This window comes from Mustela nivalis (genome assembly GCF_964662115.1).
Source record: "Mustela nivalis genome assembly, chromosome: 5".
Taxonomy (NCBI): Eukaryota; Metazoa; Chordata; class Mammalia; order Carnivora; family Mustelidae; genus Mustela; species Mustela nivalis.
Genome location: NC_139024.1, coordinates 52,982,573 through 53,097,886, shown reverse-complemented (window position 1 = coordinate 53,097,886; position 115,314 = coordinate 52,982,573). Strand labels below are relative to the sequence as shown.

Genomic DNA, 115,314 nt, shown 5'->3' with positions numbered 1-115,314 from the left:
CTTCTGGCTCAGGGCATGGGCTTCCGTCTGCATCAGGATGGGGAGTGTCCATGATGTGGCTCTGGATGGGGCGGCGCCAGCTTCTCCAGCCACGGAGCAGGGAGCCTGACCGGGGGCCCACCTGACAAGGGCATCTGCCAAGCGGCCAGGGGCAGCACACTCTGAACTTGGCATCTGTTTCCTACATTTGGGGAGGCCCGATGGGGTCAGAGTAAGAGCAGAGAACAGGCATCACAAGTGGCCCACCTCCACCTCCCAACAGTGACAGGTCTCTAAAGTGATTTGCCTGAGGCCACCCAGTGGACAAGTTGGTCAAGTTGGGTTTAGAATCTGAGAGCTCAGGAATGGCACAAGTTGACTGGAATTTGCTGCTCTTCTTTTTCTTTTTTAAAAGATTTTATTTATTTATCTGAGAGACAGAGACAGAGCAAATAGGGGGAGGGACCGAGCAGACACCCCGCCAAGCAGGGACCCTGATGTGGGGCTCGATCCTAGGACTGCAGGATCTGCACAGGAAAGCCAGGATTCCCACAATTTCCCCGATTCCCACAATTACCCCCCGCAATCCTTTGCTCTTTTGGAGTGCTTTCAACCAGTCTCCAAGTTAATGCTGGTCCCCAGACGCAGGGCACTCTCGCTTGTATTGGGGTATTACTGAGCTGAAGGCAGATGCTTAACCCACTGAGCCACCCAGGTGCCCCCGTCTCCCACAAAAGATGTGAGGCAGTTTAGAACATTAAAACATGGTTGGAATAAGATCATTGCCAACAAAGTACAATCATAAATTATTAGAACAGGGGGTGCCTGGCTGGCTCAGTCAGTAGATCCCATGACCCCTGATCTCGGGACTGCAGGTTCCCGCCCCACACTGAGGGTAGAGATGACTTAGAATGATTAGAACAAAATCGAACATGGTGTCAGAACCTAAGTTTAAAGAGTCACTTGCTCTGGGCACTAGCTCCAGCTTGGAGTTTCCTGGCCCAACGGGCTTCCTAAGGACAACCACGGCTGGGTTAGTACTGCACTGGGAGCCTTCCATCGCCGTGTCCTAGCGCCACAACCACTGATGGCCTCGTGGTCATTATTCCCGCTTTGAGACAGGATCATTGGGGTGAGAAAGGGTGACTCAACTGCCCAAGTTCACTCAGTAAGGGGTTGGGTCAGGACTGAAATCCAGGACCGCCGAGCTCCCCAAGAACTCTCTCTATACTGTCACCAGGGGCCTCTCCGCTGTCAGATCCTGAATAAAGCATGCACGCTTTCCCCATGAAAGAAACATTTTCCTGGTATTACATTTTAGGAAAAACCTAAAAATCCTTATGCTGAGTAACATATGAGACGGTATTTTCTATTCAAGTCCTATAGAAGCTCAGAGGTCATGGTGGGGAGGCCAACCCAGGAGGGAATTCTCTGAGAATCGGGCCGAGGGCCACCCTGCTGTGCACGGACCACCAGCTCAGCCTGAGCAATGAAACAAGGATCTCTATTTGTGTTCAACCCCAGGAGAGTAGTGCCTGTGCCAGGGAGAGGGACCGGAGGCGCCCCCACCATGGAAAGAAAGACGTTTGAACCTGCTCGACCAATCAGGCACAGGCCCCAGAATTCTGTGTCTGAAATCTTGGAGACATTATGTAGACGAGAAAAATTGTGATTCCTCTAAGAAAAGGACCCCCAACCGTATGGACCTATGATGGTATTGGATCCAGAGGAACCTGGGCTGAGTCCTTTACAGGCTAAAATGACTTAGTTGCCCGACTCAAGGTGCCAAAATTTTGAAGCCATGGTTCAGGCTGCTTATTCCCAAGTGAATGAGAAATAGGGTCTACCCGAGGTAAGGATCTTCATGAGGATGTCACTGACCCAAAACTAGCCTGTGTTCATGACAGACGGAAATGAGACAGCAGAGGGGACAGGGCAGGTGGCGACAGCTCTCAGAAGCCAGGAGCACCCTGACAAGGGTGACAAGGGCGGGAGGGCAGGCCTGGCACCCTCCACTCCTCTCCTCTGCTTACCCTGGCCTTGCACCTGCCCTGCTCTGGCCCTCCCCGCAGAAGGAGGAGGTCTGTGCTTTCAGGAAGGGCCCGCAGGTGTTGAGCCAGGGAATCCTAAGTGTGGGGACAGACCCTTCTCCGGGAGGGGCACTCAAGCGTGCGGAGAGATGACCCGGTGGCCTGGGAAGGCCCAGGCAATGGACCGAGGGCAGGGCCCTGGGGCCTAGTGGCCTCCCCTCTCCCCACAGCTTCGGGGAGCGCCGAGAACAGTCTTGCTCTGTATTGGGTTTTCTCCAGAAGCTAACATGGCCTGGAGGAATTCACAGCAGCGGCCTGGGGCCTGCAGAGGAGATGGGCTGGCTGGACAGCTCACAGCCACCCTCCGCCATCGGACTCCTCCCCAGGAGACGGGAGGGTGACACATTCTGCTTTCTGCCCATCCGATGGGTAAGAAATGCTACAGCCCTTCTTGTGGTTATTTTGACTTTCATTTCCCGGATTGCGAGGAACGTGAGGATCGCTTTGAGTTTACCGGCCAGGCAATTTTCCTCTTCTTCCCTCCGCGGCCCATGCGGCTCCCCTGGGGGCTTCTTCTTACTGCGGCTGGTCACCTCCGCAGAGTCTCCTGCCGAGCCCTTAGCTCGCCTGTATGCCGCAGCTGTCTGGGCCTAGCCCAGCTCTTGTCCTTTAGCTTTGTTTATGGTGTTCTGCAAACATTTTAGCTTTTGTGTGGTCAAAACTGTGGGCTTTTCCATCAACATTTGTGCCCTTTGAATGTTGTTTAAGAAGTCCTCCCTATCCTGAAATTGTAAGTATGTTTTCCTGTATTTCCTCTAAAGTGGTAACGTTTTGTGTTTTACAATCAGGTCTCGAATCATGATCTGGAATGTGGTCTGCTGGATGCTATGAGAAAGGATCTAAGCTTATTATCATAGTTCAGGTCATAAACTCGGAGTCAGACCGCCCGCCACCTACCAGCTGTGGAAACCTAAACGAATGGTTTATTCTCTCTGTGCCTCAGTTCCCTCATCTGGGTAAAGGAGATAGTAATCACATCTATGTCATGGGGTATGAGGAGAATTCAATTAACCCATGCATGAAAAGTGCTTAGAGCAGCCCTTGGCACCTACAAATTGCTCAGTGGACGGCCGTTACTATTTTGAGCACAAACTTTAATGAGGATAGGATTCATGCAAGTGATGACGGCCAAGTCTAGCATCCAGGAGAAATTGAAACAGTGTCAGGGAGCTACAGAGACGAGGGAAACAACACTCTCGGTCCTCAACAGGAATGGGTACGCCCACAGCAGACAACGAAGCAAAGCGGAGAAGCAGTTGTCATTGCTGTGTGGGGTCAGCTTTTTTTTTTTTTTAAGATTTTATTTATTTGATAGACAGAGAGAGAGATCACAAGTAGGCAGAGAGGCAGGCAGAGAGGCAGGCCGAGAGGGCGGAGGGGACAGGCTCCCTGTCAAGGAGAGAACCCGACGCGGGGCTCGATCCCAGGATCCTGAGACCATGACCTGAGCTGAAGAGGGCTTTAACCCACTGAGCCACCCAGGCGCCCCTGGGGTCAGCTTTTTAAATCTAATTTAAAACAATTGTGCACTTGAGACAATTGTAGTTTATTAAATAATATCTATGCATCACTCCTCTGAGTTCCACCTGAGATGTGATCTTAGCTACAGGGATCAAGGCAACAAAGACTGTTAAGAACATTCCAGTTTCATTTCACACTCTGCACCGGGCTGAGAGCACCAGCACCAACGGAACATTTCTGCCCCTGCGCGGGTGGAGGCAAGACTGGAAGCGAAGGGCTATGGTCACATTATGGTAACGTGCTAAACGTTAGCCTAGGGCAGGGTTTCGCAACCTTGGCGCTACTGACATTTGGGGCTGGAAAATTCTTTGGGGTACAGGGACCATCTTGGTCCCTGGGGGATGTTTGGCCCATTCTCTGGTCTCCAGACTCACCAGCACCCAGGAGCACAACCCATCCTCACATTGTGACAACCACAGATGTTCCCAACATTGAAGTGTCCCCATGAGAGCAAAAGGGCTCCTGACTGAGAACCACTGGACTAGGAGGTCCGTCAAAGAGGGAACCCCTACTCTGTGAAGAGGCACAGGAGGCTTCCTGGAGGAAAAAAAGGCTCAGCTAATTTGAGACAACAGACTAGTCTGAGTTCTCTGGGACATTCCAGGTGGCAGGAAAGTCTAGGCGTAGGCTTAGAGGCACAGGGAAGCTTGGCAAGATCCAGAGGGCTGGTACTCAGCCTTGAAGTGAAGAGCTCAGCTCAGGAAAAACTTCAAAAACTTTTCAAGAAGGCTTTTAATTTTAAAAAGTAGAATTAAATGGGGTACCTGGGTGGCTTAGTCAGTTAATCATCTGCCTTCAGCTCAGGTCATGATCTCAGGGTCCTGGGATCGAGCCCCACATCGGGCCCCCTGCTCAGTGGGGAGTCTGCTTCTCCCTCTCTCTCTTTGCTGTTCCCCCCTGCTCGCGCTCTCTTTCCCTCTCTCAAATAAATAAAATCTTTAAACAATAAAACATAATTAAATTATATTAACTGAATTATTAATAAATATGTTCTTTCACCCAGGCTTTTCTCTCTTTTTTTTTTTTTAAGATTTTATTTATTTATTTGACAGGCAGATATCACAAGTAGGCAGAGAGGCAGGCAGAGAGAGAGAGGGGGAGGCAGGCTTCCTGCTGAGCAGAGAGTCCAAAGTGGGGCTCAATCCCAAGACCCCGAGATCACGACCCGAGCCGAAGGTAGCAGCTTAATCCACTGAACCACCCAGGCACCCCACTTGTTTATTTATTTATTTTTTTAAGCAAAATAATTTTCATTTCTGGGCCATAATGAAGCCACCAGGTTGGGAAAACGGATGGTCTCAGATGGTCTCAAAAACACCACCACCAATATAATGTCTGCCTGGGCCCTTGCAAACTTCCTTTATTCCTTCTCCATCCCAGGCTGCTGACTTCACTGCCCTGCTGTTTACTGCCTGGTTTGCTAACCTGGGCTCAGATGCGTCTGTGTTTGGTCCTGGAGACATTCTCTGCTTAGAGAACAAGATTGTATCTCTATAACCTAAATAAGCTGGCATTCTGGAAAATCTTCCTAAAACTGCTGTGACACATAGCTTCTATGGATGACCAGGGACTTCGGAGAGCCTGCCTCTTCTGGACTCTGTGGTTCTCTCACAAAAGCCCTGAGGGAGATATGAGATGGTCTCCCCCTCTCCCCATGACAAGAAAGACTATGAATCAAAAGGCGTGAGGTTTATGAAAACCAGGTAGAGGAACCCAGGCTAAAGACCAAGAATGAGTGGCGATACACGTGTTAACTAAGGCAGCTTCTCCTGGGCTAATGCTTGTGGTGGTAAGTGGTCACATCTGAGCCCTTGTGACATCCCGTATCTAGAAACCTGGGCTCTAGGGCTCAACCTGGTTTTCTCTCCACAGCATCTTCACTGGCCTCTGGCCAAAGGGCTGCAGAGGCTTTTCTTGGACTTTGCAAATACCTCACCGCTTACAGTGGGCTGAATTGTGCCCCCACAAAGATACACTCAAGTCCTAATCTCCAATATCTGTGAGTGTGATTTATCTGGAAATGGGGCCTGTGCGGATGTAATCAAGGAAGGTTGTTACTCTGGGTTAGGCTGGGCCCTAAACCCAGTGTTGGTCAGAGAAAGGAGAGGAAGGGTTGCATGCAGAGACACAGAGGAGCCACAGGGAAGGCCAGAGGACGAGGAGATTGGAGTGTCACAGCCGTGAGCCAAGGACCACCACCGGGAGCTAGGAAGCGGCGAGGGAGTGTGGCCTTCTGGCCTTGCCAACACAGTGAGACTTCCAGCCTCTAGAACTGTGAGAACAAATTTCTGTTTTGTTAAGCCGCCCAGTTTGTGGTCATTTGTAATGGCAGCTCTAGGAAGTGAACACAGTCCTCAATCCCCAAACCGCCTTCCTCTCCGAGATCTTAGCCGTGGCCACCATTTCCCCAGCTAAGCCTGCTTCCCCAGAATGGGAGGACGGGCAGACGAGCTCTCAGGCGGGTGAGTCCGTGGGCCTGAGGGTTGGCTGATGGGCCAAAGAGCCGCTGTCCTCCCATGACACAGGGTCACCTGGGCCCGCACACCTAGGACAGACCTGACGATCAGGGCACTCTACCGGGAGGCCCAGCACATTATTTCCCATAAGCACATGCCGGGAGAAAAGGCCACGGATGTGTGTCTTTAGTTTGTTTTCAGAGAATGAATAGTAGATAGTTATCAACATAATTATGAAACAACATTTATGATAAAGTTAAAAATACATTTACTTCCACCTGCTGAGGTGGCAGAATTTGCAAGACTGGTTTTCCACTTGGTGTGAGGCAGTCTCCTGCGGGCCAGATGTGAACAGACCAGTCAGGCCAGGGGCCTGTGGCTAACCTCTGCTGGCCTATCCGTGACCATTCCAAGGATATTCCAGTTATTTCCTATAAGGCCAAATGAGTGGTTATGTAGCCAGGACAGTATGACTTTTACACATTTTCACTGTGATGCCCGTTCCACATTCTGGCTTCTACATCACCTCCTCCGGGAAGCCTGCTTTGATGTGAATCTGGATTGGGGACTATTGTTGAAGGAACCATACACAATGCCATCTAAGGGATTTGGTGCCAATCCCCAACGATGATCCTATCCACAGCTCCCCAATGATCCCAACGCACCACTTCTCTTCTCGGGAACAAGTTCTAATTCTCCACTGCCTGGAAAATCAAAGCCTAGTTTCTCAGTCTTGCACTCAGCACACTCCCATCCTGGTTTCCTCCTCCCTTTCCATGTCCGGGAACCTCCACCATCCTCTGCCTCAGCCACAACGTCACATTGCTCTCCCCTCCATGGCGTGCCTCTGCTCTCAAGCCCAGAACCCAAAGTTCTCTCTGCCAGACCAAACTGCTTTTGGAGGAAACAAAACCAAACTTTCCTCTTTTTCAGAAGCCAGTGGTCACTGTGGTCTGGTTCTAGATTCACGACAACAAAGCAGCACCTTTCTAAATTCTCTTTTCGTCTATAGTTTACTTATACAAAGTAGGTTACCCTATCTGCAGTCCCCTGTGTGTCTCGAGCTTCCTAGTGCCCAAGGCAAAATAAATAATAGTCATACAGCCTTTTTTTTTTTTTTTTTAAGATTTAAATTATTTATTTGACAGAGAAGAGAGAGAGAGAACACAAGCAGGGGGAATGGGAGGGGGAAAAGCAGGCCTCCCGCTGAGCAGGGAGCCCGACTCAGGACTCGATCCCAGGACCCTGAGATCATGACCCCAGCTGAAGGCAGACGCTTAACGACTGAGCCACCCAGGTGTCTCAGTCATATAACCTTTTACCTGCACAGGAGACATCTCTCAAAAGCCCTGCCCCATCTGCCCATTCGATGCACAAGGCATAGAGAGAAAGCAAACGCAAAATTAAACCTAATGGGCAGTCCCTGCGTGGGGTAACATGGGGTAAGAATGAAGATTGTTTCAGTCACAATAACTGAGATTACTTGGTTTAAAAAATAGACAATTTTGAAAATTAAGGGGATCTCCGTATTCTATCACTTAACAACAGGAAGCACAAGCTTCTCTAAAATTTCCCATCAAAACAGTTTCATAGCAACAGCCACTGAAAGGTAAGACTTCTGTGATTTCGATTTTACTGTCTATTATGCATTCTTTGTGACTCAGTGAGGTGGGGAAGAAATGTCAAACTTGAGATTAAACATTTTTTATGATGCGTGGAAAACATAGATAGGAAAACTATCTTTCAGTAATTAAAAAACAACCAAGTTATTTAAAGACACTTGTAAAAGTAGCAGCTTATTTACATTTCTTTCTTTTGCTGTGACTCCTTAGGGCTTCTCTACTTTTAGCTTTTGCTAGTTCTGATCAAAACCTTTGAAAATTCAACAGGTAAGACAGATTGACCTGAAACTTCACAGCAAAGTTATAATGAGTGGGCAATTTTAGCCTTAAAATAACCTTTAAAAAAATAACCTTTTTTGTTGTTGTTAATAAAAAACAATTTGATTACTCTATTTTGTTCTTTTTTCCCGATTTTTAGCAAAAGCAACTAAGACGTGTTACTGGAGTCTGGTTCTGAGTTCAGAGAAAATGTCCAGAAGTAAAACAGAATAAACAGGAAATACGGTCACCTCCTCCCACCCCCACCGTAACAGCCCCCTGTAAAACACCCTCATGCCAGATCAATCATACCAGTCATACTTTAAATACACCAATGAGATTGGAAGACTGGGATTTCCTCAAGACCCAAAAATATATTAACAAAATGTTAAGTGAACCACCAGCATTCATGCAGAGCTTGGTGGGGTGTGGGGGTGGGCGTGGCGAAGTAGTAAAGGCCTCAGACCACAGGGATGAGATATGTCAATGAATACCAGGATATGGGCCCTAAGGGAGTTGGGAACCTAAAGCCAGGGACTAGACGGGATCACTGCTAGAGAAAGTCTAGGCTAGAAAAGAACATGTGCAGGCATCTTCCCAGCCCTGCAATGATGGAGACAGGAATAGACCTTAGAACAGACTGTTTTCCCTGATATTTTGTTAACTCTCACCATGGTCTACACTATGCATGCCCATGGAAACTATAAGCCAAGAAATCAAAGTGGCGTGGCTCCAGGTTATGTGATTTGCCTAAAATGTAAATATAAATCCTCTTTGGAGAAAAGCATTCTCAATTTAGATAACTTAGGAGTCCCAAATTACGTATTCCCAATTTTTTTAAAAAAATGAAAACACACAAGAAATCACGATGTACAAGAGCTAACAGGAAAAAAAAAAAAAAAACAACTAAGGATTTAAATTCTCAAGAGACATAGGATATTGGAATTGTCAAAAACACAATATAAAGTAACCATGAATGGAAATAAATGATTAAAGAAAAAAGGAAATAAAAATAACCATGAGAACTTGAAAAAGAAGCAAACAGACTTCTAAAAATGAATCACTGAAATTAAAAATTCAGTGAATGGAAAAAAAAAGGAAAAAAATTCAGTGGATGGGTTAAATAGCATATCTGGCTTATATGAAGAAATAATGGGTGTCCTGGAAAACAGACATGAAGAAATTACTCAGAATGAGCCATATGGAAAACATGAAAGTGAAGATACAAAGAACAGAAGAAGGAGACACTAAAAAAAATGACTGGAATTATGAAGGGAAGAACAGAATGAACAGGGGAAAGACAATATTTGAAGAGAAAATGGCAGAGAAGCTTCCAGAATAATGAAAAATCTGAAGCCATCAGGCATAATATACAATAAGGCACTGTAATCATGAGACAAATGATATACCAAGAAAGCTAACTTAAATAAATCTGTGTCTAGACATATCATGGTGAAACTCTGGCACACCAAAGACAAAGAAAACCCTTAAAATAGCAGCCAGAGACTTTTCAACAAATGGTGCTCCAGCAAGTGGATTAACTCAAACTGGATCACAAACTTAAATATAAAACTCTGAAACTTTTAGAAAAAAAAAGTAGGAGGAAAACCTCAGGATCTAGGGCTAGACAAAACAGTTCTTATTCTTGACACCAAAAGCACAGTGTGTAAAAGAAAAAACTGATACACTAAACTTAAAAAAAATTAAAATCTTTTCCTCTGCAAAGACTCTGTAAGAGGATGAAAAGACAAGCTGCACACTGGGTGAAAACATTTGCAAACAGGGGTTGCCTGGGTGGCTCAGTGGGTTAAAGCCTCTGCCTTCGGCTCAGGTCATGGTCCCAGGGTCCTGGGATTGAGCCCCACATCAGGCTCTCTGATCAGCAGGAAGCCTGCTTCCCCCTCTCTCTCTGCCTGCCTCTCTGCCTACTTGTGATTTCTCTCTCTGTCAAATAAATAAAATCTTTTTAAAAAAACATTAGGATCTTAGAGCACTGGGAAAAAAAATTACTGTCTCCTTAGAACTGGGTATATTAAAAAATGAACTTTAAAGAGCAAGGGGGAATTAAAAGCACTTTTGATAAAAACAAAGGGTTTAGCCACCAACAGACTTGGCTGTTGCATCTCAGACCTTCTGAATGGGGAAAGAAAAGAAAAAAAAAAACAATGTATTTGCAAATAACATTATTGTCCCCATAGAAGACCCCAAAAACCCTAGAGACCAATTCTAAATATAAGACTTTGGTAAAATGGCTGGATATAAGAGCAGTGATCAAAAACATTAACTTGTGTACTCACTTCAGTAGCACATATACTGGAATTGGACCAGAGATTAGCATGGACCCTGCACAAAACTGACATGAGAATTAGCAAAGTGTTCTGTATTTTCATTTTTGCCATGTTTCTGTAAATCTCAAATCATATCAAAATAAAAAGTTGAAAGATAAGTGTGACCTCATAGGTCAGGAAACAAAATCATACGTTTAAAAGATACTATTTAGGGGCATCTGGGTGGCTTGGTCAGGTCAGTGTCTGCTTTTGGTTCAGGTCATGATCTCAGGGTCCTGGGATCCAGCTCCCTGCTTGGCGGGGAGCCTGCTGCTCCCACTTGTGCTCTGTCAAATAAATAAATAAGTAAAGTCTTATAAAAAAAGATACTATTTATAATAGAATAGAATCTTATTCATAAAAGGTATAGAAACCAGGATTAAATTCAACAAAAGAGCAAAAATTCCGTAAGGAAAATTTTAAAAGTTTCAAAAACAAACTAGAGCTATGCTATTTTTATGAAAAGAAGATTCAATATTATGATGTTGTTTTTTTCCATGTAAGTTCCTATTGTTTTAATGCAAATGCAATTAAAATCCCAACAGAATTCTTGGGGAAACCAGGGAAGTTGATTTCAAAATCAATCGCACACAAACAACAACAAAAAAAGGCAAAGGCAGGTGGCGCCTGGGTGGCTCAGTGGGTTAAGCCGCTGCCTTCAGCTCAGGTCATGATCTCAGAGTCCTGGGATCGAGCCCCGCATTGGGCTCTCTGCTCTCTGCTTCCTCCTCTCTCTCTGCCTGCCTCTCTGCCTGCTTGTGATCTCTCTCTGTCAAATAAATAAATAAAATCTTAAAAAAAAAAAAAAAAGGCAAAGGCATTACTAATAAAGCAGGTGGGGGAACTTGCTTAAATAAATACTTTCTAGGGGCATCTTGGTGGTTCAGCCTTCAAAAGTATGCCTTCAGCTCAGGTCATGATCCTGGGGTCGTGGGATTGCTCAGGCTCCCTGCTAGGCAGGAAGCCTACTTCTCCTTCTCCCACTCCCTGCTTGTATTCCCGCTCTTGCTCTGTCAAAAAAATAAAATAAGATAATAATAATAAAATCTGTAAGAAAAAAAATAGACTTTCTATGGTCACAGAAATGTAGATGTTTGATACTGGTAGTGGGATAAACAATAAACCAATGGACTAGAGAGCCCATAAAACAAAATCCACACATATATGGAAACATATATGATAGAAGTGGAAGGGTAGATCAACAGGGAATAGATGAACCATTCACTAATGGATTTTGGACAACTGGTTGTATCCATGTTTTTTTTTTTTTTAGAGTGATTTTTTTTCATTATATCAAACCATCTACATACACACATACAATGTAGATAAAGAGTTAAATGTGAAAAACAAAGCCTTACTATTGTATCTTAAAAATCATGAGTATTGAATTTTATCAATATCTTTTCTAAATATATAAAATAATCACTTTCACTTTATTCTTTTAATGCATTGAATTACAATGATAGATTTATTCATGCCAAACCATTCTTTCATTTCCAAATAAATTTTTTTTTAAAAAAAGCTTTACTTACAACTTTTAGAATGTAGAATATCTTTATTAAGGATATCTTAAAATGCAAAAATCACAAAACACACAGAGAAAGGCTAATAAATTTGACATTCAACTTAAAAGTTTCTGCCTAAATATATATCCTAATTCTAATCAAACATTTAGACCTAACTTCCAGTTCATAGGAAATAGAAGAGTTAGAAGACACCATGAAGTTACCACCAAATAATTCCCCAAATCTGAAACATTCTGTGAAATATTCTGGCCTGAACTCTTCAAAAAGTCAATGTCATTAAAAAAAAAAAAAAAGAGGTGGGATGGATGGGTAAGAAATTCTTCTAGATTAAGAAAACAAAATGACAGCAACATGCAAGGCCTGGACTTTGGGTTTGGGTTTAAAAACAAATCAACACCTAAAAATGACATTCCTGAGGCAATCAGGGAAATTCCAGTATTGACTATGTGTTATATATTACGGGATTATTGTTACTTTTTTAAGTGATCTCTATCCCACTGTCAGGCTGCCTGATATGGAGCTGCATGCTGTACCAACGGAGCCAGCCAGGAGCCCTTATTATTAATTGTCTCAAATGCGATAATAATATTGTGATTAAACAGGATGCTTGCTTGCATTTTAGGAAATGCATGGTGAAATACTGAAAAGTGAAAGGTCATGATATTTTCAATTTACTTACAAACTGTTCAACAAAAAAGAGTTATTGACTATTAAATCTGGATGGAAGGTATATGGATGTTCACTGTTTTTGTGTTTCTATATATGTATGAAGCTTTTCATATTACAAAGTTGAGGGGAAATTCGTAACTTGTGCTCTTCCAAGGGCATCAATAGGAAGGTGAAAAAATTAGCCACAAACTGAGAGAATATGTTCATAACATCTCATGGTAATAATGGATTAGTATCCACAGTCCATAAAATTCTGTAAGAAGACAGTAACTTCACATAAAATGGGCAAAAGACATGTAAAACTTTTCAGAGGGAGCCATCAGGAATTAATAAAACACATATGAAAAAAATGCTCCATCTTGTTAGCATTTAGGAAATGCAAATTTAAATACTGAGATTTCCACTTGGGCCAAAAAGAAAGTGACAGGACCAGGATTTACTTTCCCCATTTTAAACAACTAAAAACCTGTACAAAGTATATACTACATAGTTTTTCAGACACTGGACAGCAGACAGTGCAGGGCAGTGATTCTTGAGAGAAGGAAAACAAGAAAGCGACAATTGCCTGAGCTGATGTGCAGTTTCCACACTGTAGGACTATGACAGGGATGTGATTCAAAAGAGCCTGGGAGCCTCTGGGAGGGGGAGAGTTGGTGGAGCTAAGATAAAGTTTGTAGGGCAGAGTACTAGAAAAAGGAGGGAAATACAGAAGGAAGAGTTCCAGATCTGCAGAGGGTTTGCCCCAGTCTTCAGCTGAATATTCATTGGTGTATACACATGTGGAAGCCACCCAAAGGTGGGAAAGACCCACCAGGAGAGAGTAGGCAGCACAACCTAGGACCCAGTTCATATAGGACTCACAATAGTTCTCGTTCCCAATAGCCAGAGAGGAGAAATCTCTGAAGAGACTAAGCGAAAGGGAGATTATTCAGAAGGATATTACCTCGGTAGTGGGCCACATTAGCCTGAAAAGCTCTTCTGGTCCTACCTCATTACACTTAAAAGCAAGCTATAAAAGGATCAGACTGTTTCCAAGTAACTTAATTATGTTCCGGAGAAAGCTCAATATATTTAAAGGAACACAAAAACTCTAGTATCCAGCAATATAAAATCTAAAAATTACCAGGCATGCAAAGTAAATCACAACTTAATAATGGGTGGGGGAAAAAAAAAAATCAACCAACAGAGACAGACCGGAAGTGATACAGATGACAGAATGGTCAAGTACATTAGAACAGCTATTATTAATGTACTCCAGGTGTTAAAAAAAAAAAAATGGAGGAAAGCATGAGCCTGTTAAGAAAAAGCACAAAGGATATAAAAAAGACCCAAATGGAACTTCTAAAATTAAAATATTGTACCTAAGGTGAAAAATACACTGGATGGGATTAACAAATCAGATACTTCAGGAGAAAAGATGAATGAACTTGAGGACACAGCCATGGAAACTATTCAATTTATGAAATAGGAGAAAAAGACTGATGGAGCATCAGTATAATGTGTGACAACCTCAGATGGCCTAACATACAAGTCGGTAGAGTCCTGGGAAAGGAGTGAGAGGAGGGGAGGGACAGAAAAAAGTAACTAAATAAATAATACCCACAGCTTTTCCAAATTTGGTGAAAACCATAAACCAGTAGGGAAACAGCCCAAGCAGAAGAAACATGAAAAAACTATACCAAGCACATTATAATCAAATTGCACAATAGCAGTGATAAAGAGAAAATGTTAAAAGCAGCTGGCAGCGGTGGGGGGAGGGTGGAAAAAAGCAGCCAGAGAAAAATAACGAGTTACATACAGAAGAACAAATATAAGAATAATATTAACCTCCTTCCTGGAAACCACAAGAAGGTACCACTAAGCATCCACTACACTGGTGAAATTTAAGATTGAAACTAAGAAGTATTCAAGATGGTGTAAAACAAAGGTAACTCACATAGCGCTGATCTGGGCATAAACTGGTTCAGCTACTGCAGAATATATTTGGCATTATCTTGTAAAGATGAAGATATCCACATCATACGAGCGAGCAATATCACTCCTGGATACAGAATGTTCACAGCAGCACTGTTTGCAACAGCAAAACCAAAAACAAACCAACAACTCCAAATGTTCATTAACAGAAGAATGGGAGAGTTGTGGTCTATTCATACGATGCAATAAAGCAATAAAAATGAATGACTCTCTAAAGAAATACTAAGTTGAAAAAGCAAGTCACAGAAGTAAACATACATTATGCCACATATAAAATTCAAAAACATACAAAATTTAACATTTTTTAATACATACACTGTTGTAAAACTGTAACAAGCAAAAGAATGACAAATACAAAATTCAGAATAATCATCACTTGAGGAGAAAGCACAAAGAGGGTTTCTAAAATGCAGGTGATCTTCTATTTCTTAAGCTGGCTCATGGGCACACAAATATTTACTATTCTTTATACCTTATATATATATGTCTGTGAATTTTTAAGTATGAAATATTTCATTTAAAAAAAGAAGAGTGGGAAATGTGAAAGACTTTAAAAATGAAGACTACTATTTATGTATAACAATAAAATTAGTGTAAAAAAGTATATCCCCAAAAATGTTCAGTTCTTTATAGTCTGTGCCCTATACAATCAGAATCAATTGAAAAGGGCCATAACCCTAGGATGAAAAAAAAAAAATGAGCAGAGTCTTTAAGGGCTTTGACACAAAATTTGAATATCTGAGGTTCTACATTAGACAACAGTAAATACATTAGCCACTCAGGTCTGATTCTTCATTTTTCATCTGTACTTAGATTTTTCTTTATCTTTGGATTTCTTGGGACTCCTACTTCGGTCTCTCTTTTTACTCCGTTCTCTTTCATAGGAGTCGGTTTGGTATTTGGATTTGTGACTATTACTGTAGTGGCCGTCCCTTTCTCGAGATCGGCTACGACTTCGGTTTTGAGGTCGGTCTCTCTTTTCACTCTTTTGCTTCTCCCAACAGCTTTCCTCTTCTTCATAGTGACCAAACCCCATCTCCCTGTAGATATCCTGTCAAAGGAATGGAGAGAGAGTTACAAGTGAATCCATAAAATAATCATTTTGTAGGTACTGTCAATTAATAAAACTCAGAAAGTCTACCATACCAAGCAGCTGTAACAGCTCAAATTTGAACACTACCACTAATGCTGAGAATCTTCTAAATTAGCAAAAATAACTCAGAAAGACTTAATCATTTTTCTTATCAATCTCATTGCTTTCTATCTACTACTTCAGCTGAACTGAAGGATCAGATCCCAAAACAAAGAACTGAAATCAGAACAAGTGTTTAGAGAAAATCACAATACCAACAATTCTGGCTGTGGCTAGTCACCTTTCTACCTCCCCCTTCTCTACTCCCCCAACTGATCAGCAATGGAATTACTAAAATTCCCATAAAAACCCTAAAAAAGAAAACATTTAAATAACATGGCCAGAAGAGGCTTTAGACAAGTCAATCAGTCTAAAAAGAAAACACTGAATACTTTGGTCTGAGTGATTATTTTTATTTTTTTTAAAGATTTTATTTATTTATTTGACACAGAGAGATCACAAGTAGGCAGAGAGGTAGGCAGAGAGAGGGGGAAGCAGGCTCCCTGCTGAGCAGAGAGCCCGATGTGGGACTCGATCCCAGGACCCTGAGATCATGACCTGAGCTGAAGACAGAGGCTTAACCAACTGAGCCACCCAGGCGCCTGAGTGATTATTTTTAAAGTGTTTATTTTTTAACAGCTTCTCTCCAAATCTTCAATATATTTTCCTTGTTTACATTAGGCTGATATATGTGTTTTACTAAAATCATTTCTTGGGATGCCTGGGTGGCCCAGTCGGTTAAGCATCAGACTCTTGATTTTGACTCGGTCCCGATGTCATGGGTCAGGAGACGGAGACTGGGGTCAGGCTCCACCCTCAGAGGGGAGTCTTCTTGAGAGTCTCTCCCGCTGCCCCTCCCCGCTCACATGCATGTACTCTCTCTCTAATAAATAAGTCTTAAAATAAATAAATAAACAAATAAAATTCTCTATTTACATATTTCTTAAAAATGAGTTAAGAAACAATGGGCCAACAGAGTAGATACATTAAATACTTTTTTTTTTTCTTTTTTAGAGGGGGTGAGAAAGACAGAGACAGAGAGAGGAGAGGGGTAGAGGGAGAGAATCTTAAGCAGGTGAGCCTGTTACTGTTACTAATTAAGTAACAGTAATAATTTTCCTATATGAAGAGAGCTAGTTACAACAATTCTATTTCTCTTTGTATTCTATCCCTAATTAAAATGAGTATCTCAGGGGAGCCTGTGTGGCTCAGTCTGTTGAGCATCTGACTATTGATCTCAGCTCAAGTCTTGATCTCAGGGTCGTGAGTTCAAGCCCCACCTTGGACTCCACCCCGGGCATGGAGCCCACTTTAAAAAAATAAATAAAATACAATGAGAATCTCAGCAAGTGGCTGAAATCTAAAAGAGACCAGAGCCACTGCTCTTTAAAGAGACAGTTCATAAAATTCAACTTCCTTAAAAGATTACTCTCAGAGGAAAGCAAAATCCTAAGGATTGAGTTCCCAAGGGTCCCAACTCTATCTACCACAGACATTATTACAGTAGATGTAAATGTCAAGGTTTCAAATCTAGAGTGATGAATACCCATGGTTAATGACTGGGTTTTAAGGATTCGTAACTATTCATAATTATTCCATATACTGTCTAGATACTGTACCTTGCACCTGGCATGGAGACTGCAGCATGTGAAAATAGATCTAACAGGATTGTTGTAATCAGTGTTTGTGGAATACAACTTTGTAAACCATTTCATGACTTCCTGCACAATCCCAATAGTTCTTTTCACTCTATAAAGTCCCAGAGGAATGGTTTAACTCTTTAACAACTACTTTCGAGCAATACATGACAGCCCTAGATAAAAGAATTTTTTGTGCTTCCTGTAACATACACAAAGTGTAAATATCTATGTACTATTCTGTCTACTTAAGTCCTGTATTAGATGAGGTAACAAACTTCTAAAATGGAGAGGCGGCTGATACATAACTATAAAATCTTCAGTAATTATACAAATAGGCACTTAAGTGCTTTGAGTATTTAAAATACAACAGAAAGAGATAAAAGATTATAAAGTACTTAATTCTCTGAAAAACTTGATGAAACTGAAAATCTGAAATGCACTGAAAGCTTAAAACCTCTCCTACTTGGGGTGCCTGGGTGGCTGAGTAGTTACGTGTCTGCCTTCTGCTTAGGTCATGATTCCAGCATCCTGGGATCGAGTCCCACATTGGGCTCCCTGCTCAGCAGGAAGCCTGCTCCTCTTTATCCTACTCCCTCTGCTTGTGTTCCCTCTCCCTGTCAAATAAATAAAATCTTTAAAAAAAAAAAAAAAAAAAGCCTTTCCTACTTGGAGTATTTTTCGAAGCTACACACTTTAAAGTTTGGCAGTTCTAGGTTCAAAATGGTCTTTGTTATTTAAGAGACGTGTCAAACAAGAAATAATCTTGAGATTAGATTTACCAGGGAAGGTTTCATAGAGAAGTTGGGACTTGAGATTAACCTCAAAGAATGAGTGGGTTTGGCTGTGGATTGGCTGCAAGAAGGCTAATGCATGGAGTGGAAGTGAAAACTGAAAAGGAAGAATCAGCACCATGTGCACGAAGGGGAAAAGGTCAGGAGGCTGGATGAAGCCATATTAGAATAGACATTTAAGTGTGTGCTAGCACAGTGCTAAGTATTTCTGGAATACAATATTACCCTCATTCTAGAAAATAAGGAAAGTGAAACTCAAGAGATCTATACAGGGTGGAGAAAATTTAACTGATCAGTCACTTGACATACAAAATTGAAAGGGGATGGTAGAGAACAATGAAAAACCCCATACCTGACTGAATCAATATAATGTTAAAATTCTAGCTCTCTCGTTAAACTATAAAAGGCCACAGGCCTGTGGGGTCAAAATCTTTACATCTAAGGGAAAGGCAATGAATTAGATGAGCTGTCAGTCCTCTCCAGTGCAGACTTTAAAAAATTCTATCATTTTATACCCTTTAGTCGTAAGACAAAATGACAAAAATAGTATGTGACTTAAAAGGAAAGAAAGAAACACCACAAAATAGCCAATTTATTTATTTTTTTAAGTAGCCAATTTAAAGCAATCACCTTAACCTATCCAATGATTTCATGTAAAGCAGTCCAAAAAAAATCTAAACTAAAAGCTATCCTTGCTCAGGTCTCTAGGACTAAATCAAAGACTTAGTTAAATCTAAATCACTAAAATAACATTAACTGATTAAAATGACAGCAAAAACAGAGTCTCCAGTTATAAGAAAATAACCACCTATGAAAGCCACAGAGGAGAACTGACTACCAGGATGCATCCTCTCCGCCAGGCAACCCACAGCCCAAAACTCACTTTCCGAAACTCCAGTAAAACCCAAACCTCAACAACATAGTAACCATCTCTGAATTAAGATATGAGGTGGAAAAATTAAACAGAGAAGTTTTCAAATTGAACAGTGAGGCTGTCACTCAATAAAAAACAAAGAACTTGAAGAAATAAGTTAAAACATTCTTAGGAAACTAGACTCACCAAGCAAAATACCAACAAACAGGAAAACCTGAGCTACACTTGAGGATGAACTAGTACTGAAAATTCCCTTTAAAGAATTATATTTTTGAGACTGAAATCAAAAGGATAAAAACCAGAATAATAAGACAAAAAATTGGGCCCACTAAAATCTTAAATACAGATGCTATTTCATTGGGAAGAAAAAGAAAATTAGTGTACTTGTATTGTTAAATCAAAGTATAAGACAAAAAAAATTTGCTTTGAGGGGAGAAATAAGTTAAGAGATTATTATTTGGAACTTAACAATTTTATAACTGCCAAATAATTTAATATTATTTTTTTTAATTCTAACAACATTCCCCCCAAAGACTACTTAATGGCTTTTACTCCATGCCAAAAAAGAAAAATATTTTCTATTGTAAAGTTTTAAGTAATCAAACAGCAGGATAAAAAAGATGTACAAAAGGAAGGGGGAAACACACACTTAAAATGCAGCCAGATTTTGGATTTTTTAGACCTCTGGTTATTTCAAATACACCAATATGTATCTTACACCTAAATTCACTGAAAATTCTATGTACAAGTACAGGATGAGAAGCCGTAGCTAAAAGCAACACGCGGCACGGTGGTCGGGGGGTGATGCAGGGGGTGAGAAAAGGAATTCTAGTGGAAAACGTGTTAAATATTCATAGAAATGTGACGTAGCCACCATTTCAAAAGACTGGAGTGGTCTTAGCCTAAACCAATACAGTACAAAAATTAAGAGGGAGACATGCCAGTTAGATCACACTGGAATATTACACTAGGAGACAAATTTTAGTAGGATAGCAACAGAATTTAGGGGAGAAAACTACCAGAATGTACTCCAGGTCAGAGCAGTGGCTAGGAGTGCAAGTCTGGATTTACACTGTGGCTCTGCTACTCATCAGCTCTGAAAAACCGGGGAAAGTCACTTAAACTCTTCAGTTTTCACCCTGTTGTAAAATGGGGAAAATTATATCCACTTCACATTGTCAAGCACACAGATGCCACTAGCTGTCACTGAGGCATGTGCGTCTTAGTTGGGAGAACTGAGTAACAGAGGAAAGGTGTGACTTACACGCTTATGGCGGTGCATTAAAGATGGGACTCTTTAAATAGCAAAAAGGCGGGGCGCCTGGGTGGCTCAGTGGGTTAAGCCTCTGCCTTCGGCCCAGGTCATGAACCCAGGGTCCTGGGATCGAGGCCTGTATTGGGCTCCCCTGCTCTGCAGGGAGCCTGCTTCTCCCTTTCCTTCTGCCTGACACTCCCCCTACTTGTGCACTCTCTCTCTCTAATAAATAAGTAAAATATTTAAAAAATAAATAAATGGGGACACCTGGGTGGCTCAGTGGGTTAAAGCCTCTGCCTTCGGCTCAAGTCATGATCCCAGAATCCTGGGATCAAGCCCTGCATCAGACTCTCTGCTGAGCAGAGAGCCTGCTTCCCTTCCTCTCTCTCTGCCTGCCTCTTGGCCTACTTGTGATCTCTGTCTGCCAAATAAATAAATAAAACCTTTTTAAAAAATCTAATAAATAAATAAATAAATAATTGAAAAATAAGTATCTTTTAAAAAATAAAAATAATAAAAAATAAAGGAAAAAAAACTTCAAGAGCTATAAGCACTATCCATAACACTAGGTGATAAGTTAAAATGAGCACTTTTTCAGCACCACACTTGCTTCTGATGAGAGTAAGTAAGTATCCACAGGTTCAGAAAGCACTCGTTTCACAATATGGAACTGAATGATATTAAGTTACTCTGAAGACAATATTAAGTTACTCTGATATTAAGTTACTCTGAAGACATATTAAGTTACTCTGAAGACAATCTTTTACCATTTGTGATCTATATTCTTGAACACTCAAGTCCCTTACCCCAGAGAAACCATTCTATGTACTAGAGTTAGGAACATAACCACCCTGCTCAGAACTATATCCGCACCCCCTATATTATGCCACTAAGAAATAATTTACAGAGGGATGAAATATTTCTCTCTCTCCAGCTAAGGCTGGACATTACAAGTACCTGGTTGGTATTTCTGATTGGCATGTAGTCCTCATCTTCTTTTTCTTCAGAACAGTGACGAGTTTTCTTCTTGTGTTTTTTACTTGTGTGTGAATGACTTGATTTTGAATCTTCTGCTTGCTCATCTAGCACAAGATCATATTTTGCACTGCAGCAACTAGTTAAGGACAGACATGAGAACTGACACTGATAATATAACAAAACGTAAGAATCTGGTAAACGAAGGAGGCCATGAGGCTAAAGGTAATTTTTTAAAGCAAAAAACACCTCACAAGCATAGAACTTATTTCTGAAACAAAACTACTTCATATTTTCTTTCGGGAAAAATGGGAAGGACCCTGTCCTGAAGTAAACAATTAACAACTGGCAAGTGAGTGGGCAAAAAAAAAAAAAAAAAAAAACCAGGGGGCAAAGAAACCTATATTCACAAATGAAAATTTAAGCAGCCATAAAAAATAAGGAAACCTATTTGTCAATAATGAAAAAAACTTAAACTCAGAAAATGAAGTACATGTTTCACTGGAAAAAGTTAAGATATTACAAACCCCAATGACAGAAGAGCTACAGGAGATAAAAGACATTCATGTGACCCCTCTTTTCAAGTACTAATTAGTTCAATTCTATAGGAGAATATTTAGCAAGGCCTCACAACAGCCATATTTAAATTGAAGGAAGAATTTATAAAAGGTTAAAATAAGTTAAATAAAGGTATACATAACAATTACTTTTTATAACAGAAACTGAGAGTAACAAAAGCCTAGTAATAAAGACATTCTTAAATATACTTCAACAAGATATATTTTTACAAAGAAGTTACTAGCAATGATAAATGAATGTTACAAAAACACCCTGAAAATTGACTATGAAAAATTAAAAGTGGAAAAAGCTTGAAATAAAAATTGTCTATACCATATGGTAATCGTAACTTTACAAAACATAAAAGATCACGATTTGAAAGAAACAATGAGAAAACTATCATTTGTCTAGGTAAACTGTGAGTGGATTTTTTTTTCTTAGTTGAAGTGTAGCTGACATACAATATTGTGTTAGTTTCAGGTATACAACACAGTGACTCCACATTTATAGACATGAGTGAATCCTGTCTTAACTTCATATAAATGTGCTATTTTTTAAAGGATTTTTTAATTTTTTATATGACAGACAGAGATCACAAGTAGGCAGAGAGGCAGGCAGAGAAGAGGGGGAAGCAGGTTCCCCACTGAGCAGAGAGCCCGATGCGGGGCTCGATCCCAGGACCCTACGATCATGACCTAAGCTGAAGGCAGAGGCTTACCCCACTCAGCCACCCAGAAGCCCACACATAAATGTGTTATAAAAGTTATGGTAATATGTTTTAATTCAGAGGCATTTTCTCTAATATACTATTGTGTTTTGGAATAAGAGAAAATATAAAACTGTTGCACTCTCTGTTGAAAATAATCTCAAATTCTAAAATAGTATTTGAGGAAGGCTGACAAGGGCCGGAATAGCGGTTTTCAAAAAAAAAAAAAAACAGCTTTGGAGGAAGCCCAACATGAGAGCTGTTTTAGAGGCATGTGCAACTAGAGGAATGGCGGACACGCTTCCCTCAGGACTAGCGTTGTTGGGTCTGTTTTCACAACGCCGAAGCCCTATGCCTTCCTCTGGGACGTCTCACTTCTATGTAACATGGAACAGGCTTGGCTTTTCACAAGATGACTAAAGACAGCCAGTCAGCCTGCACCATATCCTATTCCTACTTCATTATCTCTAACTTCTTTTCTCCTTCATATTACATCACACTGCTTCCAGAGGAGCTTCTGGAGCCTCTCCTTTTCAGGTACGGATCCAACAGCCCTTGCCCAGGATCTCACTTCCTGTGCTGTTGTACACATGCAGCTCCTTCTGTCCAAAATCCATTTAGTGCATCACAGCCAGCATTTTGTAATAAGGTAGATTAGAAAACAGAGTAGATGGCACCTAATAAAAATACCACGGCATTTCTGTTTCAATTATGTGTGTATGTGAATGGCTATTACCTGCTTCCTTCTCTCTCTGCCTGCCTCTCTGCCTACTTGTGATCTCTGCCTGTCAAATAAATAAAATCTTTTTTCTTTAAAGATTTTATTTATTTATTTGACAGACAATGATCACAAGTACGCAGAGAGGCAAGCAGAGAGAGAGGAGGAAGCAGTCTCCCTGCCAAGCAGAGAGCCCGATGTGCGGCTTAATCCCAGGACGTGAGATCATGACCTAAGCCTAAGGCAGAGGCTTCCATCCACTGAGCCACCCAAATTTTAAATAAAATCTTAAAAAAAAAAAAAATCCAGTTGCTCAGTCCTTTTCACATGCTCAAAACCGCATGGGGCTAGTAGCTACACTGGAGGGTGGACATATTTTCCACCAATGTAGAAAGTTCTAGTGGATAGTACTGGGCTACAGATTTATTTTCCAACATGCCTGGTTTCTTTAACTTTCAGTAATCTATCACCTTGAATTTAAAACATTTTATGACTACATATTCATTCTTTTCAACCTGGACTACTTATTTCTATGAGAGAAAGACAAAAGACATCGCCTTGTGTTCCTTTTATTTGCCCTACACATCTGCCAGCTGCAGCTATTAATGGTTAGCTTAAATTTATTTTTTTTTTTTTACAGATTTTATTTATTTGACACAGAGAGAGAGAGAGAGAGAGAGAGAGACACTAAGAGAGAACACAAGCAGGCGGAATGGTGAGAGAGGAAGAAGCAGGCTTCCCGCTGAGCAGAGACCCAGATACAGGCCTAGATCCCAGGACCCTGGGATCATGACCTGAGCCAAAGGCAGCAGCTTAATGACTGAGCCACCCAAGCACCCCAGTGGCTAGCCTAAATTTAATTTCAAGGATCTGTTAAATAAATCTCAAGTGTATTCTATCCAGACCTTTTATAATTTTAATATTTCAATCACATCCACCCTACTGTTCATCTTTTTAGACTAAATCTTTGTTCACTGTTTGGTGTGCTTACATGTGAAAGCTTCCTCCTCAGGTCAGTACAATTCAGACTTTATCCACCTCTTATGCCTTACAATGCTTTATGCATTATAGACAGTCAACACATTTTTTAAAATGAGTATATAATAAGTCAACCTGATATTCATCTTTCCTTGATGAATACTTGGAAAAGAAATGTCTAAGACAGTGTGGGAAAAGAGAATCCCTAAAACATCAACAGAAATTAGGAAACAAAGAAACCATTTACCAGAAAGAATCACAAAATCATCACTTTCGCAATGTGTAGAGTGATAGATTTATAATGAGAATATCAATGAACAAATTAAAATGACATAATGTAAATAGTATGTCTCATTGATTTTTACTTGTCTCAACCTAAAACTTGGAAGCACCTAAATTAAATGGTCAAGTCAATGGATTTTTTTAATCCTACAAAAACCAACTCTTGCATACAACTATGAGCCTAATAAATATTTGTTGCTGGACTGACAATGTACTAAGCAGAAAGAAGCAACCTAATCATGTAAGAGAACAACAGGATTTTATTAATCTACATATTCACCATCTCCAAAGAAGTTAAATATTATGCAAAAGGTTAACACCAAGAATTTAGCGTACCTATATGAAGAAAATTTCTGAGTATGAGAAATTTAAAACATTACAATTATATACAAAATACGAATCTTACCTAAGATTTCAGAGTAAGTGTTAATCTTAACCTAAGAGTAAGGAGGGAAAAGAATTAGGCCAGAGATTTTTTTCAACCCTAACCTTCTTCATACATTAGAGAATATACCAAAGAAAGAAAAGTATATGTAAGATGGTGAAAAAGGACTACAATAATCTAAATGATGTCTTCACAAACCATCAGATTTAGAAACCTTGTCTTCTACAGACTGTGACTTTTTTAACATATTACACAGTACTCTACTGTGTAGATGTACAGAGTAGATAGTCTATCCACAGCAGCTAATTGGTTCTTGTAAAGGATACTCCTGCTTGGGCTTTACTTTATCTTTCAAAACTAAATTAGACGGTTTATCCTGTTCTTTTTCATACTCCTTGAAATCACTCTTGGTATATTTCCCACCTATTTATTAAAGAAAAAAGAAAAAAGACTTAGTAAGAAAACTCAACTAATTTATTGAAGAATAAAAATTAATTTGTAAGACATACAATATATCAGCTATTTTATAAGTGGCATATATATTGGCAGACAGAAAAAGGCTGAGAAGAAAACAAAAGAATAGTAATTCATTCTCCATTACTATTTTAAAATGAAATCAGATACCCATTTTGCTAAGTAGCTGTACATTGCCACCTAACGATGTGTGTGAGTATTACAACATCAAACTTGAAAATCCTCAATTACGAAGTGAATACATTCACTGGGAAATAACGCAGTATTTAAGTAGAGCCATTAACTCCATGAGAAATTTAGTCCAACTGAGGGCTTGAGACAGGAGTCTGAGATCTGAGAGGCTTAGAAGTTTGGAATAAGTGAGGCTTTAAACTTCTCTGATCTGTCAAAAGAGACATGGACCAAAATCTCAACAGAGCACCAAGCAGATAGCAGGAATGTACATAGATGTTCATTAAAGGGTGTGAAAAGGGAGTGTCCCTCCCAAGTGCCAAAAATGAAATCAACAATCCCTTCAGAAAAACAGGACCTACTGTTACGTCTTGACTGGCCTTCACTGGCAGGGCCAGGAAAAAGCATCCTGTGTAGCCCCTCTACTCCCAAGTTGAAAAATATATGTATAAAATATACATACTTCCTTTTTTAAAAGAAAAAGCTATAAATATACATGAAACCTACATGGCAATAAAAATATGAAATAAGAGGAAATTCTAACATAAAGTAAATATATTTGTATGTATGTTCAAAGAATATATGTGGAAAATAATACAAGAACAGATAAGAGCGGTTACCTCTGGGAAGGGAAATTGGAAAGATGAGGGGCAAGAGTGGAAGGGAGAGTTTTTTATACCACCTTTTCAATTTTGTACCATATGACAACTAAAACAAACTTCGAAAAAAACTTAAGAGTTTTGCTCCTAGGAGAACCAAGCCACCACAACCACCAAAATCATTACTTTGCAAATATGCCGCGTTTACAATGGGTAATTATAATTTTTAACGCAAAGATAGTGAATATATTCACCATCAGCTTAAATACACAAATATACACTCACACAAACTCCCCTGGTACCCTAGATTCTTGTTATCAGCTACGTGAAACCATAAATGGCAGAAGTTCCATCAATGAACATTTCTCCTAATAAACAGCACTAAGGCAAAGGAGGTACAGCACAAACACACACGCATGCACATACATCCACAGTGAACAGAAACAAAGGAAGCTGAACAACATACCTTTTCCTTTCCATTTAACCTTTGCAACAGACTGGCTAAAATCCACATGTATTCTTCTGTCATCTATAAGTACATTGTCCATTTTGAAGAACGCTTTCTCACAATCTTCTTCCTGATAGTAATTATAAAAACTCAAGCATAAATCTTCATGGGAAAGATTTCTGCAGCGAGAACAAATACTGAAAATATCACACGTGTTGTTATGAACACTAATTTTGAGTGTCTGTCACACCCCAGATGCTGCTGCAAGTTCTGCATCTATGGGCTCAGTTAACTCTGATAACAAGCATATGAAGTACTACCTACCATTATTGCCATTTTCTCGAAGAGAACACATAGGTTTAGAAAGGTACGGAAGTTGCCAAAGGTCACCTGGCAAAGGGGAAAGCCACGACTTGAGCTGAGGCAGTGTGACTGTAGTGGACATACATACGTTTACAAACTGTGCTGTCCACGTCCCTTCACAAACCCTTTCATTCAAAACCCGAAAATACTCTGAAAGTTGAAAGCTGTTGTTATAAACTTGGTGTTAAAAATCCATTTGACAACAAAATTGGACCCAACAGAAGACCATGGCCTTGATTTATTCCACTTAGTGTCAATATGCATTAGTTTCAGTGCAGAAATATTCTCTGAATGATTACAGAGTGCTGACCCAGAAGAGTATTATATAGTCCATAGACATGTGTACATACACACACATACACACTTCACCTTTCTAAGTTCTGAAAAAACCTGAAATCAGAAACTTAGCTACTCCCAAGGGTGTGGATAATGTACTGTGGGCCAGAGATACCAAGGTCTGTGTTAGATAAAGATTCTTCCTGTCAACAACTTAACAAACCCGGTATCTCCATTTCTGACATCTGAAGATTAGAAGTGATGCATTTTAACCCAGCACTGAACAAGTATCTCCTATATTCCTGGAAACATATTCTCTTTTTTTTTTTTTTAAGATTTTTATTTATTTGACAAGAGAGAGATCACAAGTAGGCAGAGAGGCAGGCAGAGAGAGAGGGGGAAGCAGGCTTCCCGCTGAGCAGAGAGCCCAATGTGGGCCTTGATCCCAAGTCCCTGAGATCATGACCTGAGCTGAAGGCAGAGGCTTAACCCACTGAGCCACCCAGGCACTCTGGAAACATATTCTTTGGTGATGTGCTCACAACTTACTGGAGACAGTTCAGAGAAGATTTAAAAAAAAAAAAAAAAACTAGTTATAATTTATTTATTTACCATGTATGTCAAGAGTTAAATGGATTATAAACTGCATAAAGATACAAACCAAGCTTTATTTATCTCTGTACTACATCATTTAGAACATCATCTGGCACATGATAAGCAATCAGCATATTTCTTTTTTTAAGTAACATTTACACCCAACATGGGGCTCAAACTCATGACCCAAGAGTCACATGCTCTACTGACCAAGCCAGCCAGACGTCCCAACAATCATGCTCGACGAATCTATATACTTGGACAGGCATAACTGCATCACAGCACCATTTCTCTAAAGAGAAAGTTCTCAGATACTTCACACTTATGTAGGCACCTGATTTATGACAAAGATGGCACTGCCAGGCTGTGTGGATAGGAAAACCTTTTTAATAAACTAGTAGTCGCCTTGTTATCCAATGTGAGAAAAAATGAAATTTAATATGATACACATAACACTGAAAAATCAACTTACAGATCTAAATGGGAAAGATAATTTCACAGCAAACCTTCTAAAGGTAACACTGGAGAATATTCTCATGTCTGTGGGGTAGGCAAAGCTTTTAAAAACTAGCTGTAAGAAAAATATTGACAAACTGAACTAAAAATCAGAAATTTCTGCTTATCCAAAGCTGCCATTAGAAATGGTGAAAAGGCAAATCTATAGAGAAGATACTTGTAACACATACAACTAAAAAATAAGCTTATATCCAGAAAATGTAAACAATCCTTATAAATCAAGAAAAAGGCAGCCAGTCAAAAAGTGGAGCGCCTGCTTTCTCCTCTCTCTGCCTGCCTCTCTGCCTACTTATGATCTCTGTCTGCCAAATAAATAAATAAAATCTTTTTTTAAAAAAAAGAAAGTTTAAAAAGAAAAAAAGAAAAAGGACATCCAGGGGCGCCTGGGTGGCTCAGTGAGTTAAAGCCTCTGCCTTCGGCACATGTTATAATCCCAGAGTCCTGGGATCGAGCCCCAAATCGGGCTCTCTGCTCGGAGGGGAGCCTGCTTCCCCTCCTCTCTCTCTGCCTGCCTCTCTGACTACTTGTGATCTCTGTCTGTCAAATAAATAAATTAATAATAAAAAATAAAAAATTAAGAAAAAGGACATCCAAATGCAATAATCTTATGAAAGGGGGCACAACAAGGGAAATGCAAAATAAAGCCATCATTAAGATACCACTACACACTCACTAGAATGGATAAAAATTTAAGACTGATCATACTAAGAACTGGTAAAGATACAAGATGACAGGGACTCTCACAGATTGCTAATGGAAGTGAAAATTAGTATATCCACTTTGGAGAAAAAAAAAGTATAACCACTCTGAAAAACTGACTGAAATAATCTACTACACCCACAACTGTCCTATGACCTAGCAATTCACTCATAGGTACATACCCAACAGAAATGCATATATATGTACATCAAAACATATGAAAGAAATGGTTTACAGTAAAACCATTCATAATGACTCAAAACTACAAAGGACCCAAGTGTCCATAACAGCTGAATGGAAATCTAAATTGTTTTAGATTATAATAAAATTAAATACTATATGGCAACAAAAATCCATCTACACACAATGAAATATCATGTCAATGGAAATTAACGAAAAAGGTTAATAAAAGCTACATGTAATCGGGGCACCTGGAGGGCTCAGCGGGTTAGAGGCTCTGCCTTTGGCTCGGGTCGTGATCCCAGGGTCCTGGGATCCGGCCCGCATCAGGCTCTCTGCTCGGAGGCGAGTCTGTTTCCCCCCACCTCTCTCTCTGCCTGCCCCTCTGCCTACTTGTGATCTCTGTCAAATGAATAAATAAAATCTTTAAAAAAAAAAAAAAAGCTACATGTAACAATATATAAATCTTACAAATATAACACTTAAGCTAAAGATGCTGGAGACAAAAAACACGTACTGTGTTTACATTTATATCAAGTTGAAAATTAGACAAAACAGATCTATGATGTTAGAAGTAGCAGTGATATGGAGGGCCTCTGGAATTCTACTAAGTTTTTTTCTTCTAATCGCAGTGCCTGATATACAGAAGGTATTTGATAAATGTTCTGGAATAACTATCAGTTAGAAGGAACTTCAACTAGATACACATCAATCCAATGCTGCTTAAAGAAATGACACAGCCTCTGATAGTGGCTAAAAGCAATAGGAACAGAGTCAGACTTTTCTAAATTCAAATCCCAGCTATGACATTCACTAGTGGCATGATTTTAATCAAGTCACATGACTACTATATGTTTCAGTTTACTTATTTGGAAAAGAAGGAAAGTACCTATCTCATCGAGTTGTGAGGGTTAAATGCAGGTCAAAAAGTGTAATGCCTGACTTAAAGAAAGTTATCTGAGTGACATAAGCTATCATTATTATTATAGATACTATTTAATCCAATATTCAAGTTGAATTTATAAGGAGGGTATTGCCTAGAAATAAGAGTTCTAAACAAACTGACAAACACCATAAAATAGGTGGTCAGTGACAGAGCTTGGGTTAATATCTAGAACTTTATACTCAGCCCAGTTCTCTATTACTCAATTATGGATCTACATAAACAATGCTGAAAAATCACTTATACAATGTGAAGGACTTCACCTAAAACTTTAAAGTTTCAAAGACACATAAACTCAGACTGCACCTGATCCTCATGTAAAGGTATACATATTAACACCAAAAGATGTTGAATTTACCCTCTATTTGAATATATAAAATTATCTTTCTTGGGTGCCTAGAGAAAGGTTAAACTAATTTTCTAATTTCAGAGACAATGGAGTTCTATAATTTTTCACATTTTAACGCTATATAAGAACAAAATAAATATAAACTTAAAGTATGTATATTATGACCTACCTTTTCAAATTCAATAAAAGCATAACAGAGGGATTCTCCTGTCTTCCAATCCCGAATAACTTCACAACTGAAAAAGTTTGGAAAAAGTGACTTTTAAAGAAAAATCATTCACTTTTACTCTTCAAAAGTGAAAAACAAAATAAGCCAGTAATTAAAAGTCAAAGTTAGGGGGTGCCTAAGTGGTTCAGTCAAGCATCTGCCCTTGGCTCAGGTCATGATCCCAGGGTCCTGCTCAGTGGGGTGTCTGCCTCTCTTTCTCTCACACAAATAAATCAATCAACAAATAATCCTTTAAAAAATATATCCTCAAAAAATAACCTTTCATGGGGGCACCTGGGTGGCTCAGTTGGTTAAGTGACTGTGTTAGGCTCAGGTCATGATCCCAGGGTCCTGGGATCAAGTCCTGTATCCGGCTCCTAGCTCAGCAGGGAGCCTGCTTCTCCCTCTGCCCAGTGTTCCCCCTGCTCATTCTCTCTCCCTGACAAATAAATAAATAAAATCTTAAAAAAAAAAACCAAAACACAAAACCTCATAAAAAAAAAAAGTCAAACCATGGAACTATATTCCTCCAAATTTCTTCAATAACAATTAAAAGAAAATAGGTCACTGGTATAGTAACAAAATTATCTCAATTCTCCTCTAAATGCCCAATCTTGGCCTACAGTCCTCAATTTCTAATGCACTGAAGAAAGTATAAGATAAAATTATTTACTTCCCTGTGCCAAAAGTAAACCCCTGCTAAAAAACCGTTCAAGTCATAATTCACTTCTGGTCCAAATGTAGATGAATTATAGAATACCTAATGTTACTACAAAATAATGTAGGCACATTCATACAGATATACATGTTTAATAAGTTTATGCTTTGTAGTTTTTGAATTTTAATATAAATCAAGCTTAAATTCAACCCTTAAGTATAGCTATTAGACTTCAATCAAGTAAAAGAGCCAATAAGATGGGAATTGAAAACCATGCAGCTTGTCCATTTCCTCACATATCGTAAGTCTCATTTTATTTTATTTTTTTAAGATTTTATTTATTTATTTGACAAGGAGATGGAAAGTACAAGCAGGGGAAGAAGCAGGGAAAGGAAGAAGCAGCCTCCTGCTGAACAGATAGCCCGATGTCGGGCTCGATCCGAGAACCATGCAAGACCTGAGCCGAAGGCAGACATTTAACCAACTGAGCCACCCAGGCGCCCCATAAGTCTCATTTTAAAAACATGAAATGAGGAGAACTGTTCCATTCACTTCTTGTTTTAAAGCAAAAATGTGTGTGTTGGAAGTGGGACAATCAGTCAATTATGTGTGTGTGTGTATATATGTACTTATGTATATATATTTGTATGTACATACATACACACATATACATACATATTTTTCTTCCCCACTGTAAAAAGATTTATCTGTAAAATCCATCACTACAAAATTCACAGATTCATCAAAAAATGTTCTTAGAAAATCACCAATACCTAGCTTTTCTAAAATCTCTAACTCTAGAGATTACCTTCTTATTGGTCCAAATCTTGAGAATATTATCTCCAGATCTTCATCAGTGGTCACCGGATTCAGTTTACACACAAACAGCACATTTTCTGGAGGTTTAATATCTGCATCAGGTAGGTCTCCCACCTAAATTATAAGTAAACAAAAATTTAAATTAATTCCTTTGTTGTTTCTTTTCTAAATACCCTATCTAGCCCAAAATGCTGATTTCTCTAAACAGCTAAATTTATATTAGAAATCTACTACAGAAAAAAAAATTTTTTTAATTTTAAAAATTAAAAAAAAAAAAGAAATCTACTACAGGCTTAGTAAAAGAAATCTAAGTATGATTTCAAAATTTGAAATTACAGGGACACCTGGGTGGCTCAGTGGGTTAAAGCCTTTGTCTTTGGCTCGGGTCATGATCCCAGGGTCCTGAGCTCTCTGCTCAGCGGTGAGCCTGCTTCCCCCTCTCTCTCTGCCCGCCTCTCTGCCTACTTGTGATCTCTGTGAAATAAATAAAATCTTTTAGGGGCACCTGGGTGGCTCAGTGGGTTGAGCTTCTGCCTTCATTCAGCTCAGGTCATGATCTCAGGGTCCTGGGATCGAGCCCCACATCGGGCTCTCTGCTCAGCAGGAAGCCTGCTTCCTGCTCTCTCTCTCTCTGCCTGCCTCTCTGCCTACTTGTGATCTCTGTCAAATAAATAAATAAAATTTAAAAAAAAAATTTTTTTAATTGAAATTACAATGTTCCTGGTAGTAATATTAATAGCTAACACTTATCCACCTCTGACTTTGTATGAACAACATGTTTGGCACTTCATATACACTACCAACCAATTCTTAAAACAACCCATGGTTTCCATTTTAAAAATGAATAAAGTTAAATTCAAAAACATTAAATAACTTAAGGCCACATAGCAGTATGCAAGAGTTGGGATTTGAACCCAGATCTATCTGGCTTCAAAGTCCCAATTTTATCTCCTACTTTACTTTTTTCAAATATTTCTTCTATTAAAAAAAGAATTTATATAAAGTATATCTAAGTTAAGAAGCATGAAAATAAAAAACACCCATGATGCCAACAACTAGCTTAAGAACCAAAATGTCCCTGATCCCACTGACTCTGCTTTTCTCCCCACAATACCGAATGTCCTACTTTTCGGTTTTCTTTTTTAGACATTCCCCTGGATCTTCAGTTTTCCCACATAAGTATGTATCCTCAGCAATACAGTTTTAGTTTTGTTTTTAAACTTTTGAAAAATATTATTATCGTGACTCTAGACTTCTGCAGTAGTAATGTCCCATTCTTTCATACTGTTGTTCGATATGAAACAGCAACAATTCCTGGACAGTGTTTCTAGCTTTTTACTCTTATCCTCATTATCATCTTCTACTTCAGCCAAACTGAAGTCAACTTCACAGACAACTACTGCACTGCACAGGGAATTCCACTGCCTACGGAAGAACCGTTGAGGGTGACTGTGGGAGAAAACCATGATGATGGAATTGGTTTCATCGTGGGAAAACTGTATTTCCCATGGATTTTTAGATAAGAAAACAATATTGTTTTATACATATATTCAAAAACTCTCAGAGATAATTTCTGATAACATCATATAAAATGTCTCCTCTTTAAAACACACTTTAAAAAAAATTTTTTTAAGATTTTATTTATTTATTTGACAGAGAGATAAGAGAGCACAAGTATATGAGCAGCAGGCAGAGGGAGAAGAAGAAGCAGCCTCTCCGCTGAGCTGGGAGCCTGATGTGGGACTCAATCTCAGGACCCTAGCATAATGACCTGAGCCTGAGGCAGCCACTTAACTGCCTGATCCACCCAGGCGCCCTAAAAAAAAATTTTTTTTAATCAGAAACAGTAATAAGCAACAGAGCCAGTATGATCTGCTCAGTGTTTCTGAAGCCAAAGACGATAATCTGGGGTACCTGGCTGACTCAGTCAGTAGAGCATACAACCCTTGGTCTCGGGGTCATGAGTTCAAGTCCCATGTTGGGCATAAAGCTTACTTTAAAAACACCTTTTTTTAAAAGAGATAATAGGGACGCCTGGGTGGCTCAGTTGGTTGGGCAGCTGCCTTCGGCTTGGGTCATGATCCCAGCATCCTGGGATGGAGTCCCGCATCGGGCTCCTTGCTCGGCGGGGGGCGGGGAGCCTGCTTCTCCCTCTGCCTCTGTCTACCTGTGCTCTCACTCTCTCTCTCTCTGATAAATAGATGAAATCTTTAAAAAAATAAAAAATAAAAAATAAATAAATAAATAAAAGAGATAATAATCTATGTCCAATAAGCAATAACCCAGTATGTAAGGGAAAGACCAAATCAGTAAAAATTCTGAAAAGCACCTATAATACTACATCTAAAGGAAGCACAAAAGGAAAAACAAAAAAGGTTATTGAGTTAAAAAAGAATTAGCTACACTACTTAGTCAAAAGTAACTTTAAAATACTATAAGGGGGGCACCTGGCTGGCTCAGTCAGTGGGACATGTAACTCCTGATATTGGAGTTCTAAGTTTGAGCCACACACTGGGTGTAGAGATTACTTAAAAATAAAACCTTAGGGATGCCTGCATGGCTCAGTCAGTTAAGCGTCCGACTTTTGATCTAAGCTCAGGTCTTGATCTCAGGGTCATGAGTTCAAGCCCCACATTAAAAATATAATAATGATAGGGACGCCTGGGTGGCTCGGCTCAGGTCATGATCCTGGAGTCCCGGGATCGAGTCCCGCATTGGGCTCCCAGCTCCATGGGGAGTCTGCTTCTCTCTCTGACCTTCTCCTCGTTCATGCTCTCTCTCACTGTCTCTCTCTCAAGTAAATAAATAAAATCTAAAAAAAAAAAAAAATATATATATATATATATAATAATGATAATAAAAATTTAAAAATAAAAACAGAAGATAGGGGGCACCTGTCTCACTCAGGTGGTAGACATATGACTCTCAATCTCACGGTCGTGAGTTCAAGTCTCATGGCTGGGCACAGAACTTACTTCAAAAAAGAAAATGGCAGTACCCAGCTGGTTTAGTCGGAGGAATATATGACTCTTGATCTTACAGTAATGAGTTCAAGCCCCAAGATTACTTATATAAACAAAACTTAAAAGAAAAAAAAAAAGATGAAACCTATTAATACTGAATATCAAAACAACACAGGATCACCTTTAGAATGGCTAAAAATCCAAAACACTGACAACACCAAATGCTGACAAGGATGTTGATCAACAGGAACTCTCAATCAATTTTTTTTAAAGATTTTAATTATTTTTCAGAGAGCAAGAGAGCACATGCACACAAGCAGTGGGAGTGGGAGGCAGGAAGAGAAGCAGGCTCCCTGCTGTACAAGAAACCAGATGGGGGACTTAATCCCAGGACCTTGGGATCATGACCTGAACCTAAGACAGATGCTTAGCCAACTGAGCCACCTAGGCATCCCTGGAACTCTCAATCATTACTAGTGGGAATACAAAATGGACAGCCAGTTTGGAAGACAAGCTTGGCAGTTTCTTAAAAAGATAAACAATCTTACCATAAATTCCAGTAATTGCACCTTTAGATATTTATCCAAATGAGTTAAAACATCTATCTATACAAAAACCTGCATACAAAAGTTTATTGCAGCTTTAGTCATACTTGCCAAAACTTGGAAGCAATCAAGACATTTTTTAATAGGTAAATGGATAAACAAACTGTGGTACATCCAAACAATGGAATACAATTTTGTGATCAAAAGAAATTAGCTATCACGCCACAAAAAGACATGGAGGAAAGTTAAATGCATATGGCTAAGTGGAAGAAGTCAATCTTAAAAGGCTATATACTGTATGATTCCAACAGTATGACATTCTGGAAAACACACAAGTATGCAGACAATAAAAAGATCAGTGGGGGTTCCCGGGGGCTCAGTCGGTTAAGCATCTGCCTTCAGCTCAGGTCACAATCCCGAGTACTGGGATCAAGTACTGCATCAGGCTCCTTGCTCAGCAGGGAGACTGCTTCTGTCCTCTGCCTCTGTCTCTCCCTGATAATCTTGTCCCCACTCCACCCCACCCCAAATGAATACATAAAATCTTTAAATAAACAAAAATAAAACAATACAAAACAAAAGATCAGTGGTGGGGCACCTGGGTGGCTCAGTGGGTTAAGCCTCTGCCTTCGGCTCAGGTCATGATCCCAGGGTCCTGGGATCGAGCCCCACATCGGGCTCTCTGCTCAGCAGAGAGCCTGTTTCCCTTCCTTTCTCTCTGCCTGCCTCTCTGCTTACTTGTGATCTCTTGTCTGTCAAATAAATAAATAAAATCTTTAAAAAAAAAAAAGATCAGTGGTTGCCAGGGGTTCAGGCAGGGAGAGATGAATATACAGGGATTTTTAGGGCAGTGAAACTACGCTCTATGATACTATAATGGTAGATATATATCATTATACATTTCTCAAAACCCACAGAATATATACAAAGAATAAAACTTAATGTAAATTATGGACTTTACTTAATAATATATCGATATTGGCTTACCAACTGTACCACACTAATGCAAGATGTGAATAAGAAAACTGTTGGGGAGGGGTAGAGAGGTACCCAGGAATTCTCTATACTTTCTGTTCAATTTTTTTTTATAAACCTAAAACAGTGGGGCACCTAGGTACCTTAGTAGGTTAAGCATCTGCTTTCAGCTCAGGTCATGATCCCAGAGTCCCACAATTGAGCCCCATATCTGGCTCCCTGCTCAGCATGGAATCTGCTTTTCCCTCTCCCTCTGTCCCTCCCCCTGCTCCTGTTCTCTCTCTCTCAAATAAATAAATAAAATATTTTAAATACATAAATAAATAAACCTAAAATAGCTCTAAAAAAATAAAGTTTTATTTAATTATTTGACAGAGATCACAAGTAGGCAGAGAGGCAGGCAGAGAGAAAAAGGAGGAAGCAGGCTCCCTATGGAGCAGAGAGCCCCATGTGGGGCTCCATCTCAGGAACCTGGGACCATGACCTGAGCCAAAGGCAGAGCTTTAACCCACTGAGCTCCCAATTCTTTTGGGTGCCCCAAAAGAGTTATTCTTTAAATAATATTTGGTCTAATAAACACTCTTCAAAAATGAGATGAATATAAACAACTGAAATTCAATGAATATTTGTAAATTGTACATCCACTACTCATCTTTTAAAAAGGCACTTGGCACTATATTGATTTTGGAACCAAATTTGTTTACTATCACGTATTATGTCATATAAAATTTAATCCAGAAAAAAAAATCTTAAATTTTTATTACTCTATCAAAGAGCCAAAAATAGGGATGCCTGGGTGGCTCAGCTGAATGAGCATCCAACTCTTAATTTCAGCTTGAGTCATTATGTCAGGGTTGGGGATCAAGCCCCACATTGGGCTCTATGCTGTGTGTGAAACCTGCTTGAGATTCTTTTCCCCTCTCTTCCCCCAAAGTCCTGCCCTCTCCCTATCTTAAAAAAAAAAGAAAAGAAAAGAAAAGAAAAGAGCCAAAAGTAAACTCATAATGAGTTATATATGAAATAAACTGCAGAACAACTATCTGAACAAAGATAATCATCTTACCATTTCTAATAGAATAGCTTGAGTTTTGGCCTCTTTTTCCGCCTTTATTTCTTCCACTTCTTCAGCTGATCTTCCTTTGAAATCATCAATTTCTTCATCTGCTCCTATTCGACCACTCTGTAAAGGCAGAAGTTACTTAAACATATAAAGTGGAAAAATCTGACAAACATGGGAGATGTGATGCTTTATCCTTAGTGCCATCAAATGTGTTAGAACAGAAACTGAAACTTACAAGCCTCCGAAAATTGATTGAAATTAATTTGATAATATGAGCCAGACGAAGCTTCTAATTTATTGTTAAATCAAGATAAGCATTATAAAGAAACTATCTGGTATCCAACTCAGTGCTGAATGCAGAAAATAAATGATCTTAAAAATTAAGCACCAAATCCCAACTATGAAGATCAATTCAGCTTTGAGAAAGCTTCATAAACAGAAACTTATACCTTAAAAAATCTGAAGGGAAAGTCTGCCATTATTCCACAAAAATTTCTGGGTTCTAGCATGGCTCCAGAGTATTCCCAGCTGAAAAGCTCCCTTACAAGATAATAGTTTACCTTAGCCTTAAAGCTACACTCCTAGAGTTAAAAGACAAGAAAAAACATTTTTGCAAGGTATTTACATAAGCTTTCAGAGCTAAGGCTCTTCTAGTGGAACAGAAATTGAAAAAAGGAAATTAGGGATATGAAAAGATAGCTAGAAAAGTGAGTATCTCTATGGAAGGGAAAAAGAATGCTAAACTTGTCCTAGTAGAACTGATCAAGAAAGACAGTCATTCTGAAGAAGTTTTAATAGACTAAAAAGCAAAATCTATGCAAAGCATTAATATGCATGTACATTCAATCACAAGAGGACTCTACTTACATCTAGCTGTTCCCTCGTAGGTTCTGGTGACCGATCAGGAATTAATAAATCAGGAGGGTCATCAAATGGATCGTCTAAAATCACTGTATGATTTATCCTTACAAAATAAAACCGGGCCAAAGGTTACATTTGCATTATTTCAGAATCCATGTTTTATTTTTTATAAAGATTATAACAAATGTCTTAAGTATTTCTAATGCCCCCAAATCATAGGCATTTAAATTTTAATGCACAAGTATGTGTTACTAGAGTATACTTTCACAATTAGTGTTACTGTTTCTCATTGTTCGATATTAGATTTACTACTCTGCATTACTCTAAAAATGTTTCTAATATCAATATATCTAACTCTAGGTATTTCTGCCATATTTTTCAATAATACACATTTTTAAAAACTAAATTAAGGATTAATAATTCTCCCAACATAAGCAATTATAAATAATTAGTAAAAGTATAAAAATACAAAAGGTCTTTTTTACTTTATGAATAGTACACCAGGATAGCAACCACACCTGATATCTTGATATGGTACAAAGTCCTTGTCAACAAAGGTCTCATTAATTTTCTTAATTATGTCCATGCCTTCTGTCACCTCACCAAACACTGTATGAACACCATCAAGGTAATCTAGATTATCTCCTGTGGTAATAAGAAACTGAATAGAAAAACATAGAAAAATATACACACATATATATATATATATATATATATAATCTGTAATTCAAACTGAAATCAGTTTCAGACTGACAAAAATACACAAAAGCAATACTCTACATTCACTGCATGGATTCTTACCCACTTGGTACTAGTACTAATTAAAAAGTACAAGCTTATATGTAAAATATCAATACACTCATAGATGCTTCCCTGATTCTTCAAAATACTTGGGCAAGGGGCACCTGGATGGCTCAGTGGGTTAAGCCTCTGCCTTCAGCTCAGGTCATGATCCCAGGGTCCTGGGATCCAGCCCCACGTCGGGCTTTCTGCTCAGCAGGGAGCCTGCTTCCCTCTCTCTCTCTCCCTGCCTCTCTGCCTACTTGTGATCTCTGTCTGTCAAATAAATAAATAAATAAATAAATAAATAAATAAAATCTTTAAAAAAAAAAAAAGTTTCCTTCTCTACAATAAAATAAAATAAAATACAGTACTTGGGCAAACCAAAGCTCAGTTTCTTCACATGTGAACTGTGAGGGGATAAAAATGGGTTGTTGTCAGGATTAGACAATGAATGGAAGATTCTCAACATGATCTGTTTTGAAGTAATATATACCAAAAGAAAACAGACCACAATGTGGACATTGATGATCCATGGATACTAGAATGTGGATAATGTTATTTTTCTCCCATGTACTTTTCTCTATTTTCTGAACTCCTGACACTGGACATGACTTACATTTAAAAGAACAAAGTTCGGGTGACTGGGTGGCTCAATTGGTTAAGCATCTGACTCTTGATTTCAGCTCAGGCCATGATCTCAATGTTGTGAGATCGAGCCCTGAGTCAGACTCTGTGCTGGGCATGGAGCCTGCATGGATTCTCTCTCTCCCTCTGACCCTCCCTCTCTAATAAAAAAAAATATCACTAACTAAATAAATTTTTTAAAAAGAACAAAGTAATTTCTTTAAAAGATTTTATTTGTAAGTAATCTCTACACCCAGCATGGGGCTCAAACTCACCCCCGAGGAGTCACACATTTTACGAACTGAGCCAGCAAAATAACTTCTTTATATAGAAAAATATACAGTATATTTTTCTTCTAACAACTATCTTTGAAATTCTTTTTTTTTTTTTTAAGAATTTTATTTATTTGACAGACAGAGATCACAAGCAGGCAGAGAGGCAGGCAGAGAGAGAGAGGGGGAAGCAGGCTTCCTGCTGAGCAGAGAGCCTGATGTGGGGTTCGATCCCAAGTCCCTGAGATCATGACCTGAGCCGAACGCAGAGGCTTTAACCCACTGAGCCACCCAGGCGCCCCTAAAATTCTCTTCTTATTGGATAGTTTAAAAAGATACCTTGTGGCTCTTTCCAGTCCTTCATTTTAAAACAAAACTCATCTTGGGGTGCCTGGGTGGCTCAGTCAATTAAGTCTCTGCCTTCAGCTCAGGTCATGGTCCCAGGGTCCTGGGACTGAGCTCTACATTGGGCTCCCTGCTCAGCAGGGAGTCTGCTGTCCCTTGCCCCTCCCCTTGCTCATGCTCTCTCTCTCTCAAATAAATAAAATCTTTAAAAAAATATTCTCTACATAAAAAAATAATAATAAAAATATTAAAAACTCATCTTCTTACTCATTTCCTAACCTGAGATCCATGTTGATCACTGCCATTGTTCACCATGGACACAGTGCCCTTCTTCTTGTGCTTAATTCTTGGCACTTTTTCAGCCTCGAAAAAGCTTGCTTGATCACCATACAGTTGACTGAAAATACATATAATAAAGTTATAAAATATAAGTACTCTCAACATGAAATGCAAAGTACTAGTAACAAGTAGGATTATCATTTCTTTTTAGAAATGCCACTATGATTAAAATACCTTTTTTTTTTTTTTTTGCTATAGACATTTAGGGAGATTGAAAAAATAAACTATATTTGAACTATATTTTAAAATGCAGATTGAAATATGTTGGGTAACACTGTTGAGACAATTCTATTTTTTCTCATTTAAAAAATAAAAGAACTCACCCAAAAACAGACTCTCCTCCACGACCAGTCCCTGTAGGATCACCAGTTTGTATGATAAAATCCCTCTATAATAAATAGGATATTTAGTTAATTCACAGAGTTTGCTAATTGTTCCAATAATATAGGACATGACTAATATCCACCAACTCACCTGTACATTATGAATAAGACAATAATTATAATACTTTATTTTGCACAACTTCAGGAAATTCAAGCAGGCTGAAAGAGAAGTAAATAGTAAATTTATCATAATTGTTCACAAAAACATTTTAAACCAAGTAAATGCACAGTTGGCATAATTTAATTTCTAAATTATCAAACAAATACCCCTAATGGTCAAATATCCTAAATCATAAAAAAGGTGTAAGTGTACAAAAAGGCAATAAATTTTATATTTCAATATATTTATCTTTGTATTCTCTTTTTCTTAGGACTTCTTGGGAATCTGAACTAATACAGGAAACTGACAAGTATTTGGGATAGGCAACCATTTATTAATGGATTAGTTCTGCAAGAGAAAAAAAAACCCAAAGAGGATACTATGATGGAAAAGAATCTGAGTACCTGAAAAGGGGTACAAATTATATAAACTAGAGAAAATCAAGTATCTGAGACCAATTTCTTAAATGACTAAATAGCTCCTCACAAAAATCCATATACTTATCATGTAGCAGCTTTCTCATATAATGTACTCATTACTCAATAAATATTTACAGAGTCTCTTCTAGGTGCTTGGCACTGCTATCACAAATGCCATTAAACCATAGTCCCTCCCCTCAAGAAATTCATAGTCTAGTTGTACACTAACAAACTCTCCAAACACTAAGCTGGAAATCAGACAGAAAGACCTATGAGGCTATCCAGAGTCCTTACACCCAAGAAAAAATAGTTACAAGACCAGATATATCTAATACCATCTGTGCCATTTATATAATAAAATGGTAAAAAGTGGTTTTTAAAAAGCCACAAGAGTTCAAAAGAGATTGTTTCTGGCCAGGGAAATTAGAAGACCTTAATTAATAACAATTAATAAGAAGCGCGACCTGAGAGGCTCAGTGGGTTGAGCCTCTGCCTTCGGCTCAGGTCATGATCTCAGGGTCCTGGGATCAAGCCCCGTATCAGGCTCCCTGCTCAGCAGATCCACTCCCCACCCCCCGGCCTGCTTACTTGTGATCTATCTCTGTCAAATAAATAAATAAATAAATAAATAAAAATTAAAAAAAAAAACCCACAATTAATAAGAAGAGGCTTAAGGGGCGCCTGGATGGCTCAGTGGGTTAAGCCTCTGCCTTCAGCTCAGGTCATGATCTCAGGGTCCTGGGATCGAGCCCCATATGGGGCTCTCTGCTCAGTGGGGAGCCTGTTCACCCTCCCCCTGCCTACTTCTCTGCCTACTTGTGATCTCTGTCTGTCAAATAAATATATAAAATCTTAAAAAAGAGGCTTAAGGTGGGCATTAAAAGAACTACACAAGCCAAGAGTAGAGAGTGAGCATTTCAAGTTGGGAAGACAGAATGAATAAGTCTGGATATGCAAATATAAATGTATTTTGAAGGGTCCAAAATACCAGTCTAAGCTCTGTAACACTCTGATAATACAAAGTGATAGAGGGTAAATAGACCAGCAGGGCAAGACGGGCCCATGGTATTGAAAGTGCTTGACTATCAGGATTTTTATTGTTTGCCTAGAAAAATACATTTCTGGGATTACTGTTTAATGCAAAAAAGTAGTTAACAAGAAAACAAAAATAATGGATCTACGCAGTCATCAATGGCTGCCAAAATTTTTAGATGAAAAGCTAATGGGGACACTGCAACAGACACAATAGGTAGAAAAGCCTGAACTCACCAACCAATTTTAACTTCACAGGAAGAACCAACCAGACATGATGTGCTTCCTGAATGTGATGCAGCTTAAGTGCAAAAGACCTTATATGAAAATATTCTTGCCAAAAACATTAAACCTGTACTTTATCAAGACTAGACTTAAGTGGCAATTATGAGAAACAGAATAGATAAAAATACATTTAAATATACAACAAGGATAAAATCAGTCAAATCCAAAATGAGGGAAATTCTATAAAATAAATCACTCGGATTCCTTCTCAAAAAATTGATACGGTAGAGGTGCTGGGGTAGCTCAGTCAGTTAAGCCTCTGACTATTTCAGCTCAGGTCATGATCTCAGGGTCCTGGGATCGAGCCCTGTGATGGCTCCACTCAGAGTCTGCTTGTCCTTCTCCCTCTGCTCCTCTCCTGCTCATTCTCTCTTTCTCTCTCTCTCAAATAAATAAATAAACTTTTAAAAAAATGAAGTTGTTAAGGGAAAAATGGGGGTGGGGTGGGGAAGAATCTACAGATTAAAAGATATCAACCAATATAACATATATAAATCTAGATCTTGGCAATTTCTTCTTCTTTTTTTTTTTTCTTTTCAGCATAACAGAATTCATTGTTTTTACACCACACCCAGTGCTCCATGCAATACCTGCCCTCCATAATACCCACCATCAGGCTCCCCAACCTCCCAGTCCCTGCCCCTTCAAAACCCTCAAGTTGTTTTTCAGAGTCCATAGTCTCTCATGGTTCATCTCCCCCTCCAATTTCCCTCAACTCCCTTCTCCTCTCCATCTCCCCATGTCCTCCGTGTTATTTGTTATGCTCCACAAATAAGTGAAACCACATGATACTTGACTCTCTCTGCTTGACTTATTTCACTCAGCATAATCTCTTCTAGTCCCGTCCATGTTGCTACAAAAGTTGGGTATTCATCCTTTCTGATGGAGGCATAATACTCCATAGTGTATATGCACCACATCTTCCTTATCCATTCGTAGATACTGGCAGTTTCTTACAAAACTAAACACATTCTTACCATACAATTTAGCAATCTAGCAGATATACATCTTGATATTTACTCAAAGAAGATGAAAATATATTTTCACACAAAAACCTGCACACTTGTTTATAGCGGATTTGTTCACAATTGCCAAAATATGGGAACAACCAACTTGTCCTTCAGCAGGTGACTGAATAAATAATATGTGGTACAACCAGACAATGGAATATTATTATTTGTTACAAAAGAGAAATGAGCTATCAAGCCATGAAAAGACATGAAAGAACCTTAAATGTATACTACAAATTGAAAGAAACCAATCTGTAAAGACTACATACCGTATGATTCCATTCATGTAACATTCTGGAAAAAACCAAATCTATGGATATGGTAAAAGATCACTGGTTGCCAGGAGATGCAGAGAGATGTGCAAATAAATAGGGAGAGCATGATTTTTCTGTGTGATACTGTAATGGTGGATATATGCATATATATTTGTCCAAATCCATAGAATGTACAACACTTGGATTGTACCTCAGTGTAAACTATGGGTTATGACATGTCAGCATAGGTTCATCAAATGTACTACTGTAATGTGTGTACAGTATTACATAGTACAAATAATACAAATGTACAACAAAGGTACACTCTGGTGGGGGATATTGAAAATGGGGGAGGCTTCCCATACGTGGCAATAGGGGGTATACAGAAAATCTCTCTACATATCTTCCCTTCAGTTTTGCTATGAACCTTAAATTGCTCTAAAAAATAAAGTTTTTTAAAATAGGCAAAAGGGGTGGTAACCGGAGCATAATGATTAGAGAAACTGAATTACTGTCTTACACCCGAAGCTAATGTAACATTATGTGCCAACTAAACTCAAACAGGTTTAAAAAAAAAAAAAGGCAAGGGGGAGTTCTATAGATCAAAAGATATTTAAGAGCTGTATCAGCCAATATAATAAATGAACCTTGTTTGGGTCCTTAAATTACCAAGTATTTTTTAAACACTTACGAGACAAAAGGGAAATATGAATAATACCAAAAAATTATTGCCAATTTTTTCAGATGTGAAAATGATTTATGGTTATTTTTTTAAAAAGATTTTATTTATTTATTTGAGAGAGAGAGAGAATAAGAGAGAGAGAGAGAGCATGAGAAGGTGGAGGGTCAGAGGGAGAAGCAGACTCCCTGCTGTGCAGGGAGCCTGATGCAGGACTTGATCCCAAGAGCCAAAGGCAGTCGATTAACTAACTGAGCCACTTGTGGTTATTTTTTTGATCACTTTTTAGAAATACAAACTGAAGTAACCACAGATTAAATAAGTCCCATGTAATGGATTTATTACCAAAGAATCCAGTATAAATGAAACAATATTGGTTATGTGCTGACAAGTTCATTAACTGGTCATTGGCACAGGAGGGCTCATTTTCATGACTCTTTCTTCTTCTTTATATAAGTTTTCTATAATAAAAAGTAAAAAAAATAAAAAAAGGAAAGAAATGGAAGGGAGAGAGGAAGAAAATTAAATCTGGATATATTTACTATAAAGTGTAAGTAGTTATACATGTAAGTAAATATCCAGTCACAGGCTTACAAATACATACAAATGGGGTGGGCTTATGTTTTTAGTCTTCCAAACCACCTTTGAAGAATCGCTATTTGTCTATTCTGTCTGTGTGAACTAGGTAGGATAACCCTACCTCCCCTTTAGTTCCTCATAACCCTGGGGAAAGAGGCCCATTCATTTATCAGATGCTGTCCCACATAAAGAGAGTATCAAACAAATTCAAAGGAAAGGAAAACAAAGAGATGAAAAATACAATTGCCTATAATATCCTTTGAATCCCTGGATCCCACCATTCTTAAAGCCAAGCTTACCTCAGTAACAGGAAGCACTCAATTATTTTCTTTGTTTAAGCCAGTTTGAGTTTCTAACATCTGCACTGAGAATCCTAACTAATGAACACATTTATATACATTAGTCAATCAAGTAATGAGCCTTTAGTGTGTGCAAAGTGGCAGGCACTGCACCAGGCACTCAGCATTGAAAGACAAGGAAGGAAGTCATAGTCTCTGCCCTCTTGGAGTTTACATTCTTGAGATTTGCAAATGATTCCAGGATAACAGGTAAATGATACAACAAAATGTGTTACATGCTGTTTTAAAAGATCTCAAAGCAGAAGAAACAGACCTAATTCTGCCCAGGGACAAGGGAGAGCTTCACAGAAGAAATCATGCTTGATAAGCAGGAAGTTTGCCAAAAGGACAACAGTAGAAAGAAACATGGAAGTAGAAGCAACAGTACGAGAAAGGCATGGAAGTATAATTGAGCATGTAGTGTTGGGGGTGGGGGGTACAAATCAGTGTAGGACAAAGTGTAATATGGCAGAAGAACACTGTATGTTCTGTTTCATCCTCTTTGACAGACTACATGCCAGGGGGACAGGATCCTGATTGTAACTAATCTCTGTGGCCTCTAGTTTCTCCAGCTCTGACACTGTCTCCACACTGTTGCCTGTCATCTTTCTAGAACATATGTGCCATGCCTCAATCCTGCTTTTAAAAACCTTCAAAGATGCTAGCCATCAGTAGGGCACACAAGACTATTCACATCCACCTAACTAACATAACTTATACAACTAGATTCATACTTTGCCATTCCAGCTCATGTATCATTCTTTCAAGCCATACCAAAATACTTGCTGTTTCCAGAAAATTCCAAGAAAATTAAAAAAACAAAAAAACAAACAAACAAAAAAACCGAACAAACAAACAAACAAAAAAAACCACCCTCATTCCCACTCATCTTTGAAAGAGCTAGTTCAAGTGTTCTACTTTCTTGGCTTGCTTTGCTTCTCCCCGCCTCCAACGGGGAAGAATTACTCCCTCCACTGGTTTCCATAGCAACTTACATTCTTCAACTACAACACTTACAATGGACACATAACACTTAAAGGGGCTCCCAGGTCTCTTTCTCCCAGTAGAAAATTAGACCGTCAAGGACAAGATGCCTATCCCAGAGCTTGGCACAATCTCGCACAGCAGACGAGGAGTGTTTGCTAGGGCTCGGTGCACATCTCCGGACAGCCCTTCCTCCACCCAGGAGGGATGCTCACACTCACTGCTCCAAACACCATCCTTCCCGCTTCCATCAGGACTTACTGATTACACACCAAGGAATACAGGTAGTGTTCCTCTCACGAGTAAAGCTCAATAAATAGCCACCAAAGCTATGCGCATAGTATATGCAGCCGGCATTTCCACCCCCCTCCCCACACACACAAGAACACATCACAGGCATTTAATGCCACAAGCACCCGCCACCCGATCGGCTCGCCCCAGATACAGGAGAGAGGCTGCTCCTCACAAAAACTTTTCTTCGAACCACGGCCCGCTAATAAAGTAGCCCTGTCGTGGGACCAGTAGCCCAGAAGCTCGAACCCAGTCAAGGGGACCCGGCAGCGAAGAAACAGTGAGGAAAGGAGATCGCGGCCAGGGCCAGACGGGACCGGGGCCCGGGTCTCACCGCGCGGCCGCTCCTCAGTGTACAGATCGATGACGACGTCGCCCAAAGTTGTCTCCAGCAAAACCGCCATGGCGCCCGCTCCTCCTCCGCAACGAGCCGCGGGTGTGACAGGCGCAGCCCGTCGTGGATCTACGCCTCACGTCACTCACGGCGCGACACCTTTTACGTCATCCCTCCGGCGACGACCCTCCGGTAGCGGTCGGTCTGGTCAGCGCCTGGCCCTCACTGGGCTGGAGTGGTGACCGTGTGTCCCGCCTCCGACGCGGCTCGTTTGAAAATCCTGATTCTTCCAGGGCAACTGGCGCAGAAGCCTGTAGCTCAAAAGGACTTTTGTAAAGGGTTTTGTGTCCACTTCAAGAACGGGGGCACCTTCGAGCGGCCCTTTTTTTCTCTCTGCTCCTTGGGGAGCATTGAGAGCGACCGCGGCGCCTGCTTCTCCCACGTTATTATTGGGACGACTACTCTGGATTTCGTAATCAGGGATTTTCGTCGTCCTGAATCAAAACCTTTAGGCCTTGAATGTACAGTTTGTTACCCAGAAAGGTGACTAACAGGGAATTCCGTGGCTGGTCGTGCCCAGGATAGAAGCTCTGCTCACAATAACAGCGACTGGTCCTTAGAGCGACAAGCTAAAAAACAGTAGGCTTCAGCCCCAAATCATTACTGGTTTTATCAGTAATCTTTAACTTTGAAGACTTAAAAAAACGATTTTTGGCCTCTGTTGAGGATTTCCACGCGAAGTTTATCCTCCCCCCCCCCCAACCATTTCGGACAAAACATCACTTTTGTACCATTTTGTACAATTATAGCTTCCAATTACTTAACATCTGACTAAAACCCAACGTTTTTATAATGGTCTGCAAGGCCTTACATGATACTCTCGCTGCCTATCTACATGTCTTCTCTCTTACTTTGAAGCCACACTACATTTTTGCTGTTCTTTGAGCACTGTTGGCCACACTTCCACCTCTGGGCCTTTGGGCTGGCTGCCCACTCTGGGTACAACCCTCTTCCTCTAGATATTTTCATGGCTCTCCTTCAGCTCCTTTTGGTCTTTTGCTCACTTGTCACCTCTCAGTGAATCCTTGCCTGACTACCATAATTAAAATTAAGCCCACATACATCCACATTTGTTTTTCTGCATAAAGCCTTTTCCACATGGCTCTTTATTAGCTAACATGCTATTTATGAATTTGTTTATGGTAAATATGAATATATTTTTATATTACTAAAATGGAAGCCCTAGAAGGCTAGAGCCAATTTTGCAAGTTTTATTTATTGCTGTATCCCTAGTGTCTATGACAGCCTGCCACATAATGGTTGAGTAAATTTTAGTTGAGTGAATTAATGAATATTAGCAATTAATTAAAGAAATGCATATTAAAATAACAATGAGATTGTTTATGGGAATATAAAATGGTAGAGCTATTTTGGACAGTGCATAGAACTCCAGTCAGAATGGCTGAAATTAACAAGTTAGGAAAGGACAGATGTTGGTGAGGATGTGGAGAAAGGAGGACCCTCCTACATTGTTGGCGGAAATGCAAGCTGGTGCAGCCACTCTGAAAAAAGTATGTAGGCTTCTCAAAAAGTTTAAAATAGAGCTACCCTAGGATCCAGCAATTGCACTACTGGGGATTTACCCCAAAGACACAAATACAGTGATCCGAAGGGGCACAGGTACCCCATCGTTTATAGCAGCAATGTCCACAATAGCCAAACTATGGAAAGAGCCTAAATGTCCATTGACAGATGTATGGATAGAAAAGATGTGGTATAGGGGGAATATGCAGCCATCAAAAAATTGAAATCTTGCCATTTGCAATGACGTGGATAGAACTAGAGGATATTGTGCTAAGCGAAATAAGTCAACAGAGAAAGACAGTTATCATACGATCTCACTGATTTGGAATTTAAGAAACAAAACAGGATCATAGGGGAAAGAAAAGAAAAATAAAACAAGATGAAATCAGAGAGGGAGGCAAATCATAAGAGGCTCTAAATCATAGAAAACAGACTGAGAGTTGCTGGAGAGGAGAAGGTGAGGGGATGGGGGAACTGGGTGATTCACATTCAGGAGGGCATGTGATGTAATGAGCACTGGGAATTATATACGACTGATGAATCACTGAACTCTACCTCTGAAACTAACAATACACTATATGTTAATTGAATTTATTTATTTTTAATAATTTATTTATTTATTTGAAAGAGAGAGAGGAAGGGAGCACAAGCAGAGGGAGAGGCAGAGGAAGAGAGAGAAGCAGCCTCTCTGGCTGCTCCAGCTGAGCTGGGAGCCCGATGATGCAGGGTTTGATCCCAGAACCCTGGGATCATGACCTGAGCCCAAGACAGAAGCTTAACCAACTGAGCAACCCACGCACAATTAATTGAATCTAAATTTTTAAAAATTCTGTGTATGGTCATAAGACATAGATCAAGAAAAAGAGAAGATTTTGAAAAATTAAATATTTTTTAAAGTCAAATTTGGACTATTCAAAGAGAATGAGAAATTGACATAATAAATATGAGGAATTATTTCACATATAAAGTGATTCACTAATCACTATAAATGATATGACCAGACTCTTTTGCAAACTCCAGGCCTAGGTGTGATATCTTAAGCCTAAGATAGAATACCTTATTTATTTTTCAGTGTGCAATTTGCTATATCTTCAAATTATGTTATACTGAATATATATACATACATAGACACAACAATATATCACTAAATATCAAATATTCTACCTTCATGGGGAAAATATTTCATGATGTTATATAGTTCATGCTTATCAGCATCTTATTACATTTTAAATTCTAATGGTATAAATACTTACGTGGTTTATACAGTAGATACATAGGTGAAAAGAAACCAGATACATCCTTCACAATTCTACCAAATGTAACTACTAAAGTAGATTCAGTCTAGAGAAAAGATTAGTAAATGTGTATTGCCTTTCGAATATCACCATCATCAACCATTACAACCAATTTCTCTGTTGACATCATTTCATATATTAATCTGAACAACCACATTCAAATGTCTGTAGCTTTACTAAAATTGCCAAAGGTAAAATCCTGATTTTAAATGACTAAATGTATGAACAACAAAAACACGTATTTATGATCATATATAATATTATTTTTTGCAGAAGCATTCATGTGTTTGACAAGTCCAGCATGGTTTTCTTTACTCAACTTCTGTTTCTTTTCATGCCGTTTCCCCTCACACCTCACACCCTGAGGAATCTCAGATTGGTGAACTAAGATTAATCCTAGTCACTGTTGTCATTACATTTACAGTAAGATGTCTGGGACAGTGGCAGTCCAAGGGCTAGAGACCATTTCTGGCTGGCTGGAAAGCAGGACATTTTGCCCTTGTTGGAAGCAATCTTTAGCTGCTTCTTCATCTGCCTGTCCTTGTCAAGGACTTCAACCACTTTTTCTTTGTTGTGATTATTTTAGCATTGACGTTTTCCATGGGTATTAGTATGGTGTTTTAAAATGTGGGCTTTATTATTATGCATGTACAGTAAAGCCAACAGGTCAGGAGATGACTGCCATTGAAAAGATAGTTTGTTATTCACAATGGGTTTGGGGGCACACACCATGCCATGCAGGACCAAATAGAAAAAGTACAAGGGTTGGTCAGGATGTTGAAGGAGCCAAGAGAAAACTATAGGCAGGAGTCCTTTTCCTGGTTTCTTTGGGGAAAGTGAGACAAAGTAGGATAAACAGGTTTAGAATTGGCTAGTGTGAAGAATTTCGGTGGGCTCTGGGGTATATAGGCTATCTCTAGTTGTCTTGTACCTGGTCCTGGGATGATTAGGACAGAGGAATATTGCTTCCTTGACTGTAAAAGCCTGATAGAAGAAGAAGAGATTCAAAATGTAGGCTCTGGATTGATTGTTTTGCATATAAAAGGCATGCTGTGAATTAATAGAAAATATATATTGGTCTTTGCCCCCAGTTCCTACCATGGAGATCCTGAAACCCTGTTAATTTCCTTAATGATACAAACACTAGGAGCATCTCTTGTTTTGAAATTGTTTTCTCTCTGGAGAGAAAAAAAATTGATTGTTTTCTCTCTGGGACACCTGGGTGGCTCAGTGAGTTAAAGCCTCTGTCTTCGGTTCAGGTCATGGTCCCCAGGGTCCTGGGATGGAGCCCCGCATTGGGCTCTCTGTTCAACAGGGAGCCTGCCTCTCTGCCTACTTGTGTTCTCTGTCTGTGAAATAAATAAATAAAATCTTTTAAAAATATATGAGAAAAAGATTGGACTCTCTTTTTTTAAAGAAAGTCCTAGTCCCAATGTGGGGCTTCAACTCATAACCCCAAGATTGAGAGTCATATTCTCTACCAACTCAACAGTCAGGCACCCCTAATATTGGTCTTCAATTTTGTTTCAGAAGCTCTTGTGATCTCATGGGTAATAAGAGTGTCTTTTGTTCTACTGAGCTAATTCTGGGTGGGTTTCTGGCTGGCTCCTGGATGAGGACTGGTCACCAGAAAGACCAGGATGTGGCTTAGAATTTTCAGCCCTGTCCCCCATTCGCTTGACATGACACAAGAGCTGAAAATGGAGTTAATGATTGATGATGCCTCCATTAAAATCTCCTAAGTACAGGGTACAGAGAGCGTCAAGGCTGGTGAATAGGGGGAGGTGCTAGGAGTATGGTATGCCTGGAGAGGGCATGGAAGCTCTGCCCTCTCCCACATACCTTACCTATGCGTGTCTTTCCAACCGTTCATCTGTATCTTCTATTATATCCTTTAACAAATGGGGAAACCTAAGTGTTTCCCTGAGATCTGTGAGTTGCTCTAGCAAATTAATCCAGTCCTTGGAGGGGGTCATTGGAACCTCTGCTCTGTAGCTGATTGATCAGAAGTACAGGTAATAACCTGGGCTTGCAACTGGCATCTGAAGTGTGTGTGGGTGAGAGTAGGTTGGGGCTGTCTCAGGGGAGCCCTGATCCTGTGGGATCTGATGCAATCTCTAGGGAGATCATATCAGAATTGAATTAAATTGTAGGACACTTAGTTGGTGTGGACAAGAACTGCCACTGGTATGTGCCAAAACCTCCAACAAACTCCAACTCTAGCAGGCTTTTTTACTGTTTTTTGTCCACAGCCTTCCTGGGGCTCAGAGCTAGCCATGGAGACAAATGGAAAGATAATGGATCATCAGACCATGGGGCAGAATCTATTGGGAAACAAGCTATTTCACTTTCCCTGTCTATTTTTTCATATAAATGTACTTTAGAATCTTATACATATTACTGATTCAAATTATGCAGATCCACATGTCATGTGTTCTGATCTCCAGATTCGTTTTTAATTCCAGAAGTCTGAAATAGAGTGAAAACCAGGTGGTTGTAGTTGGAACCCAAGAGTAGGTGGAACTTCACTGCAGAAACCACTTGCAGGTTAATAACGTTATTGCGAATCTCACAGTAGGCAAGGAGCTAGTTGATTTTTGCAGTATACCCTACAAAGATTTTATAATTACCCTAGGTAGAAAAGCAGACATGGGGAGAGGGGTTGTTAAAGAAGAAGGGCTAAGAGGGATACATAGATTTGTGTTGTTTCCATGTCAAAAGTTAAAAAAAGGCTAAATGTTTCTTATTCTGCCTTGAATGGCAATGTCTCCAAGTTCTCAATCAATATTCAATCCTATTAATCTGAAATATCTTCCTTGGCATTTTCTGCTTTAGAGAGTTTCATAAAATATTTTTTAACAATATCAAAGTGGGAGGGAGTCTATCATCTTCATTTTGTAGATAAAGGAGATTAAGGAACTGAATAGAAAAGCCCCGAGAGCTCAGGCGGAGAGTGCTGTTACCACGGCGTCTGCAGGGATCCGCTGAATGTTGAACCTTTGATGCGTGGTTGATCCTCCACCCTAACACAATAAATCACTTGGGGGACTACGGATGCCAGAACAGCAGCCCAGACTAACTAAATCAGAAACTCGGGTGCCCCGTAAGACCCCACAATCAGTAATTTTTAAAAGCTGCCCAGGCAATTCCCATGTGCAGTCATGGGTGAGAACTACTGATTTAATAAAATTCCCCCTCGTGACATATTCCCCCTCATGACAATTCTGCGACATTATCATTACTTCAGTTTATACATATGTGAAATATGCACACGCAGAGCTATAGCTATTTCCATACGTATATATACTAGTCTCGTTAGTATATACTAATTTTAAAATCATGTCAATGAAAACATTTTCACTCCCTCGGATCAGCAGTTCCTTCAAATTCGGCCCGCCAGTCCCAAGACCCACTAGGACCTTCCCCCGGTTGACTCCACCCACCCTCCTGACGTTTCGCGGAAGCGCGCATGCGCAGTCTGCTTTCCCCGTCCCGGGCGGTCCGCTGCCACCCGCAAGTTCCCGGGCTCTTCTCGCCCCCCCAGGGTCCCGCCTCCCAGGGTCCCGCCTCCCAGGGTCCCGCCCCGCGGTAGCCTCGCCACACCCTCGCCCCGCCCCCGCCCCGCTCCTGGGGCTGGCTCGGCCCTCAGCTCCCGGCCGTCCGCCGCCGCTGGCCTGTCCAAAATGGAGGGTTCTCCGCCGGCGTCGTTTGCCCTCCGGCTGCTCCTGCTCTCGGTGTTGCCGGCCGCCGGGTGGCTGAGGACAGCTACCCAGGAGCTGCCACTGCCGCCCCAAGCCCCGCAGGTAGGGCAGGGCGGGCGCGGCTCGGCCGCTCCTTCGCACGGACCCTCCGGGGAGGCCCGGGCCGGAGCCGTAGGACGTCGGTGTCCGCATCGACTCTTCTTGCCACCGGCCGGCGGGCCAGGGGAAGGGGTCCTGGCGTCCAAGAGAGGAGTGGGGAGAAGCATCCAAGGAAATGGGGGCAGCCTGGGAAACGGCAGCGAGAGAGCGAAAAGGGTTAGAAGCCCAGTGCCGGGAAACTTGGGGATTCTTAGGGCAGTCCCAGCCGTTGCCCGCCGGAGGGGATTTTGCCGTCGAAAGTACGCGATCACAAGGGCTCCCAGCCTTGTGTAATGGCGCCTTCCCGGGGTAGAGCCGGCACTGGGGCCGCTCAGTGTTCGGGAAACGTCGAAGTGGCTGGGAGAGAGGACAAGAGCGATTCCAGGCCACCTGTCTGCTCCCGCGGCGGCGGGAAGCACTGCCTTCCTCCGCGGCGTGCAGGGCTCCGGGATGCGCCTACCCCGGGTCCCAGCCGCACCAGCATCCACTCGGAGCAGGCTGGAGACTCACTGATCCCATGCATTTCGGGTAGGGCCCAGGAATCATTGTCGTCGGTAAGCCCCCCAGGCTGATTGTGAAGCAGTTGAAATTGGATAACCACTGCGCCCTGGTACTGGAGGGTGGTTGGTTTTTCTCGCTTTCGCGGGGCAGTCATGTTGAAATAAACCAGTATTTGCCGTTCATCGATTGAATGTATGGTTGGGAAAAGTTTGAAGATTTTAAAATGGGAGTTTTCCCAGAATGAGAAGAAACAATATAGGTATATTTTTTCTTACCGCTCAAGACTTGAATACTCTAAATTCAGGGGTGACTTACAGCATAAATATCACTTCAAAAAAAAATTTTTTTTTTTTTTTTTTACTTTGAATGACATTATTTTCTCTCTGAGAAGAAAAATAAGGAGCATATCTCACTTTGAGTTCTGTTGGGGCATTTCGGGAAGGCACAACAATGCAAGCCCTAAGAACCACTTGTATATAAAATTGTATATGGATCACAGTGCAACCGGTCAAAAATATGAATGTGATCGCTGAGCACCAAGACACCAAATAAAAATGAAATGATTCTTAAAGTCCTGGAATTTCACTGTTTTCCAAATTTTTTTCCCCCATTTTTAAAAAATATTTTATTTATTCATTTGACAGACAGAGATCACAAGTAGGCAGAGAGTGAGGGGAAAGTAAGCTCTTGGCTGAGCGGAGAGCCCAATGCAGGACTGGATCCCAGGACCCTGAGACCCTGACCTGAGCGGAAGGCAGAGGCTTTAACCCACTGAGCTACCCAGGTCCCCCTGTTTTCCAAATTTTAAAGCTTCATCATAGTCCCTTGTGAATCCAAGGATACTTAAGTCTGTCCCCATATAGTCTGAGAAAAATGCATTTTGACTGCAAGCTGAAAGTACATTGCACTGTGAGCTTAGTGAGCTCATCATTTTAGTTCTCCCTTTTTATGCCATCCTTCCACTTTTGAAAAGTCCAGATCTAAACTCAGAATTTCATAGATGAAAGAATGCTGAGCAGGGAGAGGGAGAATCACATTCCTTGGAAACGTTTATATGGGAAACTGAAGCCTCTTGATCTAAATTGTTCAATGTTTTATTTTTTAAATTTCCCTTCCTTTCTTTTCCTTTCTTTTTCCTTTTTTAATGTTTAAGCCCTAGTGCAGGAGGACTTGAACTCAAGACCCTGAGATCAAGACCTTAGCTGAGACCAAGAGTTTGACCCTTAACCGACTGAGCCACCCAAGCAACCCTATTTCAAATATACAGAACATTTGAAAGAATGTTGTGGTGGCCACCAGATTAGATGAGGTCTGTCCAGTAGACTTCGGTATAATGATGGTGTTTGCTCTGTCCATTACAGTTGCCACTAGACTACTGTGGTTAGTGAGTGCTTGAAATGTGGCTGACCAGGGCGATTGAGTAACTAAGTTTTTAAATTTTAATTTTTTTTAAAAGATTTTATTTATTTATAATAAATATAGGCAGAGAGAGAGAGAGGAGGAAGCAGGCTCCCTGCTGAGCAGAGAGCCTGATGCGAGACTCGATCCCAGGACCCTGAGATCATGACCTGAGCCGAAGGCAGCGGCTTAACCCACTGAGCCACCCAGGCGCCCTAAATTTTAATTTTAATTAAATGTAAATAGCCACATGTGATTATTGGGTACATACTATATTGAATAGCACAAACTTAGGCCAACGTTAACATTTTATTATACTTTATGCTTTATCATGTATCTGCTCATCTGTTCATTTTTGTGTCTAACCTGATGTGAATATAAGAAAACTGAAAGAAAAATTCCCTCTATATCCCCTCAGTATGCAGAGCTACTGGATTATAGGCATTTTTCTGTTTTGTTTACATGTGCAATTGTTAGAAGTTGAGGTTACACAGATTGTAAAATAATGCAAATTTTTATAGTACATGCTTCTAATATTAAAATAATTTTGTCACCAAGGAGAGGCATCCAGAAGACACATACTTTCTTATATGTGTAAATATTTATTTCATATATTTCCCTGAGACTTAATTCATTTATTTTAAATGAGGTATCTATTACCTTTGTCCTTAGGAAGCTATGTGTACCAGCTGGACATCTTGTGAGTGAAGGAATTAGAAGAATTGAAAATGGGTGGGTAGAAACTTCAGTTCTGCCACCCACTCTTTAAGTCTCTTCCATCCTGGCTCACAAGCTTGAACTTCCAGTTCAGTCAGAGGTTCTCAGAGCAAGAAATAGGACCTGTCTCTGAACTTGGGCTCAGAAGGCAGTAAGGGACCCGGGTCACCTCTGAAATGAAATCATTCAGAAGACTAAAAAATTTAATTGAATTTGGTTTTTGCAAAATACAGCAGGATAGTGTCTGTTAATTGTCTTTTACAAACCCCAGATTTTACTAGGCAAGTGATCTATGTAAGTGCAGTAAATTACTAACAAAATAGTGTATGTTCACTACTGAAAGGCAGAAGCTATGAAAAGGTTTCTTAGAATGCTATCATTGGAGGGTTCTCCCAGGGCTATTAGAAGAACAATAGAGTATAGTTGACAGATCCTCTAGTTTGAAAAGAGGAATTTTTGGCTGGAATGAGAACACAAAAACTATAACCACCAGTTTGATGACTTACTGAGTGTTGGTTTGTTCTAGAGATGGGTGTATTGGTTCTGGCCCATGCTTAGTTCTAGATTAGGATGGACCCGGAGAAAGCCAGGCTGGTTCTGAAGCTTCGTAGGCCCCCATGTAGGTTGGCAAGTGTACCAAATGTATGGTATGGACTTTCCATGCTAGAGTTCTGTTCCTTGAGTATAATCACGTCAACCTCACACAGGTGCTTCAGTCTCATTCTCTCATTTGTTGGAAGTGTATAAAGTATTAGAGATAGTCATGGTGCCAAGAGATACTCTTGTATATTATTTTGATTATGAATAATTTTCCTATTTTCAAAGAATACCCCCTGGAAAAAAATATTTTTTATTCTAGATAACAGTGCCTAACTGTGAGTCAACTTAGGGAAGGATTTGTTTTTCAAATGACAAATTGTGAACCCTGTGAGTATTGGTGAATACTTATTAAAATAGTGCTTTCTTCTCTTTAGAAAGCATGTCATTAATAAACTTAAATATTTGAGTAACTGCTTTTGAGCATTTAGTGCCTCTCAAGGATTGTGAACAGTACATACTTGTCCACGGGCACAAGGGGTCCTATTTCAGAGGGGTTAAAGCAGGGGTGCCTGGCTGGCTGTAGTAGGAACACGTGGCCTTTAAGTTTGAGCCTCACGTTGAGTGTAGAGATTACTAGGAAAAAAATAAAGGAAAAAAAAAAAAGGGGGCGTCTGAGTGGCTTAGATGGCAAGTGTCTGTCTTCAGCTCAGGTCTTGATCGCAAGTGCTGGGATTGAACCCCACATCACATCCGGCTCCCTGCTCAGTGGGAAGCCTGCTTCTCCCTCTCCCACGCCCCTGCTTGTGTTCCCTCTCTTGCTGTCTCTCTTTCTCTGTCGAATAAATAAATTAAAATGAAATCTTAAAAAGAAAAAGAAGGTTTAGAGCAGTGTTTTGTTTATGAAAATGAGAACATTGGAAATGACTCAAATGTCCATGGATAGTGGAACAAATAAGTAAATTGGTAATCATATGATGGGCTTTTACACAGCACTGGAAATAAATGTCTTCAGCTGCATGCATCGAAATTTTAAATAAAAGAAGTTCCAGAAGAATCCGTACAAAATTGTCCCACTTACATAAAGCCTAGAAACAGATAGAACTAAACAACATATTGTTTGGAGAGAGACAAGCACAATAAAACCATAAAGAAAAGCAAGAAATGATGAAAATGTGGGAACAGGACAGAGAAGGTCACACAGGAGACTTAAAAGGTGTAGACGATACTCTGGTTTTTAACCTCAGTAGTAGGTACATGAGTGTTAAGTTTTTCTCTTGAACTTTCCATTTGCATATTATATACTCATAAATGTGACATTTCATAATTAAGTGGAAAAAATACAGATTAGGAGAAGGTGGAATTGTGAATAAGGGCATAATAAAGGCTGTAAAAATAAAAATGCTGGGCTTTAAAAAATGTTCTTTTGATGTTTTGAGTGATTATACTAAATATAGTTGAGGGGAAAAGAAAGAATTGAAGGGCGCCTGGGTGGCTTAGTGGTTTAAAGCCTCTGCCTTCGGCTCGGTCATGATCCCAGAGTCCTGGGATCGAGCCCCGCATCGAGCACTCTGCTCAGCAGGGAGTCTGCTTCCCTTCCTCTCTCTGCCTGCCTCTCTGCCTACTTGTGATCTGTCAAATAAATAAATAAAATCTTTAAAAAAAAAAAGAAAAAAAGAATTGAGCTATTCTTGCTTGGTGAAATGCATATCTATTCACTTCATGTATGTTTTACAGGACAACATCAGAATTAACGTAACTACCCTGAAAGATGATGGGGAGGTATCCAAAGAACAGGTTTGTCTCCTTTTGATTATGTTTTAGTATCACTGAGCTAAGTCGTAGGCAGCCTCTATTATTTTTCCCTGCACGTCTAATTTAGTTAGATAATGTATTTTTTACATGAAGAATTTGTCATCATTTATAAACCATTGGAATTAATGTATATGCTGCTTTATTTTAAGGTTGTTCTTAACATAACCTATGAGAGTGGACAGGTATATGTAAATGACTTCCCTGTAAATAGTGGTGTAACCCGAATAAGCTGTCAGACTTTGATAGGTGAGTACTACTAAATTATTTCCATAATTTTTCTGTTTTTAGTAATACTAAATTTGTGAAACACGGTTTTTTTTGTGATGTATTTTCATTTTAAATTAATAATATACATCATTACTGGAGCATATAATAACACTAATGTGTTTAAAATTCAAATCCTACTTTATTTTGGTTATTCCTGGCATATTCACATTTCTTTCTCATGAGATTGTTGTTGTCCAGAGCTGCATTTCTGGTTGGTTGATACTAATGTAAGAATATAAAGAGGGGTAATAAGTGGAGATTTACAAGTAAGAGGCAAAATCTTGAAGGAGTGCTTATCACAGTGTGGAGAAAATAAAGAGAAAAATGAATTGTTGCTCTAATTCTCTGGTAGCTTCTACCCTTATGTCCAGATAATTTTTTTTTAAAGATTTTATTTATTTATTTGACAGAGAGAGATCACAATTAGATGGAGAGGCAGGCAGAGAGAGAGGGGGAAGCAGGCTCCCTGCTGAGCAGGGAGCCCAATGTGGGGCTCAATCCCAGGACCCTGGGATCATGACCTGAGCAGAAGGCAGTGGCTTAACCCACTGAGCCACCCAGGCGCCCCTCAGATAATATTTTTTTAATCTTTTAAAATCTTGGGTTGTTTAAAGACAAGCAGATATGTTGTACCACAGTATTTGAAGGAAATAAGGAATATGAGAAATATCTACAGTAGTCTTACTACCTGTTTTAATATATGCATTTAAGGCAGTAAATTTTTCTCTAAATAATTGTATTTTGTACTTAATTTGTTATGTACTTTTATAGTCATTTGGCTTACAGTGTTTTCCAGTTTTTTGTAGTGAGAGTCCCTTGTCCTGTGGGTCATTTAGAAGTTACAGTGCTTAATTCCTAAACATTTTGGAACTTTTTACTGTTTCCACCTCTGTCATCAGAGGTGCACGGTGTATAATTTTAACCTCTGAAATCAGAGACTTGCTTTGTGGCTTGGCAGATAGTCGGTTTTAGGAAATGGTGATGTCCAGGTGTCCTTGAAAAGAAAGTACATCGTATGATTACTTGGATATGGTGTTCTACATATGTTGGGTGAAATTTTTTGTTAATTGTATTGTTCAGTCTGTTAGGGAAGTACTGATTTTTGTTCATTTGTTTGCTCTGTCAGTTACTGAGAATGTATGTTAAATCTCCACTATGTAGATTTGTCTGTTCTCCCAGCTGTGTCAATTTTTCCTTTCTGTCTTTTGACACAACATTACCAAATGCATACAGATTTGAAGTAGTATGTCTTCCTTGTAGGTTGACTTTTTTATCATTATAAAATGTCTTTATCTCTAGTGATACTTTTGCCTTTAAGTCAACTTTATCTATATATATATTTTTAAATTTATTTTTTATTTATTTTCAGCATAACAGTATTCATTATTTTTGCACCACACCCAGTGCTCCATCCGTGCCCTCCATAATACCCACCACCTGGTACCCCCAACCTCCCACCCCCCCCACCCCTTCAGAACCCTCAGATTGTTTTTCAGAGTCCATAGTCTCTCATGGTTCACCTCCCTATCTATATTATTTTAACAGCAATTGCTTTTTGGCCTGGCAGGTGGGAGGAAGATGGATTGTGTGGTAGCTTTCTATTTTTTTTTTCTGGGTCCTTACAATTCAAGTGAATCTCTAGTAAGCAGCATATACTGACCTTATTTTAAATCAATCTGTCAATCCATCTTTTATTTGGGATTTTGATTTATTTTTATTAATGTTATAACTAATATATTTGGATTTAAATCTTTTTTAAATTTAAATCTTTAATCTGAATCATTTGTTTCCTGTTTGTGTCCCACCTATTCCATGTCCCTTTTTCTTCTCCTTTTGGCCCTCTTCTGGGTTTTTTATTTTTTCTTTCATCATTTCCCTCTATCTTGTTGGTTTTATATTACTTTCCTGTTTTTTAATGGTTACCTCTGAGATCAATAAACTAGTATTTTTATCACTTCTCAAACAAAGCAAGAACCTCAGAACATGGAAACTCCATTTATTCCCTTTCTACATTTTTGCTGTTACTGTCATACATTTTACCTCTTTATGTTCTTAAATCTTTATATTATGCATCATGCCCATGATTACACAACATAATTGTTCTTACTATTTTGTGTAGTCCAGTAATGACTTGTATTTACCTCAGTGGTTGCCCTTTCCATCTCTCTTCATTCCTTCCTGAGTGAAGAAATGATGAAGGGGAACAAGAAACACACACATATACACTCAAAACCCACACTCAGGGTACCTGGGTGTCTCAGTGGGTTAGGCTGCTGCCTTCGGCTCGGGTCATGATCTCAGGGTCGTGGGATTGAGTCCCACATCGGGCTCTCTGCTCAGCGGGGAGCCTGCTTCTCCCCCCACCTCCAGCCAGCCTCTCTGCCTACTTGTGATCTCTGTCTGTCAAATAAATAAATAAAATCTTAAAAAAAAAAACACCAAAAACCCCACACTCACTTAGTGTATATGTGTTTCATGTTCCCCTCAGGGCTCATTTTTCCCCTGCCTAAACAATTCCCCTTAGTAGGGGATCAAGAAATCCCCTTAGTGCAGATTTGTTAGCCATGAACTATGTGAGCTTTTATTTGAAAACATCTTTACTTTGCCTGCATTTTAGGAGGATCTTTTTACTGGATGGGGAAACAGAGGATAGTACTTCATAGGTTAGCATTTTAAAGACCAGTTTCATGGTCTTCTCACTTCTGGAGTTTCTGTTGAGAATGTCAGGCTCATTGCTCCAGGATGGATAATAAGGTTTTATTTTGTTTTCCTGGCTGCCTTTAATATTTTTTTCTTAGTCTTTGGTTTTCAGTATTTTTACTGTGATGTACCCAGGTGTAGGGTTCTTTAATCTGTGACTTCCTGTCTTTTTGGGAAAATTTTTGAGCATTATCTTTTCAAAAAGTACTATAAGTCCTCCTCCTTATTCCCTTCTTGCTTTTCATACATGTATGTTTGACTCTTTCATAAAGTTCCATATAAATTTTATACTGTTTTCTGTTTTTTTCTATCCTTCTTTTATTTTCATTCTCCCCACACACTAATTCATTAGCTCTGCCTAATTGAGTTATCTTCATTTACTGGACTTTACATCTAGTATGTCCATTTTATTCTTTCAAAAATTTTTTTTTTCATTTTTGTTTTCTTTTCCATCTCCTGCTCAGGCCCTGGATACTGGCCCAACTCTTCCCCCCTCTCACCCCAATTTTTAAAAAATTTATATATATATATATATTTTTTTTCCCTAGATTTTTTAATTTATTCACTTGTCAGAAATCACAAGTAGGCAGAGAGGCAGGCAGAGGGAGAGGGGGGAAGTAGGCTCCCCGCTGAGCAGAGAGCCCGATGCGGGACTCGATCCCAGGACCCTGAGATCATGACCTGAGCCAAAGGCAGAGGCTTAACCCACTGAGCCACCCAGGCACCCTAATTTTATATTTTTAATTTTGATTTTAGTAGCTTGCACTTACCTGGTGAAATTATTCATTTTACCACCTATTTTCTTTTATTTAAAGATTATTTCTTTATTTTAGAGTATGCATGAGCAGTGGGGCAGCAGGCAGGGTGGGGGGCGTTCCTGGTCTGAGGGGCAGAGGGAAGGGAGAGAGTCTCAAGCAGACTGCACTGTACGGGAGCCCAATACTGGGGGCTGGATCCCACGACCACGAGATCACCACCTGAGCTGAAACCAAGAGTTGGGTGCCCAACAGACTGCACCGCCCAGGCACCCATAATTTCTTTTCCTTCTTTCCTTTCTTTTTTTTTTTTTTTTTTTTTAAGATTTGCTTTATTTGAGAGAGAGCACGAGCAAGGGGAGGGGCAGAAGGAGAAGCAGACTCAGACTCCCTACCTAGCAGGGAGGGAGATCCTGAGATCATAACCTGAGTCTAAGGCAGATGCTTCATTGAGTCAGCCACCCAGGCACCCCTATCATCTATTTTATTGAACCTATTACTTTCAGTAACTTTATTTATTTTTTAAAGTAAGATTTACTTTCTTTTTTTTTAAAGATTTTATTTTTTTATTTGTCAGAGAGAAAGAGAGCCACAGGCAGAGGGAGAGGTAGGCTCCCTGCTGAGTCCTGATCCAGGACTTGATCCTAGGACCCTGGGATCATCACGACCTGAGCTGAAGGCAGACGCTTAACCAGCTGAGGCACCCAGCCATCCCTAACTTTAAAATTAAAATCTGCCCAGTCTAATTTTTTGAGCCCCTCTGGATCTGTGTTTTCTTTTGATCCTTCTCCTTCAAAATATGTATTTTTGATATTGTGTTCAAAAAGTTCTAAAGTCTCCAGATATTATTATCTTACTCCAGAGAGGATTGACTTTAACCCCTGGCAGTCATGATAATAAGGGGCAGAATACCGTAATTTTTAAGTCGAGGATTGGGCTGACTGAAGGCTGGATTCTTATCTCTGTGAGGCTTAGTCTATTTCTTATTAACTGCTTTTCCCCAGATGAAGCTCATCGTAGGTCCTGAGTGAAAACCGGAGGTGATTATGAGGGCCGCTGTTGTGTGGGCCTCATACTTCACTGTCATAAGCCTGCCAGGGTTCTGCTTAGCTTCTTAGTGTCTTAGATAGAGGCTTGGTTTCTCGGCTCACCTGACTTACTAATCAGCACATGTTTCTGCAGGAGAAGACTGCATAGAATGTTCGCTTACTTCTGTTCTTTCCTTCTCTCTAGGATCTTGTAGCCATAATCTTTATTTTATACCCCTCTGCATGGGACTGCCCAAATATGCCCATTCAGCTCTGTTTAGCTTCTCTGCCTCTGAGTCCTTACTTTCTATTGAGCTTTGCAGCTTCTCTAGCTGTCAAGCTTGAGAATCAGTAAATGCCTTGTGGGGGCGCTGGCTGACTTTTTAGCTCTCTGCTGCCTCTAGACAGATGTGGGTTTTGAGTGTATATGAGTGTTTCTTTTTTTACATCTTTTCTGGTGGCTCTCAGTGAGAAGGTTAGTATACAACAAGCCAATTCTTCCTAGCTAGGAAAAGAAGTGTTGTTGGTGGTTTAAGTAATAATTCCATTGATGGCATATTCATTAGGAATTTGCCACTGGGTGTGACCCAGCTGCCCTCTGTAACAGTTTAATTCTCAACTTAGTAGGTGACAACAGTCTCTTGGTTCCTGTAGGTCAAGAATCTGAGCTTGGCCTACCTGGGACATCTGGCTGTCCTGTAAGGTTGCAGTCCTCTCAAGGCTTTGCTGGGGAGGATCTGCTTCGTAGCTCGCTCACAGCTGTTGACAGGATTTAGAACTGTGGGACTGAGGCCTCCATTCCTCCTTGCAGGAGGTTGGCCAGAGGCCTCCCTCCTTCCCTTGCCGCATGGACCTCTCTGTTGGGCATCTCACCAGATGGCAGCTGGCTATATTGGCTGGAGGACGAGGGAGGCCGCCAGCAAGAGTGAACCCTCACAAGACAGAACCTGCAACCTTTATAATCTAATCACAGAAGTGACTTCCCATCACATTTACTTTATTCTATTTGTTAGAAACAAGTGACTGGGTCCAGACCATACTTGGTGGAAGGGAATAATGCAAGGACATGAATTGCCAAACTCAAGGGTTGTAGAGAGCCATTTTTGAAAGCTGCCTACCATAGTCAGGAAAATCAGAATATCAAGGGCTTTTGTGCTTTTTAATTTTATTTTATTCTCCAGCAGGGGTGCCAGATTTGGGGGCTGAAGAGTCACCACCTTGATGTCTTTATATGACTGCATTTTCCCCTCTATTGAATCTCTTGTGCCCTTGTGCACAGCCTTTGGGCAGACAGATACACTGACAAGAAGCATGCTGTTCTATGAGCAGGACCAATGGGCAACTAGGGAAAACACAGAGATGGACCACAGGGGAAGAGAAGGGAAGTTTTACAGCTAGAAGCCTTAGAGGAGGGGAGGGAGGGAGGTTAGGCAGACCAGAATGAGAGAGCAGCAAGTGCCCCCAGAAGGAGCCTGAAGAAGGACCGTTCAGAGAACTACCAAACAAGTCAGAGGGATGCTGCTGGAGGTGTCTGAGCAAGGCAGCTGTGTAGTCAGAACTTGTTACAGAAGATTAATCGGGCTCCTCTGTGTGAATGCTTTGAAGGGAGGGGGATTGAAGAAAGGAATAGTTAGGTAACCATTATGTTGGTTGAGAGTTACTGAACCACATATTCCACTCCCTACCCCAACCCCACCCCTGGTGGAAGGGAGAAATATAAGAGAGACTAGACCTGGGGTGGCCTGAAGGAAGCAACTAACTGGATACAGAGAATGAGGGTGCAGAAGTCAAATGTAACCTCCTAACTTCTGTCCTTGCGAGTTTGGAGAAGGGTGGATTTATTTACAGAAACAGGGAAGTCAAGGAGGAATAGTTTTGTGAAGATTTAGGTTGAACTAAAAGTTTAGGTCACTTGGATCTTAATGGAAATATCTGTACCTATTTCAAAAGTTAGAAGTGGTAGTTTGTATCCCCCAGAGATTTTGATTTATTGATTGGGATAAGGCTTGGGCATCTGTACTATTCCTCAGTGGATTCTGATGCATAGACAGGATTTAGAGTCCCTAGACTGGGATTTAGAACCACTAGACTGGTTTTGAATAGTATTGGTAACTGATGATGGCATATTTATTTAAAATTATGTATGTCTCATTCTAAATGGAATCACTGCTGAATAAAAGACACAGAACATCGAACCTGACGTGTACTGTCAGGGTAAGGCCACCTAGTAAGGAGACAGGTTTATAAACCAGGAGCTACACTGCAAGAAAGTTAGTGCTTAAAAAAAGGGCATGAACTCAGAGATACAGGGATATAATAGCTAGAACTACTTAAGAGGAGTTTATTAAAAATGGATGAGAAGCGAGGGAGTAGTAGAGAACATTCCAGATAGAGGGAAGAGCCCTAAGGATCTTAGGGAAGAGCATAGAATCTATTTATTTATTTATTTAAAGATTTTATTTATTTATTTGACAGAGAGAGATCACAAGCAGGCAGAGAGGCAGGCAGAGAGAGAGAGAGAAGGAAGCAGGCTCCCTGCTGAGCAGAGAGCCCGATGCGGGGCTCGATCCCAGGACCCTGAGATCATGACCCGAGCCGAAGGCAGTGGCTTAACCCACTGAGCCACCCAGGCACCCCGCATAGAATCAATTTAAACAGCTGGATCTGTATGCAGACTATCCATCTGGGTTTGGTTTTGGCTGACCGTCCTCAGACGATAACATTTGAGAGACTAACGTTTGAGAAGCTAAATGCTCCTTTTCCACTGGTTTCACTGATGTATATTGATTTATCTTTTTCTGTAGTGTTTTCTGCCTCTGGAAGGTCACCGCTGACTCTGTAGACCAGCTGCAGCTGTCACGCCCCGCCTCCACTGCTGTGGTTTCGGAGGCTCTCCACCTGAGAGGAGCTGATCCTGCCCTGTTGTCCCTTAGTGGGGAGGAATTACAGGGCGGTCCCAACCTCTCCCTCATCCCTGCCCTCCAACAGCAACAGGTCACTTACTGGAGAAAGAATTGAGAAAACAACTTAGTGTCCTCACTGCTTTGGGGTCCCTAGATCCCTGAAGTTTGTGAATGAGTGAATGGATGGATGAATGTACTTACTTTACTGTTACATGGGATTAGCTCTGTCTTCTGATTGCTTTGTAAGTAGTTATGCCTTGTTCGTTCCTCCTTGACAAACTATGTAAAGGAATAGGAATGATATTGCTAGTGTGGTAGTCTAAAGACCATCAAGCATTTATCCCTTTTCAACAACTGTAGGCATGGTGAGGATTTGTCGAGTTGTCTTTATTTTCATAAATTCTGTAACATCAGTGAAGTCAGAGATTGAGAAAGCCAAAGAAATTGTTCTGCAACTGTCTTGTTCCATGTAGATGTCATCAAAATAATCAAACACAGCAATAGATTTGGTGGCATTTGTTTTGTTCAAAGCTGTCACTACTTTTTTTTCTTATAGTGAAGAATGGAAATCTGGAAAATGTGGAGGAAAAAGAATATTTTGGAATTGTCAGTGTAAGGATTTTAGTTCATGAGTGGCCTATGACATCTGGTTCCAGTTTGCAACTAATTGTCATTCAAGAAGAGGTAGTAGAGATCGATGGAAAACAGGTACGATAATATGATTATTAATTGAGAATTAAACCCTAAAGATTTATGCTGGGTATTATGCATGTGTTACATTATTGTACTATTTATTTCTGACTTGATAAGGAAGAATGTTACCCCAATGTTGCCTGTCTGCAAGCATTTAGAATTTTTTACTTGTTTTAACATTTGTTTAGCATTTGAAGTCTTTAATTGTTTTAAAAAATGACTATATTCATACATGTTTATATCACTTTAAAATATTATAAACATTAGTAAATAAAGCGATTGAAGGGATTGAATTTGGTTTATAGCTCTGCCACATTTTCCCCTGGCTAGGTAGATGAAATGGGACAGAGAGCAAGCTTCCAATACTGAATGCTAAAACACTCAGATTAAAGTTGGTAATTAAATGCCTCAAAGTGCAGGGAATGCAGAGTAATTGTGAACTGGATAAGTTTTTTAGTTAAATACAAGAAAGGAGGAAAAGTTAGTTTTAGATTCTTATCGGGTTGTGCCATTATTTAAAATAAAGGGTAATTGTTTCTTTTTTCTTTCTTAGGCTCAACAAAAGGACGTTACTGAAATTGATATTTTAGTTAAGAACCAGGCGATACTCAGACATTCAAACTACACCCTACCTTTGGAGGAAAGCATGCTGTATTCTATTTCCCGAGACAGCGACATTTTATTTACCCTTCCCAACCTCTCCAAAAAAAGTACTTTGAAAGGCTGTTTCTTAAAGTATTAAGGAAATTATTTCTTTAGTGGATAGCTTTCTAATCATAGTTAATATGTTTGGAAGTAGGCTTCTTTCAGAAATGCTTTATAACATTTAAGAACTTCCAGGAACCTATCTTGAGTCTTAATAGAAAGTGATCAAAACAAAAAGTGATCAGTAGTGACTGTTTGGTGACATTTTGTGGTAAATAGGTACCCTTACTCTGGGCAGTCGTCACAAAATACACCATCAGAATATCATTTAGGTATATTGAGAGAAAGAAGAACTCATTTTTTCCACCGAAACACGCAACTTTTTGAAATTTGGACTTCTGTGTTCTGTGTGGTAGAATCATAACTGGTGTAGCTCCCTCTTAGTGTCTGAGTCTATGGCTCCTTTCTGGCATTAAAACATGAACAGTGAAATGTTATTTTTTTCCTCCTATGGATGGGAAAGTATATTCTTAGTATCCTATATGTGTTTGGCATAGTAACAGTAGAACTAGGAAGAGAGACACTAGCGTGTACCTAGCGTTTTGGTGACGTGGCTCTTCCTTCTCAGTAGAAGGTGTCAGCTCACTGCAGACCACCAGCCAGTATCTCCTCAGGAATGTGGAAACCACCGTAGATGAAGACGCTTTCCCTGGCAAGCTACCTGAGACTCCTCTTAGGGCAGAGCCTCCATCTTCTTACAAGGTACATCCGGTATTCAGGATTATCTTTCTATTACAGACATCTGTAGAACAAAACAGCATCTCAGATGAGGTGGAAACCACGAGGACTAGGAGTGTGAAATGTTAATAGTGGGCTCCTCACTGTTGCAGTGGGAGGCTTTCAGGTTTTCCCATTTTCTTTTCAAGTTCTATTTAATAATACAGTTAGATAATGATTATCAAGTCCCTGGATATCATTCTGGGGGGAATTTCAGTCCAGAGTCATTCCCATATTCCTGTTTATTGATTCTGTGACTGCCATCTCGAGCATATGTGCATGTGCTCGCGCACACACACAGACACACACACAGACACAGAGGCCTGGGGCCCTCAGGATCTTCACAGTGACCGAGCGCACATGGTGAAGGGTGTACTTTCCGGAGTTGGACCACATCGGTTTGAATCCTGGTCCTGCCACATACTAGTTATGTGATCTTGAACAAGTTCTTAGGCTCTCTAACCTCATTTTCTTTATCTGTGCAATGGGGCATCCACTTTAATCTGTAAAATCATGCAGTTGTTACCAGGATTAAATACACCGGGTACAAATGTAAGGATGTATTTCCACCTATTAAGTACTCCTGTATTACTAAGGGCATGATACGGCTGCCTGGAAATATATACAGGGTTCACACTGAGTATCTTGATACTTCTGTATGTATTAGCTCAGCCTCTTACTTGAAATAATTTCTGTTTAAGTGAGCAAGAACTGTGGTCCAAAGGATTCCAAAGACTTTTTTTTAGGTTCCCACCGACAGTTGGGATTGCCTACTTGGGGTTGTTGTAGAAACTCTGGTCACTTTTTGCTGCCTGAACGCCAGCACCTCAGTCTGCCTACATGCCTCCCTCCCTGTCTGTGCACCTTAGTGTCTGTTCTGACGTGTTCTGTGCTCAGTGAACCTCCCATCTGGGCCAAGAGCCACTAACATGTTTGTCTTTCTCTCCTGCCGTTGTTCAACTATTAGAAACCCATGGTTGCCTTTGGTCTGTTTGGCGTAGACTAGCCAAACCTCTTACCATTTAGCAACAACTTTCACTTAATTTATACACAATAGTATAAATAATTGTAAAGGATAACAAAATAACATTCCTATGCCTGTATTACTAGAACATAATTTTTAAAATTGTAAATAATTTTATCAAGGTATATTTTAAAATAAACTAGCGCCCATTTAAAATGTATAGTTAGGTAAGTTTTGATAAATGTAGGCACCTATGTAACCAGCATCATAGTCAAGATGCAGAATTTTATCATCGCTTAAAACTATAACATAATTTTTAAAGTCTCTTAGAGATCAGATGGTACTTGGCTTGTCTAATCAAAACTCTTCTTTTAGGTGATGTGTCAATGGATGGAAAAATTCAGAAAAGATCTATGTAGGTTCTGGAGCAGTGTTTTTCCAGTATTCTTTATGTTTCTGAACGTCATGGTGGTTGGAATTATAGGAGCACTTGTGGTAATAACCATCTTAAAGGTGCTCTTCCCAGTTTGTGAATACAAGTAAGTATTTTTTTTTTTAAGATTTTATTTATTTACTTATTTTTTTGAGAGAGAGAAAGAGCACAAGCAGGCAGAATAGCAGGCAGAGGGAGAGGGAGAAGCTTCTCTGTTCAACTTCTCTGCTCAGTGGGAGCCTGACATGGGGCTCGATCCCAGAGCCCAGGGATGATGACCTGAGTGGAAGGCAGCTGCTTAGCTGACTGAGCCACCCAGGTACCCCAGTAGTTACTATTTTTAAACAGCATTAGTGTTTTTAATGATTAAAAAGCGAGTTGTATTTACTGTATTTTAGAGTACAAAATATAAATATTAGGAAGGCTATAAGAAGAGATGGAAGGAAAATGATGTCTGCTTTTTTCTTAGCTTGTCTTCCAACTTTAACAAAACTAAAACATTTATTGGATATCTGTCATGAACAAGACACTTGTCTTGGGGATTCAGATGTGAATAAGACAAACTCTACCCTCTAACATCTTAGCCTATTAGAGAGAGAGAAAGGAAACATTGCCTTTTAGTGAAAAATGCAATGTTAGACTAACAAGTGAAACAAGGGCTTCACCATGTATAATTTTCTACCTCCATCTATCTGTTTTTTCAAAGATTTTATTTGTTTTTTTGACAAGAGAGAGATCACAAGTAGGCAGAGAGGCTGGCGGGGGGCAAGGGGGGGAGCAGGCTTCTTGCTGAGCAGAGAGCCTGACGCGGGGCTCGATCCCAGGACCCTGAGATCATGAACAGAGCTGAAGGCAGAGGCTTAACCCACTGAGCCACCCAGGCGCCCTTCTACCTCAAAGTATCAATTTTAAATGAAGTGGATTTTAGAAGACTAGTGCAGCATTGCTTGTAACAAAGCAAAAGCAAAAGAGGAAACCTCTGAACTGTTTATCAATGGTGGTTTAACTGACTAGCAAGCAGTTCACATGTGCAGTGGGATTCTGTGCAGCCGAGAAGCAAAGAATCCAAAATCTATTAGGTGGGGGAAAACACTGCATAGCATATGATCCCATTTGGGTAAAAACAAAAGTATTATGTATATGCATATATAAATGCACAAAAAACTTCTGAAATGACAAAATAAGTTACTTCTAATGAGTGGGAATGAGAACAGAGGTAGAGGTAGAGACACTTGGTTTCCCTTTCTGGATGGCTTTTTTTTTTCTTTTTTTAAGATTTTTTATTTATTTGACAGAGAGAGAGACACCAAGAGAGGGAACACAAGCAGGGGGAGTGGGAGACGGAGAAGCAGGCTTCCCACTGAGCAGGGAGCCCAACACCAAGCTCGATCCCAGTATCCCTGGGATCATGACCTGTGCCAAAGGCAGACGTTTAACAACTGAACCACCCAGGTGCCCCTGTATGGCTTTTTTTTAACCATAAGAAATTTTTTTATACATGTAAAAGTGAATTTATTGTTAGCATTTTTACAATTTGAACAGGCAGTGGGCAGCTGGCTGGCTCAGTTGCAGGAACATGCAACTCTTGATCCCTGGGGTCGCAAGTTGGAGCACCATGTTGGAAGTGGAGCTTACTTAGGAAAAAAAGAAAAGAAATTTAATAAGTTAAATAGTCATTTTAGTTGTCTTAATAGAAATAATTTTCAGTAGATAGAAATGACCACAGTTTTTGGCTTAAGTTATATTGTACCATGTTAGAAAAATCCTAGGATTTATAGGAAAGAAAAAAAGATTCAATTCAGACATTTGCTTTTCTACTTGCTTGTCGTAAGGTCTTTGAAACTCCCATTGCTTTATGTGTAATATTGAACTAAAACCTTAGAGGCTTTGTTAGAAGGCCATGATGCAAGCAAAGAGCCTGTGGAATAAAGAAATACTAGTATCTCTCCCAACTTTTAGTTTGGTTTCCCCTGAAGAATTCACATTTCCCATTTCTTTCTGAAAATGAAAATTCTGGAACTTAATAGTTTCTTCCTTTTTCCTTTGACTGCCAGGAAGCTTGGGACCTTTTTTGAACTTTTTAGGCAAACCTGCCTAGAAAACTATGTTGCACTTTTTTTTTTAAATTGTTCTTTTACCAAATGTTTTGTTATGGACATTTCTGTGGGAAGAGATACAGTGTAAAATTAAAAACCAGATTTGCAGTATACTTGCATCAATGGCAGTTGTACTAAAGTTACTTTCTGGTAGTAAAATATTTCATCAATATAGAAATACAGAGAGCATAAATTAAAATCCCTCTTCATTTCTCTGTTTTTTAATTGTTGTAACTAGAGGTGATCGTGGTTAACTTTTAGGGTGTGCATCTTTTATCCAAATTCTGTGTATTGATAAAAATGTATGGTAGAGTACAGTATGATCCCACTTGGGTAAAACAAAAGTATTATGTTTATAATAATAAGGTTGTTTATCAGCTAGATTCTTAACTGTCCCTCACATTGTCCTATTCACTTAACGACAGGTACATAGCTATCTCAGTGTGCCAGTAATTTTTTCCTTGGTTCCCTTATCAAGGCCAGATGAAAATTAAAAGAAAAATTTTTATTTCTTTTTAATGCTTTATTTTTATTTTAAATAGTCTCTACACTCAATGTGGGGCTTGAACTCATGACCCTGGGATTGAGAGTCACATGCTCTACCAACTGAGCCAGCCAGGCACCCCTTTATTTCTTAATTTACATAGAGATGTATATCATTCTTTTTTTTTTTTTTTAAGATTTTATTTATTTATTTGACAGACAGAGATCACAAGTAGGCAGAGAGGCAGGCAGAGAGAGAGAGAAGGAAGCAGGCTTCCTGCAGAGCAGAGAGCCCGATGTGGGGCTCGATCCCAGGACCCTGGGAGCATGACCTGAGCCGAAGGCAGCGGCTTAACCCACTGAGCCACCCAGGCACCCCTAGATGTATATCATTCTTACGTATATTTGCAAATGGGCTGTGTGCGCCCCTCTACGGCCCTATAGAAAACTCTTATCTTGGAATAAGATGGGACACTGCCACCCTCACTTCCTGTCCACCACTAGCTTTTATACAGTGTTGCTTTTGATCACAGCTGCCAAAGTCCAGCTTTGCAAAGATCTGACCTCATTGAAAGGAATGTGTAGTACAACCTGATGTTGAAACTGTGAGCTACCCTCCAAATGAAATCTTGAAAATCTAAAACAGTCTGTAGGGCCCATGAGTCTGCAGCGCCACCCCAGGGGTCTTGGTGCATATGGGAACCTCGCCCTTAAGACCTTTTCCTCTCAGCATGCGTATTTGCTTATTGGTCCTCCTGGCTGCATAGTGTTTTCCAGCATAACTAAGCCATCATGTAACCCCTCCTCCACTAGACATTCAGGTATCTTCCAGTTTCATGTTCTTTTCAATAATGCTCTCGTGTACCTGTTAAATGTACACATATCTCTTGGCACATGTGTATTTACAGAGATAGATTCCTAAAAGTGAAATTACTGGGTCAAAGAGTATGTGTATCTTATCAACAGCTGACAGCAGTCTTTTTGTTTTTGCTACTGTGGACAAAAATATAGTCTCATTTTAACTTGCCTTTTCTTTTTCCTTGTGTCCTCACTAGCCCAGGTCTAGTGGAGTCTAGCATCTTTGTGATAATTGGCTGTGTATTTCTCCTGTGACATGCCTGTTTATAACTTTTACCTGTTTTTCTTTTGTTTTCTATCATTGGTATGTGGGAGCTCCTTTATCTGTTTTACACACATAATATCTATTACAATTTTTAAAAAATTTTTAATTAACATATAATGTATTATTAGCCCCAGGGGTACAGGTCTGTGAATCGCCAGGTTTACACTTCACAGCATTCACCATAGCACATATCTTCCCCAATGTCCATAACCCAACCACTCTCCCTCCGGCAACCCTCAGTTTGTTTTGTGAGATTGAGAGTCTCCTGTGGTTTGTCTTATTACAGTTTTTTTTTAATCCCAGATTATGATTTGTCTTTTGCTCTTGTTTCTGGTATCATACAAAAGTTTTAAATTTAGGCTCAGAGCAATTCATGGGTTTCCTTTGTGTCTTTTAGGATTTTAAATTTTTCTTAAGTATGCTTTTCCTGTCCTAAAATTACTGTTCTTAAAACTTGGGTTTTTACCATCACTTGTGTATAGGTTAAGCTAGTTATGATTTAGTTTTTGCTTTCAAAACAGAGGCCATTGTTCCAGTTGTAATTTGCCCAGTGAATCAGAATGCTACCTTATTATGAATGCAGTTCCCACATACATTCATCTTATTTCTGGACTCTCTTCTTCGCTGCTTTATCTCGTGCTGTGCCACTAGCACGGTTTTAATTACTGTATTGCTTTAATAAAACCAGGCAACTGTCTCTGCTCTCCATTGTTCTTTTTTAAAAATGTTACAGCTATTCTTGCTGTACTCCCTTGTGAACTTTCAGAATCAGCTTTATCAGTTCCATAAACAACTACCTTCTGTTGACATCTTGATTGGGAAGATACTGAACTTGCAAAACAGGTCTTGGATCCAATCCAGAGAACTCTTCCTTGGACAGATACTTTTTTTTTTTTTTTTTTTTTTTAAAGATTTTATTTATTTATTTGACAGAGAGAGAAATCACAAGCAGATGGAGAGGCAGGCAGAGAGAGAGAGAGAGGGAAGCAGGCTCCCTGCTGAGCAGAGAGCCCGACGCGGGACTCGATCCCAGGACCCCGAGATCATGACCTGAGCCGAAGGCAGCGGCTTAACCCACTGAGCCACCCAGGCGCCCCTTGGACAGATACTTAAGTAACAAAAGGGAGAATACTGTGTAAAGATCCTTGAGGTAGCCTTGTCTTACTATGAAACTGTAGACAGGAAATATTTAATTTCTGTTTTTTTATTTCAGAGGAACTCTTCAGTTGGATAAAGCAAATGTTATACCTGTCACAGCTATCAACTTATTTCCAGATAATCCTGAGAAAAAAAGAGCAGAAAACCTTGAAGATAAAGCATGTGTTTAAAGCACCATCGCAAATCATGGACTCTGAATTAGTCTTTTGGCTCTAAATTTGCCACTTGAATAGAATTTTCTTTAAATCGCTAAGAATCTGTTTATATACTAGGGAAGTTGCTAAACTCCTAAAACTGCCTAAAACTTGACCTTTAAAGTGACAAGTTAAAAGTCACCTTATTCTGTAACAGATCTGGCTATTCAGATGATGAATTAAAGAAATTTAAATGAAGTGGAAGAGAAGACATGAAGAAACTTCAAACTTACCAAAAAAAAAAAAAGCAGGACAAAATGCCATGTGCCAATACTTTTCAAGGTGCCTTTGTAAAGGAAATTCTATCCACTTAATTACTATAATATATGAGACTTTATGAAAAGCACTTTATGAAATTCTAATTTAAAAGCTCAAGAATTTAACACTTATTTTTTTATTCAGTTTAATGTGCCTTTATATTAAGTATGTGACTCAGTATAAAATCACTTAATTGTATCATGATTTGATTATATCCTGTACCAAGACTACTTACCTGAATGCACCAGGATTTAAAAATAGTAGTGACATGTTCTCACTCTAAAATAAACTTTTTTTGAGGAAAACAGTATAGAGTTTGGTATAAAAACATTTCCTAGGCAAGAACTGCTTCTAAGGAAGAGCTCCTTTCACAGTACACTGGCTGAAACCAGGGCTCAAATCAGTTAAGGAGTCCGTCAACATCCTGGAATTAAACCAGGCCCTTGCTCTTGTGGTTCTTAGTGCTGTTTACCCTTCAGCGGTGTTTTGGTCTTTTTTTTAACCATCATTCACACTGACATCTATTTTATGCAATCTAATACATATAATACTTTACTCCAAATGGTATTTCCTATTGTTTAATTAAACTCCAAATGGTATTTCCTATTGTTTAATTAATTATTTATTGCAACCCATCATTTTAAACATACTATTCAAGAGTGTAGTGACTGGTTTTTAAAACCACCTTAAATGGGTGGGGGGGGAATAAAACCCCTTTAGAGTTAGGCTAAATAGATATGTATGTATGGGGAAGGATAACAGGTAGGGAAATGAAGGAGTGAGATTTCATTTTGCCTAGCTTTTTTTAATAAGGAATAACAGCCCTGTGAAATATACTTTCTCATATTATAGAAGAATAAATAATAGCATGCGATTTGGTTTGATCCTAAAGTCACCCAGCTAGTTAACACCTGCTTTATGTCCTTCCTCACCTTGAGATGCTAGAGATTCTAGTTCTAACTGCAAATAATGACAGGGTCCTACTGTATCCATTAAGCATATAGGGACTCAAGTGAGGAGAACCATGCAGGAGTCTCTATGGCCCACTGGAGAGTGTGATGTGGGATTTGCAGCAAGCAGAGTCCTGTCTGCCTTCCCTCCCTACCGGTAAGACCCAGGATCATGGCATGATGCTCTTTTCTGTTTGGGATGATACAGTTATTTTTTAAAAAGTAATCCTAAATGGGTATCTTACCTATAAGATTTTAAACCATTAATTCCATTTATTAACTTACAACTGCACCATTAACTATTTTAATTATGCTTTGTATCCATGAGTGAATGGGTTCATGAGTTTCATTCATTAGAACACAGTGAGCAGCACGGGCTGACAAGCATCCGCTTGCCTACAGTGCATCCTTGAATGTGAGCAGAATAAAGTCAAGCAAGAGTGCGCGCGCGTGTGTGTGCATATATATATTTTTATTTTTCTAAGTGCATTATAAAATGAAAGGTCTTTAAAGCTCTCCCAGGAAGGGGAGGGAAGCTACTGTAACCCCAAGCAGGAAGGCACACCAGAGCCGTGTGGTTTGTGCATCAACTGGCTGCTTCTGTAAAAACGTTCAGGAATTTTCAGTTAGCTACTGGCATCCAAGGTGCTAGAGCCAGTCTTACTCCCTAGAAGGAATAGCAGCTGGACAATGGAAGAGAAGATGCTGTATTTGGAAGTGCACGTAAAGACACTTTTCCAAGCTAAGTAATCGCCCCTGTGCTGCAACACAACGTGGTCTGTGAAAGAGAAAATCGGGTAATGCTAAAGTAAAACACATGTGCTTGCAGCTTTAAAAAATTGCCTTTATTCACAATCATACTTTTTTTTTTTAAGTCTTACCATTATCAAAGTTTAAAAAAATATAGCACTCAGTGCAATGAAATACTACATTTAATTATTAATCAAACACTTAAGGCAGGTTTCTCACAGTTTACATGTGAGAATTTAGCATGATCCAAACTCAAATATCCACTTCTCATATCTTTCAATGTCTGCAGCAGAAACGGACTTAGAGACCTTTTTTAAAGCCATTTCAAAGTCCTCCATAGTTGTAGGCATGTGCATTTCCTCTCTTGAAAGATTTCTGATCTCTTCTGGCGTCAAACCTTCAATGCGCCTTCTCATTGCCATCAAAGATGCATCCCTAGGTTTTAAATTTAAAACAAAGTGTTATTTTGATTGAATAAAATCAAACAAAATCTTTTTTCTGTGAAAAGAAAATCTTTTTTTCTTTTGAACAGAAAATCTTTTCAGTAAGTGGTATTTTGTAATTACCCACTATACACACTTAGTACTGCATAGACTCTTATCAGAATATAAGGCCTGTTCTGAGATATTTTTTAGCTGTTAAATATTCCATGATGAATTAAGGATATTAATAAATTTAAATAACTGAAACTGAGTAGGAAGCCAAGAAAAAGTAAAAGGGTGTAATAAAGAAGCTAGCAATTGGGGCGCCTGGGTGGCTCAGTGGGTTAAGCCTCTGCCTTCAGCTCAGGTCATGATCTCAGGGTCCTGGGACTGAGCCCCGCATTGGGCTCTCTGCTCAGCAGGGAGCTAGCTTTCCCCCTCTCTCTCTGCCTACATGTGATCTGTCAAATAAATAAATAAAGTCTTAAAAAAAAAAAAAAAGCTAGCAATTGAATTTCATTTTATGTATCCAATAAAAGAAAGAATAAACATCAGAGAGACAGGAGAGAATCAGATGGCTGAAAAACTATTTTCTATACGGGTTGAAAAAACTAAATGGTCAAGTTAGCGTGTTTCAGTTTTCCCTTCTTTATTAGTTTTGTCTTGTTTTTTGGTGTTTTTTTGTTTTTAAAGAAGAAACTTTAGACTCAAGGACCTCTCCTTTCATCAAGTTTCAGCTTTAATAACAGCCACCATTTATGCAAAGGGACAGCACCCTACAGCTGCCTTCCATCCACACGTTCTCACCGATGCTCACAACAAGCCCGTGTGGTATACTTTACAGTGAGTACCTTGCTGATAAACATATGGACTAATAAGACAAAACCTACTTCAATCAACTGGATTAGAGACTGTCTTTTTTCTTTTTTACTCCTGTTCCTGTCATATTTAAGACACCTGCACTGAAAAAAATGGGATTTTACTCCCCTGGGGTATGCCCAATCCATTTCACACTTCTTAGGAAAAATACTGAAGAAGTACACCAACATTTTTTTAATCCAAGAAAATTACTCATTTTCTGTATTATACCAATTGTTCTAACATTAGCTTCCTGAACTTGTAGCTTTCAAAAGCACTGCAGACTATTCAATGACATGCAAGATACCCAAATTCTTACCAGCACCTTACCACAAACTTAATCCCAAACTCTTGTCTCTCACTAGAAATTCTAATGTGGGTTTTTATTCTTCACCCATTTTATTAATTCAGCATAAAAACTTCATAACAAAAGTTTATACCCACATACCCTATGCTTTCAAAATAATTCATACCTGCACACATTGGTAATGTCTGCACCTGAATAACCTTCCATATTTTCTGCTATGCTTGCAAGGTCAACATCATCGGCCAATTCCAGTTCACGTAGACTTATTCGTAACAGCTCCTCCCTGCCTTTTGCTAATGATGGAAACAAATTTAAAAATGTAAGCCTTCAACATAAATATATTGTTATTTTTTCTCAAATCTACTTTGTATGAGAAGTTGTTTTCCAATTCTTAGAGCTCATTTGCTTAAAAATTTAAGATTTAAAATCTTAATTTAAAATTTAAAATTTTCTGGTAGCAGGTGGCTCAGTCAGCTGAGTGTCTGCCTTCAGCTCAGATCACAGTCTTGGGGTCCTGGGACTGAGCCCCACACTGGACTCCCTGCTTGGCAGGGAATCTGCTTCTCCCTCTGCCTCTCCCCTGGCTTGTGCACTCGCTTGCTCTCTCTGTCTCAAATAAAATTTTTTTTTTTTTTTTTAATTTTCTGGTACCAAGGCTTTCAGAAAAAAAAATTTCTGGTACCAGTTAATATAAGGAAAGACAATCTACATTTGTCTCTTTAAAGGAAATTAAATTAATTACTACCAAATTTTAAAATCTCTAAGCAACCTAAGAGTTAACATGAGCGTTCAGACAAGATTCAAATACAGATAACCTGATGGTAATGGAATATAGATTCTTTTTTCAAGACGTCGTCTTAATGCTTCATCAATATCCCAGGGAAAATTAGTAGCTGCCAGAACCATAACCATTTTGGAAGGGTCATCATTTTCAGAAGCACCTCCAACACCTAAAAAAAGGGAGAAGATAATGTAAAAAGACAGGAAGTCAGAGTATAGAAAATAAAGCTCAACTATTTAAAGATCATCACATATTTAGCACTAAATTGCAAGGTAGTGTAACTGTTAAGCCTCCCTAAGACTTCTAAAGCGAAATGGTACATATATGAATTTGTGGCCCAAGAAAAATGTTTTAATATGCAAAAAGTAGGACGCAAAATATTTAATCAAAAGACCTGCCCAGTTTAACTACATACCAATTTCTTGAAAGTTTTCAAAAACATACATATCCCTCAGGCAAATTTATTTACATTTATTTCAATTTCATGCTGAAAATAAGAAATCCGAGCATATGCCCATGAGTGCTCTGTGAACAGCCATTATTTCTGGCATGTCCCCACAGTACCGTCGATCTCCAGGACCTCCTTGCCAGCCCTCTCTGGTCGGCAGGAGCTGTGTGGCTTAGCCCTAGGAGTAGAGCTTGGTCAACGCACAGACATACACATACCATCCATCTGAACCAGCAGCTCGGCTTTCACCCGTCTGCTTGCTTCGTGCTCTTCAGAAGTCCCTCTGCGACTACAAATAGAATCAATCTCATCGATAAATATGGTGGCTGGAGAGTAAAATCGAGCCTAAATAAAGAAACCATGTAACATCAGGTCTTTATATCATTTAAAAAATAATCAGCAACAATTAGAAAAGAGCCCAGGAGCCCACCACACCACACATCTCTCTCTCGTCCCAGCACTGGGAGAAGATAAACTGGAGCAGCTAAAAGACAGCTTTGAATGGAAACTCATCCTAGACTTCAATTTGATATGGCAGTACTTTAATATTCATAAGTGATATAAATACAGAATTACCTAATTTGCTACAACAAGTCAACAGTGGTGGGAAAACATTTACAGATAGTGGTAAGTGTTCTACAGTTCTAGAAAAAAGTTGGTTACCAAGAATCAGTACCTTAAATAAAATCATAGATTCCTTCTAAGAAATCCTAATTAAATTGCCATTTTTCTTTTGACAATACATTAATTATAGTAACTAAAGTTCATAATCATTTTTAAAGATTTATTTTATAGTGAGAGAGCACGAGTGAGGGGAGGGACAGAGGGCGAAAGGAGGACAGCGAGGGAGAGAACAGACTCCCTCTGAGCCTGGAGCCCAGCGTGGGGCTCCATCTCACAACTCTTGAGTTCATGACCTGAGCCAAAATCGAGAGTCGATGCCTAACTGAATGAACCACCCAAGCCCCTCCATAGTTATTATTATTATTTTTTTAAAGATTTTATTTATTTATTTGACAGAGAGAGATCAAAAGTAGGCAGAGAAACAGGCAGAGGGAGAGGAGGAAGCAGGCTCCCTGCTGAGCAGAGAGCCCGATGTGGGGCTCGATCCCAGGACCCTGGGATCATGACCTGAGCCGAAGGCAGAGGCTTTAACCCACTGAGCCACCCAGGCGCCCCCATAGTTATTATTTTTAAACGAAATATCCAATGAGGGCTAATTTCTCAGAGATTACCATAAAGATAATAAAAACAAGGCTTAAGGCACTGATGGCTATCAGAGCCACCACACAAAATCAAAGCCAACCCAGAGGTAAACAGGCAAAGGTCAAAAAGACATCCCCCAAAACATCTAAATTGTTAGATCCTGCTAGGCCTAAAAAGCTAAAGTAGATTCTGAAAATTCCTAACTGCATGATCCAATATATTATTCTTTTGGTTTAAACTCATTTGAATAGGTTTCTGGTACTTGAAAATGAAAGTTCTTGACAATCAACAAAAATTACACCATTAAGTTTTGGTTATGTGTTTGCTACCATGTCATGAGAAAAATCCTGGAAAGATTTGTATTTAAGTGGCATTTTTAAAAATACAGGCCTTGAAAAAGAGAAAAGAAAAGAACAAAAAAAGAACACTTGAAATATGTTTGCTTTGAGAGATTCAGGGCAGTGGGGCTGGGTCCTGGGGGAGAGGCAAGTCATCTACAGAGCAGACAAAAAAAAAGATATGAGAGGCAGTACTCTTCACTCCAGGAAAGAGTCCATATGATGAACAGGGGGGGAAAAATTAAACCAGTTTTAATTTGAGTTTTAAATATGAGCCCTAATCAGAAGTCCCAAAGGCAGAAGCTCCAAACTGGCCAGTGACTCAGCCCCACTACTCAGCAGCAGGCAACTCAAAGTAGCAGATTCCAGAGAAGCAGGCACTTACTTAAAAATGGTTAACATCAGGGAAGCCAGTAAAAAATAAGCTGTTTGATAACCCTTCATAACCCTCACTACAAAAAATAATGTAAATTGGGATTTTTTAAGAGGCTTCCCGGCACAGAAAAAAAATGGCTTTTTTTTAATATAAACTCTCCATTAGAAAATATATCAAATAATCCTGAAACAGAACTGCTACTACCGATTAGCCCCTATGATTCAGGCTCTACAGTAAGCAATTCACAGGCATTAGCTCATTGCGCCATCCGAACATTACAGAGGCAGCTCCTGTGTTACAGTCATCCTCTTACAGATAAACTGAGGAGCAGCAAAGGAATTTGCCCAGAGTTAGCCAGCTAGGAAAGAGATGACACAGGTGGGATCTGAAGCCGGGCCACTGTACCCTACAGACTCCAAACTTAGCTGTTCATTCTATTTACGTTTTAGAATTTTTTTAAAGGCTGCGTATTCTGGAATCCTGGCAATGTAATTCTCCTTCCCCTGAAGCAAAGGGCAAACTAATTTTTCAAACTCATCTAAGAGGCTCTCCACTACTACAGTATAAGCTACAGATTCCCCTACTACAGTATAAATATCTGATAAACTATTAAGAACCTGTTGGAATTTGCATCCTGCCATATGAATTACCAAACTTGAAGGAGAATATGGGAATTCAAACAGGGAGAAACCTTTACAGAAAATGGATAACCTTAAATCTTAAGTGTTTTCATTTACTTGTTTTGTTTTATTCTGAGTCTAGGAAGTATGATCTAGTGTCATATTAACACAGTCCTCTAAGGGGTTGTCCCCAGTGAAGTCTTTAAAGTTAAGCATGCAAGTTCCTGTCCATATAATAAGCATAACTCTGTCCTGATACATGTAACTACACTATTTCTTAAATGAGGCAAGACTGAAATACTCAGTGAAGCTTAACAGAGTCAGAAGTCTAAAAAGCTGTTGAATTTAATCCACTCTACTATGAACTTGTTAAATTATAATTCCTTCTACTGATACTCAGATTAGTGGGAGCTGAAGAAGGGAAAAAAAGAAACTCAAATAAGAAAAGGAGGAACAATCCAAAGTCTGGATCATTAAACTTTAAGGTATTTAGCATAGTTAATAGACTGCAGAGATCTAACTTCCATAACGACTTGATTTTCACCATCTCATGTTACTGTTACAACACTGCACTTATCATACAACACTGCACTTATCATATTATAAATAAGCCTACTGATTTAAAAAACAATAATTTCAAACGCCTAGAATAGATTAGGAAGGCAGATCCCATAATGTGAGCATGTCCATAAGCCAACAGAGATGGCTCTTCCTCTGGAGTAAAGGAGACACAGAAAAACTCCAGTTACTCGTGTGATTCGTGGGTTCTAGCTTTGAGGGCAGGGGAATCACACTCTGGGCACAGTATCATCCAGCCCAGCTATTCTACACACTGGAGATAGTTACGACTCACTTCCATCCCTTTTAGAGGTAAGGAATCATTAGAGCAGTCTCAAACATTCACCATTTCGAAGAGAAGACGAACAAGCTTCTCAGACTCCCCTCTGTATTTGGAAGTCAGAGTTGACGAAGACACATTGAAGAACGTTGTCTTGCATTCCGTAGCTACTGCCTTAGCAAGGAGGGTCTTTCCTGTGCCAGGTGGGCCAACCATCAACACTCCCTGTCGGGGAAAATAATAATGTAACTGAAAGATTTACCTGCCACTGTTCTAATTCACAAGAATTCCATTACTAAGAATTAATTTTCAACTAACATAAAATATTAAGAAAAATAAAAATAAGCAAAAGGATACTTTATCACCAAGTTATTTTTTTTCATTACAAAAGGTAACTACATTATTAAAAATGTGGAACTCAAATGAGAAAAATACAATGTTATAATACTGACATTGTAATAATTACACCCTAACACAGGTACCAATAGTATTTGGATACATTTCCTGCTAGTCTTTAGATCAAACAAACTGGTTTTTTGTTGTTGTTGTTGTTACATAGTTGTACTCAAAGAATGTCCAGAATTTTGTAGCTTGCTTATCATTTAATATTTCAAGAATTTTTAATAAGTACAGAGTTAGCCATGACCACATTTTCTATGTCCAATAAAGTTTTTTTCAGTCTCTTTTCAGGTCAACTCATGACTTTTTAAAAAAGTATCCATTCAATACAGACAGATAGGTGTCAATTTCTTAAGGACAACAGCAAGAAGTAGAGGATACAAGTTCTGTAGCAGATACACCCAATGGAGTAGTTCTGCATTAGGCAACTTGTTCATATTTGCAAATATGAGCTCATTCTAAATCAACTTTCCAAAGATCACACTGTACCTATTTCTTACTCTAGGAACCTTGCAATAGCTTTTGGTCTAAACAAAATATGGAGTTACATATCATTTACTTCAAAATTTTCCTTAAAAAATAAATAAATAAAATTTGCCTTACTTATTCTTTCCCCTCACTTCCCTGAATAAGATAAATACTGGTTTTCTACAGCAAAGTACTTGCCGTTCACTTTGACAACACTATTAACAGTAATAAACTTACTTTCCATGGTCTCCTAATGCCCTTAAAGAATTCTGGCATCCACATTGGTAACACCACAGCTTCCTTCAGCAACTTTTTAGCTTCTACTAAATCAGCGATATCATCCCTGAAAGAGGATATATTTTATCAACACCCTCTTAGATCACATATTTAGCTGTAGGCACTCTTGAAAAACACAGAAGCACCGTTTTCCACAGCTGCCAGACTGCGAAGCCCCGTGCCTGGCACAAGTGAACTCGCACACAGGGAGGAGGCCTGCCACACCAGCCAGAACACGTGCAGCACAACCTGAATCTTCAATTCCTGGCAATAATGATTTCCAACTTGGTGAATGACACCACTGGTCTACAGGCCCACTCTTAAATATTTATTATGCCATCTCATTTTAAATTCCTGCCCTGTGATGCTCATTTTCATAAACTCCATGATTTAGAAACAATGAGCCCATTAAAAAGGGGGGGGTGTTAAACAGTTAACCGTCTGCCTTTAGCTCAGGGTCCTGGGATCCAGCCCCACATCGGGCTCTCAGCTCAGTGGGAAGCCTGCTTCTCCCTCTCCCACTCCCCCTGCTTGTGATCCTTCTCTCGCTGTGTCTCTGTCAAATAAATAAGTAAAATCTTTTTTAAAAAGTAAGAATAAAAAGGGTGTAAAGCAGAGATAAGGCTCCAATATTACTGCTTTGCCCCCACCCCTATTAAAATGTAGACACCAAGGATAAAGAGTATCACAGAGACTACTATGAAGTTACCACCAACCACCAGAAAACTCTTACTGCTACTACTATTACTGGTACATGTGGCATTTTCATGAAAATACATGTTTACTATATAAATACCAAATATCAAAAAATATTTTAAAAATGTCCCCAAAGTCATACCTAAAAATCATTAAGATTTTAATGAAAAATACATAGCAGAATGTACCTAATTTTGTGGGAAAGAGGGCCTTTTATTTCTTTTAATTTAATTTTTTTTGAAAGGGAGCTTTTAGAACTGTGTGATAATTACATTTCTTTGATTAGATACAGTAAGTCAAGCTGAGAACCACTGCTCAAAGTCACAGAAAATAAAAGCAGCATGCATGGGATAAACCTATAGATAACAAGCAACAGTGGGGCATCTGGTTGGCTCAGTTGCTAGAGCACTGCAACTCCTGATCTGCGTAGGGGTTGAGTTTAAGTCCCACTTGGGCACAGAGCTTACATAGGAACAAAAAAACAAAAGCAAACAACACACATGCCTAAGAATCCGTGCCATTTCAGCATCAGAGGATGTCCCAAAAAGAAGAGATGTCTGTGATATAAATTATGAGATTTTTTTATTTAATAGAAACGTATTTATCGTTTGTTATTTTATTAAATAAAGATCTCAGACAAAAATCTGGTATGGCCGGAACCACTGGGCTTACATTGCAGGCACTCTCACTCCAGCCTCAAGGGCTGATGATCTTCAGTGCACTTAATGAAAGTAATGGTTCCCTTTACTTTTCCGAAAAGCATTATCAGCACCAGTTATTTTGCTGTGCTATAACTTACCATCGAACATTGGGATTCTGAGAAATTATATCTCTTTCCAAAGCTTCCACTAAGTCCTTATCATATCCGGTACTATCAAATTTACTTGTCTCTGGTTCAGTAACTGCAGCAGGTGATTTGTTCTACATTGGGAGAAGAACATAAGAACTTCTGATTGACTCAAAAATGATACTCAGAAACAAAGACTGGACTCCAGTGATATTTTTAAAAGAGCTATTATAATAGTACAAGTAACAAGAGAATCCAAGACTATTAAGTCATCCTCTACACCAACATCAGTTTCATACTCAATTTTTACTTTTACATTAAAAGTATGATGAAAGGGGACGCCTGGGTGGCTCAGTTGGTTAAGCGGCTGCCTTTGGCTCAGGTCATGATCCCAGCATCCTGGGATCAAGTCCTACATCGGGCTCCTTGCTTGGCGGGAAGCCTGCTTCTCCCTCTGCCTCTGCTGCCACTCTGCCTGCCTGTGCTCTCTCTCTCTTTCTCTCTCTCTCTCTGGCAAATAAATAAATAAAATCTTTTTTTTTAAATATTTTATTTATTTATTTGCCAGAGAGAGATCACAAGCAGGCAGAGAGGCAGGCAGAGAGAGAGAGAAGGAAGCAGGCTCCCGGCCGAGCAGAGAGCCCGACGCAGGGCTTGATCCCAGGACCCTGAGATCATGACCTGAGCCGAAGGCAGCGACTCAACCCACCGAGCCACCCAGGCGCCCCTAAATAAATAAAATCTTAAAAAAAAAAAAAATAAAAGTATGGGGCTGCCTGGGTGGCTCAGTGGGTTAAGCCTCTGCCTTCACCTCAGGTCATGATCTCAGGGTCCTGGGATCGAGTCCTGCGTCGGGCTCTCTGCTAAGCAGAGAGCCTGCTTCCTCCTCCCTCCCTCTCTCTCTCTCTCTCTGCTTGCCTCTCTGCCTACTTGTGATCTCTCTCTGTCAAATAAATAAAATCTTAAAAAAAAAAAAAGTATGATGACAGTGTTCAAGAAAAACAAAAATAATATGCATATGAATTGGTGAAAATCAAAAAAGTCAACACTAAGATGAACTGTTAAAGACAGATGGCTTATGTAGTTAAGATTACAGCTCGCTTTTTTTTTTTTTTTAAGATTTTATTTATTTCTTTGGCAGAGACAGATCACAAGTAGGCAGAGAGGCAGGCAGAGAGAGAGGGGGAAGCAGGCTCCCTGCCGAGCAGAGAGCCCAACACGGGGCTCGATTCCAGGACCCTGAGATCATGACCTGAGCCGAAGGCAGAGGCTTTAACCCACTGAGCCACCCAGGCGCCCATTGCTTTTTTTTTTTTTTAAGATGTAATTTATTTATTTGAGAGCGAGAATGAGCTTGTGCATGTGAGCTGGGCGGGAAGCAGAGGGAAAGGCAAAAAATCTCAAGCAAACTCCATGCTGAGTGCGAAGCCCCAGGTAAGTCTCCATCTCACAATCCTGAGGTCACGACTAGAGCCAAAACCAAAAGTTGGATGCTAGACAGACTGAGCCACACAGGTGCCCCATCGATGGCTCACTCTTAACCACCTGCTTGGCCTTCATCAATGCTCCTACAACTTTGCTTTCCTCTGTTCCCACCCTGCTCCAAGACAGACACCATCCCCAGGAGCGATCCCTGCCTACCCTCCACAACTGCAGCCCACAGGGCCCCAGCTCCTAGGCTATGTACCGAAGTACTCCAGGGCACAATGGCAAGCTCACAGAGTGCTGCAAGATATTTTACATTTTTTAGTGAAACCCAGCATTTTCTGTTGAACTCTGCGTGAAATACCAGCTCCCTCTCTGTCTCTAGATTAAAACTGCTACATTCCTTTCAGTGATGCCATATTTTTGTCAGGCTGGGTTTCTGGCAGTTTCTGTGATAAGAGAAATAGTGGGAGAAAATCAAGGTGAAAGAGGAATTAGAGTGAAATATCCACTCTGCCTCTGAAGTCTGAGAAACTGAGCAGCACCCAAAGTTACCTGAACTGAACTTTGCACCGGTGTATGGGTATTATTTTTGTCCTTGAGGGGCTGTGAAAACATCAGAGACACTCATGAATTTTTTAAGACAAGAAAATTTATGATGCGCTGCCTTACTGTGAACAGTCATTTACTTGGTCTTGTACAAGAATTCTTACCCTGTCTCATTAACATTGTTTTGCCCATATGTGCTTTCTCTGTCAGCAGTGCTATTTAAAGTCAGTATTAACATCTAAGCTTAACCAATATTTATATATTCAAAGGTCTTAACACTAGATGGTCAAAAAAGTGTCTTACAATACACATATTCACTATCCAATACAAACATACAAAATTCAAGGAAGGTATTGTGCAGTCTTTAGAAGGCTGGGGCTAGGGGCGCCTGGGTGGCTCAGTGGGTTAAGCCGCTGCCTTCGATTCAGGTCATGATCTCAGGGTCCTGGGATCAAGCCCCACATCGGGCTCTCTGCTCAGCAGGTAGCCTGCTTCCCTTCCTCTCTCTCTGCCCGCCTCTCTGCCTACTTGTGATCTCTCACTGTCAAATAAATAAATAAAATATTAAAAAAAAAAAAAAAAAAAGGCTGGTGCTCCTGGCTGGCTCAGACAGAAAAGCATGAGACTCTTGATCTCAGGGTTGTGAGTTCAAGCCCCACGTTGGGTACAGACATCACTAAAACAATAAAATAAAATAAACTTTAAAAAACAAATAAATAAGGGGCACTTGGGTGGCTCAGTTGGTTAAGCATCTGCCTTCGGCTCAGGTCATGATCCCAGGGGCTCACTGCTTGGTGAGGAGCCTGCTTCCCCCTTCCCCTCTGCCAGCCACTTTTGCCTACTTGTTCTCTCTCTCTCTCAAATAAATAAATTTTTAAAAAACATAAAGTAAAATAAAAAATTACAAAATAAAGAAAAGAGAAGATGGTTATCTTTTAGGATTTATGCAGTTGCTGTTCATTCACAAATATTTACCAAGAACTCATTCTGTGCTAGCGGCTGTGGGGGACAGAAAGAAGACACTGTCCTTGATTACTGGGAACTCACACTGTGAGCCTAGGAAGACACAGATAGAAAAGCACTTTCTAGTTGTTTTCTTTCCTCCCACAGAACACAGTGCTGGTGGGATGTCTGCAGACAAAGCAAAAATGAATTTAAGCTAGGCAGAAAGGAGAAACAAATAATAGGTCACCAAAGGGAGATATGGAATTTGAAGTGCTGATGTTTTTGATAGGATTTTATTTAATTAGCTGAAATAGTACAGTTTCCTTTAAGCACATTATTGATTTAATAACTTGCTCTGAGTAAAAATGCTACAAATTACTAGCAGGTGAAAGGGAGCAGGAGAGGGGCTAAAAAGAACACAGTGTTCTTTCTGATGCTTAAATAAAACTGAAGATGAACCAGTTACCCAGGATTTAAATACCCAGGTTTAAAACCAGTTATTATGGGACGCCTGGGTGGCTCAGTTGGTTAAGCCGCTGCCTTCAGCTCAGGTCATGTTCCCAGGATCCTGGGATCGAGTCCCACATCGGGCTCCTTGCTAGGCAGGGAGCCTGCTTCTCTAGCTGCCTCTGCCTGACACTCTGTCTGCTTGTGTGTACTCTCTCTCTCTGACAACTAAATAAAAAATCTTAAAAAAAAAAAAAATAAAAACCAGTTATTATAAAAGCTGGCAACATTATACACACAAAATCCAAATCCACTATCTCAATTAAAATAATTTAAAGTGACAGCTAGACTTTAACTCACAGGAAAACAGAGTGCTATGGAGAACTAAAAATCCTGGCATTAGACATTTAACAAAGACAGGACTTTGAAAAGTATAGAGAAAGGAAGGCCAACCAGGGAATCTATACAAGGTGGTGCACCTTCTAGGTTTTCTTTCTCTTTCATAAATCCGGACTCAAGGTCAAAGAAGCCAAAAACCCAGAAACGCCATGGGCACACAAAAATCCAACAAAAGCTTGCTCTCTATAGCCAGAGGACCAAGAAAGAAGGAGGCTAGCAAGACGGAACTTCCAGACAACACTCTAGTCAAAAGCACCTCAGGAAAGGCTGGATCCCAGACCTAGCCAGGCAAGCAAAAGCCAGGTAGAGAGCCTAGGCTTCCACCCTTGGAAAGCTGGAATGAGGTACTCTACACCTCCATTAGGGTATAACAGAGGCCAATTAGGGAGCTGGAATTTTCATCCCTGCCAATCAATGACAGGACTCCCACTCAGTAAGCAGAGATTACAGAGGAAGTGTGTGACCCACCCGGAAGTAACGGGGCACCGGGGTGATGTTAGAGGAAGACCTGCAGACTTAAGACAAGGTCACTCCCACCACAATGTTACTGGAGTTCACATGGACAACTTCCGTCACGGCTCAGTGGTAATGGAAGACCCTTTCCCCCATTCAGGTGTCAACAGAGACTGGGTGGGACTTCTACTTTCATCTGATTGTGACCCCTCCCCCCATTTCCCTGATACAGCAGTGTCAGAAAAAGTCAGGTAAAACAGTAGGTGTAAATAACACCTACAATCTCATAACATAATATGAAAATGTCCAGGTTGCAATCTAAAATCACTTGTTATACCAAGAACTGCAAAAGATCTCAAACTTAACGAAAAGACAATCAACACATGCCAAGATAGAATTTCCTGACAGATTTGAAAACCACCATGAATTTAAAATGCTTCAAATGAGCAATTATGAGCAAATCTGAAACAAACCAACAAAACAGAAAACTTCAGAAAGAAATAGAAGACCCCAAATTAATCCATTGAGAGTAATAAGCAAAACAACACTTTGCCTATAGGGAAAAACTATTCAAATGAGAGAAATTTCTCCTCAGTAAAGGAGCCAGAAAGAGTTGGCACAAAACTGTTCAAGAAAAAGAACTGTTAATACAGAATCCTCTACCCAGCCTTCAGGGAATGGAAGGGTAATCAAAACATTCTTAGATGAAGGAAAAATAAGAGAATTTGTTGCCAAAAGACCAACCCTAAAAAACAAACAAACAAACAAACAAACGGTTAAAAGTTGTTCTCTAAACAGAAAAGAAACAATGTAAAAAAGACCCTTGGAAGGATGAAAGGACACAGTAAGTAAATATAGGGGTAAGTAAAACAGGCCTTCTTTCTCCTTTTGAGTTTTCTAATTTATTTAACAGTTGAAGCAAAACTTTAACACTGTGTGATGAGGCTAGATCTAAATGAGGGAGAGGAAATATTTAAAAACAATTATAATTGGGAGAGGATAAAGGGATATAAAGAGAAATAAGATTTCTATACTTTATTCAAAGTGGTAAAATGACAGTATCAATCAGCCAGTACAAGTTTTGTACACGTGATATCTAGATTAACCACTGAAAAAGCTAACACAAAGGGATATACTCAAAACCATTATGGAATATCAAAATGTAATTCTAAAAAATATTCAAGTAACCCCCATGAAAAGGCCAGAAAAAGAACACAGAATAAAAAACAAAACAAAAACCACATCAGAAAACCAAAAATAAAACAGCAGACTTGAAATCCAACATAACAAAATACATTAATCATAAATGGCCTATACACACCAACTAAAAGAAATAAGTGGAATAAATTAAAAACATGACTCAAGTATCTGCAATCATCAAGAAACTTGTCCAAATACAAAGATACAGGTAGGGTGAATGTAAAAGAATGGAAAAAGGTTTAACGTGCAAACATTAATCAAAGAAAAATAGGCATGGCTATATTAATATCAGACAAAGTCAATTTCAAAGAAAAAACCAAAGCCAAAAACCAAAACACAACACCTTCCAGAGACAGAGAGGTATATTACATAATGATCAACAAGTGACTCCACCTAGAAAACAAAGCAATCCTAAATGTGAACGCACCGAATAACAAAGCCACAATATATGAAGCAAAAGCCCAGAGAAGTGAACAAATTGGCAAACCTTTACAAATAGCTGGAGATGTCAACAACTCATCTCTCAACAACTGACAGAACAACCAGAAAGAAGATCAGCAAGGATACAGAAAAACTGAACAGCACCATCATCCAGCAGAATCTAACTGATATTAACACAAAGTTCCACCCAACAAGGGCAAAATACACATTATTTTCAAGTACTCATAGAACATATTTCAAGTATTCACAGAACATATACCAAGACAGACCATATTCAGGGCCATACAACAAACTTCAACAACTTTAAAATAATTGACATCATACAGAATATATTCTCTAAGCACAAAGGATTCAAACTAGAAATTGTTATTGATAACAGAGAAGTAACACAATCTCTGGACTATCAGAGACTACGTAACACACTTTTAAATTGCGGGGTCAAAGATAAAGTCTCAAAAAAAATTTTTAAGTACATTGAATTAAAAGCTGAGTACTGAGAGGGAAACTTACAGCACTAAGTGCATAGATTAGGGAATAAGTCTAATCTAAACTCCCATCTAAAAATGTACAGTAGAACATCAGAAAACCAAATTACAAAAATAAACTCAAAAGCAAGGAGAAAAAAGGAAGTAGCAGTGATAAGAGCAAAGGCCAATGAAATGAAAAACAAAGAAACACAGGGAAAAATCAATAAAACAAAGAACTGGGGCACCTGGGTGGCTCAGTCATTAAGCATTTGCCTTTGGCTCAGGTCATGATCTCAGGGTCCTAGAGCCCCACATCAGGCTCCCTGCTCAACGAGAAGCCTCCTTCTCCCTCACCCATTCCCCCTGCCTGTGTTCCCTCTCACTGTGTCTCAGTCAAATAAATAAAATCTTAAAAACAAACAAACAAACAAACAAAAACTAGTTCTTTAAAAAGGTGAATGAAACTGACACATTTCTAGCAGCACTGAAAATGAAAAAAACAGAAAACACCAATTATCAATGTCAAAAATGACCTAGATTTACAGATACGAAAAAAATAAAATGGAATCTTACAAAAAACTGTACATACATAAATCTATTAATTTAGACAGAGGGATTATGTCTTGAAAAACCAACTACCACAACTCACAACTCAAATATGAAAAGATTATTTGAACAGCCTTACAACTACTGAGGAAATTGAATTCATAATTTTAAAACCAAAAAAGAAACATCCAAACCTAGATGTCTCACTGGACAATTTTCTCAAACATCTAAACAAGAATGACTAATCTGATACAGTCTCTTTCAGAAAACAGAAGGAACAATTCTCAATTCATCCTTTTTGAAAAAGGTATGAAAGCAATTCAATAAAATACAGCCTTTTCAACAAATGATGCTGGAGAAATTGCACAGGTACAACAGGCAAAAAGTGATCCTCAACCTAAGTCCACAACTTATACAAAAATCAACTCACAACAGACCATGGGCTTAAATGTAAAACATAAAATTATAAAACTTTTAGAAAAAAATAGAAAATTTTCAGGATCTAGGGCTAGGCAAAGAGTTAAAAACTTGACATCATATGGTACAATTATTTATAAATGGAACACTGGACTTCATCAAAATTAAAACCTTTTGCTTTATAAAAGATCCAGTAAAAAGGATTTAAAAAAGACAAGTTGCACACTGAAAGAAAATGTTTTCAAAACACATATAAACAAAGGGCTAGTACCTAGAATATATAAAGAACTCTCAAACCCCAATAAAAGAATGGACAACTCATTCTGACAAAGGACAACAAACTTTAAGGGAGAGCACTGAAGAGCAGCACTCTGTGCTGTTTTCCTTTCCTCTAGTCCTCTGGACAGCTACTATTTAGAAGAGCAGACCAAGTCAATACAGAAAGATTGTTAGGATGTACTTATTACTGAAAAGAACAGATTATGATTCCACTTGTGCCCCCCCCCCCAAAATCATGCATATGGAAAAGGATATACCATGGGATAAACAGATCTCAGGAGGGATAGGAATGTGAGTTTGAGGGGTTTTTTTATTTAATTCTATTTTTGATTTTCTAAAATGAATATGTTATAAAAGATTTTAAATAGGATAAAAATCTATTCACCTTCTATGGCTCAATGGTTTTATTTTTTTTCCATAAAGTTTTCTGACTACTACCAACTTCTGAGAATTCTGTTCTTTTTAGTCATTAGTTACTACCACTGTTAAGCAACTAATTATGCTATAATTACTTGAAATATATTAATCTGGTCTCCCCAAGCATAGTTGCTCAACAATGGGTACATATACTCAAGACACACCAGCTGACTTGGAGGGAAAACCCATTTTGTTTTTGTTTTTGTTTTTTTAAAGATTTTATTTATTTATTTGACAGAAATCACAAGTAGTTGGAGAGGCAGGCAGAGAGAGAGAAAGGAGGAAGCAGGCTCCCTGCTGAGCAGAGAGCCCCATGCGGGACTCGATCCCAGGACCCTGAGATCATGACCTGAGCCGAAGGCAGCGGCTTAACCCACTGAGCCACCCAGGCGCCCACCCATTTTGTTTTTTAAAAGATTTTATTTGTCAGAGAGAAAACAGCAGGCAAAGGAAGAGGGAGAAGCAGACTCCCTCCTTGGCAGGGAGCCCGATGAGGGGCTCGATCCCAGGACCCTGGGATCATGACCTGAGCCGAAGGCAGACGCTTGCTTACCCCACTGAGACTGAGACACCCAGGCACCCCAGGGAGAAAACCTATTTTATATATTTGTTCTCTGCTGTCCCATACCCCGTGCTCAAAGTCCTGAGGATTTTAGCAGTTAAGTGAAGCCTACACTCAGCAGAGATACAGATAAGACCGCCTCTTACTGCAGCTAATCTTACGTTTATTTAGTATACTTTCTTTTCCTACTCTTGGTTGAAATAGCAGAGAACCAAAGAGTGGTGGAAACACTATACGTTTAAAAACTGACGGTTAGACTACTTTCACTGATAAACAAGAACTTTTTTCTTAAGTGAGTTTCCTTTTAGGGGATTTATTTTTGTCTTGCTTTTAACCCACAATTTCTACCTTTGCTTTTATATCCATTAAGGACCATTTTAAATATAGTCACCAACATCTGAAACATCTCATTTAATTTTTGAAAAAAGGCAATGGCAAAACTGTCTAAACCAACAGCAAATACAGGAAAATCTCAGTTACCTGGAATGTGTGGGAAATAGTAAAAGCTGACACTCAAGAAGTATGTGCTGGGAGCCAGAAAAAGCTACACACTTACCCTACGAAAACTCTAGGAGACAGGTGTTAAAATAATTCTATATAAGAGGAAATAAAACTTAGAAAGACTAAATAGCTTATAGTAACACAGCCAGAAAGAGCAGAGTTGGTGCTTCAACACAGGTCTACCTGTATCTAAAGCCCATGCTCTTAATCACCATGCTGTATTTTTGAAAAGCTTTATGTTTTCGTGCCTTCCCAGCAAGATCATATTAATTTAATCTCTCTTGGATAACTGATTTGTTGAAAATTATTGTGCCAGAAAATGAGGAGGTACTCAGAGAACGATGAGTACATGTAAAAAAGAGATAGGATCTAGTTTCCAAGGTCACACTCCTCATATTAAGCATCAAAAAGATAGCAACATGATAATTCACTGAACCAAATAATCCATGACTGCATACTGATAAAATTGAATAAAAAGAGAAAGAGATGAAATTTTTCCTTATGGTAGGATACCAATTAATGTTTCTTTCTTTCTTTTTCTTTTTTAAATTTATTTGACAGAGAGCGATCACAAGTAGGCAGAGAGGCAGGCAGAGAGAGGGGGGCAGGAGGAAGCGGGCTCCCTGCTGAGCAGAGAACGGGGCTCAATCAAAGGACCCCGGGACCACGACCCGAGCTGAAGGCAGAGGCTTCACCTACTGAGCCACCCAGGCGCACCAGGATACCAATAAATGTAGAAGAAATAACAGCATTAGAAAATCATGATTTTTCAATAATTACAGGAACAACATTTAGGCAGGCATCACTGGATGCTAAAACAAGTAGATGAAATTTTGATGAGAAATACGATATTTACATAGTCTCAAGGTATCTCCCCCCAAATTACTGTAAAGGGAAAAAAGAGTAACTTTATAGTGGAGAGCCTAGGCAGACCCCGCCCTAACGAAGCACTCTAATTTATCACAAGTAACAGAACAAATAAACATCCTGTGTCTCCTTATTATACACTGTAAAGAACAAAACTTTTCTTCAATGGTATTCCTGTCAAAAATGCACACCCCTCATCTAATTGCGAAGAAACATCGGAAACAGTCCAAACTGAGACACGTTCTACAAAACTTCTGGGCTGTCCTCTTCAAAAACAACGGCCAAAAAAAAAAAAAGAGAGAAAAGCTGAGAAAGATTTTCTTTATCAAAGAGACTACAGAAACATGACAACAAAATGTAGTGTACACTTCCCTACTATGTCCTTGCATGGGGATAAAATGAACTACAAATGTCATTACTGGGATAACGGGGCTAAATTTTAGGAGGGTCTGTGGACTGATACAGTACTGTATCAATGTAAAATGTATGGGTTTTGACAACTGTACTGTGTTTATGAAGAACAATGTCCAAGTACCTAGGAAATACACTCTAAAGTATTTAAGGGTAAAAGGGCATGCAGGATACCTACAATTTACTCTCAATGTTACAGAAAAAAAATTGTATATAGAGAGATGATAAAGCAAAATGGGTAAAATATTAATAATTGGTAAAACTGGATAAATTTATACCATTTATACCAACTTGTTTGCAAGTCTGAAATTATTTCAAAATATAAAGATAAAAAAAATACTCTAAAACGTTTGCTTAATATTGTGAATGGGAAAAATTCCAGTGTAAGTGGAATATGACTAAGGTTTTATTATGGTCTGGTGGTTTCAATGACTAAAAATTATTAACATTTATACAGTCTTCATTTTTAAGGTTAATAAATATTTCATTTGTGAAAACCAGTAACATTTACCTTTTCCTCTCTTCCTTTACTCTGTTCTTTCTTTTCCCGACAACGAACAGCTTTCCCTCTGTCATTGTGAAGATTGTGGGCAGATGAACGGTGAACTCTGACAGTTGTGCCTGGACGGTTACCATGTGGCTTAGGGTCACTGTACTGAGGAGACTGGCGTTTTCTAGGTCCTGGCGAGGGTCTAATTAGACACAAGATCATGAAAATCATAATGAACTGGAGGTGGTCCAAATACAGATGAACACAAATCACGTGCAAGTTAGAGTCTATGACCTAAAGAAGCCAAGGCAATAATGGAACCAAGATAGGACTGAATGAATGAAGTCACAAATCTAAGATCTGATATTTCTATGACACACAGTGGTCTGTGGTGATTTAACTAACAAGAAGAATGGACTGCAGTATGGTTATATGGTAGAAATAATAGAAGGCAAGTGATCATCACCTCTCCTTTGAGAGGCAGTCACTGGTGTCCATCAACGATGAATGAAAACTTCATCTGATTCTTAAAAACTGAAAAGACAGCTATTATCAGAGAGAGTTTTATCAAAAGAACCAGAACACAGGGACGCCTGGGTCGCTCAGTTGGTTGGACGACTGCCTTTGGCTCAGGTCATGATCCCGGAGTCCCGGGATCGAGTCCCACATCGGGCTCCCAGCTCCATGGGGAGTCTGCTTTGCTCTCTGACCTTCTCCTTGCTCATGCTCTCTCTCACTGTCTCTCTCTCAAATAAATAAATAAAATATTAAAAAAAAAAAAGAACCAGAACACAGCACAGGTACAGGATTCACATGTATCCACTGGTACATGTATAAGCTGACATTATTTTATTTAGAGTATATCACAGTCCTTATATTTTAATTAATAAAATTAAGTCATTTTCAGGGGCACCTGGGTGGCTCAGTGGGTTAAGCCTCTGCCTTCGGCTCAGGTCATGATCTCAGGGTCCCAGGATCGAGCCCCCCATTGGGCTCTCTGCTCAGTGGGGAGCCTGCTTCCCCTCTCTCTCTGCCTGCCTCTCTGCCTACTTGTGATCTCTCAAATAAATAAGTAAAGAAAAGAAAAGAAAATCAGTGTAGAAAAGCAGAGAAATCAAAGTGATCTTCACCTATGTAAAGAATTATAAAGACACTAACTATAGACAATAGTGAGCCTTCAGGAAGGATACTGGAGAGAAGGTGGTTCAGTGAATAGAAAATCTGAATACTAGCTCAAGAGGCTTAGGTTTTAGCTAACTGCTGCTCAAAGGTTTAAGAAAGATGAGTCCAGGGCTGAGAAAGATACACCGATAAAGGGAACAGAAAGCAGGGTTATCGGCAGGTTACAAATGTTACGGAGGCATGAGATGAGGGCCCGGCTTAAGACAGTAAGCAATATAAGTCTGAGAGATACACTATTAAAAAAGATACTCCTAGCCATGGAAAGTTGAGAATGAGGATTTGGCGGGATGATAAAGACAAAAAGGAACGATGGGGGTTTAATTTTTGGATTTAGGCACCTGGATAGCCAAGTGGAGCTATTTCTTTAAAAGATGTATTTATTTTCCTTTTACTAGAAAAATAATATAAAACAGACACAGAAATATAATCAAGTGTAAAGAATAAAAGTCACCTGTAACCCCATTACCCAGAGTTAACCACTAACATATTAGTCTATTTTCTTATAACTACCTTTCATTTAAACAGAACTGGAACTGTTATATACACATCCACTCATATTTTTCTCTAATCATATAAGGCATTTCCTGTATCATCACCTCATAAATGGCTTTTAATGACTAGATGGAAGTTACATGTAAAATATGCCACTTTCTATCCACTTCTTACTGCTAGCTATTCAGTCCTCCAAAAACTAATTTACGGAACTATCACTGTTGATTATGCACTTGGAACAAAAATATTTCAAATGAAGTTTAATAAAACCTTTACTCTTACAGACTTATATCTGTGTATGTATGTATGTGCATGGAGAGGGCGCGTCAATGAAGACATCAGATGATGCTACATGCAGTCTAGAAAAATAAAGGAGGGTAGGGGCTCTCATCGGGGGCGGGGGGCATTTCAGGTAGGGTGGTTGGAGAAGGACTTTCTCAGGTAACATCTCAACAAGGTGAGACCTAAAGGAAATGAGAGAACAAGTCATGAAATGTCTGAGCTGAAGGAAAGGCATGTGCAAAGAAGTGAAGCATCTGTGTGTCTGACCTGCTCGAGGATAAAGAGCTGTAAGAACTCAGGTTCTAGAGTTAGTACAGAATGGGACCACATGTGCTGCTGGAAGAAGATGGTGAAACTTCCGGTTTGAGAGATAAGGAGATACCTGAGGGATGCTGGGTTTTAAAAGACATTTTAGGGCGCCTGGGTGGCTCAGTGGGTTAAGCCGCTGCCTTCAGCTCAGGTCATGATCTCAGGGTCCTGGGATCGAGTCCCACATCGGGCTCTCTTCTCTGCAGGGAGCTTGCTTCCTCCTCTCTCTCTCTGCCTGCCTCTCTGCCTACTTGTGATCTCTGTCTGTCAAATAAATAAATAAAATCTTAAAAAAAAAAAAAAATAAAAGACATTTTAAAAGATTCACATTTAATAACTTTGAAGCTATTTCTAATCTTTGCTCTAAAAGGCTCAGTGAACCACCTCGTACAAACATTTCTGTGCATGATCATAGAAGAGAACAGTGGGGGCGCCTGGGTGGCTCAGTGGTTTAAGCCTCTGCCTTCTGCTCAAGTCATGATCTCGGGGTCCTGGGCTCGAGTGGGGAGCCTACTTCCCCGTCTCTCTCTGCCTGCCTCTCTGCTTACTTGTGATCTATCAAATAAATAAATAAAATCTTTTTTAAAAATAAATAAATAAATAAAAGAATACTGGATCAGCTCAATCTTTTCTTTACATGGGACTAAAATCCAGCTGATGACAAGGTCAGAATCACCAACAGAGTTCAAGAATGAGTAAGCTCTCGTAAGCATGAGTACAAATGAAAACTAACAAAAAATATAAAGCTTCGAGGGCTATCTAGTTGATGGAGTAAAATAAACTACAGGAAGGAGCAAAGAAACAGCAAATCAAGTCAAAGAGGAGAACTTTATAGTTTGTTTTTTTTTTTTTTAATTTTATTTATTTATTTGACAGAGATCACAAATAGGCAGAGAGGCAGGCAGACAGAGAGGAGGAAGCAGGCTCCCTGCTGAGCAGAGAGCCCGATGCGGGACTCGATCCCAGGACCCTGAGATCATGACCTGAGCTGAAGGCAGCGGCTTAACCCACTGAGCCACCCAGGCGCCCGGAGAACTTTATAGTTAAGAGTGATCCATCCAAGGCACTTAAGATGAGGGACAGAAAAAGGTACTGAGGAAAGCAAAAAGCAATCAGAAAGGAAACTAGAACTTATCATCATAGAATTTCTTAGATGAAGAGACTCCTCTAATTCAACGTTCTATTACTCCCAAGGAGACTCCTCCTGCCTATGCTTGTTAGATTGAGGTGACCAAATAATTCATTAAATTTGAAAGGAACTAAATTTTCACTGGGCACATGTATTCATCAGAAAGTTCTTACCAATAAAGTCGGAAAGAAGTTACAGGGCTGTTATGGACTGAATGTGTCCCCTCAAAATTCAGCATCATTAAATCTCTCATCCCCAATGAGACCAGTTCGAGTAAGGGACTAATTAAAGTTAAGGGAACCGGGCTGGCTCAGTCAGTAAAGCATGTGACTCTTGATCTCAGGTTGTGAGTTCAAGCTCCATGTTGGGCATGGAGCTACTTAAAAATAAATTAATTAAATAAAGTTAAATAAGGTGTTGATCTGAGGACCCTGTCCTTGTGAGACACACCGGAGAGCCTGATTGTTCCCAAAGACAGAGACAAGGCAGCTGTCTGCCCAGAAGAGTCCTCAGGAACCAAACTAGCGAGCACCTTGATCTTGGACTTCTGGTCTCCAGAACTGTGAGAAATAAAGACAAATTTCTGTTGTGTGAGCCACCAGTGTGGTATATTTTGTTATAGCAGCAGGAACAGACTATTAGCACAGGGGCCAAATGATGATTCTCCAGAAAGAGGAAAGAAAAAGAAAATAAATAGGAATAAAACATATTTATAGGCAAGAAAAAATAAAAACACAACTTGACTCATTATTAGTTCTCCTGAAATGAAGAAAAAAGAAATCATAAATGTAGAAAAAGATTCACTTACAAATATTCACTTTATAATAACAAAAAGTGGAAAACAACTAGTAAGAACACGATTAACTATGTAGGTTATATATAACCCTTTAAAAGCACCCAAACCTGAAATATCTCCTAGGTAAACCTGTATTATTTCAGACTCTTAGAGAATAAAAACCCAGAATCCACATTTTAATAAGTGCCCCAAGATATCTTTAGGTATTCTAGAGTTTGAGAATAACTGGTACGGCAGATAATGTCAGCTTTATAATCAAATATATCTGTGTTCAAATTCTAGCTCCACCAATTATTAGCTTTGTGATAATGGGGAAAAGTCACTGTACACCAAACTATCTTATCTGCAATATAAGGAAAACAGGACTTATTTGAAAAGCTAACTGTGAATAAATGAAATAACATGTATAGTTCTAACAGTGCTTAGGACACATGAGCACTCAACATCTAGCACTTATCATAAATTACAATCAAGCAGAGAGTTACAAATGACAATGTGAAGCTGAAAAACACTGACCAACGTCTTCCTTATTAGTGCAAGGTTCTCAAACTGCTTAGGGGACAAAGGACCTGCAAATCAGTGTTTTTTTTTAAAATGCTCTTACACACTCCCACGTTTAGGTCCACAATACAAACTAGGAAATCTATTATGTGAGTGGAATAAACAAGTGACAACCATCTGACACTTGTCAGGAAAAAATATGGAGGGAAACCAAGCATGACAGGCTGTGTAGAACATTTCAGTAAGTATCACTTTCACTGTTCATTTGCCAGCTCCAGATAATAGGAAGCCAAGGGGAAAAATGGCCAGAAAAACCCCTAAAATAGAGAACATTTTATCCTTTTCTTTCTGTGAATTAAAAAGCCCATTTTTCAGGGCACCTGGGTGGCTCAATTGGTTAAGTGTCTGCCTTTGGCTCAGGTCATGTTCCTGGGGTCCTGGGATCGAGACCTGCATCGGGCTCTGCTCACTGGGGACCCTCCTTCCTCCTCTCTCTCTGCCTGCCTCTCTGCCTACTTGTGATCTCTCTCTGTCAAATAAATAAATAAAATCTTTAAAAAAAAAAAAGAGCACATTTTTCATTTTAACAATTTTGATGAACAGCATTATTCTACGATAGTATGTTTGAGAACTACTGTTTTAATCTAACTCCCTCACTTTACCTAAGAAAAATCTGAAGCCTAGAAAGATTACATGTTTTTTCCAAAGCTACGGATAGTGGCAAAGAGAGAATGAGAGCCCAGATATTTCAATTCCCAGCTCCTTCCAGAAGATAATGTTGTTTCCACTACTTCTATAACCCTACTCACAAAAGCGCATTTTGGATTATTTCCACCTAAGTTTAATTTATCCACACGGGTCATAGTTACATGATACACAATGTAAGAGTTCCAAAAGGCATTCAGTAAAAAACCTTCTCCTGTTCTGTGTCCTGACCACCCAGCTCTCCTAGATATAGCCAACGATATTCGTTTTCTGGGCCAATATGTTTCTTGAAAGGTCTCCACTCACCTTCGTTCAACAGGCACAGGTAAGGACCAGACTTCCCCCTCAGAGGCTGGGAGCTCATGCTGTGCAGCTTTCAGTGGAGTGTTGTCTAGCTTAAAGCTCTCCAGGGTTTTCATAATATCCTTAACATGTTTAGCTTCCACATTTATTTCTTGCCAAACCTGGTGTCAAAGGAGAATATGGCTCTTTAAATATCTATAACCAATAAATCACCTCCAAGACTAAATCAGGGCCATTTATTAGAGATGTTGGAAACCTCCATTTTGACATCAGCAATCCCATAAACCATGCCAAAATATTCTGTCAAAATTTTAAGGATGGTTCATTAAGGAGTGCCTGGGTGCCTCAGTTGTTTTAAGCATCTGCCCTTGGCTCGGGTCATGAACCCAGAGTCCTGGGATCGAGCCCTACATTGGGCTCCTTGCTCAGTGGAGAGCCTGCTTTTCCCTCTGCCTGCCACTCTGCCTGCTTGTGCTCTGTCTCTTTGTCAAATAAATAAATAAACAAATAAAATTTTAACCCCCCCAAAAAAGAATGGTTCATTACGTTTTTATTTGCAACTGTAAGAAAAAAATGAACTAAATATTCTGACCAATTAAATCATATTACTAACATATGGTTTGTACTCAAACTGCATAACATACTGAAGTTAGCTATAACTTTCTTTTTGGAAATTCTAGTAAAAAGAATCCTTTTGTAAATTGCTTCTTTGATGGTTTTTATTCTGTTACTGGACTTTTTTTTTTTTAAGATTTTATTTATTTATTTGACATAGAGAGATCACAAGTAGGCAGAGAGGCAGGCAGAGAGAGAGCAGGAAGCAGACTCCCCAGTGAGCAGAGAGCCCAATGCGGGGCTCTATCCCAGGATGCTGGGATTATGACCGGAGCCGAAGGCAGAGGCTTTAACCCACTGAGCCACCCAAGTGCCCCATGATATTGGACTTTTAAAATGGTGATGAGAATGCACTAATTTCATAGCCCATTAATGGACTGAAACCTATAGTTTGAAAAAAATGGCTTCAGATGACGAATAGCACAATTCACATAAAACCAAGATTTCTTTTAAGCATTCTCGACTCAACGTATAAACAATATATACAAAATACTGAAATAAAGTTGGTAATGTTTGTTTTTTTTGTTTGTTTGTTTTCTGGGTTTGTTTGTTTTTTTTTTATAATGTTTGGTTTTAAAACTAAATGATTCAAGTATCTTTACCAAAAAAGCGTAGACTTTTGGGGCACCTGGGTGGCTCAGTCAGTTAAGTGTCTCACTCTTGGTTTTGGCTCAGGTCATGATCTCGTGGTTGTGGGATTGAGCCCTGTGTTAAGCTCTGTGCTCAGCAGGGAGTCTGCTTCCCCCTCCACTCGCCTGCACACTCTATTCTCTAAAAAATAAATATAGGGGTGCTTGAGTGGCTTAGTTGGTTGAGAGTCAGGTTCTTGATTTTGCCTCAGACCATGATCTCAGGCCTATGATAGCTAGCCTCACGCCTGGCTCCAATTAGCCACCCAGGCGGTCAGCAGGGAGTCTGCCTGTGATTCTCTCTCTCCTTCTGCCCTTCTCCCTCCTGCCTCACTCCCACTCCAAATAAATACATAAATCTCATAGGAAAAAAAAAAAAAAAGCTTAAGACTTTTAAAATAAAAGTCTCCGGGCTAAAGGGGCACCTGATTGGCCCAGTTAAGTGTCTAACTCTTGATCTCAGTTCAGTTTTGATCTCAGGTTGTAAGTTCCAGTCCCACCTTGGGCTCCACACTAGATGTGGAGTCTACTTTAAAAAAGTCTCCAGGGGTGCCTGGGTGGCTCAGTGGGTGAAAGCCTCTGCCTTCGGCTCAGGTCATGATCCCAGGGTCCTGGGATTGAGCCCTGCATCGGGCTCTCTGCTCAGAAGGGAGCCTGCTTCCTCCTCCCTCTCTCTCTGCCTGCCTCTCTGCCAACTTGTGATCTCTGTCAAATAAAATAAATAAAATCTTTAAAACAAAACAAAACAAAACAAAAAAAAACGTCTCCAGATGGGGCGCGTGGGTGGCTCAGTGGTTAAAGCCTCTCCCTTCAACTCAGGTCATGATTCCAGGGTCCTGGGATCGTGCCCATCGGGCTCTCTGCTCAGCAGGGAGCCTGCTTCCTCCTCTCTCTCTGCCTGCTTGTTATCTCTATCAAATAAATAAATTCTTAAAAAAAAAAAAAAAGTCTCCAGCCAACAAACATAAGTCTTTCAGTGACAAATTTAAAACTCTTTATGAAATAAAAAACTTTCCCTCTTCTGGTAATGTAAGGGATATGCAGAGGCAGATATAGGGGAAAAGGTTTAAGTTCAAAGAGGTAGGATATTTCCCTCTTTTAAAGAAATTAAGTATAGGGTGCCTGGGTGTCTCAGTTGGGTAAATGCGCTGCCTTTAGTTCGGGTCATGATCCCAGAGTCCTGGGATCAAGTCCCACATTGGGCTCCTTGCTTGGCAGGAAGCCTGCTTCACCCTCTCCCTCTGCCTGCTGTTCCCCCTGCATATGCTCACTTTCCTTCTCTCAAATAAATAATTTTAAAATTCTTACAAAAAAAAAAAAAAAAGGAACCAAAATTAAGTACAAAAATGGAATACTATCCATAAAAGCAGTTTAGTGGAATCTGAGGGATAACACTGTACCAAGAAGACCAGCTCAAAAGGACTATTAAATTCTGTTAACATTTCTTTCCTCTGTGATGTACCTAACCTTGCTAGAAATGCCATCTACAGGTGGACTTATAACTTCCACACTTTCCTCATACGGGATTCAAATAGGGTCTGCTTTAGAATATTCTACAGAGGGACACCTAGGTTGCTCAGTTGGTTAAGCGGCTGCCTTCAGCTCAGGTCATGATCCCAGCGACCTGGGATCGAGTCCCACATCTGGCTCCTTGCTTGGCAGGGAGCCTGCTTCTCCCTCTGCCTCTGCCTGCCACTCTGTCTGCCTGTGCTTGCTCGCTCGCTCTCCCTCTCTTTCTCTGACAAATAAATAAAATCTTAAAAAAAAAAAAAAAAAAAAAAAAAAAAAGAATATTCTACCGAGAATCGGTAGCCATGACATTCAGCTGTCATCTGCAGTTTCAACAATGGCTTAATAAATTCTAATTTTACCAGGTAAAAAAATGTGATGTAGAAAAAAACCATCAAAACCATTATTTTTTAAAATCTATTACATTCCAAAAACTATAACTGAGTAGAACTCACAATACTGATGACAGTGAATATGGATATTATTAATATAATAAATCAAATTTCAAGTAACAGCATATATAAATCCATGTAACAAACCATACACTCTTCACGTATAACTGCAAAAGGCACTGACAATCTCTTCAAGTCTTCTCTTCTGAGCGCTTAAACCATGAAGACACACAGCAGCCATGATACTCACCTGTTGCCACTTCTGCTGGAGATAGGTATCTTTGACTGAATACAGATACTTGTTCATCTGGTCAAGAACTCCCTGATAATACACCATCGCAGAGTCATAGTTGCCCAGCAGCGCATACTCACGGGCCAATTTTACATTCTCACTAATCATAAGAAGACTCATGCTCACTTGTAAGCTAAAAAAAAGAAAGATTTTCACATTAAATGTCTCCTAAAAATAAGTATACAAAGTTTCTCTAAAGTATACACTCTAGTTTCTCTGACTATATACAAGTTGGGGCTCCTTCAAGAAGCTCACAATCACACACACTGCACTTTCCATCTGTTATTTGCTCAAGCCATTTCTCCTTCTTCAAAGAAAGTTCTTGATTCCCACACACAAACCCCACCAATGCTTCAAAGTCCAGCTACCCTCTAAACTTCTCAGTCTAAAATAAACTCTTCCCCTTCTAAAGCCCGCTGACGCTTTACCCAGACCAGGCCAAATTTAAATAAAATCGAAGGGGCACCTGGCTGGCTCAGTTGGTGTAGCATTCAACTCTTGATCTCAGGGATGTGAGTTCAAGTCCCATGTTGGGTGTGGAGATTATTCACAAACAAAATCTTACAAAAAGAAAAAAGAAAAGAAAACCCCAAAACACTGGAAAATACTTTAAAAAATCAAACTATGGGTCATTTAAAAATTAAGAAACAAATCTTGGTGAAACTGATAAAGGAAAAGAAAAAAGAACATTCAAATAAATGAAACACAAAATGAAAAAGGGAAAATAACTAGATGGATCTGAGTTAAAAGTAAATGAAATTTTGGAGGCAATGGGGTGGCTCAGTTAGTTAAGTGACTGCCTTCGGCTTAGGTCTTGACTCTAGGGTCCCAGGATCAAGCCCTGCTCCTTTTCCTTCTGCCTATTGTTCCCCCTGCTTATGCTCTCTGTCAAATAAATAAGATATTTTAAGAAATTTTAGGGACCCCTGGGTGGCTCGGTGGGTTGGGCCGCTGCCTTCGGCTTAGGTCATGATCCAAAAGGTCCTGGGATCAAGTCCCACATCGGGCTCCTTGCTCAGCGGGGAGCCTGCTTCTCTCTCTGCCTCTGCCTGCCTCTCTTCTCTGCCTGCTTGTGTGTACTCACTTGGTCTCTCTCTGTTTCTGGCAAATAAAAAAAATATATATATATTTTAAAAATTAAAAATAAATAAATAAAAGAAATTAAAAAAAATTTTTGTTTTATTTTTTCAGTGTTCCAAGAATCACTGTTTTGTTTTTTTAAGATTTTATTTATTTATATGAGAAAGAGAGAGCACAAGATGGGAGAGGCTCAGAGGAAGAAGAAGACTCCCTGATGAGCAGGGAGCCTGAGGTGGGGCTCGATCCTGAAACTCTGAGATCATGACCTGAGCTGAAGGCAGACGCTTAACCAAATGAGCCACCCAGGCACCCAAAATTTTTTCTCCTTTAAAGAGTTGTTCTTCCCTTATTTCCTAGAAAATGGAATTTTAATGGAAGAACTCTACCTTTAAAAGGCTTCAGGTCCAGAGGATCTTTTTCTAGGTGGGTTTTACCTACCCTCTAAGCAGAAAGTAATTCTAATCACATAAAAGTTGATTGAGAAAACAAGGGAAAAACTGACCAACTCTTTTTAGGAGGCTGGGCTCACCTCAATTTCAAAACTGAGTATGAACCCGTTCTGCTTAGGACTATAGATGTGGAAATCCATTAAGAGCTAACAATGTTTCAAAGCACACTCACTCTCTCTCTGATCATGAAGATTCTCCACAGAGGGGCGCCTGTGTGGCTCAGCAGATTGAGCGTCCACCTCTTGGTTTCAGCTCAGGTCGTGATCTGAGGGTCATAGGGTCAAGCCCAGTGTAGGGCTCCACGCTCAGCAGGGCGTCTGCTTGGGGTCCTCTCTCTCCATCTGCCCCTCCCCTGTCCTCTCTAGGATAAACGAATAGATCTTTAAAAAAAAAAAAAATTTACACAGGAATGCAAGGATAATTTAAGATTAGAAAATCCATCCTTATAATTCCTCATACTGATGGACAAAAGACTTCAATGGACAAAATGGACAAAAAGAAACAAGTAAACAGCACAAAGGACAATTCAAATAAGAGAAAACGCAAATGGCTAAAAGTACAGATACTATTAACAGATGAATGCAAGTGGAAAGCAATCAAAGTCCCTCTTATACATTCACTAGATTAAAAGCAAGTTAGTAACTCCAATAACACTAAGTATTGGTAAGGATTTGGGAAAAAGGAAACCCTCACATATAACTTGTTGATTAAAAACTGGTATAGTTAAGGCACCTGGGTGGCTCAGTGGGTTAAAGCCCCTGACTTCGGCTCAGGTCATGATCCCAGGGTCCTGAGATCTAGCCCCACATCGGGCTCTCTGTGCAGTGAGGAGCCTGCTTCCCTTCTTCTCTCTCTGCCTGCCTCTCTGCCTACTTGTGATCTCTCTCTGTCAAATAAATAAATAAAATCTTTAAAAAAAAAACAACAAACTGGTATAGTCATTTTGAAGAGCAACCTGGCAGTCCTTAGAGAAGCTGCATATACATATATCCTATGATCCAGCAATCTCACTCTTCTGTAAATATTCCAGAGAAAGTCTCACACAGATTCACAGAGGATGTTTTGGGATGTTAATGAAAGAACTGTTGGAGAAATCAAGGAGCTAAAGACAATCAACCTCTTCCCTGATAGAGAAATGGGTAAGGAAATGTGCTGGAGGGGCGCTTGGGTGGCTTAGTTGATTGAGCTTTTGCCTTCAGCTCAAGTCATGATCCTAGGGTCCTGGGATCAAGCCCTGCATAGGGCTTTTTGCTCAGCAGGGAGTCTGCTTCTCCCTCTCCCTCTGCTGTTCCCCCCTGCTTGTGCATGCTCTCTCTCCCCCGTCAAATAAATAAATAAAATCTTTAGAAAAAAGAAAAAAAGAAAGAAAGAAAGAAAAGAAAATGTACTGGATGCATTCTCTGGAATACTATGTAGAAGATGGAAGCAATTAACAAAATTTACAAATAGCAACATGCCCAGATCACTGAAATACGGGGTTGGGTGAAAACAAAAGACAAAAAAACAAAACGAAAAAACCTTAGATACAGAACAAGATCTAGACCACAATACCATTTTATAAACTCAAAATACATACGCTATACAAAACACTCTTTTGCCAGAGATAAATACAAATCCAAAAACACATATTAAGTATCTTAGAGTGCCTTTGGAGGATAAAGATACAGAAATATGAGTGAAGAAAGAAGATGAAGGGTAAGGAAGAAAAAAATAAATATTACAAAATAATGGTCTTCTATCAATATACAATGAGAGACAGCTTCCAGAATGGGTCTCCGTACCCTCTGCCCCCTTGTTTCCATAGCCTTGTGAAATCACCTTCATTTGAATGTGAGCTTGAAACAAACAGAATAATCAAAATAACGCAATGTCATTTCTGAGATTAGACTGTGACTTCCATCTCTTTCACTGCCTCTTGTTGGCCCACTCTAAGCTGCCCTGTGCAGAGGCTCACATGACAAAGAACTGAGGGAGGCTCCAGGCCAAGAGGCAGTGAGGAACTGAGGCCTTCCGTTCAATAGTCTAGAGGAGCCGAATCCTGCCATAACCATGTGAGGGAGCCTGGAAGCCGATCCTTCCTCAGTTGAGTCCTCAGATGATGCAGCCCTGATACCTTGATTACAGCCTGTGAAAGACCCTGAATCAGGAGCACCAGCTACCATATGCCCACAGCCCAACCAAAGAAACTGTGAGATAAAAGTTCATGGTTTCGAGCCACTACGCTTTGGAATAATTGGTTATGAAGCAATACAGCTATGAAGTGACGTTTGTAAGTAACTCAAGATTGAGCACTGGAGGGCCAAAAGAAAAAAGACTCATGACCTACATAGTGATTCCATGGAGTCATGACCACTCATAATATTCCATCTTAATAAAAGCTCCATGGCCAGGGTATATGGCTCTCTGTTACTTAGATATACCTCTAGCAACCTAGAACCTTGTTTGGCACACAGTCAATATTCAGTCAATCTCTGAATGAATGAATGATGACAGGCTTTTGTTTGAACTACCAAGACTTCTTATCTTCGTCCAGTTCCTGAATCTCAGCACTCTCACATTCCTTCACCCTCAACTCATCCTTACCAGAACTGTGACTGCTTCTGCCCTAAGGCTCTAGATGCCCTATAGTGACACCTCATCTGGGAAACAATGTTAGAAGAGTATAGCTGGGGCCAGGTGCTGGCAGTATACAGTGTATCCTGATGAACCTGGATAAGACTCTTCTCTCTCTTTCCCTTAATTGAAAGATCTGGATTGATCCAGATCTTTCTTTCTATCCCCCCTACTTAAAAAAAATAAAAAATAAAAAACAAAAACAAAACTAAATCAAGTTGTTACTGATACACAGATTTCATCTACTTTTTTTTTTTTTTAATATCATGATTCAATGTCCCACAACTCATAGAGTTCACTCCAGTCCTTCCTTGAAGGTTCTGTGTTATGAATACTTCTTTCTAGTCAGAAAAAAATTCTTTAGCATCCAATGAATTGACATTTTCTAACAAAAAGAAATACAAAATCAATCCAAGGTCACCTGAAAAATTTTTGATTATCAAAGAAACAATGTGTTTACTGAAAATAGTATCAAAATACCCTTAGCTGATTAAATGTGAGACAAAAATAAATTTTCCTATTCTTCTAGAAGTCTCTAAGACAGCTTTCTTTTCAAATAAACAGCAACACTGCAAATTTATGAGACTCCAATTTTGAAGATTTTTTTTTAAATATTTTATTTATTTATTTGACAGACAGAGATCTCAAGTAGGCAGAGAGGCAGGCAGAGAGAGAGGAGGAAGCAGGCTCCCCGCTGAGCAGAGAGCCCGATGCAGGGCTCGATCCCAGGACCCTGGGATCACGACCCGAGCCGAAGGCAGAGGCTTTAACCCACTGAGCCACCCAGGCGCCCCTGAAGAATATATTCTTATCATTGTTAAAATTACACTGTAGTACAGAAATGAAGTCTACCTGGCACAATACCTGGCAATTTCTGAAGAAATGAGTATATTTGGAGAAAAGCCTACAGTCAAATTTTAACCACCATGAACAGTGAAGAGTAACTACTGGTTCAATTAATAAAACACTTATAAAAATGAGATTGTTCAAAAACTCAGATTCTTGATTAGAGAGATTATTAAAGAGACCAATAACCTTAGGTAATGCCTATTTTATCTCGAAGCAAGCTTTTCCTTTACATTATCCTATCAGAACCAACCTTTTGCTTACATGGCTTATGTATTCACTTTTGCTAATGATTAAATCAATTTAAATTAAGGAGGGTACAACATGAAATTTTAATTCAAGTAAAAGAGAGTAAAAATTTTTAGACGATAAAAAATATTGTAACGAAATTTCTAGCAAACTTAATAGTTGCTGTGGTGTGTGTGGAATCTCCACAAAGAGACTTAGGGTGTCTTTTTCTCCTTCAGGATTAGGGAAAAGAAGTGATTAAAGAGACACAAAAAGAACAGGCAATAGATCCAAACATCTGAGGTTCTAGGATTCCTACTCTCTTCCGAAATAATAAATATGGGGCCTTCCTTATTTCACACCTAAAAAGGATACCATATCCACTTAATTTTTTAAGGCTTTAGACTGGGTTCCACTAATACTGCAGTTTTACTCTAATGTGCATAGGTCACTCATTCAAGAAGTATTTACAGAGCACCTAATCAGTTGCAAGGAATTGTACTGAAGACAAAAATAAAAATTAAACCTTTAAATCCTTGAAGTTTAGTAGAGGGGACATCATTTGATCTATCTTATGTGTCTTTTCTTTATTTAGGAGGAGGAAACAAGCACAGCATAGTATTAAGCACATGCTAAAAAATCAACATCTATGTTAAAAATATTTATCTGTGAGGCACCTGAGTGGCTCCATCATTCAGCGTCTGCCTTCAACTCAAGTCATGCTGGGATCAAGCCCTGGCATCCAGGCTCCCTGCACAGCGGGAAGCTTCTCCCTCTCCCACTCCCCATGCTTGTGTTCCCTCTCTCGCTGATTATCTCTATCACATAAATAAATAAAATCTTAAAAAAAAAAAAAGTTATCTGTAAAGCTGATGTCCTAAAACAGAAACACATGAACCTCAATCATACATTTTCTTGAAGGCATTTCTGTAAATCAAGTGTAACTTTAAATGTGACAATACAGTATTAAGCAATGTTCAGAATGTTCATCTCTGGAATATGAAAACAATCATAATACTAAGTTACAGTCAGTAGCTAATGATTATAAATACATACAGTAAATGAGTGACCCATGATCAATTACAGCATGGCATACATTCTTCTTACTTTTATAATCACTGTATAATAAATATTCAAGAAGCATGAGAAAGTTATCAAAAGAGTGCCTGCTCAGGAAAAAAAGGATATATATATATATATGTATTTAGTAAACTTTCTCTGTTTATATTTATATAAACAAAACAAATCAGTGAATGTAACAATTAAAATGTAATTTAAAAGCCATTTTCAAGCCATATCAATAAACACTACAAGCAAAAACTATTTAGCATATTGTCAACACTGACCACATTGATTTGAAACACTATCTTTTTAACCAATCATGTAGCTAAAAAGAAAAACCTAAACCTTGTTGTAAACAGAAGTTCAACAATGTTGTTAGTACAGTACATTTCACAAGATTTCCTAATTCTTGTACTTGTCAGAAGAATAACTCCAGTTTCAATAAGATGCAGAATCGTTGTATAATATACCAAGTACAGAACATGTAAAACGAAAAAGCTTCTTGAATAACCAATGCCATAGAGAAGATTTACATAGCTTTCCACAATCTAGGAATGTTGGAAATTAGTCAGCACTGCCTTTTTTTTTTTAAAGGCATGATACAGTAATATTAACAATAATACAAAATACAAGAGTTCTGCTGCTATTCCTGTGTGAGAACTCACTGATTACAAAAAATTATCTCATTTGGAAAAGACAATAGGACTGCACATTGAGACACTTAGTCCTGTGAACTTTACAAGAATCTTTATTGATACCGTGGTGTTCTATCATTGTGGCAAAGATTCTAAAACACTAGGAATGTTTTCAGCAGGAATAAAGGTCTGATTTCAAAGAGGATTACATAAATCGATGCTTTCAAGAGAGAATGATGCAAAATTGTGCTGTTAGAATTTAGTAACATATAAAATGGCACTTCGCAATTAAAAGAGAAATTTATTTTTGATTAAATAAGGGCTGAGACTATCCACTGTAAGGCACTTAGGGATCCACGTTTATCTCTAGCTTCGTCTCCGTATACCACACGATATGAAACAAAGGTCTGGAGGGAATACATATTTTTAAAAGGTACGAACTCTAAAGCAAAAGGGCCAAAAGCCTCCCAGAGGATGCCCGGCGCCAGAGTAAAGAACATCCTCAACAATATCACACCTACCTAACAAAATGTAAGAAGAGATCCCATTTCAAGGCTTTCGAGGTTTTTCAGGGGTGAGGATATGGGGCGGGGTCGTGGACGAATTCGGGAGAGAACCTCTCAAAAAAGCGAAGAAATAAAGATATACATGTTTTTCCGACCAGAGACTTCTCTAATGACACAAGCCTAGAAAAGGGATCGCCAGGAACCCCCAAAAGTCCCAGGCTGGAGAGGATCCTCAGGAAGAGGACCCGTCACCAGAGCCACAGGTGTCAGCGACAATCTGAGGACCTGAGGCCTCGGCGCAAGTAAGGGTAGTCTCACGGCAGGATGGGCAGAGCTCTCACTGCTGGCCGCGAGTCCCTCGCCGAGCTGGCCACTGGGGTCGGGGATCCCCGGAGCACGGGGAGAGTAGAGAGTAGACACTCACCTGTGGCTGCCAGGCTCCCTGGGAAACCACCCACCGCCAGGCGGAGGGGAAGGGCCGTGCGTGGCTCAGGGCGGCTAGAAGGCAGGGCCGGCCCTACCCAGCCCAAACACTCTGCTCCGTGCTCACGACCCCAGCACGACCGTGTCCAACCGTCACCAGCCCCCACTGCTTCTTCAGCTCGCCGAGAATTTGAAGGCAAACCCGCCAGGGTCACTTCCGGTGCTGGGGGCGGCCTCGGTGACTCCACCGCACGCGGGGCGACGCCCCGGGAGCGAGGACGCCGGGCGGCGTGCGCGCGCCGGGCGCCAGGCACCGGGCGTGGGGGGCTGAACGCAGCTGGGCGGGGCTGACGGAGCGCGCCTGCGCAGTCCGCACAGCCTCCTGGCTGCGGTCTGGGCAGTGAGGCTGGAGAGGTTTTAAGTTAGTATCAAGGGGGCGCCTGGGTGGCTCAGTGGTTAAACCGCTGCCTTCGGCTCAGGTCATGATCTCAGGGTCCTGGGATCGAGTCCCGCATCGGGCTCTCTGCTCGGCAGGGAGCCTGCTTTCCTCTCTCTCTCTGCCTGCCTCTCCATCTACTTGTGATTTCTCTCTGTCAAATACTTGTGATTTCTCTCTGTCAAATAAATAAATAAATAAAATCTTTAAAAAAAAAAAAAAAAAAAGTTAGTATCAAGGATCATATTTTGGTATCTTTTTCAAAGATCTCCCTCACATTTCCTCCTATTTGATTTTCACCACACTCCTCAAAGGATAGGAAGTCAGAGTGTCTATTTTACAGGTGAGTGTCAAGGGTCAAATAATTTGTTTATGACAAATCCATATACGCAGAATTCGACTGAGGCTCTTGTCACGACATAGGATGAATAAAATAGGGAATGGGTAAACAAAGATAATCGGACGTGCTTCTGGTGGAGCTATATTTTCTTGATTTACTTTTTTGATCTTTCTCTTAGCACAACCAGAAAATACACAATACTATGCTGTTTCAGGATTTAGATACGTACTACTCAGTACACCTGGCCATGCTTCCTCCAGTCTCAATCTCCATCCTCTCCCTCCACCTAAAGTAGAATGAGGCACTAGACACGTTTTCCTTTATGAGTGCATGGTTATTAAAATTCTAATCTTAGGGGCACCTGGGTGGCTCAGTGGGTTAAAGCCTCTGCCTTCGGCTCAGGTCATGATCCCAGGGTCCTGGGATCGAGCCCCACGTCGGGCTCTCTACTCCGTGGAGAGCCTGCTTCCTCCTATCTCTCTCTTTGCCTGCCTCTCTGCCTACTTGTGATCTGTCTGTCAAAAAAATAAATTAAAAAAAATTTCTAATCTTAAATCATTGCAGCAATTTAACACAGACTTATATAAAGGCAA

At 39.7% G+C, this 115,314-nt stretch overlaps 3 protein-coding genes and 1 long non-coding RNA gene across 8 annotated transcripts; 2 read left to right on the top strand and 2 right to left on the bottom strand.

The window, feature by feature from the left end:
• Positions 1 to 11,788: 11,788 nt before the first annotated feature.
• On the bottom strand, positions 11,789 to 47,928 carry PPIL4 (peptidylprolyl isomerase like 4). 2 transcript variants are annotated; one of them, XM_082730310.1, is made up of 14 exons: positions 47,469 to 47,601; positions 45,288 to 45,403; positions 41,255 to 41,322; positions 41,104 to 41,168; positions 40,721 to 40,838; positions 38,936 to 39,078; positions 38,424 to 38,520; positions 37,560 to 37,676; positions 32,003 to 32,127; positions 30,498 to 30,564; positions 26,427 to 26,538; positions 25,043 to 25,139; positions 21,072 to 21,219; positions 11,789 to 15,473 (listed from the first exon to the last, which is right to left on the bottom strand). In XM_082730310.1, the coding sequence occupies exons 2-14, from the start codon at positions 45,337 to 45,339 to the stop codon at positions 15,222 to 15,224; spliced, it is 1,461 nt and encodes a 486-aa protein (XP_082586436.1). In that variant the 5' UTR covers positions 45,340 to 45,403; positions 47,469 to 47,601; the 3' UTR covers positions 11,789 to 15,221. The 2 variants fall into 2 exon arrangements, with proteins under 2 accessions (XP_082586436.1, XP_082586435.1); XM_082730309.1 differs by lacking the exon at positions 45,288 to 45,403 and having other exon boundaries at positions 47,469 to 47,928.
• Positions 47,929 to 53,938: 6,010 nt separating this feature from the next.
• Positions 53,939 to 75,936, top strand: GINM1 (glycosylated integral membrane protein 1). 2 transcript variants are annotated; one of them, XM_082730299.1, is made up of 8 exons: positions 53,939 to 54,150; positions 59,077 to 59,136; positions 59,304 to 59,400; positions 67,364 to 67,515; positions 68,054 to 68,210; positions 68,777 to 68,907; positions 70,262 to 70,425; positions 75,235 to 75,936. In XM_082730299.1, the coding sequence occupies exons 1-8, from the start codon at positions 54,031 to 54,033 to the stop codon at positions 75,347 to 75,349; spliced, it is 996 nt and encodes a 331-aa protein (XP_082586425.1). In that variant the 5' UTR covers positions 53,939 to 54,030; the 3' UTR covers positions 75,350 to 75,936. The 2 variants fall into 2 exon arrangements, with proteins under 2 accessions (XP_082586425.1, XP_082586424.1); XM_082730298.1 differs by having other exon boundaries at positions 53,940 to 54,150; positions 68,774 to 68,907.
• On the top strand, positions 54,163 to 59,068 carry LOC309864635. The gene is made up of 2 exons (XR_014311654.1): positions 54,163 to 54,740; positions 56,758 to 59,068. It is a non-coding gene; the product is annotated as an uncharacterized lncRNA (long non-coding RNA).
• Positions 75,937 to 77,404: 1,468 nt separating the features above from the next.
• Positions 77,405 to 114,261, bottom strand: KATNA1 (katanin catalytic subunit A1). Of its 3 annotated transcripts, none has more exons than XM_082730290.1 (12): positions 113,947 to 114,258; positions 107,805 to 108,012; positions 106,062 to 106,236; positions 102,670 to 102,827; positions 96,989 to 97,169; positions 86,164 to 86,285; positions 84,630 to 84,735; positions 83,592 to 83,750; positions 80,366 to 80,492; positions 79,734 to 79,868; positions 79,085 to 79,211; positions 77,405 to 77,766 (listed from the first exon to the last, which is right to left on the bottom strand). In XM_082730290.1, exons 3-12 carry the CDS (start codon positions 106,221 to 106,223, stop codon positions 77,568 to 77,570), a joined length of 1,476 nt encoding a protein of 491 aa, XP_082586416.1. In that variant the 5' UTR covers positions 106,224 to 106,236; positions 107,805 to 108,012; positions 113,947 to 114,258; the 3' UTR covers positions 77,405 to 77,567. The 3 variants fall into 3 exon arrangements, with proteins under 3 accessions (XP_082586416.1, XP_082586415.1, XP_082586414.1); XM_082730289.1 differs by having other exon boundaries at positions 107,805 to 107,993; XM_082730288.1 differs by lacking the exon at positions 107,805 to 108,012 and having other exon boundaries at positions 113,947 to 114,261.
• Positions 114,262 to 115,314: the final 1,053 nt, after the last annotated feature.

Coding starts and splice junctions, on each gene's coding strand:
- PPIL4 (XM_082730309.1), bottom strand. CDS start 47,538: ATGGCGGTTTTGCTGGAGACAACTTTGGGCGACGTCGTCATCGATCTG. Junction 32,128..37,559: donor AAGCTATTCTATTAGAAATG/GTAAGATGATTA, acceptor CTTATAATTTAG/GTGGGAGACCTACCTGATGC. Junction 15,474..21,071: donor CAATCAGAAATACCAACCAG/GTACTTGTAATG, acceptor TTCCTTTGACAG/GATATCTACAGGGAGATGGG.
- KATNA1 (XM_082730288.1), bottom strand. CDS start 106,223: ATGAGTCTTCTTATGATTAGTGAGAATGTAAAATTGGCCCGTGAGTAT. Junction 97,170..102,669: donor CCTGTGCCTGTTGAACGAAG/GTGAGTGGAGAC, acceptor GTGTCTAATTAG/ACCCTCGCCAGGACCTAGAA. Junction 83,751..84,629: donor GCATTAGGAGACCATGGAAA/GTAAGTTTATTA, acceptor TTTCCCCGACAG/GGAGTGTTGATGGTTGGCCC.
- GINM1 (XM_082730298.1), top strand. CDS start 54,031: ATGGAGGGTTCTCCGCCGGCGTCGTTTGCCCTCCGGCTGCTCCTGCTC. Junction 59,137..59,303: donor GGGAGGTATCCAAAGAACAG/GTTTGTCTCCTT, acceptor CTTTATTTTAAG/GTTGTTCTTAACATAACCTA. Junction 70,426..75,234: donor TTCCCAGTTTGTGAATACAA/GTAAGTATTTTT, acceptor TTTTTATTTCAG/AGGAACTCTTCAGTTGGATA.